Source organism: Salmo salar, chromosome ssa08 (genome assembly GCF_905237065.1).
Source record: "Salmo salar chromosome ssa08, Ssal_v3.1, whole genome shotgun sequence".
NCBI lineage: Eukaryota > Metazoa > Chordata > Actinopteri > Salmoniformes > Salmonidae > Salmo > Salmo salar.
The window spans coordinates 19,926,637-20,063,434 of record NC_059449.1 but is presented as its reverse complement, the minus strand read 5'-3'; the positions used below and the strand labels follow the sequence as shown (position 1 = coordinate 20,063,434).

The following is a 136,798-nucleotide window of genomic DNA, read 5'->3' as shown; positions in this document are numbered from 1 at the left end:
ACATAATGGTGAATATAAACACAATATGGATGAGTGGAGGGAATCAGTAACATAATGGTGAATATAAACACAATATTTATGAGTGGAGGGAATCAGTAACATAATGGTGAATATAAACACAATATTGATGGAGGGAATCACTAACATAATGGTGGATATAAACACAATATTTATGCAGGGAATCAGTAACATAATGGTGAGTATAAACACAATATTGATGTGGTGGAGGTGTCACGGTTGTCGTCGGGAATGGAGGACCAAAACGCAGCAGGAATGTGAATACTCATCTTGATATTTATTTTAAACAACAAGAACACCAAAAACAACAAAATGAAATCACGAACAACAAAAGTCTTGTAAGGCTCACACAGGCAAAACAAGAAACAATCTCCCACAAACACTAAACCAAACAATTACCCATATCAGAGGCAACGAGAAAGCACCTGCCTCCAATTGAGAGTCCAACTCCCCATTAACCTAAACATAGAAATACAACTAACTAGACTAAACATAGAAATACATTAACAAGGAACAGTGCCCAAAAACCCCGGAATACATAAATCAAATACCCTTTGCCACGTCCTGACCAAACTACAATAACAAATAACCTTTATACTGGTCAGGACGTGACAGGAGGGAATCAGTAACAATATGGTGCATATAAACACAATATTGATGGAGGGAATCAGTAACATAATGGTGAACATAAACACAATATTGATGGAGGGAATCAGTAACAATGGTGAATATAAACACAATATTGACAAGGGTTAATCAGTAGCACCAGTGTGTAGATGACATCACAGAACAGTTTATTCTCTGTTGACTTCGTCTGGATGTTGGATACTGTGAATACCTCAAAGGGAGGAATTAAGATTTTTCTCTCTTCAGGAAACCGTGAGTGATATGTATAGATCTCAAGGCAGGATGTGGATCCAAATTCATGTCTGCTTATTTCCCTGCCTAGGTGTCGGAAATCTTATTTTTGTTGACCGTGTTTTGATCAAAATACACTTTGGCTCTATGGTAGGTGGTCCTACCAACTCATTGTACATGTAGTTACCGCAGCCATCATATTGATAATCAACAGAATCAGGGGCCATGTTCAGTGGATAAAGTTACTGTAAAAGTAACATTCAATTACAGTACATTACCTTATAAGACTTACTAGTCTGAATCTCCAATTGAGAACATACTGTAGTCTGCTAACTCCTTTGTGCATTAGATTAGTGTCGTTCCACGAATAAAGTTTAATTTATGTCTTTGTAATATTATGTATATTTTGATAAAACAATATCCCCATCATAAGATTATAAAGGTCTTATAGTTTTAACTTACCAGACTCGAGCACAATAGAGCAGTGGTGATTTTAACATGTAAAATTTGGTGGGACAAACTCAACCAATTTTCACAAAAGCCACTACACAACACAAAGAAATACATGAATTGCACTATAACGGTGACAAACAATGCCCACAAACTGTTAGGGCCTACATAAAGCTGTCCTGACAGCAGAGATTTTGTTTCAGCACCATGGAGTAAATCCTTACCACCACTACACCTGGATGTCAGCGAAGCTTCGTCTGGCAGCGAAACAATTAATTCAGCCTCATTTACTGCCTTTTTAAAAACAATAGCTGATACGGCTAACTTGCTCAAATAAATATGGTTTCTCTTTGTGGATTTCTACTGACTAATTGTGGATTTGTGTAACTGGCTTTGAACTGAATTCTTCTTCAATACTAATGAATGCCGACGGGAGTTTGAACCATACACCAACAACATTACATTTACGTTCAGGAGATTCATAATGTTTGTTCTTATATAATTAACACTAAGCTCTAAGTATAATGAACAAAAATGTTAAATCAACAAGCAATAATTTCAAAAATTTCACTGAGTTACAGTTATATGAGGAAAACAGTCAATTGAATTAAATGCATTAGGCCCTAATCTAAGGATTTCACATGACTGGGAATACAGATATGCATCTGATGATCACAGATACCTTTAAAAATAATGGGCCTCACAAAGGTCACAAAGGTCCTCAAGATTTCTTCACGTTATTTTTGTGCATTCAACTTTTCATCGATAAAATGCAATTGTGTTTGTTGACCGTAGCTTATGCCTGCCCATATCATAACCATGGGGCACTCTGTTCACAACGTTGACATCAGCAAAACCACTCGCCCACACGACACCATGCACATGGTCTGCGGTTGTGAGGCCGGTTGGACGCTTATGGTAGAGAAATGAACATTCCATTTTCTGGCAATAGCTCTGATGGACGGACATTCCTGCAGTCAGCATATCAATTGTACACTTCCTCAAAACTCAAGACGTTGTGTTGTGTTGTGTGACAGAACTGCACATTTTTGAGTGGCATTTATTGTCCACAGTACAAGGTGCACTTGTGTAATGATCATGCTGTTTAATCAACTTCTTGATATGTCACACCTGTCAGGTGGATGGATTATCTTGGCATAGGAGAAATTCTCACCAGAAGGATCTAAAAAATGTGTGCACAGGATTTAAGAGAAATACACTTTTTGTGCATATGGAAAATTTCGGGGATCTTTTATTTCAGCTCATGAAACATGTGACCAACACTTTACATGTTGAGTTTATATTTTTGTTCAGATTATAAGCAAGTTCAAGCAAATGAGCTGCAACAAGGTAGGCTTCTTTCAGGACTTTCAAAATTGACACGGACAGAAATTCAAATAGGTGTGAGTTAAGATAAATTCAGCAAGATGTTGAAGCCTTAACTTTACCCCTCTTTAAGTCACCACAGAGAGAGAGAGAGAGAGAGAGAGAGAGAGAGAGAGAGATGCGTGGTTAGCATATCAAGTCAAATCAAATCAAATGTATTTATATAGCCCTTCTTACATCAGCTGATATCTCAAAGTGCTGTACAGAAACCCAGCCTAAAACCCCAAACAGCAAGCAATGCAGGTGTAGAAGCACGGTGGCTAGGAAAAACTCCCTAGAAAGGCCAAAACCTAGGAAGAAACCTAGAGAGGAACCATGCTATGAGGGGTGGCCAGTCCTCTTCTGGCTGTGCCGGGTGGAGGTTATAACAGAACATGGCCAAGATGTTCAAATGTTCATAAATGACCAGCATGGTCAAATAATAATAATCACAGTTGTCGAGGGTGCAACAAGTCAGCACCTCAAGAGTAAATGTCAGTTGGCTTTTCATAGCCGGTCATTGAGAGTATCTCTACCACTCCTGCTGTCTCTAGAGAGTTGAAAACAGCAGGTCTGGGACAGGTAGCACGTCCGGTGAACAGGTCAGGATTCCATAGCCGCAGGCAAAACAGTTGAAACTGGAGCAGCAGCAAGGCCAGGTGGACTGGGGACAGCAAGGAGTCATCATGTCAGGTAGTCCTGAGGCATGGTCCTAGGGCTCAGGTCCTCCGAGAGAGAGAAAGAAAGAAAGAGAGAGAGAAAGAAAGAAAGAGAGAATTAGAGAGAGCATACTTAAATTCACTCAGGACACCGGATAAGATGAACGTTGTTGTTGTTCTGACAGATTATGGGGTTTCTATGAGCTTCCTAGCCTATAAAACCAACTAATCTGCAGAGAGAGACCAGCTACAGACCAGCTACAACGCCCTGACTACTGAGAGAGACCAGCTACAGACCAGTTATAACAACCTGACTAAACAGATAGACCAGCTACAGACTGAGAGAGATTTTCTTAGTGGGAGGCTTACCAACTGCAGTGAGTACACCTACAGTAATACATTATAATTAATACCACACACCTGATAATGAGTCTGTATTCTTTCATTAACCTGTTAGGGCTAGGGGGCAGCATTGACACGGCTGGATAAAAAACATACCCGATTTAATCTGGTTACCACTCCTACCCAGTAACTAGAATATGCATATACTTATTACATATGGATAGAAAACACCCTAAATTTTCTAAAACTGTTTGAATGGTGTCTGTGAGTATAACAGAACTCAAATGGCAGGTCAAAACCTGAGAGATTCCTTTACAGGAAGTGGCCTGTCTGACCATTTGTGGAACTTCTTTGCCATCTCTATCATTTACTAAGGATCTCTGCTCTAACGTGACACTTCCCACGTCGTCCATAGGCGCTCAGAGCCCGGGAAAAAACAGAATGTCGTCATTCCAGCCCCAGGCTGAAACACATTATCGCCTTTCTCAAGTGGCCCATCAAGAGACACTGGCTTATGCGCGTGACCCCGACCGCCCCCGCCTTTGGGATTTTTTCCTCTGTTTGCCGAAAAGGAGATTCCCTGTCGGAATATTATCGCTTTTCACGAGAAAAATGTCGTAAAAATTGATTTTAAACAGCGGTTGACATGCTTCGACGTACGGTAATGGAATACTTTGAATTATATGGTCACGAATTGCGCCATGCGCGTGACACTTCTTTACTATTTCGGATAGTGTCTGGAACGCACGAACAAAACGCCGATATTCGGATATAACGATGGATTATTTTGGACCAAACCAACATTTGTTATTGAAGTAGCAGTCCTGGGTGTGTATTCTGACAAAGACAACAAAAGGTAATGAAATTTTTATAATAGTAAATCTGATTATTGGTGAGTGCTAAACTTGCCGGGTGTCTAAATAGCGAGCCCGTGATGCCTGGGCTATGTACTTAGAATATTGCAAAATGTGCTTTCACCGAAAAGCTATTTTAAAATCGGACATATCGAGTGCATAGAGGAGGTTTGTATCTATAATTCTTAAAATAATTGTTATGCTTTTTGTGAACGTTTATCGTGAGTAATTTAGTAAAATGTTAGCGAATTCCCCGGAAGTTTGCGGGGGGTATGCTAGTTCTGAACGTCACATGCTAATGTAAAAAGCTGGTTTTTGATATAAATATGAACTTGATTGAACAAAACATGCATGTATTGTATAACATAATGTCCTAGGGTTGTCATCTGATGAAGATCATCAAAGGTGAGTGCTGCATTTAGCTGTCTTCTGGGTTTTGGTGACATTATATGCTGGCTTGAAAAATGGGTGTCTGATTATTTCTGGCTTGGTACTCTGCTGACATAATCTAATGTTTTGCTTTCGTTGTAAAGCCTTTTTGAAATCGGACAGTGTGGTTAGATTAATGAGAGTCTTGTCTTTAAATGGCTGTAAAATAGTCATATGTTTGAGAAATTGAAGTAATAGGATTTTTAAGGTTTTGAAAATCGCGCCACAGGATAGCAGTGGCTGTTACGTAGGTGGGACGAATTCGTCCCGCCTAGCCTAGAGAGGTTAACCTCTCTTGGGTAGGGGGCAGTTTATTGAAGTTTGAATGACAAACGTGCCCAAAGTAAACTGCCTGTTACTCAGGCCCAGAAGCAAGGATGTGCATATGATTGGTACCTTTGGATATAAAACACTCTGAAGTTTCTAAAACTGTTAAAATATTGTCTGTGGGTATAACAGAACTGATTTGGCAGGCGAAACCCCGAGGACAACCCATCCAGGATTCTTTGTTGTTGTTGAGGCATTGGAATTTTCAATGCTTTTCTATGGGGAAAGTCTAATTATTAAGACACCGTTTATTCCATCGTAAATTGTATCGATTATTTAAATATTAGGGTATCTGAGGTTGGATTAGAAACATTGTTTGAATTATTTGGACGATGTTTACAGATAACTTTTTAGATTAGTTTGTTGGCATGTTGGGCGAATTGGAACAGGTGGATTTCTGAATCAAACGCGCCAAATAAACTGACATTTTTAGGATATAAAGAAGGACTTTATCGAACAAAACGATGATTCATTGTGTAACTTGGACCCATTGCCTTGCAAAAAGATGAAGATCTTCAAAGGTAAGTGATTTACTTTATCGTTATTTGAGTTTTGTGACACCTGTGCAGGTTGTGAATTTATGTTAATGCAGGAAGTATGTGAGGCGCTGTCCTCAGACAATCAATGCTATGCTTTCACCATAAAGCTTATTGTAAATTGGACCACGTGGTTTGATTACCAAGATTTTAAGCTAAAGAATGGTGTATAACAGTTGTATTTTTATGAATGTTTAATATTACTACTTTTGCTTTTTGAATTTTGCGCTCTGCAATTTCACCGGATGTTGGCCAAGTTTATTCTTCCCAGAAGGTCAATACAGCTGCATTAGACAAAAACAATTTCACACAAGCACTGATACAGTGCCTTGCAAAAGTATTCACCCCCTTGGCATTTTTCCTATTTTGTTGCATTACAACCTGTAATTTAAATGGATTTTTATTTGGATTTCATGTAATGGACATAAACAAAATAGTCCAAATTGGTGAAGTGAAATAAAATTTAAATAACTTGTTTAAAACAATTTTTAAAAATGGTGGTGCGTGCATATGTATTCACCCCCTTTGCTATGAAGCCACTAAATAAGATCTGGTGCAACCAATTACCTTCAGAAGTCACATCATTAGTTAAATAATATCCTCCAGTGTGCAATCTAATTGTCACATGATCTGTCACATGATCTCAGTATATATACACCTGTTCTGAAAGGCACCAGAGTTAAAAAATGGAAAGAATATGGCACCACAACAAACCTGCCAAGAGAGGGCCGCCCACCAAAACCCACGGAGCAGGCAAGGGAATTAATCAGAGATAACACTGGAGGAGCTGCAAAGCTCCACAGCGGAGATTGGAGTATCTTTTATATTTTATTTTTATTTTACCTTTATTTAACTAGGCAAGTCATTTAAGAACAAATGATTATTTTCAATGATGACCTAGGAACAGTGGGTTAACTGCCTTGTTCAGGGGCAGAATGACAGATTTGTATCTTGTCAGCTTGGGGATTCAATCGTGCAACCTTTTGGTTGCTAGTCCAAAGCTCTAATCACTGTCCATAGGACCACTTTAAGCCGTACACTCCACAGAGCTGGGCTTTACGGAAGAGTGGCCAGCCATTGCTTAATAATGCATGTAGGAATAATTCGTCCACAAACAGTGTGTGTGAACCTCAAAACCCTCCCTAACCGGCTGAAGAAAGAGCAACAAAGACGTTCAATGCGACAGTGATTTTTAATCACTCCTATCTGAGTCCGAGCCAAACCTGGGTAAGGGCGGCAGGAGTGCTGAGACTGCTCGTGTGGAGTGAGCGTGGCGCGAGATAATGGCTCAGCTGAGAGACTTGGGTGTACGTGGGAGAAAAGAATGTATCTATTTAGATATTGAAGTCAGGACCATCAAATGTGACAGGTAAGAGTTACATGTGCCGTTGGGAAGATGAACTGTAACGCTACCTGAAGAAGACATGCTAGAATGATAAGTGCCAGGAGAAGGGGGGGGGGCTACACACTGCAAACAATGTGGACTAAGTATGCATTAAGATACTGATCTTTCATTACCAGGCTACTCACGACAGGAAAACAGGGACAAAGGGGGTTTGTAATGAGAAGAGTTATTACAGGCAATGATAGGTTCCGTTTATAAATGTACAGTGGCTTGCAAAAGTATTCAGCCCTCTTGGCATTTTTCCTATTTTGTTGCCTTACAACCTGTAATTCAAATGGATTTTTTGTGGGTTTGTATCATTTGATATACACAACACACTTTGAAGATGCAATATATTTTTAATTGTGAAACAGACAAGAGATAAGACAAAAAAAACAATTCACCCCAGAAAGTCAATACTTTGTAGAGGCACCTTTGGCAGCAATTACAGCTGCAAGTCTCTTGGGGTATGTCTCTATAAGCTTGGCACATCTAGCCACTGGGATTTTTGCCCATTCTTCAAGGCAAAACTGCCCAAGCTCCTTCAAGTTCGATGGGTTCTGCTGGTGTAAAGCAATCTTTAAGTCACAGATTGTCAATTGGATTGAGGTCTGGGTTTTGACTAGGCCATTCCAAGACATTTAAATGTTTAACCTGTTAGGGCTAGGGGGCAGTATTTACACGGCCGGATAAAAAACGTACCCGATTTAATCTGGTTACTACTCCTACCCAGTAACTAGAATATGCATATAATTATTGGCTTTGGATAGAAAACACCGTAAAGTTTCTAAAACTGTTTGAATGGTGTCTGTGAGTATAACGGAACTCATATGGCAGGCAAAAACCTGAGAGGATTCTATATGGGAAGTGGCCAGTCTGACAAGTTGTGGTTCATCTTGGCTCTTTTTATTGAAGACTGAGGATCTTTGCTCTAACGTGACACTTCCTACGGCTCCCATAGGCTCTCAGAGCCCGGGAAAAAGCTGAACGATATCGAGGCAGCCTCTGGCTGAAACACATTATCGCTTTTGGCAAGTGGCCGATCAGAGTACTATGGGCTTAGGCGCGTGCCGAGTCGACCCCATGCTTTATTTTCTTTCGTCTGTTTACCTAAACGCAGATTCCCGGTCGGAATATTATCGCTTTTTTATGAGAAAAATGGCATAAAAATTGATTTTAAACAGCGGTTGACATGCTTCGAAGTACGGTAATGGAATATTTACAAATTTTTTGTCACGAATTGCGCCATGCTCGTCACCCTTATTTACCATTTCGGATAGTGTCTTGAACGCACGAACAAAACGCCGCTATTTGGATATAACAATGGATTATTTGGGACCAAACCAACATTTGTTATTGAAGTAGAAGTCCTGGGAGTGCATTCTGACGAAGACAGCAAAGGTAATAACATTTTCTTATAGCAAATCTGACTTTGGTGAGTGCTAAACTTGCTGGGTGTCTAAATAGCTAGCCCTGTGATGCCGGGCTATCTACTGAGAATATTGTAAAATGTGCTTTCACCGAAAAGCTATTTTAAAATCGGACATATCGAGTGCATAGAGGAGTTCTGTATCTATAATTCTTAAAATAATTGTTATGCTTTTTGTGAACGTTTATCGTGAGTAATTTAGTAAATTCACCGGCAGTGTTCGGTGGGAATGCTAGTCACATGCTAGTCACATGCTAATGTAAAAAGCTGGTTTTTTATATAAATATGAACTTGATTGAACAAAACATGCATGTATTGTATAACATAATGTCCTAGGTGTGTCATCTGATGAAGATCATCAAAGGTTAGTGCTGCATTTAGCTGTCTTCTGGGGTTTTGTGACATTATATGCTAGTTTGAAAAATGGGTGTCTGATTATTTCTGGCTGGGTACTCTGCTGACATAATCTAATGTTTTGCTTTCGTTGTAAAGCCTTTTTGAAATCGGACAGTGTGGTTAGATTAACGAGAGTCTTGTCTTTAAAATGGTGTAAAATAGTCATATGTTTGAAAAATTGAAGTTTTTGCATTTTTGAGGTATTTGAATAACGCGCCACGGGATTACACTGGCTGTTGAGTAGGTGGGACGCAAGCGTCCCACCTAGCCCATAGAGGTTAGTTATTTATGTCCCAATAGCTCCTTCTTGTTAGCGCGTTCCCGAAGGCTACTCAAAATGTACTGTAGCGCGCGGGACTTGTCGTCATGAATGTGCAAAAGAAATATATTTAAGTTCGTTCAAACATGTCAAACGTTGTATAACATAAATCTTTAGGGCCTTTTTCAACCAGAGCTTCAATAATTTTCAAGGGGGACGATTGCATTGTCTTACTAAACGTTTCGGAAGGGGAGGGTACCCATGGGCGCCCGTGTCATAGTAGTAATGGCCCTCCGCCTTATGACCAACTTTCCAAGCCTCTCTTTCGGTCAGTTTCTACCATAGAAGACTCAAACCACTTTGTAAAGACTGTTGACATCTAGTGGAAGCCTTAGGAAGTGCTCAATGAATCCTAACTCACGGTGTATTTCATAGGCAAAGTGTTGAAGGTGATTCCACAATTCAGATTTCCACTTCCTGTTAGGATCTGTCTCGGGGTTTTGGCCTGCCATATGAGTTCTGTTATACTCACAGACAGCATTCAAACAGTTTTTGAAACTTTAGAGTGTTTTCTATCCAAATCTACTAATTATATTCATATCCTAGCTTCTGAGTTTGAGTAGGAGGCCGTTTAAAATGGGCACATATTTATTTCAAAATTCGCTGTAGCGCCCCCTATCCTTAACGTGCGTCAAGAGGTTTTTTTAAGAGTGATATCTTTATCTTTCTCAACAACAGACATGTGTCTTCAACCTCCACCTGAAAGCCTGGATTGGTCTGACTGACTCTGTTACTGAGGGGACCTGGAAGTGGGTGGACGACACATCACTGACCACAGGGTGAGAGATTTGACCATTTTACCAGGTGATATGGAGATCCAAAACAAAGATATATGGCTTCTAATCATGTTCATCAAAATGTGTGTTTCTACTCATTGATTTAATTCCATGAGAACTATAGATGTATCATAATATTTTGATATTAAAATGTCAATATATCAATGATATTGTTAATGGCCTATTCTTGATAATGGTATGATCATCTTACAGAGTGTTTCTTTAAAACTGTAAAAACATAGGACTATGTATATAATTGAGGAGGATGTTTGTACCACAGTGTCTGACTGTCTGGATCTCTGTGTTGTTTAGGTACTGGGGGACAGGACAGCCTGATAATGGTCGTCTGTTCTCTGGGCAGGAGGACTGTGTTGAGATATACTATGGACAAGATGACCCTGTAATGACATGGAATGATGACAAATGTGGCACAAATCATAACTGGATCTGTGAGAAAGTGGTGTGACAATAACCCACAGAAACAATGTCTCTCTTGCGCTCTCTCTCTCTCTCTCTCTCATTATTATGTTTATGGTTGGATACAGTACCTGAATGGTTAAGTGATGATTCCACCGACTGGTTAAAGTGAGAGATGAACTCACCATAGAGGTGAAATAGTGGTATTACAGACTTGTCTATGAGCTCTTTTTCAATTCAGATTTACTCGATTCCTCACATCCTCTCTCCTCCCCTCCTTCTCAAAACACATTGGAGAATACAATCCTAAGGGAGGGACCTTGGACCTTCTCCTATAATAGGGTTGAGAAGGAGGAGAGAAGAAGTGAGGAATCTATGAAAACTAATTGAGATAGAGCTTTAGTGTCAAAGAGAGACAGAGGAAGAAGAAGACAATGAAGAGAATAAATAAAGATATAAAAAATTAAGAGATAATTAATAAGACAAATCATTGTTGTGTTTAGATTTAGAGGGGAGTATGTAGACATACTGTACTCTGTAAAATGCTTCTTCATTATTTTTATTAGAAACATGTCATGTGATTTGCCAGGCTTATTGTAATGATTTCAATAGGAGAAGTATCAGAGTCAGGCGCAGGACACAGGGATGAGTGCAAACAAAACGTGTTTACTCAAAACCACAATAATCTTCTCCCACAGCAAAATAACAGGGTTGGGAGAAACACCAACAACCACAAAACAGGAAACAATCACGGACAAGACAAACAGGGAAGCCAGAGGGTTAAATAATGAACATAATCAGGGAATCATAAACAGGTGTGTATAATTAAGACAAAAGCAAACGAACAGGGAAACATAGATCGGTGGTAACTAGTAAGCCGGTGACGTCGAACGCCTCCCGAACAAGGAGAGGGGCCGACTTCGGCGGAAGTCGTGACACTTATGCTTAGTAAAAAAAAGTGGGACCAATTATTAAACTATGATTATCACTTTAAGAATAACAAAGTCACAGATGAAATAAATAAAGGACAATGTCTAGCAGCTTCCTGATTGATAGTGATTGCATACTTAAAACAGTGTGACCTGGACACACACAGAGAGCAGAAAGAGTACTGAGAGGAAACACACACAATGCTAATGAAAGGTGAGAATGACTCACAACCTTCACTGTACAAGAGACAACGTGTAGGTGACCAATACTAACACCAAGCACCAGAGGACCTGTCTGCTACACACTCATCGTGGTGTCTAATGGGGTCTCCACCCTCTCCCTCTCCTTTCTCTGTCTGTGGACCACAGCAGGTGACAGGATGTTTCAAGGCTCTATCCACAAATAAGAAGGAGACTTGATATGTGTCCATAATGGCACCCTATTCTCTATATAGTGCATTATATCTTCTCACATAAACGGCAGTAGCGTCCGAACGGTTCGGTCTACACCTCTTTGGAAAGATGACTCTCACGAAAGCGTACATGTTGGTTGCTTTGCTCTAGAACGCCCACAAGCCTCTTCTGAATGTAGCCCAGTACAAGTTAAAAACAATTCTGGAAGTATACAAAACATTAAGGACACCTTCCTAATACTGAGTTGCACCCCCTGCCCTTTTGCACTCAGAATAGCTTCAATTCAGACTCTACAAGATGTCGAAAGCGTTCTACAGGAATGCTGGCCCATGTTGACTCCAATAATTGCCATAGTTGTGTCAAGTTGACTGGATGTCCTTTGGGAGGTGGACCCTTCTTGATACACACGGGAAACTGTTTAACGTGAAAAACCCAGCAGTGTTGCAGTTCTTGACACAAACCGTTGAGCTTGGCACGTACTACTATACTCCATTCAAAGGTACTTCAATCTCTTGTATTATCTATTCAAACTCTGAACGGCACATGTACACAATCCATGTCTGAATTGTCTCAAAGCTTAAAAAATATTATTTAACCTGTCTCCTCCCCTTCATCTACACTGATTGAAATGGATTTAACAAGTGACATCAATAAGGGATCATAGCTTCCACCTGGAATCACCTGGTCAATCTATGTCATGGAAAGAGCAGGTGTTCTTATTTTTTTGTATACTCAGTGTACATGTGTGACCCGATTCAGGAAACTAGGCATATGTCGCAAGTCACGACTTCACAGGTGAGCCGTTTGAACGTAAAATATATATTTGTTATCAAAATGCAGTTTTTACATTTACATTTTAGTAATTTAGCAGACGCTCTTATCCAGAGCGAATTACAGTAGTGAATGCATACATTTCTTTTAATGTATTTTTTTTTGTACTGGCCACCTGAGGGAAATCGAACCCACAACCCTGACGTTGCACACACCATGCTGGCGTTGCAAACACCATGCTCTACCAACTGAGCCACAAAGTGCAGAAATGCCTCCTCTAACATGTGAACATTCTAATTGACCTTAATAACAAACTTGTATGGCATCTGTCAAAACAAATAAAACTGTTTACGAACCTTGTTGGTCCACAGAAAAAGCCAACAGCCTTCCCAATAGCCATGATTGGCTGAGCTAATGAGTGGGCTGGACATGCCGAGTGATGAGTTCGTATTGGACTTGGTAATCCTGTTAAACATGGCTTTTTTTATTATATACTGGAGCAGCATAAGTCTTGCTCTCCACTTTCTGGAGGATCTAGTTTTGAAATCAGTGGCGTTAGAGTATGATAGCTAAATAGATGGAGAAAACACCTGTCTCCGGATTACATCTTCAAACTAAGGGCAAAGGTGGCATGGCATTCCTGACAGGGAGACATTGTTTACCTAGGTAGCAAGCTACATGTCTTAACCTCTCTGGGCTAGGTGGGACGCTTGCGTCCTACCTACTCAACAGCCAGTTGAATCCCGTGGCGCGTTATTCAAATACCTTAGAAATGCTATTACTTCAATTTCTCAAACATATGACTATTTTACAGCATTTTAAAGACAAGACTCTTGTTAACCTGTTAGGGCTAGGGGGCAGCATTGACACGGCTGGATAAAAAACATACCCGATTTAATCTGGTTACCACTCCTACTCAGTAACTAGAATATGCATATACTTATTACATATGGATAGAAAACACCCTAAATTTTCTAAAACTGTTTGAATGGTGTCTGTGAGTATAACAGAACTCAAATGGCAGGTCAAAACCTGAGAGATTCCTTTACAGGAAGTGGCCTGTCTGACCATTTCTGGAACTTCTTTGCCATCTCTATCATTTACTAAGGATCTCTGCTCTAACGTGACACTTCCCACGTCTTCCATAGGCTCTCAGAGCCCGGGAAAAAACAGAATGTCGTCATTCCAGCCCCAGGCTGAAACACATTATCGCCTTTCTCAAGTGGCCCATCAAGAGACACTAGCTTATGCGCGTGACCCCGACCGCCCCGCCTTTGGGATTTTTTTCCTCTGTTTGCCGAAAAGGAGATTCCCTGTCGGAATATTATCGCTTTTCTACGAGAAAAATGACGTAAAAATTGATTTTAAACAGCGGTTGACATGCTTCGACGTACGGCAATGGAATACTTTGAATTATATTGTCAGGAATTGCGCCAAGCGCGTGACACTTCTTTACTATTTCGGATAATGTCTGGAACGCACGAACAAAACGCCGCTATTCGGATATAACGATGGATTATTTTGGACCAAACCAACATGTGTTATTGAAGTAGCTGTCCTGGGTGTGCATTCTGACGAAGACAACAAAAGGTAATGACATTTTTATAATAGTAAATCTGATATTGGTGAGTGCTAAACTTGCCGGGTGTCTAAATAGCGAGCCCGTGATGCCTGGGCTATGTACTTAGAATATTGCAAAATGTGCTTTCACCGAAAAGCTATTTTAAAATCGGACATATCGAGTGCATAGAGGAGGTCTGTATCTATAATTCTTAAAATAATTGTTATGCTTTTTGTGAACGTTTATCGTGAGTAATTTAGTAAAATGTTAGCGAATTCCCCGGAAGTTTGCGGGGGTATGCTAGTTCTGAACGTCACATGCTAATGTAAAAAGCTGGTTTTTGATATAAATATGAACTTGATTGAACAAAACATGCATGTATTGTATAACATAATGTCCTAGGGTTGTCATCTGATGAAGATCATCAAAGGTTAGTGCTGCATTTAGCTGTCTTCTGGGTTTTGGTGACATTATATGCTGGCTTGAAAAATGGGTGTCTGATTATTTCTGGCTTGGTACTCTGCTGACATAATCTAATGTTTTGCTTTCGTTGTAAAGCCTTTTTGAAATCGGACAGTGTGGTTAGATTAACGAGAGTCTTGTCTTTAAATAACTGTAAAATAGTCATATGTTTGAGAAATTGAAGTAATAGGATTTTTAAGATTTTGAAAATCGCGCCACAGGCTGGCAGTGGCTGTTACGTAGGTGGGACGAATTCGTCCCGCCGGTCCCATAGAGGTTAATCTAACCACACTGTCCGATTTCAAAAAGGCTTTACAACGAAAGCAAAACATTAGATTATGTCAGCAGAGTACCCAGCCAGAAATAATCAGACACCCATTTTTCAAGCTAGCATATAATGTCACATAAACCCAAACCACAGCTAAATGCAGCACTAACCTTTGATGATCTTCATCAGATGACCAATCTTAGGACATTATGTTATACATGCATGTCTGTTCAATCAAGTTCATATTTATATCAAAAACCAGCTTTTTACATTAGCAGGTGACTAGCATGTGACTAGCATTCCCACCGAACACTTCCGGTGAATTTACAAAATTACTCACGATAAACGTTCACAAAAAACATAACAATTATTTTAAGAATTATAGATACAGAACTCCTCTATGCACTCGATCTGTCCGATTTTAAAATAGCTTTTCGGTGAAAGCACATTTTGCAATATTCTAAGTAGATAGCCCGGCATCACAGGGCTAGCTATTTAGACACCCAGCAAGTTTAGCATTCACCAAAGTCAGATTTACTATAAGAAAAATGTTATTACCTTTGCTGTCTTCGTCAGAATGCACTCCCAGGACTTCTACTTCAATAACAAATGTTGGTTTGGTCCCAAATAATCCATTGTTATATCCAAATAGCGGCGTTTTGTTTGTGCGTTCAAGACACTATCCGAAAGGGTAAATAAGGGTTATGAGCACGGCGCATTTCGTGACAAAAAAAAAATCTAAATATTCCATTACCGTACTTCGAAGCATGTCAACCGCTGTTTAAAATCAATTTTTATGCAATTTTTCTCGTAAAAAAAGCGATAATATTCCGACCGGCAAAGCCTGTTTACATTCAACGAGAGAGAAAGTAAAAGCATGGGATCCCCTCGTGCACTAGCCTTAGTCTGATGGCCCTCTGATCGGCCACTATCCAAACGCGCTAATGTGTTTCAGCCAGGGGCTGCCTCGATATCATTCAGCTTTTTCCCGGGTTCTGAGAGCCTATGGGAGCCGTAGGAAGTGTCACATTACACCAAAGATCCTCAGTCTTCAATAAAAAGAGCCAAGATGAACATGAACTTGTCAGACAGGTCACTTCCTGTATGGAATCTTCTCAGGTTTTTGCCTGCCATATGAGTTCTGTTATACTCACAGACACCATTCAAACAGTTTTAGAAACTTTAGGGTGTTTTCTATCCAAAGCCAATAATTATATGCATATTCTAGTTGCTGGGCAGGAGTAGTAACCAGATTAAATCGGGTATGTTTTTTATCCAGCCGTGTCAATGCTGCCCCCTAGCCCTAACAGGTTAAAACTGAAACTATGGAGATATTGTCAGAACTTCTGCTTTTTCATTCTGAGTAACTCTTCATAGTCAGCATCGATAGACCAAAGAATCCTATGTGGTCATCGGTGGCCGGTCACACTTCGGGGGGAAGTTTCCCCTTGGTACAGATCTAGGATCAGCTTTCCCTCCCCCAATCTTAACCTTAACCATTAGTGGTGGAAATGTAAAACCAACCTAAGACCAGCATCTAGGGGACACTTCTCCCTACACCACCGTAGGGAGCCATAATGTGTTCTCCATTTGAAGGCTGGTGGTGCTGTAAACTCAGTCAGGATATATGTAGTGTATATGTCAATTAACAGGATCCCAATTTATTTTAGCACATCCAAAATTCAGACCCTGTGAATTCACACGTACATCATATAGCATGATATATAGTCATTCAATGTAGTTTATTATCAAACTAAGGCTGGTGGGAGTCATATCATGTATTATATTATCTAACTAAGGCTGGTGGGAGTCATATAATGTGTTATATAATCAAACTAAGGCTGGTGGGAGTCATATAATGTATTATATTATCAAACTAAGGCTGATGGGAGTCATATCGTGAAGTATATTATAAACTAAGACTGGTGGGAGTCATATCATGTAGTATATTATCACACTAAGGCTGGTGGGAGTCATATCATGTAGTATATTATCAAACTAAGACTGGTGGGAGTCATATCATGTATTATATTATCACACTAAGACTGGTGGGAGTCACATCATGTATTATATTATCACACTAAGACTGGTGGAAGTCACATGGTGGCCAGTGTTGTGTTGATTTCACAATGTATCATTCACTGTGGTTGACTGATAAAGAGTTTCACTACCTAAAGTCACACAAACACAGGACAATGCAGGGAGAAGACACAGCTACAGACGTATATTAGAGTTTAGGTTAGAAGTAGAAGTTACTGTTCTTGATCACAAGTGTGTTAAGATGTCAGAGGGAGTCTATGAAATCCCAGATAGATTTGAAGATGATGAGCCTGATGCAATGAAGAACACAGACATTGATGGCCAATTATATTCCAACATAAATGCCTTCAAGCCCAGTCGAAGAGATGGAATTGTTGCTTCAGGTAAGATTGCACGAACACACACACACACACACACACACACACACACACACACACACACACACAAAAATTACACACACACACACACACACACACATTAAACAGGTGAGATTACCCTGTAGTACTAGACCTTTGTGTCCCATTCCTGGATGATACAGTACAACACATTACCAAAGATTTAGCTTTAATAATTTGTGATACAGTACATTTTCAGTGGTGGAAGAGACCCTCTGGAGTTGCTGCAGTGTGTCTGGGGCTGTTGTGTGATCTCCTAATAATCTTTGACAGTCAGTCTTTGTTGTGAAGTTATATATAAGCACAATATGAAATGCTCATATATGATTGTTGTTCCCACATATGGGTCCCAAAAGAGGGAAATGAAGTGGATCTTTTCAGTCATTCAACCAGCTGTCACTCAAAATCTCCTCGACCAATCAGGCTCATGAAGAGAGAGGGCTGCAGGACATCTAGCAGTTAAGATTGCTAGGCCAGTAACAGAAAGGTTGCTGGTTAGAATTCCTGAGCCGACAAAGTGAAAAATCTGTCGATGTGCCCTTGAGCAAGGCACTTAAACATAATTGCTTTTGTAAGTCACTCTGGATAAGAGCGTCTGCTAAATTGGGGGGCTGAGTGGCACAGTGGTCTAAAGCACTGCATTGAAGTGCAACAGCCGTCACTACAGACCTGTGTTTAATCCCAGGCTGTATAACAACAGACCATGATCGGTAGTCCCATAGGGTGGCGCACAATTGGCCCAGCGTCGTCCGGGTTAGGGGAAGGTTTGGCTGGGGTAGGCTGTCATTGTAACTTGTTCTTAACTTACTTACCTAGTTAAATACGTTTTTTAAATAAAAACATTTTAAAAAATGGCTAAAGGGTAAATGTAGAGGAGTTACTGTTGTCATCTCATCCTCACTGGTTAAGACTACCCACATTCAATATCTACTTGGATCTGTTTATAGTGTCAAATCTATTAAATGGACATTATAAGGACCCATGTTTGTAGTCCTGGACCTCCTGAACATGTTGATGTATATTTGGTAGTAAACAGAGGGTCCAAATCAGCAGAAAGGTGAAAGGAATGTGGAGTTCTGGAAACTCCCTGAATTATCGTGAGGCTGTTACATATGATATTTAATATATGTTAACAGCTAGCCTTTGTTCTCCACTTCCCCTCTATGATCTATATCTTCCTGGTATAATAGTGTCCTGTCCATCATTACAAATAGCATACATACATACACATACACACATACACAAGCACGGACACAAGAAGGCAAACTTGTTATATTTTTTGTATTAGCATAGCAACAACTACCCGTGTTATATTTATGATACTTCCCTAGAGTTAACACCTACAGTAGTCACACAGACAGAGACACACAGATCACTCAGAGACAGAGATATCACTGGAAGCAGAGACTTAACATGTAGAGGGCTTGCAGTTGTCGTACAACGCCTCCATGTGGCCATGTTGGAAGACCACCACATTAATTCTAGAAGCAGAGACTTAATGTATAGTAGACCTACATAGAAAGAAAGACCCAGGCATTGTTAAAGATGTCAAAGGTAATCTATGCTGAGCCAGATATGAACAAGAAGGTCAAGTTTGACAGAGTTAAGATGGAGGAGAGGATGGACCAGGAGTGGAACAGGAGACCAGTACTCGGGTAACACACACTCAACCCTATTAGAGCAGAAGGTCCAAGGTCGCTCACCTAGGATTGTATTCTCCAATGAGTTCTGAGTAGGAGGGGAGGAGAGAGGATGTGAGGAGGAATTGAGGAAATATTAGTTGAGAAAGAGCCCATAGGTAAGTCTATCATACCGCTATTTCACCTCTATGGTGACTTCCTCTCTCACTTTAACCACTAGGTGGAATCATCACTTAACCATTCAGCACTGTATTCCACCATCAACATGACAGAGAGAGAGAGAGAGAGAGCGAGAGAGAGGGGGTGAGGGGGGTGGAAGAGAGGGACAGAGGGAGAGAGAGAGAGAGAGAGAGAGAGAGAGAGAGAGAGAGAGAGAGAGAGGACGTTGTCATAGTAGGTTGATGTTACATCACTTTCTCACAGATCCAGTTTTGATATTTTCCACAATTGTAATCATTCCATGTCTTTACAGGGTCATCTAGTCCTATGGTTTTACAGCATTAAAGACACTGTCAAAGATGAGCATACCATTATCAAAAAAAAATGTATCTCTCTCTTAGCATTACATTTTCAAATGCAATTAGTACTTGGCTTCTATGATACATCTACAGTTCTCATGGAATGACATCCATGAGTCAAAACATATATTTTTAAGAACATGATTGGAAACTCTCACTCTCAGTGTTTTTCTTGGAGTCTAGTAATTACTATGCTGATAAAGTCCTACAGTATGTACTGTAACTCGCCACTCTGTATTTCCAACCTAGTCTCAAAACATTTCGTATTATTCTGTATGTAAATCAGAGACACTCCATTTGAATATGATACATTACCTTTCATATGGTATGTATCAATTTGTGGATGCCCGTCATCCATTTTGTATGATATGTTACAAATTACAATGTGTATGATATGTTACGAATTTGCAAAAACATACAATATGCTACGGAATGTCCTAAACATTTGAATTCTACTAACATTTGCTAGCTGGTAGTAATTACTATGTTGACGGTTGCATTCAGTGATATGGAGGAGAGGAGATAAGAGGAGAGGAGACAGGAGGAGAGGAGATAAGAGTATAGGACGAGAGGAGATCAGAGGAGAGGAGATAGGAGGAGATATGAGGAGGTGAGGAGCTAGGAGGAGAGGGGAGACTATTTGAGATAGAGCCTTAGTGTCAGAGAGAGACATAGAGGAGGAAGAAGAAAATTAAGAGAATGAGGAAGAGAGAGAAAAAATAAGACAAATAATTGTTGTGTTTATACTGTGAACCATCAGATCCTCCTCTCCACCCTCTCCGAGTTGGGTATCTCCGGCGCGGCTCACTCTTGGATTGCGTCCTATCTGACAGGTCGCTCCTACCAGGTGGCGTGGCGAGAATCCATCTCCGCACCACGTGCTCTCACCACTGGTGTCCCCCAGGGCTCAGTTCTAGGCCCTCTCCTATTCTCGCTATGCACCAAGTCACTTGGCTCTGTCATATCCTCACATGGTCTCTCCTATCATTGCTACGCAGACGACACACAATTAATCTTCTCCTTTCCCCCTTCTGATAACCAGGTGGCGAATCGCATCTCTGCATGTCTGGCAGACATATCAGTGTGGATGACGGATCACCACCTCAAGCTGAACCTCGGCAAGACGGAGCTGCTCTTCCTCCCGGGGAAGGACTGCCCTTTCCATGATCTCGCCATCACGGTGGACAACTCCATTGTGTCCTCCTCCCAGAGTGCTAAGAGCCTTGGCGTGACCGTGGACAACACCCTGTCGTTCTCCGCTAACATCAAGGCGGTGACCCGATCCTGTAGGTTCATGCTATACAACATTCGCAGAGTACGACCCTGCCTTACACAGGAAGCGGCGCAGGTCCTAATCCAGGCACTTGTCATCTCCCGTCTGGATTACTGCAACTCCCTGTTGGCGGGGCTCCCTGCCTGTGCCATTAAACCCCTACAACTCATCCAGAATGCCGCAGCCCGTCTGGTGTTCAACCTTCCCAAGTTCTCTCACGTCACCCTGCTCCTCCACACTGGCTTCCAGTTGAAGCTCGCATCTGCTACAAGACCATGTTGCTTGCCTACGGAGCTGTGAGGGGAACGGCACCTTCGTACCTTCAGGCTCTGATCAGGCCCTACACCCAAACAAGGGCACTGCGTTCATCCACCTCTGGCCTGCTGGCCCCCCTACCTCTGCGGAAGCACAGTTCCCGCTCAGCCCAGTCAAAACTGTTTGCTGCTCTGGCACCCCAATGGTGGAACAAGCTCCCTCACGACGCCAGGACAGCGGAGTCAATCACCACCTTCCGTAGACACCTGAAACCCCACCTCTTTAAGGAATACCTGGGATAGGATAAAGTAATCCTTCTAAACCCCCCCCTTCCCACCGAAAATATATAGATGTACTATTGTAAAGTGCTTGTTCCACTGGATATCATAAGGTGAATGCACCAATTTGTAAGTCGCTCTGGATAAGAGCGTCTGCTAAATGACGTAAATGTAAATGTTTAGATTTAGAGGAGAGTATGTAGACATACTGTACTCTGGAAAATGATTCTTCTTTATTTTTATTAGAAACATGTCATGTGATTTTGCAAAAAAAGCGTGACCAATTATTAGCCTATGCTTATCACTTTAATATTAAGAATAACAAAGCACAGATTAATAAATGAAGGAACAAAGTTCTTTAACAAGGTCTACCAGCTTCCTAATTGAATGTGATTGGATACTTAAAACAGTGTGACCTGGACACACACAGAGGGCAGAACATTACTGAGAGGAAACACACACACTCACACAAAATCAATGCTAATAAAAGGTGAGAATGACTCACAACCTTCACTGTACAAGGGACAACATGTAGGTTACCAACAGCAACACAATGTACCATACACCAGTGGACCTGTCTGCTACATACCTACACACTCATCATGGTGTCTATCTGCTATTGTGTCTCTTCCTGGAGGTTGCTGTCTGCTCAAACCACTGGTTAAGAAAATGTTGAGTGGTCTGAATACTTTCCAAAAGCACATAGCATATATGCTTGGTATCTAACTGTGCATCTCTGAGGTTAACTGAATAATTGAATGCTAGACATTGATTGCAAAATATTAGCTCCTTGTTCCTCAGCCTCTTAATAATTGCATAACGGTAAACCTAGACACGTGCATTTTATAGTATTCCGAGTGGTGACGCAAGGCTTGCAACCTTGGCTATATTCCCTCTGGATACCATTCTGGGCCTATAGCATTCACATGATAATGTAGTCAGATTGACTAATGTAGTTTATTATTATTATATTCAAATAATGTTTGGATAATTTCCATCCACCTACATAATAGTGACTCATCCAATTGATGGGGATTTTCTGTATTACACTACAATGTTATCAGCATCAGCTCTTTCTCCCTATTCTTCACATTCATTTTAGAGCACCGGGGTTGGTGACACAAAGGGTTAAGGTGTGAAGTCCTCCCTACATCTATAACACTGTACGTTCTCAGACACAACAGACTGTTAAACTAAAGCAGCAGTTTAACAGGATGTATGAGGTGTGAAGTCCTCCCTACATCTATAACACTGTACGTTCTCAGACACAACAGACTGTTAAACTAAAGCAGCTGTTTAACAGGATATGCAACATAATATACTGTCTGTTGTACTGTGTGTAGATACATAAAGTACCAAAGTATACTTTAAGGGGGCAATTAGAATGAACCTTTATACGGAGCAGTCTGAGGAGATTTATGCTAATGTGGACAGGAAGAGCTGTGGACAGGATACAGTGAACAGGATCATAGATAAACAACCTGAATCTCAGAACACTGGTAAGTACACTGTAGTCATAGAGACACACACATGTAAGTTTAAACTAATGGTTATTATCCTTCCACTTGCTGCATAAACAATTGTGCCTATGTTAATGTGATGAGGAAGGCCGATGCCCTACGCTCCAAGACTTCAAAATTCAACTGAGTAAAATAAACTGTAACAAACAGATTATTAAATATTCAAAAACGGAATACATTGTGTCTTCCAAATATAGGTCTTACTTCACAAGGGAAAGCTTTTGAATTGATATACTTGTGGAAAAGGATACATGAAACGTTGTTCCTTTAAGACTAGAGGTTAAATGTTCTGAAATGTTTGAGGCTCTGTATTTTAGGATGTATACTAACTGCTGAAACATTCATTTCCATGTTCATAAAGTCCAATGCAAATCGCCACTGTGTATTTCCAACCTGGTCTCAATGCATTTTTTATTATTATGTACGTAAATCCGAGTCACTCCATTTAGTGTAATATGATAGGTTTAATATGACATGTATCAATTTGTGGATGTCCATGATCCATTTTGTATGTTATAAATTACAATTTCTATTATGTTACGAATTACATTTTGTATGACATGTTACGAATTACAATTTGTATATGTTACGAATTTGCAAAATGTACAATACGTTACGAATGTCCTAAACATATAAATTCTACTAACATCAGATAGCTGGCTAACGTTAGCAAGGCTAGGAGATAACTGTAACTGGTCACTATATCTCCTGTTAATGTGTGAAGCTGTATCTTTAACCTGTTGGGTCTAGGGGGCAGCATTTGCACGTCTGGATAAAAAAAATGTACCCGATTTAATCTGGTTACTAATCCTACCCAGTAACTAGAATATGCATATACTTATTATATATGGATAGAAAACACTCTAAAGTTTCCAAAACTGTTTGAATGGTGTCTGTGAGTATAACAGAACTCATTTGGCAGGCAAAACCCTGAGACATTTTCTGACAGGAAGTGGATACCTGATGTGTTGTATTGACTTTAAACCTATCCCATTGAAAAACACAGGGGTTTAGGAATATTTTGGCACTTCCTATTGCTTCCACTAGATGTCACCAGCCTTTACAAAGTGTTTTGAGTCTTCTGGAGGGAGATCTGACCGAACAAGAGCCATGGAACGGTGATGTCCCATTAGACACCTGGCGCGCTACTTCATGTTGGGTACCCTCGTTCCAATACGTTATAAAAGACTATGCATTCGTCCACCTTGAATATTATTCATGTTCTGGTTAAAAAGGCCCTAATGATTTATGCTATACAACGTTTGACATGTTTGAACGAACGGAAATATATTTTTTCCCCTCGTTCATGACGAGAAGTCCGGCTGGCTTACATCATGTGCTAACGAGACGGAGATTTTTGGACATAAATGATGAGCTTTTTTGAACAAAACTACATTCGTTATGGACCTGTGATACCTGGAAGTGACATCTGATGAAGAGAATCAAAGGTAATGGATTATTTACATAGTATTTTCGATTTTAGATCTCCCCAACATGACGTCTAGTCTGTATCGCAACGCGTATTTTTCTGGGCACAGTGCTCAGATTATTGCAAAGTGTGATTTCCCAGTAAGGTTATTTTTAAATCTGGCAAGTTGATTGCGTTCAAAAGATGTAAATCTATAATTCTTTAAATGACAATATAATATTTTACCAATGTTTTCTAATTTTAATTATTTAATTTGTGACGCTGACTTGACTGCCGGTTATTGGAGGGAAACGATTTCCTCAACATCAATGCCATAGTAAAACGCTGTTTTTGTATATAAATATCAACTTGATAGAACTAAAAATGCATGCATTGTCTAACATAATGTCCTAGGAGTGTCATCTGATGGAGATTGTAAAAGGTTAGTGCATCATTTTAGCTGGTTTTATGGTTTTGGTGACCCTGTCTTTGACTTGACAAAACATTACACACAACTCTTGTAAATGTACTGTCCTAACATACTCTAAATTTATGCTTTCGCCGTAAAACCTTTTTGAAATCGTAAAACGTGGTTAGATTAAGGAGATGTTTATCTTTCAAATGGTGTAACATAGTTGTATTTTTGAAAAATTTGAATTTTGACATTTATTTGGATTCAAATTTGCCGCTCTTGAAATGCACCTGCTGTTGATGGAGTGCACCACGGGTGGCACGCTAGCGTCCCACCTAGCCCCAAGAGGTTTTAACAACCACAAGTCCCCACCAACAGGAAGAGAGATGGGTTGAGAAAACATAACTTTAAAAGTGTGATTGTGTCTCATTGATGATGCTATGTACAGTACCTGTGTCCACAGAGCCTGATAGCTCAGGGAACAGATCCTCCAGAGTTGTTGCAGTGTGTCTGGGGCTGCTGTGTGTTCTACTGGCTGGGATCATAGGCCAGTCTGTCTACTGTAAGTCTTAAATTACAATTCCTACAATTCACCAGCATTCACCTACAATTCACCAGATTATCTATTTTATTGATACACTTGGTTGTTGTTATAACAGATGATGGGGTCTCTAAGAGCTTCTTAGCCTATAAGACCAACTCATCTGCAGAGATAGAAGAGCTACAGACCAGCTACAACAACCTGACTAAAGAGAGAGACCAGCTACAGACCAGTTACAACACCCTGACTAAAGCGAGAGACCAGCTACAGACCAGTTACAACACCCTGACTAAAGAGAGAGACCAGCTACAGACCAGTTACAACACCCTGACTAAAGAGAGAGACCAGCTACAGACCAGTTACAACACCATCACTAAAGAGAGAGACCAGCTACAGACCAGTTACAACACCCTGACTAAAGAGAGAGACCAGCTACAGACCAGTTACAACACCATCACTAAAGAGAGAGACAAGCTACAGACTGAGAGAGATTTTCTTAGCGGGAGGCTTACCAATCTCGGTGAGTAAACCTACAGTAATAAATTATCATTAACAATACACAACTGATCATGAGTCTGTGTTCTTTCATTAAGTGTCCAGTGTGATAAATTGAAGGAAATTCGTATTTTCATCAATATTTTCAAACCTGTCCGGAAGGCTGGCAGAAGTTTGAATCCAGTTGGTACTTCCTGTCTACTGAGTCTAAAACCTGGAAGGAGAGCAGAGAGGACTGTCTGAAGAGAGGAGCAGACCTGGTGATCATAAACAGTGATAAGGAACAGGTGAGAGGCAGAGGGAGAGGGATGAGTGTGCAGGGGTAGATATGATCAAACCAATACATCTCTATATTTATCTTTATGAACAACAGGAGTTTCTCTTCAACCTCAAGAGGAGAGTCTGGATTGGTCTGACTGACTCTGTTAATGAGGGGACCTGGAAATGGGTAGACGACACCCCACTGACCACAAGGTGAGAGATGATAACTAATCTGTCAATAAGGCTCCATTCAACCTTTTTCTATGCAGGTTACTGATATTGATGATAGCAGTCAACAGTTAACTATCAGATGACAAATGTCTACATATTATTTAGTATTATGATGTTGTAACTGATGTTTGACTGTTTTTAACCCTGTAGCTACTGGTATTCACCATGATATCTGATTGTTTTAACCCTGTAGGTACTGGTATAAACCATGATATCTGACTGTTTTTAACCCTGTAGGTACTGGTATTAACCATGAAATCTGACTGTTTTTAACCCTGTAGGTACTGGTATGAACCATGATATCTGACTGTTTTTAACCCTGTAGGTACTGGTATTAACCATGATATCTGACTGTTGTTAACCCTGTAGGTACTGGTATTAACCATGATATCTGACTGTTTTTAACCCTGTAGGTACTGGTATGCCAAACAGCCTGATAATGCAGGTCCTAATGGGGACGAGGACTGTGCTGAGATACACAAAGATCAGAGTCCTCTAAAGGCATGGAATGACATGTCATGTGGCAGCAAACTCAACTGGGTTTGTGAGAAAGTGTTTTAAAATCACCATGACAACATGCTGTAACACATACAGTAGACTACAGTGCACAGAACTTCCTCCTCTGTCTCTGTCTCTCTCTCTCTTTGTCTCAAACTCATGCACACAAATGTTGTATTTGTTTGTATTAATATATTAATAAAAGTCCTACTTGTTTCCTGACGTTGTAGCTTCCTGTTTACCAGAGTCAACATGAAGATAGTACATCAGACTCTACTATATGGGTCTCAAAAAAGGGAAGTGAAGTTGTTATTTTCAGTGGTTCAACTAGCTGTCACTCAAAACCTCCTCGACCAATCTGGTTCATTAAGAGAGAACAGAGCTGCATCCGTTTCTGTCGCCATTTCCTCCTCACTGGCTAAGACTACCCTACCTCAATATCCACTTGGAGCAGTTTGTAGTCTCAAATCTATTGTATGGACATTGTAATGACCCATGTGTGTAGTGCTGGACCTCCTGAACATGTTGATGTATATTTGGAAGTAAACAAACGGTCCAAATCAGCAGAAAGGTGAAAGGAAGGGGGAGTTCTGGAAACTCCCTGAATATATTTGTTAGCAGCTAGCCTTTGTTTTCCACTTCCCCTCTATATCTTCCTGGTATTATAGTGTCCTGTCCATCATCACAAATAGCAAGTCCCATTCCCTCGGCAGGAGGACTGTGTTGAGATATATTCTGGACAAGGTGACCATGTAGAGACATGGAATGATTTATATTGTGCTGCAGAAAATATTTTAACAATAACCTCTGTAACAATCTCTCACATGCACACTTCCACAAAGGTACACACACAAGTATGCAAACTTGTTATATTTTTTATATTAGCATAGCCACAACTACCCATGTCATCATGTTGATACTTCCCTAGAGTTAACACCTACAGCAGTCACACAGACAGAGACACACAGATGACTCAGAGACAGAGATATCACTGGAAGCAGAGACTTAACGTATAGAGGACTTGCAGTTGACGTACGACAACTCCTGGTGGCCATGTTGGAAGACCACCACATTAATTCTAGAAGCAGAGACTAGTTGACCTACAAACAGTGGGGAGAACAAGTATTTGATACACTGCCGATTTTGCAGGTTTTCCTACTTACAAAGCATGTAGAGGTCTGTCATTTTTTATCATAGGTACACTTCAACTGTGAGAGACGGAATCTAAAACAAAAATCCAGAAAATCACATTGTATGATTTTTAAGTAATTAATTTGCATTTTATTGCATGACATAAGTATTTGATCACCTACCAACCAGTAAGAATTCCAGCTCTCACAGACCTGTTAGTTTTTCTTTAAGAAGCCCTCCTGTTCTCCACTCATTACCTATATTAACTGCACCTGTTTGAACTCGTTACCTGTATAAAAGACACCTGTCCACACACTCAATCAAACAGACTCCAACCTCTCCACAATGGCCAAGACCAGAGAGCTGTGTAAGGACATCAGGGATAAAATTGTAGACCTGCACAAGGCTGGGATGGGCTACAGGACAATAGGCAACAACTGTTGGCGCAATTATTAGAAAATGGAAGAAGTTCAAGATGACGGTCAATCACCCTCGGTCTGGGGCTCCATGCAAGATCTCACCTCGTGGAGCATCAATGATCATGAGGAAGGTGAGGTATCAGCCCAGAACTACACGGCAGGACCTGGTCAATGACCTGAAGAGAGCTGGGACCACAGTCTCAAAGAAAACCATTAGTAACACACTATGCCATCATGGATTAAAATCCTGCAGAGCACGCAAGGTTCCCCTGCTCAAGCCAGCGCATGTCCAGGCCCGTCTGAAGTTCGCCAATGACCATCTGGATGATCCAGAGGAGGAATGGGAGAAGGTCATGTGGTCTGATGAGACAAAAATTTAGCTTTTTGGTCTAAACTCCACTCGCTGTGTTTGGAGGAAGAAGGATGAGTACAACCCCAAGAACAGCATCCCAACCGTGAAGCATGGAGGTGGAAACATCATTCTTTGGGGAGGCTTTTCTGCAAAGGGGACAGGACGACTGCACCGTATTGAGGGGAGGATGGATGGGGCCATGTATCGCTAGATCTTGGCCAACAACCTCCTTCCCTCAGTAAGAGCATTGAAGATAGGTCGTGGCTGGGTCTTCCAGCATGACAACGACCCGAAACACACAGCCAGGGCAACTAAGGAGTGGCTCCGTAAGAAGCATCTCAAGGTCCTGGAGTGGCCTAGCCAGTCTCCAGACCAGAACCCAATAGAAAATCTTTGGAGGGAGCTGAAAGTCCGTATTGCCCAGTGACAGCCCCGAAACCTGAAGTATCTGGAGAAGGTCTGTATGGAGGAGTGGGCCAAAATCCCTGCTGCAGTGTATGCAAACCTGGTCAAGAACTACAGGAAACATATGATCTCTGTAATTGCAAACAAAGGTTTCTGTACCAAATATTAAGTTCTGCTTTTCTGATGTATCAAATACTTATGTCATGCAATAAAATGCAAATGAATTACTTAAAAATCATACAATGTGATTTTCTGGATTTTTGTTTTAGATTCCGTCTCTCACAGTTGAAGTGTACCTATGATAAAAATTACAAACCTCTACATGCTTTGTAAGTAGGACAACTGCCAATTTTATAGGTTATCAAATACTTGTTCTCCCCACTGTAGAAATAAAGACCCAGGCATTGTTAAAGATGTAAAAGGTCATCTATGCTGAATCAGATATGAACAAGAAGGTCAAGTTTGACAGAGGTGAGATGAAGGAGAAGATTGTGGATATCTACGTAAGTGCAGACACCCAGAGAGACGGTGAGACCAGCACCAAGAGCGAAGAGACAGCAGACACTGCTCCAAATAATGAACCAGGAGACCAGCATTCAGGTAACACACACACACACACACACACACACACACACACACACACACACACACACACACACACACACACACACACACACACACACACACACACACTCACAAAACTTAAAAGTATGTTGTATGTGTCCACAGAGCCTGATAGCTCAGGGAAGAGACCCTTCCTAGTTGCTGCAGTGTGTCTGGGGCTGCTGTGTGTTCTACTGGCTAGGATCATAGGCCTGTCTGTCTACTGTGAGTTTGTGTACAGGTTCATTGCTTTTCACATAGTTGTACTAAGTGCTTGTTACTAAGCCTATTTACCTGGTGTTTTACCTAGTAACTATGTGTTAATACTTTGTAGATAACAGAACCATCAAAGATTCTGAGGATGAAAGGAACAACTTGTCACAGAGTTTTTCCCTTTATAAGACCAACACAACTGCGGAGAGAGACCAGTTACAGACCAGATACAATAACCTGACTACAGAGAGAGACCAGTTACAGACCAGATACAACAACCTGACTGAAGAGAGAGACCAGCTACAGACCAGATACAACAACCTGAATACAGAGAGAGACAGGCTTCAGAATTTCCGTTGTGGTCAGTGAGTTGGTTTTCATACCTTTCTTCATTATGAAGTACATGTGTTAATTGAGATCGAATCCAGTGAATCATGGAAAATAAAATGTGATGTTTATTGTATTGTATCAGTGTTGTGTTGTCATCAAACAGAAAAAACATGTTGTTCTGACGGATGGAAGAAGTTTGACTGCAGTTGTTACTTCCTCTCTACTAAGAAGAAAACCTGGGAGGAGAGCAGACAGTACTGTCTGGAGAGAGGAACAGACCTGGTGATCATAAACAGCAAAGAGGAACAGGTGAGAGGAGAGAGCGCGAAAGAGAAGGGGGAGGTGGGGGGAGGGGGATATAGGTCTGTCGGGGGTAGATATGGTCAAACAATGAGCTCAAAGTATTGGGACGTTAACAAATGTTTTTTGGTGGGGCTTTGTGCTCCAGCACTTTGGATTTGGAATGATACAGTGTCTATGAGGTTAACGGGCAGACTGACAGCTTTCACTTTATGGGATTTGTGCATCTTTAACTTTCTCACTCATCATTATTGACAATTCATTCAGCACTATCCATGATCATGGTAGCATCCACATTTAAGTAGAAGTGTTTAGTAGACATATTATATACTTATTTACATGTAATGTTACTCCAAATTGACACAATACATTATTAACCATTCATTTCTATTGGGCACAAAATAATCTGAAACACAACCAAAACAAAAAGCAAATTCATCCAACAAGTTTGTAGAGTCACAAGCTAGATGTAGTCATTGCGGAATATGGGACCAAATACTAAACTTTGACTGCTTTAAAACACATATGTGAATTTGTCCTAATACTTTTGGTCCCCTACAATGGGGGACGATGTACAAACAGTGCTGTCATTTCTAAACCGTTCACTCGATATGGATGAAAAAACCCGAAACTGAAAGCTGATGGTCCGCACTTTAACCTTTAATGTATCACTTCAATTCCAAAGTGCTGAAGTACAGAGCCAAAACAACACAAAATGTGTCAGCGTCCCAAAACTTTTGGAGCTTACTCAATTCAGTGTATATTGTATCTTTCTCAACCATAGGAGTTTCTCTTCAACTTCAAGAAGAGAGTCTGGATTGGTCTGACTGACAGAGAGACAGAGGAGACCTGGAAATGGGTGGATGGAACACCACTGACCACAGAGAAGAGATGTTAACTACTCTGACAATAAGGCTCCAATAAAAATGTTTCTATACAGGTTATTGTCAATGATTGCAGCAGTCAACAAAGATATCTTTATTTATGTATATTAATATGTATATTATTTAGGATTGTAATGTTCTAACTGTGATATCGCAATTATTAACCCTGTAGGTACTGGTATTAACCATGAGATCTGACTGTTTTTAACCCTGTAGGTACTGGTATTAACCATGATATCTGACTGTTGTTAACCCTGTAGGTACTGGTATTAACCATGATATCTGACTATTTTTAACCCTGTAGGTACTGGTCTCCACCATATCAGCCTGATAATGGCGATGGCAATCAAAAATATGGTGAGAAGGACTGTACTGAGACACTTAAAGATAAGAGTCCTCTGGAGGCCTCAAATTACTTGTTATGTGAACAGAGGCGGAAATCCCAGGGGGGACGGGGGGGACACGACCCCCCCATCCTGGTAAAAATATGATTTGTCCCCCAATATATCACTGTAAACATAACTATGTCATTTAAATAATATTGATAATACACAGTGAAAGAACTTGTGCTGATTATAGACACTTAATAGCTCATTTTTAAGTTTCAAAAGATTGAGACCCCCCGACTTTTGCCTCACAATGGTTTGATCCACTGCCAGTGGCACATGATACAGGTACTGCGCATGTGTGGGAATGTAACAGAGCCTGTCGTTGGTGGCTGACCTACAGTAAGTAGTTCAAATAAAGGGGTGCTAGATGATAGAAGCCCATATAGAAGATAATAGAAACCCATATAATAGATAATAGAAGCCCATATAGAATGATAGATGATGATAGAAGCCCATATAGAAGATCATAGAAGCCCATATAATAGATAATAGAATCCCATATAGAATGATAGATGATGATAGAAGCCCATATAGAAGATAATAGATAATAGAAGCCCATATAGAAGATAATAGATGATAGAAGCCCATATAGAAGATAATAGAAGCCCATATAGAAGATAATAGATAATAGAAGCCCATATAGTAGATAATAGAAGTCAATCTCTTACTGTAAATAACCTGCAAACTGTGTGTATGTAGCCAGCCAGGTAGAAAAATGACATAAAAAAGACGAACATCAAGAGTATTTTCAGTACACCAAAACGCAAGGTAAGAACCCTAGTAGCCTAATATCTCAAAGACTAGTTGATAAAATGTTCATAAGAAAGAAGTGAAATGCTAATGGTAATGTTTCACAATGGTGTCATTAGGCAGAGCAGGCAACAAATGGCACAGAGACAGCAGCACTGGGGACAGATCGGCAGGGATAGACTGGCAGAGACAGGGAGTCTCAGGTAAGTTTGAGTCTTATGTTTTTTTAGACTTGTAAAATAAGGACATAATTGGAAAATGCCATGGATACCCCCACTCTCAACTTAAACTGGTGACTGAACTAAGATTTGTTTAACTTTTTAGTGACGGGGCAGTATTCTGAAATTCAGACGAATGAAGTGCCCAAATTTACCTGTTAGGGTTAGGGTGCAGTATTGACACGGCTGGATAAAAAACGTACCCGATTTAATCTGGTTACTACTCATGCCCAGTAACTAGAATATGCATATAATTATTGGCTTTGGATAGAAAACACCCTAAAGTTTCTAAAACTGTTTGAATGGTGTCTGTGAGTATAACAGAACTCATATGGCAGGCAAAAACCTGAGAAGATTTCATGCAGGAAGTGGCCTGTCTGACAAGGTGTCGTTCTTCTTGTCTCTGTTTATTGAAGAGTGAGAATCTTAGCTGTCCCGTGACACTTCCTACGGCTGCCATAGGTTCTCAGAAGGCGGCAAAATGCTGAATCGTGGCTTTGCAGGCTCTGGCTGAAACAAAGTAGCGCGTTTGGGTAGTGGCTGGTTACAGTACTGTGAGACTCAGGCTCGTGCCCGCGTCGACCGAAAGCTTTGTTTTCTTTCCTCTGTTTAGCTAAATGGACATTCCCGGTCGGAATATTATCGCTTTTTACGAGAAAAATGGCATAAAAATGGATTTTAAACAGCGGTTGACATGCTTCGAAGTACGGTAATGGAATATTTAGATTTTTTTTGTCACGAATTGCGCCATGCGCGCGACCCTGATTTACCATTTCGGATAGTGTCTGGGACGCATCGAACAAAACGCCGCTATTCGGATATAACGATGGATTATTTTGGACCAAACCAACATTTGTTATTGAAGTAGCAGTCCTGGGAGTGCATTCTGACGAAGACAACAAAAGGTAATCAAACTTTTGTAATAGTAAATCTGATATTGGTGAGTGCTAAACTTGCCGGGTGTCTAAATAGCTAGCCCGTGATGGCTGGGCTATGTACTTAGAATATTGCAAAATGTGCTTTCACCAAAAAGCTATTTTAAAATCGGACATATCGAGTGCATAGAGGAGTTCTGTATCTATAATTCGTAAAATAATTGTTATGCTTTTTGTGAACGTTTATCGTGAGTAATTTAGTAAATTGTTAGTGAATTCGCCGGACGTTTGCGGGGGGTATGCTAGTTCTGAACGTCACATGCTAATCTAAAAAGCTGTTTTTTGATATAAATATGAACTTGATTGAACAAAACATGCATGTATTGTATAACATAATGTCCTAGGGTTGTCATCTGATGAAGATCATCAAAGGTTAGTGCTGCATTTAGCTGTCTTCTGGGTTTTTGTGACATTATATGCTAGCTTGAAAAATGGGTGTCTGATTATTTCTGGCTTGGTACTCTGCTGACATAATCTAATGTTTTGCTTTCGTTGTAAAGCCTTTTTGAAATCGGACAGTGTGGTTAGATTAACGAGAGTCTTGTCTTTAAATAGCTGTAAAATAGTCATATGTTTGAGAAATTGAAGTAATAGCATTTCAAAGGATTTGAAAATCGCGCCACAGGATTCAACTGGCTGTTACGTAGGTGGAACGAATTCGTCCCGCCTGCCCCAGAGAGGTTAAACTGCCTTCTACTCGGGCCCAAAAGGTAGGATATGCATATTATTAGTAGATTTGGATAGAAAACACTCTGACGTTTCTAAAACTGTTTGAATGATGTCTGTGAGTATAACAGAACTCATATGGCAGGCAAAAACCTGAGAAAAATCCAACCAGGAAGTGGTTTGTAGCTTTTCAAGTGATAGGCTATCCAAACTAGTGTCTGTGGGGTCATTTTGCACTTCCTAAGGCATCCGCTAGATCTCAACAGTCTTTAGAACCTAGTTTCATGCTTCTACTGTTACTGGGGAGAGAATAAGAGCTGACTCAAGCCTGAGACCTATGAGTTGTTTACTGCGCGGTCACGCAGGCCCGCCATTCCTTCTTTTTTCCTCTGTAATGAATATTGTCCGGTTGGAATATTATCGAAGATTTATGTTAAGACCCTAAGGATTGATTGTAAACATCGTTTGACATGTTTCTACGAACGGTAATAGAACCTTTTGACTTTTCGTCTTGGGTTTTGCGTTCGCGCATTATGCCTTTGGAATAGTGATCTGAACACGTGAACAAAACGGAGGTATTTGAACATAAATATGGAGTTTATCGAACAAAACGAACAGTTCTTGTGGGAGTCCTGGGAGTGCAATCCGACGAAGATCAGCAAATGTAAGTGAAGATTTATAATACTATTTCTGAGTTTTGTTGACTCCAGAACTTGGTGGGTAACGGTATAGCTTGCTTTGATGGCTGAGCTCTGTACTCAGAATGTACTCAGAATATTGAACAATGTGCTTTCGCCGTAAAGCTATTTTGAAATCTGACACAGCGGTTGCATTAAGGAGAAGTGTATCTATAATTCTTTCAATAACTGTTGTAAATTTTATCAACGTTTATGATGAGTATTTTTGTAAATTGATGTGCTCATTCACCGGAAGTTTTGGGAGGCAAACCATTTCTGAACATCACGCGCCAATGTAAAATGGGGTTTTTGGATATAAATATGAACTTTATCGAACAAAACATAAATGTATTGTCTAACATTGAGTCCTGGGAGTGTCATCTGATGAAGATCATCAAAGGTTAGTGATTAATTTTAGCTGTATTTGTGGTTTTTGTGACGCCTCTCCTTGCTTGGAAAATGGCTGTGTGGTTTTTCTTGTTTAGGCGCTGTCCTAACATAATCTAATGTTATGCTTTCGCCGTAAAGCCTTTTTGAAATCGGACAATGTGGTTGGATTAACGAGAAGTGTATCTTTAAAATGGGATATAATAGTTGTATGTTTGAGAAATTAGAATTATGAGATTTTTGTTGTTTTGAATTTGCCGCCCTGCTATTTAACTGGCTGTTGATTAGTGTGTCCCGCGCATGTCCCAGAGAGGTTAAGGCAATGGTATTGCTGTTGTGATTAATTGTGTAGTTTTGGGTACCAGTAGTTAGGAGTATGGCAAACACCTTATTTATTTTCTAGGAGACACACTGTGAGTCAGTGAGGGTGGTGAAAGGGAAAGAACCAGGGAGAGAGACTTCAGAGGACAGTGTTACAGCCACGCAGGACCAGGTTTCAACCTTGTTGCCAGCAGCACCAGTATAAGGGACAGTGGCAGAGCATTGTCCAGTTACCTCAGTGATGGTACAAAACCATATCAGCCACACGCACAATTTATAGAACCGCAAACTCTTGCTAGCAGAGTGTTGATGTTTCAAGAGAGATGGTATCACGATTTCCCCTGGCTACATTATAATACATCAATAAAAGGAGTGTTGTGTTTTCACTGTAGCCAAGGGTTTTCAAGCCATCCATCTTTTGGCCAAAGAGCAGATGCTGCCTTCATTAGTGCAGGATTTAGGAACTGGAGAAAAGCCATTGAAAAATTCACAGCACATCAAAACTGCCAAACCCACTGCCACTTTATAACTGTAACAGCACACCAGCTAAATCCAGTCAGTGTCCAGTTATCCAGAACCTGGGGTAAACTGCAGAAATGACGAAAGCTACCTTGCACTGTATGAGAAAGCAACAACATTGATTGAATCCATTGAGACACACTCAAGCCGATTTGCTGGCAGAATTTTTTAGTGTTGGACGGTGTGGAGGTTCAGTTTGGCGACCGTTTTGACCAGGACAGTCTAAACGTCCTGCAAAAGTTGGAAAGAGTGCTTCTCACGGGGGAGTTGGATGTGTCTCTAAATTAGTACCCTGAGCTGAACATAGATTCTCTTTCAGTGCAGATCCCTCTCTTTCGCAACAAATACCCCTGTAGCAGCAGTGGAGAGGCAGCAGAGGTCCTCAGGAGGCTTCCGGTGGAGGTGCAGGGGGTTGTTTGACCAAGTTGAGGTGCTGATCAGAATTTTGTCTGTAATATACATAAAGACAGGCTGACAGTCTCGAGGGAAAATATCTGCCAGCAATTTGTTGGATCCAGTGAAACCCGCAAACATATGTTCTGTTCAGTAGTGTGTATAGCAGTGGTTCTCAACCTTTTTTGGGTACTGGTGTCACGTCCTGACCAGTATTAGGGATTATTTGTAATTGTAGTTTGGTCAGGACGTGGCAGAGGGTATTTGTTTTATGTGGTCCGGGGTTGTGTGTATTGTAGAGGGGTGTTTTATTTATGTGTTCCAGGGTTTGGGTGTATGTTCTGGTTATTGGTATTCTAGGGTTTTCTGGTTTGTGTATTTCTTTGTTGTCTGTGTGGCTCTCGATCAGGAACAGCTGTACTTTGTTGTTCCTGATTGAGAGTCATATATAAGGACCTTGTTTTCACCTGGGGTTTTGTGGGTAGTTGATTTTGCACTGCTAGTTGTCATAGCCTGCAAAACTGTCCCCTGTCGTGTTGTCTGCATTTCTTGTTTTTTCCGTATTCAACATGTTTAATAAATATCATGATGAGCACGCAACCCGCTGCATATTGGTCCGAAGTGATTTCTCTTTATCATCAGACGACGAAGAATGTGACAACTGGAACCCCTGCATATTTTAAGTCAAGGCCTGCAAGGTTTTGAGCTGTCCTCAGGGACCCCCACCCCCTCTATTATATGTAAAGTTAATGGAATCCTTGTGGTGCTGAATACGTTCATTACACTTTCACGGACCCCTTGCAATTACACCAGGGACCCCTAGGGGTCCACGGACCCATTTGAGAACCCCTGGTGTATAGTATGATATTTGTTCTTTTGTTTAGTAGTTTTCACTTTCTAGTACATGACAGTAGACTTACTAATTATTTATTTTATGTTATTTTATTTAAAATTGCATACTTTGTGACATGCTTGTCCATAGCTGCTGTTTGAAGAGTTGAGACACTGACTGAACAATAAATAAGTATTTTTGAGGATATTTTGGTTGATTTATTTGGGTTATTCATTGAAGTAGTTCTTTCGCTTTTAGAACTGTACTTATTTTGAGCTTTTGTTCTTGTAAACTATTGTAGTAGACTCAGGCCAGTGGCACATATTTATTGACTATATAAATGTATCAGAAAAAGTAAAATAAAAAGGTCAATTCAATGCGGAGGCCAACTTTGTGATGGTTCTCAATGGAGATTATTTTAGATGAGAACGCGAAAACTGCACCCATACAGTGTACAGTACCATTGTCACCTACGGGCCTTTCTTGGTATTGCTGGTTGCGATTACAAATACCTGCATACATACTGGACTGATAAGGAACACTGCTATAACTAATATTATTATTATTAGTATTATAATGATTTAAACATTTGAACAAGTTGTGACAACCCTTCAGTTAGCTACTATACCTATCAGTTATCCAGTTGTAGTAATTATGGTTCCTCAATATACACTTAACATATTACAACATAGGCTATGTGTTACAGCAATACTTTTGGTGTCCCCCTCAGGAATTGCTCTTGAGAGAATTTCATGTAATTGTCCCCTCCAAAGTTGATATCAGATTTTCGCCCCTTCATGTGACAACAAAGGAAACTGGATTTGTGAGAAATTGTTTTAATTTCTCTCGCATTGTTTCGCTATGTTGTCATTTGTATCATTAATGCAATGACGATTATTTTATCAACTCAATTAACTACCATGTGCAATTAAATTAATCATAACTAATTAAGTAGTAATCTTGGGGCACCATGGAAGTTTGTTTGTTTAATGAGTTACCGTTTCCCGAATTCACTTAATATCAGAATTTATCATTTTAGTCATCCATGAATTATTATTTACCTCATCAGTCTCATTCTGAATGTTGCAAAATTATTGGATATCTGCACAAACCCTAGCATAAATGATGAATCAGCGATATACAAATTGGCTTAACGTTTTACATTAAAGGGCTTGACATTAATGTTTTTTTTTTTTTTGTCTGTAACACCATGGGCCAAATAGGTGACTGTAAATGGCATTGTGTTGTATTATGCAAGACACCACTCTACAAAATAGTGTTACTAACATAGAGAATTACACAATGTAGGCAGAGGGGACACCTATTGGCTTATTTGCATATTCAAACATGTCTCAAAATACAACATCGCCCCTTTAATTAAGACAAGCTTTTTACCTGACTGGTTTTTCAAAGACAGCTTGAAATGTAGCCTACACGTTGTGTGCTCTTGTAGGAAGCAGTAACTCCCCATTACTGACCTATACTAATGCATAACTAATGAACACGAGGGGAGGCAGAGAGCTGGTTTCAAACGCAGGGCGCAGCAGGTGTTTATTGCAACGGACCACAGGAGGAGGCAGGTAGCTGGGTCAAGGGGCAGCAGAAGGTCATACACAGGGGGTTCAAAAAGGCAACAGTACAGGCAGGGAAACGGCTAGTGACGTAGTCCAGGAGATCAGGAAATAGGTAGGTAACAGGAAATCAGATAGGCTAAAGTACATGCAGGGAATAGGCAAAAGGCATTGTTAGTGAGGCAGGCAAAATATATATGGGTTTGAGAGTATAACGATACTTGCTAACTTTCTCAATGTGTTCGCCTTTGCTCTCCAACAGAGCAGCATTGTCATGAGGGATGGAGATACTTTGACTGCAGTTACTACTTCCTCTCCTCTGAGAAGAAAACCTGGGTTTCCACCAGCCTTCCACCATTTCAAAGTAGTCAAGGTTGTCAACTGGGTTGCGTTTTCTATGGATTTTAGCTATAATGGGACAGATAAAGATGAATCCTCTATCTATCTCTAAGGGTCAAGGTCACGGTAATAGAAGGAAGAAACTGAGTTTGTAGAAAACAGCCAGTAGGGGAAGACAAACACTTATAAAAGTAGGTATTATACCCAACATGAGGGACTTTTCTGACCAGCATCACATTGACAAGCAGATTATAGACAAAACCTAAAACTGACCCCTACCTTAACCCTAACCTTCACGAAATTTGAACTAATTCAGAAACTGAACAGATGATGAATGTATGGTTAAATAAAATGATGTTCTTAAAGTTTAAAATGAAGCATTTTCCTTTCTAGATGTCCTGTTGTACTTATGGTGACCTTATATCCATGGATGAAAAGTGGCCTGTGTTTTTAGGACAGATGCAGTGCATAAGGCCTACATAGAATGTGAATAATGACATGACCAGAATCCATCAATATGTAGGAAAAAGGGTTCCATTTGGGATACAGTAAGTTTAGGGAAGTTTTTGCTGCAACACCTATTGGATTGTAATTTCAGTTGATTCAGCATGCGTTGCTGTGCCAACTCATATTTAGCCATACCACTGACTTCCTTTAATAACAGCTTCCTGTAGGTGTGTCTGTCTGTCAGTGGTTGGTGGTTATTAGCAGACCTGCGCCACTGTATTAGGGCACACCATAGCAACAGCAAATGAAAACACATTCTTATTGGACAGGTACAGTTAGTCCCACCCTGTTTCAGTTTGCTTTCTTCCGTTTGTGCCTAATGAATATGACCCACATACTTTAGCTGTGCTTGGTTGACCTTGCCTGGCTTAATGGAATCAACAGAATTGTCCCAAATGTTCAAAGTATTTTATAGATATTAGATCGTTTTTAAACCCAGGTCTGGTTATTAGTTATTTATTAAAGCATCCAGAGATATTATTAAGCTGTATAAATTCAATATGTTAATCAGTGATATAGAGTAGTAAGAGACCATATAAGAGGGTGTGTGTGTCTGGTCTATGTATTTGTATTTATTATGGATCCCCATTAGTTCCTGCCAAGGCAGCAGATACTCTTCCTGGGTCGAGAAAAATTATGGCAGTTATACCATTTTAACAACATTACAAGACATTCACAACAGATTTCATCACAAATTAAGTGTGTGCCCTCAGGTCCCTACTCTACTACTACATATCTACAACACAAAATCCATGTGTACGTGTGTGTATAGTGGTGAATGTTATCGTGTGTGTGTCTGCATGTGTCTGTGTCTATGTTTGTATGTGGGTGGAACAGTAAGTGGGTGGAACTTCCCCCAGTAGACCAGGCAGTTTCTCAGGAATCAGATAACAAGGTGAAAAGAAGAAGAAAGTGTCCCAACTATAACCAGCCAGGACATGTTACTGTATAACCAGCCAGGACATGTTACTGTATAACCAGCCATGACATGTTACTGTATAACCAGCCAGGACATGTTACTGTATAACCAGCCAGGACATGTTACTCTATAACCAGCCAGGACATGTTACTGTATGACCAGCCAGGACATGTTACTGTATAACCAGCCAGGACATGTTAGTGTATAACCAGCCAGGACATGTTACTGTATAACCAGCCAGGACATGTTACTGTATAACCAGCAAGGAAATGTTACCGTATAACCAGCCAGGACATGTTACTGTATAACCAGCCAGGACATGTTACTGTATAACCAGCCTGGACATTTTACTGTATAACCAGCCAGGACATGTTACTGTATAACCAGTCATAACATGTTACTGTATAACCAGCCAGGACATGTTACTGTATAATCAGCCAGGACATGTTACTGTGTAACCAGCCAGGACAGGTTACTGTATAACCAGCCAGGACATGTTACTGTATAACCAGCCAGGACATGTTACTGTATAACCAGCAAGGACATGTTCCTGTATAACCAGCCAGGACATGTTACTGTATAACCAGCCAAGACATGTTACTGTATAACCAGCCATGACATGTTACTGTATAACCAGTCATGACATGTTACTGTATAACCAGCCAGGGCATGCTACTGTATAACCAGCCATGACATGTTACTGTATAACCAGCCAGGACATGTTACTGTATAACCAGCCAGGACATGTTACTGTATAACCAGCCAGGATATGTTACTGTATAACCAGCCATGACATGTTACTGTATAACCAGCCAGGACATGTTACTGTATAACCAGCCATGACATGTTACTGTATAACCAGCCAGGACATGTTACTGTATAACCAGCCAGGACATGTTACTCTATAACCAGCCAGGACATGTTACTGTATGACCAGCCAGGACATGTTACTGTATAACCAGCCAGGACATGTTAGTGTATAACCAGCCAGGACATGTTACTGTATAACCAGCCAGGACATGTTACTGTATAACCAGCAAGGAAATGTTACCGTATAACCAGCCAGGACATGTTACTGTATAACCAGCCAGGACATGTTACTGTATAACCAGCCTGGACATTTTACTGTATAACCAGCCAGGACATGTTACTGTATAACCAGTCATAACATGTTACTGTATAACCAGCCAGGACATGTTACTGTATAATCAGCCAGGACATGTTACTGTGTAACCAGCCAGGACAGGTTACTGTATAACCAGCCAGGACATGTTACTGTATAACCAGCCAGGACATGTTACTGTATAACCAGCCAGGACATGTTCCTGTATAACCAGCCAGGACATGTTACTGTATAACCAGCCAAGACATGTTACTGTATAACCAGCCATGACATGTTACTGTATAACCAGTCATGACATGTTACTGTATAACCAGCCAGGGCATGCTACTGTATAACCAGCCATGACATGTTACTGTATAACCAGCCAGGACATGTTACTGTATAACCAGCCAGGACATGTTACTGTATAACCAGCCAGGATATGTTACTGTATAACCAGCCATGACATGTTACTGTATAACCAACCAGGGCCTGGTTTCCCAAAAGTATCTTCAGGCAAAGTCCATCGTTTCAATGATGTTCTAAGATTAACTTAGCCTTAATATGCTTTTGGAAAACTGTGCCCAGGTCTCTGTCACCAACTCTACAGCTGTACCTGTAGTTAGTACTACATCCACCCAGGTCTCTGTCACCAACACTACAGCTGTACTTGTAGTTAGTACTACATCCACCCAGGTCTCTGTCACCAACACTACAGCTGTACCTGTAGTTAGTACTACATCCACCCAGGTCTCTGTCACCAACACTACAGCTGTACCTGTAGTTAGTACAACATCCACCCAGGTCTCTGTCACCAACACTACAGCTGTACCTGTAGTTAGTACTACATCCACCCAGGTCTCTGTCACCAACACTACAGCTCTACCTGTAGTTAGTACTACATCCACCCAGGTCTATGTCACCAACACTACAGCTGTACCTGTAGTTAGTACTACATCCACCCAGGTCTCTGTCACCAACACTACAGCTGTACCTGTAGTTAGTACTACATCCACCCAGGTCTCTGTCACCAACTCTACAGCTGTACCTGTAGTTAGTACTACATCCACCCAGGTCTCTGTCACCAACTCTACAGCTGTACCTGTAGTTAGTACTACATCCACCCAGGTCTCTGTCACCAACACTACAGCTGTACCTGTAGTTAGAACTACATCCACCCAGGTCTCTGTCACCAACACTACAGCTGTACCTGTAGTTAGTACTACATCCACCCAGGTCTCTGTCACCAACACTACAGCTGTACCTGTAGTTAGTACTACATCCACCCAGGTCTCTGTCACCAACACTACAGCTGTACCTGTAGTTAGTACTGCATCCACCCAGGTCTCTGTCACCAACACTACAACTGTACCTGTAGTTAGTACTACATCCACCCAGGTCTCTGTCACCAACACTACATCTTTACCTGTAGTTAGTACTACATCCACCCAGGTCTCTGTCACCAACACTACAGCTGTACCTGTAGTTAGTACAACATCCACCCAGGTCTCTGTCACCAACACTACAGCTGTACCTGTAGTTAGTACTGCATCCACCCAGGTCTCTGTCACCAACACTACAGCTGTACCTGTAGTTAGTACTACATCCACCCAGGTCTCTGTCACCAACACTACAGCTGTACCTGTAGTTAGTACTACATCCACCCAGGTCTCTGTCACCAACTCTACAGCTGTACCTGTAGTTAGTACTACATCCACCCAGGTCTATGTCACCAACACTACAGCTGTACCTGTAGTTAGTACTACATCCACCCAGGTCTCTGTCACCAACACTACAGCTGTACCTGTAGTTAGTACTACATCCACCCAGGTCTCTGTCACCAACTCTACAGCTGTACCTGTAGTTAGTACTACATCCACCCAGGTCTCTGTCACCAACTCTACAGCTGTACCTGTAGTTAGTACTACATCCACCCAGGTCTCTGTCACCAACACTACAGCTGTACCTGTAGTTAGAACTACATCCACCCAGGTCTCTGTCACCAACACTACAGCTGTACCTGTAGTTAGTACTACATCCACCCAGGTCTCTGTCACCAACACTACAGCTGTACCTGTAGTGACTACTACATCCACCCAGGTCTCTGTCACCAACACTACAGCTGTACCTGTAGTTAGTACTACATCCACCCAGGTCTCTGTCACCAACACTACAGCTGTACCTGTAGTTAGTACTACATCCACCCAGGTCTCTGTCACCAACACTACAGCTGTACCTGTAGTTAGTACTACATCCACCCAGGTCTCTGTCACCAACACTACAGCTTTACCTGTAGTTAGTACTACATCCACCCAGGTCTCTGTCACCAACACTACAGCTGTACCTGTAGTTAGTACAACATCCACCCAGGTCTCTGTCACCAACACTACAGCTGTACCTGTAGTTAGTACTACATCCACCCAGGTCTCTGTCACCAACACTACAGCTGTACCTGTAGTTAGTACTACATCCACCCAGGTCTCTGTCACCAACAGTACAGCTGTACCTGTAGTTAGTACTACATCCACCCGGGTCTCTGTCACCAACACTACAGCTGTACCTGTAGTTAGTACTACATACACCCAGGTCTCTGTCACCAACACTACAGCTGTACCTGTAGTTAGTACTACATCCACCCAGGTCTCTGTCACCAACACTACAGCTGTACCTGTAGTTAGTACTACATCCACCCAGGTCTCTGTCAAACACTACAGCTGTACCTGTAGTTAGTACTGCATCCAACAGAGGGCCACCTTTGACTCTGTCCCTGTATTTAAAGATCTTTGTGATGCTTTCTCTCCTCCTGTGGAGTAGAGTAGAGCTATAGAGTTGTATAATAGTTAATGTAGGTAGATATCATGTGGAACAGTGGAGTCAGAGCAGAGAGAGTTGTGTCATTAGATGTAACCAGTATGTGTATGTTATGTTGTAGTGAAAGACAGGGTGGAAATGTATTTTTATCATAAAACATGTGAAGGCTTTTTATTCTTCTTTCTGTTCTCTTAAAACCGAAACTATGGAGATATTGTCAGAACTTCTGCTTTTTCATTCTGAGTAATTCTTCACAGTCAGCAAAGATAGAACAAAGACCCCTACATGGCCATCGGTGGCCGGTCACACGTCGGGGGGATGTTTCCCCTAGGTACAGATCTAGGATCAGGATTCCCTCCCCAATCTTAACCGTAACCATTAGTGGTGGAAATGTAAAACCAACCTAAGATCAGCATCTAGGAGCAACTTCCCCCCCACACCACCAGTCACAGAGTGAGAGCCATAATGTGCTCTCCATTTGAAGGCTGTGGGTGCTGTAAATTCAGTCAGGATATATGTAGTCTATATGTCAATTAACAGGATCCCAATTTACTTCATCACATCTAAAATTTGGACCCTGTGAATTCACACATACAACATATAGCATGATATACAGTCATTCAATGTAGTTAATTATCACACTAAGACTGGTGGGAGTCATATCATGTATTATATTATCAAACTAAGGCTTGTGGGAGTCATATCATGTATTATATTATCACACTAAGACTGGTGGGAGTCATATCATGTATTATATTATCAAACTAAGGCTGGTGAGAGTCATATCATGTATTATATTATCACACTAAGGCTGGTGGGAGTCATATCATGTATTATATTATCAAACTAAGGCTGGTGGGAGTCATATCATGTATTATATTATCACACTAAGGCTGGTGGGAGTCATATCATCTATTATATTATCAAACTAAGGCTGGTGGGAGTCATATCATGTATTATATTATCAAACTAAGGCTGGTGGGAGTCATATCATGTATTATATTATCAAACTAAGGCTGGTGGGAGTCAAATCATGTATTATATTATCAAACTAAGGCTGGTGGGAGTCATATCATGTATTATATTATCAAACTAAGACTGGTGGGAGTCATATCATGTATTATATTATCACACTAAGACTGGTGGGAGTCATATCATGTAGTATATTATCACACTAAGGCTGGTGGGAGTCATATCATGTAGTATATTATCAAACTAAGGCTGGTGGGAGTCATATCATGTATTATATTATCACACTAAGACTGGTGGGAGTCATATCATGTAGTATATTCTCACACTAAGGCTGGTGGGAGTCATATCATGTAGTATATTATCACACTAAGGCTGGTGGGAGTCATATCATGTAGTATATTATCAAACTAAGGCTGGTGGGAGTCATATCATGTATTATATCATCACACTAAGACTGGTGGGAGTCAAATCATGTATTATATTATCAAACTAAGGCTGGTGGGTGTCATATCATGTAGTATATTATCAAACTAAGACTGGTGGGAGTCATATCATGTAGTATATTATCACACTAAGGCTGGTGGGAGTCATATCATGTAGTATATTATCAAACTAAGGCTGGTGGGAGTCATATCGTGTATTATATTATCAAACTAAGGCTGGTGGGCGTCATATCATGTATTTTATTATCAAACTAAGGCTCATGGGAGTCATATCATGTATTATATTATCAAACTAAGGCTGGTGGGAGTAATATCTTGTATTATATTATCAAACTAAGGCTGGTGGGAGTCATATCTTGTATTATATTATCAAACTAAGGCTGGTGGGAATCATACCTTGTATTATATTATCACACTAAGGCTGGTGGAAGTCATGTGGTGACCGGTGTTGTGTTGATTTCACAATTTATTATCCACTGCGGTTGACTGACAAGGAGTTTCACTACCTAAAGTCACACAGACCCAGGACAGTGCAGGGAGAAGACACAGCTACAGACGTATATTAGAGTAGAGGTTAGAATTAGAAGTTACTGTATTTTACCACAAGTGTGTTAAGATGTCAGAGGGAGTCTATGAAATCCAAGATAGATTTGAAGACGATGAGCCTGATGCAATGAAGAACACAGACATTGATGGCCAATTATATTCCAACGTAATAGCCTTCAAGCCCAGTCCAAGAGATGGAGTTGTTGCTTCAGGTAAGATTGCACGAACACACACACACACACACACACACACACACACACACACAAAAATTACACACACACACACACACACATTAAACAGGTGAGATTACCCTGTAGTACTAGACCTGTATGTGTCCCGTTCCTGGATGATACAGTAGAACACATTACCAAAGATTTAGCTTTAATCATTTCTTATTCAGTACATTTTCAGTAGTGGAAGAGACCCTCTGGAGTTGCTGCAGTGTGTCTGGGGCTGCTGTGTGTCCTAATAATGTTTGACAGTCAGTGTTTGTTGTCAAGTTATATATTAGCACAATATCAAATGCTCATATTTGATTGTTGTTCCCCCATATGGGTCCCAAAATAGGGAAGTGAAGTGGATCTTTTCAGTCATTCAACCAGCTGTCACTCAAAATCTCCTCGACCAATCAGGTTCATGAAGAGAGAGGGCGGCAGGACATCTAGCAGTTAAGATCGCTAGGCCAGTAACGGAAAGGTTGCTGGTTCGAATTCCCCGAGCCGACTACGTGAAAAATCTGTCGATGTGCCCTTAAGCAAGGCACTTAAACATAATTGCTTTTGTAAGTCACTCTGGATAAGAGCGTCTGCTAAATTGGGGGGGCTGAGTGGCGCAGCAGTCTAAAGCACTGCATTGAAGTGCAAGAGCCGTCTCTACAGACCTGTGTTCAATCCTAGGCTGTTTAACCTTTCTGTGACCGGTGGCAGTATTGAATAGTTTGGATGAAAAACGTACCCAAATTAAACGGCCTACTACTCGGGCTCAGAACGTAGGATATGCATATTATGCTTTGTTTGAACTACTTATTGGAGGTCAGCCACCAACAACAGACTCTGTCAGACTCCCACACATGCACAGTACCTGCATCATGTGCCACTGCTGGGGGTGGGAGGCAGTGGATCAAACCATTGTGAGGCAAAGGGCGGGGGGTCGCAATCTTTTGAAACTTAAAAACACGCTATTACTGTTTGGGATAGGGGGCAGTATTTTCACGGCCGGATAAAAAACGTACCCGATTTAATCTGGTTATTACTCCTGCCCAGAAACTAGAATATGCATATAATTAGTAGATTTGGATAGAAAACACTCTGAAGTTTCTAAAACTGTTTGAATGATGTAGCTCAGTTGGTAGAGCATGGTGCTTGCAACGCCAGGGTTGTGGGTTCAATTCCCACGGCGGGCCAGTATGTAAAAATGTAATAAAAATGTATGCACTCTACTGTAAGTCGCTCTGGATAAGAGCGTCTGCTAAATGACTAAAAATGTTGTTTTTTTAATTACAGAACTCATATGGCAGGCAAAAACCTGAAAAACATCCAACCAGGAAGTTGGAAATCTGGTGCTTGTAGTCTTTTCAAGTCATTGCCTGTCTAACACACAGTGACTTAGGGTTAATTTTACACTTCCTAAGGCTTCCACTAGATGTCAACAGTCTTTAGAACCTAGTTTCAGGCTTTTGCTGTGAACACAGAGCGAACAAGAAGGCCGGGAATTTGGTGACATGAGTTCATTGGCGCGCATTTACATGATGAGGTTGCTATGTTCCATAACATTTTTCAAGACATTGGAATCGTCCGGTTGGAATATTATTGAAGTTTTAAGTTAAAAGGGCCCTAAAGATTGGTGCTAAACAACGTTTGATATGTTTCAACGAACGTAAATATAACTTTTTTTGTCGTGACATTTTGGCTGCGCTTCCTACATTTGGAGTAGCTTACTGAACGCGTAAACAACATAGAGGTATTTGGACATAAATTATGGACTTTATGGAACAAAACAACATTTATTTTGGACCTGGGATCCCTGGAAGTGCCTTCTGATGAAGATCATCAAAAGGTAAGTGAATATTTATAATGCTATTTATGATTTTAGATGACTCCAAAATGGCGGGTATCTGTATTGCTTGATGTCTTTTTCTGAGCGCCGTACTCAGATTATTGCAGTGTGCTTTCCCCGTGAAGCTTTTTTGAAATCTGTCACAGCGGTTGCATAAAGGAGATGTTCATCTATAATTCCTTGAATAACAGTTTAATAGTTTAATATTTTATCAACGTTTATGATGAGTATTTTTGTAAATTGTTGTGCTGATTCACCGCCAGTATTGGAGGCAAAATATTTTCTGAACATCACGCGTCAATGTAAAATGCTGTTTTTGGATATAAATATGAACTTTATCGAACAAAACACACATGTATTGTCTAACATTGAGTCCTAGGAGTGTCATCTGATGAAGATCGTCAAAGGTTAGTGATTAATTTTAGCTGAATTTATGGTTTTTGTGACCCCTCTCCTGCTTGGAAAATGGCTGTGTGGTTTTTCTTGTGTTATCACTGTCCTAACATAATCTAACTTTATGCTTTCGCCGTAAAGCCTTTTTGAAATCGGACAATGTGGTTACATTAAGGAGAAGTGTATCTTTAAAATAGTGTAAAGTAGTCGTATGTTTGAGAACTTTGAATTACGACATTTTGTTGTTTTGAATTTGGCGCTCTGATTTTTCACTGGCTGTTGAATAGTGTGAACCGTGGGTCTGATGGTAGCTTCCCACGTAGCCCTGAGAAGATAACAACCGACCATGATCGGTAGTCCCATAGGGCGGCACACAATTGGCCCAGTGTCGTCCGGGTTAGGGGAAGGTTTGAACGGGGTAAGCCGTCATTGTAAATAAGAACTTGTTCTTAACATACTTACCTAGTTAAATACATTTTTTAAATAAAAAACATTTTAAAAAATGACTAAAGGGTAAATGTAGAGGAGAGCCACGGTGGTTACTGTTGTCATCTCATCCTCACTGGTTAAGACTACACACCCTCAATATCCACTTGGAGCAGTTTATAGTGTCAAATCTATTGTATGGACATTATAATGACCCATGTTTGTAGTCCTGGACCTCCTGAACATGTTGATGTATATTTGGGAGTAAACAGAGGGTCCAAATCAGCAGAAAGGTGAAAGGAAGGTGGAGTTCTGGAAACTCCCTGAATTATCTTGGGGCTGTTACATATGATATTTAATATATGTTAACAGCTAGCCTTTGTTCTCCACTTCCCCTCTATGATCTATATCTTCCTGGTATGATAGTGTCCTGTCCATCATCACAAATAGCAAGTCCCATTCCCTGGGCAGGAGGACTGTGTTGAGATATACTCTGGACAAGGTGACCATGTAGAGACATGGAATGATTTATATTGTGCTGCAGAAAATGGTCTATCAATAACCATTGTAACAATCTCTCACACGCACACACACACATTCACATACACACACACACAAGCACGGACACAAGAAGGCAAACTTGTTATATTTTTTGTATTAGCATAGCAACAACTACACGTGTCTTATTTATGATACTTCCCTAGAGTTAACACCTACAGCAGTCACACAGACAGACACACAGATGACTCCGAGACGGAGATATCACTAGAAGCAGAGACTTAACGTATAGAGGGCTTGCAGTTGACGTACGACGCCTCCTGGTGGCCATGTTGGAAGACCACCACATTAATTCTAGAAGCAGAGACTTAATGTATAGTAGACCTACATAGAAAGAAAGACCCAGGCATTGTTAAAGGTGTCAAAGGTCATCTATGCTGAGCCAGATATGAACAAGAAGGTCAAGTTTGACAGAGTTGAGATGGAGGAGAGGATTGTGGATATCTACGTCAGTGAGAAGACAGCAGACACTGCTCCTAATAATGGACCAGGAGATCCGTACTCAGGTAATACACACTCAACCCTATTAGAGCAGAAGGTCCAAGGTCACCCCCCTAGGATTGTATTCTCCAATGAGTTTTGAGTAGGAGGGGAGGAGAGAAGATGTGAGGAGCAATTGAGGAAATATTAGTTGAGAAAGAGCCCATAGGTAAGTCTGTCATACCACTATTTCACCTCTATGGTGACTTCCTCTCTCACTTTAACCACTAGGTGGAATCATCACTTAACCTTTCAGCACTGTATTCCACCATCAACATGACAGAGAGAGAGGGGGGTGGAAGAGAGAGAGAGAGAGAGAGAGAGAGAGAGAGAGAGAGAGAGAGAGAGAGAGAGAGAGAGAGAGAGAGAGAGAGAGAGAGAGAACGTTGTCATGGTAGGTTGATTTTACATCACTTTCTCACAGATCCAGTTTTGATATTTTCCACAATTGTAATCATTCCATGTCTTTACAGGGTCATCTAGTCCTATGTTTTTACAGCATTAAAGACACTGTCAAAGATGAGCATACCATTATCAACACATTTTTTTTCTCTCTCTCTTTCCATTACATTTTTAAATGCAAATAGTACTTGGCTTCTATGATACATCTACAGTTCTCATGGAATGACATCCATGAGTCAAAACATATACTTTTAGGAACATGATTGGAAACTCTCTCTCTGTGTTTTTCTTGTAGTCTAGTAATTACTATGCTGATAAAGTCCGACAGTATGTACTGTAACTCACCACTGTGTATTTCCAACCTAGTCTCATTGCATTTTTTTATTATTCTGAACGTAAATCCGAGTCACTCCATTTAGTGTAATATGATAGGTTTCATATGACATATATCAATTTGTGGATGTCCATGATCCATTTTGTATGTTATAAATTACAATGTCTATGATGTTACGAATTACATTTTGTATGATATGTTACGAATTACAATTTGTATATGTTACGAATTTGCAAAAGGTACAATATGTTACGAATGTCCTAAACATATGTATTCTACTAACATTAGCTAGCTGGCTAACGTTAGCAAGGCTAGGAGATAACTGTAACTGGTCACTATATTTCCTGTTAATGTGTGAAGCTGTATCTTTAACAACCACAAGTCCCCCTCAACAGGAAGAGAGATGGGGTGAGAAAACATCACTTTAAAGTGTGATTGTTTCTCATTGATGCTATGTACAGTACCTGTGTCCACAGAGCCTGATAGCTCAGGGAAGAGATCCTCCAGAGTTGCTGCAGTGTGTCTGGGGCTGCTGTGTGTTCTCCTACTGGCTGGGATCATAGGCCTGTCTGTCTACTGTACGTCTTAAGTTACAATTCCTACAATTCACTAGCATTCACCTACAATTCACCAGATGATCTATTTTATTGATGCACTTTGTTGTTATAACAGATGATGGGGTCTCTAAGAGCTTCTTAGCCTATAAGACCAACTCATCTGCAGAGATAGAACAGCTACAGACCAGCTACAACAACCTGACTAAAGAGAGAGACCAGCTACAGACCAGTTACAACACCCTGACTAAAGAGAAAGACCAGCTACAGACCAGTTACAACACCCTGACTAAAGAGAGAGACCAGCTACAGACCAGTTACAACACCATGACTAAAGAGAGAGACCAGCTACAGACCAGTTACAACAACCTGACTAAAGAGAGAGCCAACCTACAGACTGAGAGAGATTTTCTTAGCAGGTGGCTTACCAATCTCGGTGAGTAAACCTACAGTAATAAATTATCATTAACAATACACAACTGATCATGAGTCTGTGTTCTTTCATTAAGTGTCCAGTGTGATAAATTGAAGGAAATTTGTATTTTCATCATTATTTTCAAACCTGTCTTGAAGGCTGGCAGAAGTTTGAATCCAGTTGGTACTTCCTGTCAACTGAGTCTAAAACCTGGAAGGAGAGCAGAGAGGACTGTCTGAAGAGAGGAGCAGACCTGGTGATCATAAACAGTGATATGGAACAGGTGAGAGGGAGAGGGAGAGGGTGTGCAGGGGGTAGATATGATCAAACATAAACATCTGTTTATTTATCTTTCTCAACAACAGACATTTCTCTTCAACCTCAAGAAGAGAGTCTGGATTGGTCTGACTGACTCTGTTAATGAGGGGACCTGGAAATGGGTGGACGGCACCCCACTGACCACAGGGTGAGAGATGATAACTAATCTGTCAATAAGGCTCCTTTCAACCTTTTTCTATGCAGGTTACTGATATTGATGATAGCAGTCAACACAGTTAACTATCAGATGACAAATGTCTACATATTATTTAGTATTATGATGTTATAACTGTGATGTCTTATTGTTGTTAATCCTGTAGGTACTTGTATTAACAAGGTAGGTACTGGTATTAACCATGATATCTGACTGTTGTTAACCCTGTAGGTACTGGTATTAACCATGATATCTGACTGTTGTTAACCCTGTAGGTACTGGTATTAACAATGATATCTGACTGTTGTTAACCCTGTAGGTACTGGTATTAACCATGATATCTGACTGTTTTTAACCCTGTAGGTACTGGTATTAACCATGATATCTGACTGTTGTTAACCCTGTAGGTACTGGTATTAATCATGATATCTGACTGTTTTTAACCCTGTAGGTACTGGTATTAACCGTGATATCTGACTGTTTTTAACCCTGTAGGTACTGGTATTAACCGTGATATCTGACTGTTTTTAACCCTGTAGGTACTGGTATTAACCATGATATCTGACTTTTTTAACCCTGTAGGTACTGGTATGCCAAACAGCCTGATAATGCAGGTCCTAATGGGGACGAGGACTGTGCTGAGATACACAAAAATCAGAGTCCTCTAAAGGCATGGAATGACATGTCATGTGGCAGCAAACTCAACTGGGTTTGTGAGAAAGTGTTTTAAAATCACCATGGCAACATGCTGTAACACATACAGTAGACTACAGTGCACAGAACTTCCTCCTCTGTCTCTGTCTCTCTCTCTCTTTGTCTCAAACTCATGCACACAAATGTTGTATTTGTTTGTATTAATATATTAATAAAAGTCCTACTTGTTTCCTGATATTGTAGCTTCCTGTTTACCAGAGACAACATGAAGATAGTACATCAGACTCTGCTATATGGGTCTCAAAAGAGGGAAGTGAAGTTGTTATTTTCAGTTGTTCAACCAGCTGTCACTCAAAACCTCCTCCACTAATCAGGTTCATTAAGAGAGAACAGAGCTGCGTCCGTTTCTGTCGCCATCTCCTCCTCATTGGTTAAGACTACCCACCCTCAATATCCACTTGGAGCAGTTTGTAGTGTCAAATCTATTGTATGGACATTGTAATGACCCATGTTTGTAGTCCTGGACCTCCTGAACATGTTGATGTATATTTGGGAGTAAACAGAGGGTCCAAATCAGCAGAAAAGTGAAAGGAAGGGGGAGTTCTGGAAACTCTCTGAATTATCTTGGGGCTGTTTCATATGATATTTAATATATGTTAGCAGCTAGCCTTTGTTCTCCACTTCCCCTCTATATCTTCCTGGTATGATAGTGTCCTGTCCATCATCACAAATAGCAAATCCCATTCCCTGGGCAGGAGGACTGTGTTGAGATATACTCTGGACAAGATGACCATGTAGAGACATGGAATGATTTATATTGTGCTGCAGAAAATATTTTAACAATAACCACTGAAACAATCTCTCACATGCGCACTTGCACACAGGTACGCACACAAGTATGCAAACTTGTTATATTTTTTGTATTAGCATAGACACAACTACCCATGTCATCATGTTGATACTTCCCTAGAGTTAAAACCTACAGCAGTCCCACAGACAGAGACACACAGATCACTCAGAGACAGAGATATCACAAGAAGCAGAGACTTAATGTATAGTTTACCTGCATAGAAAGAAAGACCCAGGCATTGTTAAAGATGTCAAAGGTCATCTATGCTGAACCAGATATGAACAAATCTGATTTTGGTGAAGGCTAAACTTGCCGGGTGTCTAAATAGCTAGCCCGTGATGGCTGGGCTATGTACTTAGAATATTGCAAAATGTGCTTTCACCAAAAAGCTATTTTAAAATCGGACATATCGAGTGCATAGAGGAGTTCTGTATCTATAATTCTTAAAATAATTGTTATGCTTTTTGTGAACGTTTATCGTGAGTAATTTAGTAAATTGTTAGTAAATTCCCCGGAAGTTTGCTAGTTCGCTAGTTCTGAACGTCACATGCTAATGTAAAAAGCTGTTTTTTGATATAAATATGAACTTGATTGAACAAAACATGCATGTATTGTATAACATAATGTCCTAGGTATGTCATCTGATGAAGATCATCAAAGGTTAGTGCTGCATTTAGCTGTCTTCTGGGTTTTTGTGACATTATATGCTAGCTTGAAAAATGGGTGTCTGATTATTTCTGGCTGGGTACTCTGCTGACATAATCTAATGTTTTGCTTTCGCTGCAAAGCCTTTTTGAAATCGGACAGTGTGGTTAGATAAAGGAGAGTCTTGTCTTTAAAATGCTGTGAAATAGTCATATGTTTGAAAAATTGAAGTTTTTGTATTTTTGAGGAATTTGTCATTCGCGCCACGCCTATCATTGGATATTGGAGCAGGTGTTCCGCTAGCGGAACGTCTAGATGTAATGGTGTAAAATAGTCATATGTTTGAAAAATGTAAGTTTTGGGATTTTTTAGGAATTTGTAATTCGAGCCACGCCTATCATTGGATATTGGAGCAGGTGTTCCTCTAGCGGAACGTCTAGATGTAAGAGGTTTAACCCATCAGAGTCTAAGCCCCATTTTAGTCCCCTTCAACGTAGAAACGGCCAACAAAAATGGAGGAACCTTTACCGTCCAAGCCACCAACAATCGCAGATTCACTTCTTCCTTCCCTGCCATCATCTCCATGGTGACTGGGGGCGGTGGGGCCAACGGTACGGTGAGCCTCATGGCGCCCACCAGCACCTCGTCAGGAACAGATGTTACCCTGTCCGTTGTCAGTAAAGTAAAGGTCTTGTTTCAAAACTCTACAATGGCATCCCTTTCTCATATCCTCTCTCCCTCACAGTCACTGATTTGAAAGGAATTGGTTGCTGTAAGATACCAGTTGTTTTCAGCTACATTAGCTCTCTCTCTCTCTATCCCCTCTTCCCTCTTCCTCCCTTCTTCTTCCCTCCCTTCCTCCCTCCAGGTGACAGATTTTACCACTCCCCACAACGGGCTACCAGGCATCTCCTCCAAGGGGCCAGGGATCGATTGCTCCTACAGTTTTGTTTCGGTACTGCAGTTAAACGGATGCCCGGCCCCATAAAACATCTCCCACACACGGCCACACAGACAATTCAGATTAGAAAATGACCTAATAAGACTCTTTAGTCATCACCTTTGCGCAGAAAAAACATCCATTGTATCATTCAAATAATTGTCGCTGAGGCCGATTATTCATCCAATGTCTGCCATGTTTTTGGATGACGTCGTTGCTGCTTGCGCTGCTCCCTGTGCACACTGAGTGCTTGTGCGCATGTGATGTTGGGCTGTGTAAACTGGATGCAACCCAGATATGGATGTCCATGAACCTGCGTATAAGAATGTGAATAGCTTGAAAACAACGGGAAGACATCTTGGACACAGTCTTCAGTTCTTAAAATACCTCAGTGGTTTCCTCCAACTGCCCGTTAGCATGCAGCTCCTCAAACTGGCAGCTCTCTGCCAACCTCACCGACGGTATCAACAGAACGGGCATCGTCTGTGTCACCCTATGCCAGGGCAACGGGACCCTCAACACTTCTACGTGGTGGGCCCCAGGGCCGATAACATGACCCAGGTGGCCAACAGCAACACCTGCTTTTCAAAGAAGGTAGAACTGATGGTGGTGGACAGCGCAGGCAACGTGGGTGTGTGTCTGGGCTCAGTGAAGGACTCTGTTGGAGTGGTTGTGAGCTCTACAGCCCAGGGACAGGTTTCCATTCTTAAGGCTAAGTCCATTATTATTACCATAGCATCCTATTGTTCTAAGATTAACTTAGCCTTAATATGCTTTTGGGGAAAAGGGCGCAGGTCTCTGTCACCAACACTACAGCTGTACCTGTAGTTAGTACTGCATCCACCCAGGTCTCTGTCACCAACACTACAACTGTACCTGTAGTTAGTACTACATCCACCCAGGTCTCTGTCACCAACACTACATCTTTACCTGTAGTTAGTACTACATCCACCCAGGTCTCTGTCACCAACACTACAGCTGTACCTGTAGTTAGTACAACATCCACCCAGGTCTCTGTCACCAACACTACAGCTGTACCTGTAGTTAGTACTGCATCCACCCAGGTCTCTGTCACCAACACTACAGCTGTACCTGTAGTTAGTACTACATCCACCCGGGTCTCCGTCACCAACAGTACAGCTGTACCTGTAGTTAGTACTACATCCACCCAGGTCTCTGTCACCAACACTACAGCTGTACCTGTAGTTAGTACTACATACACCCAGGTCTCTGTCACCAACACTACAGCTGTACCTGTAGTTAGTACTACATCCACCCAGGTCTCTGTCACCAACACTACAGCTGTACCTGTAGTTAGTACTACATACACCCAGGTCTCTGTCACCAACACTACAGCTGTACCTGTAGTTAGTACTACATCCACCCAGGTCTCTGTCACCAACACTACATCTGTACCTGTAGTTAGTACTACATCCACCCAGGTCTCTGTCACCAACACTACAGCTGTACCTGTAGTTAGTACTACATACACCCAGGTCTCTGTCACCAACACTACAGCTGTACCTGTAGTTAGTACTACATCCACCCAGGTCTCTGTCACCAACACTACAGCTGTAACTGTAGTTAGTACTATATCCACCAGAGGGACACCTTTGACTCTGTCCCTGTATCTAAGGATCTGTGTGATGCTTTCTCTCCTCCTGTGGAACAGAGTAGAGCTATAGAGTTGTATAATAGTTCATGTAGGAAGATGTCATGTGGAACAGTGGAGTCAGTGCAGAGAGAGTTGTGTCATTAGATGTAACCAGTATGTATATGTTATGTTGTATTGAAAGTCAGGGTGGAAATATGAACGTTTTATCATAATACATGTGAAGGGTTTTTATTCTTCTTTCTATTCTCTTAAAACTGAAACTATGGAGATATTGTCAGAACTTCTGCTTTTTCATTCTGAGTAACTCTTCATAGTCAGCATCGATAGAACAAAGAATCCTATGTGGTCATCGGTGGCCGGTCACACTTCGGGGGGAAGTTTCCCCTTGGTACAGATCTAGGATCAGCTTTCCCTCCCCCAATCTTAACCTTAACCATTAGTGGTGGAAATGTAAAACCAACCTAAGACCAGCATCTAGGGGACACTTCTCCCTACACCACCGTAGGGGAGCCATAATGTGTTCTCCATTTGAAGGCTGGTGGTGCTGTAAACTCAGTCAGGATATATGTAGTGTATATGTCAATTAACAGGATCCCAATTTATTTTAGCACATCCAAAATTCAGACCCTGTGAATTCACACGTACATCATATAGCATGATATATAGTCATTCAATGTAGTTTATTATCAAACTAAGGCTGGTGGGAGTCATATCATGTATTATATTATCAAACTAAGGCTGGTGGGAGTCATATAATGTGTTATATTATCAAACTAAGGCTGGTGGGAGTCATATAATGTATTATATTATCAAACTAAGGCTGATGGGAGTCATATCGTGAAGTATATTATAAACTAAGACTGGTGGGAGTCATATCATGTAGTATATTATCACACTAAGGCTGGTGGGAGTCATATCATGTAGTATATTATCAAACTAAGACTGGTGGGAGTCATATCATGTATTATATTATCACACTAAGACTGGTGGGAGTCACATCATGTATTATATTATCACACTAAGACTGGTGGAAGTCACATGGTGGCCAGTGTTGTGTTGATTTCACAATGTATCATTCACTGTGGTTGACTGATAAAGAGTTTCACTACCTAAAGTCACACAAACACAGGACAATGCAGGGAGAAGACACAGCTACAGACGTATATTAGAGTTTAGGTTAGAAGTAGAAGTTACTGTTCTTGATCACAAGTGTGTTAAGATGTCAGAGGGAGTCTATGAAATCCCAGATAGATTTGAAGACGATGAGCCTGATGCAATGAAGAACACAGACATTGATGGCCAATTATATTCCAACATAAATGCCTTCAAGCCCAGTCGAAGAGATGGAATTGTTGCTTCAGGTAAGATTGCACGAACACACACACACACACACACACACACACACAAATTACACACACACACACACACACACACACATTAAACAGGTGAGATTACCCTGTAGTACTAGACCTTTGTGTCCCATTCCTGGATGATACAGTACAACACATTACCAAAGATTTAGCTTTAATAATTTGTGATACAGTACATTTTCAGTGGTGGAAGAGACCCTCTGGAGTTGCTGCAGTGTGTCTGGGGCTGTTGTGTGATCTCCTAATAATCTTTGACAGTCAGTCTTTGTTGTGAAGTTATATATAAGCACAATATGAAATGCTCATATATGATTGTTGTTCCCACATATGGGTCCCAAAAGAGGGAAATGAAGTGGATCTTTTCAGTCATTCAACCAGCTGTCACTCAAAATCTCCTCGACCAATCAGGCTCATGAAGAGAGAGGGCTGCAGGACATCTAGCAGTTAAGATTGCTAGGCCAGTAACAGAAAGGTTGCTGGTTAGAATTCCTGAGCCGACAAAGTGAAAAATCTGTCGATGTGCCCTTGAGCAAGGCACTTAAACATAATTGCTTTTGTAAGTCACTCTGGATAAGAGCGTCTGCTAAATTGGGGGGCTGAGTGGCACAGTGGTCTAAAGCACTGCATTGAAGTGCAACAGCCGTCACTACAGACCTGTGTTTAATCCCAGGCTGTATAACAACAGACCATGATCGGTAGTCCCATAGGGTGGCGCACAATTGGCCCAGCGTCGTCCGGGTTAGGGGAAGGTTTGGCTGGGGTAGGCTGTCATTGTAACTTGTTCTTAACTTACTTACCTAGTTAAATACGTTTTTTAAATAAAAAACATTTTAAAAAATGGCTAAAGGGTAAATGTAGAGGAGTTACTGTTGTCATCTCATCCTCACTGGTTAAGACTACCCACATTCAATATCTACTTGGATCTGTTTATAGTGTCAAATCTATTAAATGGACATTATAAGGACCCATGTTTGTAGTCCTGGACCTCCTGAACATGTTGATGTATATTTGGTAGTAAACAGAGGGTCCAAATCAGCAGAAAGGTGAAAGGAATGTGGAGTTCTGGAAACTCCCTGAATTATCGTGAGGCTGTTACATATGATATTTAATATATGTTAACAGCTAGCCTTTGTTCTCCACTTCCCCTCTATGATCTATATCTTCCTGGTATAATAGTGTCCTGTCCATCATTACAAATAGCATACATACATACACATACACACATACACAAGCACGGACACAAGAAGGCAAACTTGTTATATTTTTTGTATTAGCATAGCAACAACTACCCGTGTTATATTTATGATACTTCCCTAGAGTTAACACCTACAGTAGTCACACAGACAGAGACACACAGATGACTCCGAGACGGAGATATCACTGGAAGCAGAGACTTAACGTATAGAGGGCTTGCAGTTGACGTACGACGCCTCCTGGTGGCCATGTTGGAAGACCACCACATTAATTCTAGAAGCAGAGACTTAATGTATAGTAGACCTACATAGAAAGAAAGACCCAGGCATTGTTAAAGATGTCAAAGGTAATCTATGCTGAGCCAGATATGAACAAGAAGGTCAAGTTTGACAGAGTTAAGATGGAGGAGAGGATGGACCAGGAGTGGAACAGGAGACCAGTACTCGGGTAACACACACTCAACCCTATTAGAGCAGAAGGTCCAAGGTCGCTCACCTAGGATTGTATTCTCCAATGAGTTCTGAGTAGGAGGGGAGGAGAGAGGATGTGAGGAGGAATTGAGGAAATATTAGTTGAGAAAGAGCCCATAGGTAAGTCTATCATACCGCTATTTCACCTCTATGGTGACTTCCTCTCTCACTTTAACCACTAGGTGGAATCATCACTTAACCATTCAGCACTGTATTCCACCATCAACATGACAGAGAGAGAGAGAGAGAGAGCGAGAGAGAGGGGGTGAGGGGGGTGGAAGAGAGGGAGAGAGGGAGAGAGAGAGAAAGAGAGAGAGAGAGAGAGAGAGAGAGAGAGAGAGGACGTTGTCATAGTAGGTTGATGTTACATCACTTTCTCACAGATCCAGTTTTGATATTTTCCACAATTGTAATCATTCCATGTCTTTACAGGGTCATCTAGTCCTATGGTTTTACAGCATTAAAGACACTGTCAAAGATGAGCATACCATTATCAAAAAAAAATGTATCTCTCTCTTAGCATTACATTTTCAAATGCAATTAGTACTTGGCTTCTATGATACATCTACAGTTCTCATGGAATGACATCCATGAGTCAAAACATATATTTTTAAGAACATGATTGGAAACTCTCACTCTCAGTGTTTTTCTTGGAGTCTAGTAATTACTATGCTGATAAAGTCCTACAGTATGTACTGTAACTCGCCACTCTGTATTTCCAACCTAGTCTCAAAACATTTCGTATTATTCTGTATGTAAATCAGAGACACTCCATTTGAATATGATACATTACCTTTCATATGGTATGTATCAATTTGTGGATGCCCGTCATCCATTTTGTATGATATGTTACAAATTACAATGTGTATGATATGTTACGAATTTGCAAAAACATACAATATGCTACGGAATGTCCTAAACATTTGAATTCTACTAACATTTGCTAGCTGGTAGTAATTACTATGTTGACGGTTGCATTCAGTGATATGGAGGAGAGGAGATAAGAGGAGAGGAGACAGGAGGAGAGGAGATAAGAGTATAGGACGAGAGGAGATCAGAGGAGAGGAGATAGGAGGAGATATGAGGAGGTGAGGAGCTAGGAGGAGAGGGGAGACTATTTGAGATAGAGCCTTAGTGTCAGAGAGAGACATAGAGGAGGAAGAAGAAAATTAAGAGAATGAGGAAGAGAGAGAAAAAATAAGACAAATAATTGTTGTGTTTATACTGTGAACCATCAGATCCTCCTCTCCACCCTCTCCGAGTTGGGTATCTCCGGCGCGGCTCACTCTTGGATTGCGTCCTATCTGACAGGTCGCTCCTACCAGGTGGCGTGGCGAGAATCCATCTCCGCACCACGTGCTCTCACCACTGGTGTCCCCCAGGGCTCAGTTCTAGGCCCTCTCCTATTCTCGCTATGCACCAAGTCACTTGGCTCTGTCATATCCTCACATGGTCTCTCCTATCATTGCTACGCAGACGACACACAATTAATCTTCTCCTTTCCCCCTTCTGATAACCAGGTGGCGAATCGCATCTCTGCATGTCTGGCAGACATATCAGTGTGGATGACGGATCACCACCTCAAGCTGAACCTCGGCAAGACGGAGCTGCTCTTCCTCCCGGGGAAGGACTGCCCTTTCCATGATCTCGCCATCACGGTGGACAACTCCATTGTGTCCTCCTCCCAGAGTGCTAAGAGCCTTGGCGTGACCGTGGACAACACCCTGTCGTTCTCCGCTAACATCAAGGCGGTGACCCGATCCTGTAGGTTCATGCTATACAACATTCGCAGAGTACGACCCTGCCTTACACAGGAAGCGGCGCAGGTCCTAATCCAGGCACTTGTCATCTCCCGTCTGGATTACTGAAACTCCCCTGTTGGCGGGGCTCCCTGCCTGTGCCATTAAACCCCTACAACTCATCCAGAATGCCGCAGCCCGTCTGGTGTTCAACCTTCCCAAGTTCTCTCACGTCACCCTGCTCCTCCACACTGGCTTCCAGTTGAAGCTCGCATCTGCTACAAGACCATGTTGCTTGCCTACGGAGCTGTGAGGGGAACGGCACCTTCGTACCTTCAGGCTCTGATCAGGCCCTACACCCAAACAAGGGCACTGCGTTCATCCACCTCTGGCCTGCTGGCCCCCCTACCTCTGCGGAAGCACAGTTCCCGCTCAGCCCAGTCAAAACTGTTCGCTGCTCTGGCACCCCAATGGTGGAACAAGCTCCCTCACGACGCCAGGACAGCGGAGTCAATCACCACCTTCCGTAGACACCTGAAACCCCACCTCTTTAAGGAATACCTGGGATAGGATAAAGTAATCCTTCTAAACCCCCCCCACCGAAAATATATAGATGTACTATTGTAAAGTGCTTGTTCCACTGGATATCATAAGGTGAATGCACCAATTTGTAAGTCGCTCTGGATAAGAGCGTCTGCTAAATGACGTAAATGTAAATGTTTAGATTTAGAGGAGAGTATGTAGACATACTGTACTCTGGAAAATGATTCTTCTTTATTTTTATTAGAAACATGTCATGTGATTTTGCAAAAAAAGCGTGACCAATTATTAGCCTATGCTTATCACTTTAATATTAAGAATAACAAAGCACAGATTAATAAATGAAGGAACAAAGTTCTTTAACAAGGTCTACCAGCTTCCTAATTGAATGTGATTGGATACTTAAAACAGTGTGACCTGGACACACACAGAGGGCAGAACATTACTGAGAGGAAACACACACACTCACACAAAATCAATGCTAATAAAAGGTGAGAATGACTCACAACCTTCACTGTACAAGGGACAACATGTAGGTTACCAACAGCAACACAATGTACCATACACCAGTGGACCTGTCTGCTACATACCTACACACTCATCATGGTGTCTATCTGCTATTGTGTCTCTTCCTGGAGGTTGCTGTCTGCTCAAACCACTGGTTAAGAAAATGTTGAGTGGTCTGAATACTTTCCAAAAGCACATAGCATATATGCTTGGTATCTAACTGTGCATCTCTGAGGTTAACTGAATAATTGAATGCTAGACATTGATTGCAAAATATTAGCTCCTTGTTCCTCAGCCTCTTAATAATTGCATAACGGTAAACCTAGACACGTGCATTTTATAGTATTCCGAGTGGTGACGCAAGGCTTGCAACCTTGGCTATATTCCCTCTGGATACCATTCTGGGCCTATAGCATTCACATGATAATGTAGTCAGATTGACTAATGTAGTTTATTATTATTATATTCAAATAATGTTTGGATAATTTCCATCCACCTACATAATAGTGACTCATCCAATTGATGGGGATTTTCTGTATTACACTACAATGTTATCAGCATCAGCTCTTTCTCCCTATTCTTCACATTCATTTTAGAGCACCGGGGTTGGTGACACAAAGGGTTAAGGTGTGAAGTCCTCCCTACATCTATAACACTGTACGTTCTCAGACACAACAGACTGTTAAACTAAAGCAGCAGTTTAACAGGATGTATGAGGTGTGAAGTCCTCCCTACATCTATAACACTGTACGTTCTCAGACACAACAGACTGTTAAACTAAAGCAGCTGTTTAACAGGATATGCAACATAATATACTGTCTGTTGTACTGTGTGTAGATACATAAAGTACCAAAGTATACTTTAAGGGGGCAATTAGAATGAACCTTTATACGGAGCAGTCTGAGGAGATTTATGCTAATGTGGACAGGAAGAGCTGTGGACAGGATACAGTGAACAGGATCATAGATAAACAACCTGAATCTCAGAACACTGGTAAGTACACTGTAGTCATAGAGACACACACATGTAAGTTTAAACTAATGGTTATTATCCTTCCACTTGCTGCATAAACAATTGTGCCTATGTTAATGTGATGAGGAAGGCCGATGCCCTACGCTCCAAGGCTTCAAAATTCAACTGAGTAAAATAAACTGTAACAAACAGATTATTAAATATTCAAAAACGGAATACATTGTGTCTTCCAAATATAGGTCTTACTTCACAAGGGAAAGCTTTTGAATTGATATACTTGTGGAAAAGGATACATGAAACGTTGTTCCTTTAAGACTAGAGGTTAAATGTTCTGAAATGTTTGAGGCTCTGTATTTTAGGATGTATACTAACTGCTGAAACATTCATTTCCATGTTCATAAAGTCCAATGCAAATCGCCACTGTGTATTTCCAACCTGGTCTCAATGCATTTTTTATTATTATGTACGTAAATCCGAGTCACTCCATTTAGTGTAATATGATAGGTTTAATATGACATGTATCAATTTGTGGATGTCCATGATCCATTTTGTATGTTATAAATTACAATTTCTATTATGTTACGAATTACATTTTGTATGACATGTTACGAATTACAATTTGTATATGTTACGAATTTGCAAAATGTACAATACGTTACGAATGTCCTAAACATATAAATTCTACTAACATCAGATAGCTGGCTAACGTTAGCAAGGCTAGGAGATAACTGTAACTGGTCACTATATCTCCTGTTAATGTGTGAAGCTGTATCTTTAACAACCACAAGTCCCCACCAACAGGAAGAGAGATGGGTTGAGAAAACATAACTTTAAAAGTGTGATTGTGTCTCATTGATGATGCTATGTACAGTACCTGTGTCCACAGAGCCTGATAGCTCAGGGAACAGATCCTCCAGAGTTGTTGCAGTGTGTCTGGGGCTGCTGTGTGTTCTACTGGCTGGGATCATAGGCCAGTCTGTCTACTGTAAGTCTTAAATTACAATTCCTACAATTCACCAGCATTCACCTACAATTCACCAGATTATCTATTTTATTGATACACTTGGTTGTTGTTATAACAGATGATGGGGTCTCTAAGAGCTTCTTAGCCTATAAGACCAACTCATCTGCAGAGATAGAAGAGCTACAGACCAGCTACAACAACCTGACTAAAGAGAGAGACCAGCTACAGACCAGTTACAACACCCTGACTAAAGAGAGAGACCAGCTACAGACCAGTTACAACACTCTGACTAAAGAGAGAGACCAGCTACAGACCAGTTACAACACCCTGACTAAAGAGAGAGACCAGCTACAGACCAGTTACAACACCATCACTAAAGAGAGAGACCAGCTACAGACCAGTTACAACACCCTGACTAAAGAGAGAGACCAGCTACAGACCAGTTACAACACCATCACTAAAGAGAGAGACAAGCTACAGACTGAGAGAGATTTTCTTAGCGGGAGGCTTACCAATCTCGGTGAGTAAACCTACAGTAATAAATTATCATTAACAATACACAACTGATCATGAGTCTGTGTTCTTTCATTAAGTGTCCAGTGTGATAAATTGAAGGAAATTCGTATTTTCATCAATATTTTCAAACCTGTCCGGAAGGCTGGCAGAAGTTTGAATCCAGTTGGTACTTCCTGTCTACTGAGTCTAAAACCTGGAAGGAGAGCAGAGAGGACTGTCTGAAGAGAGGAGCAGACCTGGTGATCATAAACAGTGATACGGAACAGGTGAGAGGCAGAGGGAGAGGGATGAGTGTGCAGGGGTAGATATGATCAAACCAATACATCTCTATATTTATCTTTATGAACAACAGGAGTTTCTCTTCAACCTCAAGAGGAGAGTCTGGATTGGTCTGACTGACTCTGTTAATGAGGGGACCTGGAAATGGGTAGACGACACCCCACTGACCACAAGGTGAGAGATGATAACTAATCTGTCAATAAGGCTCCATTCAACCTTTTTCTATGCAGGTTACTGATATTGATGATAGCAGTCAACAGTTAACTATCAGATGACAAATGTCTACATATTATTTAGTATTATGATGTTGTAACTGATGTTTGACTGTTTTTAACCCTGTAGCTACTGGTATTCACCATGATATCTGATTGTTTTAACCCTGTAGGTACTGGTATTAACCATGATATCTGACTGTTTTTAACCCTGTAGGTACTGGTATTAACCATGAAATCTGACTGTTTTTAACCCTGTAGGTACTGGTATGAACCATGATATCTGACTGTTTTTAACCCTGTAGGTACTGGTATTAACCATGATATCTGACTGTTGTTAACCCTGTAGGTACTGGTATTAACCATGATATCTGACTGTTTTTAACCCTGTAGGTACTGGTATGCCAAACAGCCTGATAATGCAGGTCCTAATGGGGACGAGGACTGTGCTGAGATACACAAAGATCAGAGTCCTCTAAAGGCATGGAATGACATGTCATGTCACCAACACTACAGCTGTACCTGTAGTTAGTACTGCATCCACCCAGGTCTCTGTCACCAACACTACAACTGTACCTGTAGTTAGTACTACATCCACCCAGGTCTCTGTCACCAACACTACATCTTTACCTGTAGTTAGTACTACATCCACCCAGGTCTCTGTCACCAACACTACAGCTGTACCTGTAGTTAGTACAACATCCACCCAGGTCTCTGTCACCAACACTACAGCTGTACCTGTAGTTAGTACTGCATCCACCCAGGTCTCTGTCACCAACACTACAGCTGTACCTGTAGTTAGTACTACATCCACCCGGGTCTCCGTCACCAACAGTACAGCTGTACCTGTAGTTAGTACTACATCCACCCAGGTCTCTGTCACCAACACTACAGCTGTACCTGTAGTTAGTACTACATACACCCAGGTCTCTGTCACCAACACTACAGCTGTACCTGTAGTTAGTACTACATCCACCCAGGTCTCTGTCACCAACACTACAGCTGTAACTGTAGTTAGTACTATATCCACCAGAGGGACACCTTTGACTCTGTCCCTGTATCTAAGGATCTGTGTGATGCTTTCTCTCCTCCTGTGGAACAGAGTAGAGCTATAGAGTTGTATAATAGTTCATGTAGGAAGATGTCATGTGGAACAGTGGAGTCAGTGCAGAGAGAGTTGTGTCATTAGATGTAACCAGTATGTATATGTTATGTTGTATTGAAAGTCAGGGTGGAAATATGAACGTTTTATCATAATACATGTGAAGGGTTTTTATTCTTCTTTCTATTCTCTTAAAACTGAAACTATGGAGATATTGTCAGAACTTCTGCTTTTTCATTCTGAGTAACTCTTCATAGTCAGCATCGATAGAACAAAGAATCCTATGTGGTCATCGGTGGCCGGTCACACTTCGGGGGGAAGTTTCCCCTTGGTACAGATCTAGGATCAGCTTTCCCTCCCCCAATCTTAACCTTAACCATTAGTGGTGGAAATGTAAAACCAACCTAAGACCAGCATCTAGGGGACACTTCTCCCTACACCACCGTAGGGAGCCATAATGTGTTCTCCATTTGAAGGCTGGTGGTGCTGTAAACTCAGTCAGGATATATGTAGTGTATATGTCAATTAACAGGATCCCAATTTATTTTAGCACATCCAAAATTCAGACCCTGTGAATTCACACGTACATCATATAGCATGATATATAGTCATTCAATGTAGTTTATTATCAAACTAAGGCTGGTGGGAGTCATATCATGTATTATATTATCAAACTAAGGCTGGTGGGAGTCATATAATGTGTTATATTATCAAACTAAGGCTGGTGGGAGTCATATAATGTATTATATTATCAAACTAAGGCTGATGGGAGTCATATCGTGAAGTATATTATAAACTAAGACTGGTGGGAGTCATATCATGTAGTATATTATCACACTAAGGCTGGTGGGAGTCATATCATGTAGTATATTATCAAACTAAGACTGGTGGGAGTCATATCATGTATTATATTATCACACTAAGACTGGTGGGAGTCACATCATGTATTATATTATCACACTAAGACTGGTGGAAGTCACATGGTGGCCAGTGTTGTGTTGATTTCACAATGTATCATTCACTGTGGTTGACTGATAAAGAGTTTCACTACCTAAAGTCACACAAACACAGGACAATGCAGGGAGAAGACACAGCTACAGACGTATATTAGAGTTTAGGTTAGAAGTAGAAGTTACTGTTCTTGATCACAAGTGTGTTAAGATGTCAGAGGGAGTCTATGAAATCCCAGATAGATTTGAAGACGATGAGCCTGATGCAATGAAGAACACAGACATTGATGGCCAATTATATTCCAACATAAATGCCTTCAAGCCCAGTCGAAGAGATGGAATTGTTGCTTCAGGTAAGATTGCACGAACACACACACACACACACACACACACACACAAATTACACACACACACACACACACACACACATTAAACAGGTGAGATTACCCTGTAGTACTAGACCTTTGTGTCCCATTCCTGGATGATACAGTACAACACATTACCAAAGATTTAGCTTTAATAATTTGTGATACAGTACATTTTCAGTGGTGGAAGAGACCCTCTGGAGTTGCTGCAGTGTGTCTGGGGCTGTTGTGTGATCTCCTAATAATCTTTGACAGTCAGTCTTTGTTGTGAAGTTATATATAAGCACAATATGAAATGCTCATATATGATTGTTGTTCCCACATATGGGTCCCAAAAGAGGGAAATGAAGTGGATCTTTTCAGTCATTCAACCAGCTGTCACTCAAAATCTCCTCGACCAATCAGGCTCATGAAGAGAGAGGGCTGCAGGACATCTAGCAGTTAAGATTGCTAGGCCAGTAACAGAAAGGTTGCTGGTTAGAATTCCCTGAGCCGACAAAGTGAAAAATCTGTCGATGTGCCCTTGAGCAAGGCACTTAAACATAATTGCTTTTGTAAGTCACTCTGGATAAGAGCGTCTGCTAAATTGGGGGGCTGAGTGGCACAGTGGTCTAAAGCACTGCATTGAAGTGCAACAGCCGTCACTACAGACCTGTGTTTAATCCCAGGCTGTATAACAACAGACCATGATCGGTAGTCCCATAGGGTGGCGCACAATTGGCCCAGCGTCGTCCGGGTTAGGGGAAGGTTTGGCTGGGGTAGGCTGTCATTGTAACTTGTTCTTAACTTACTTACCTAGTTAAATACGTTTTTTAAATAAAAAACATTTTAAAAAATGGCTAAAGGGTAAATGTAGAGGAGTTACTGTTGTCATCTCATCCTCACTGGTTAAGACTACCCACATTCAATATCTACTTGGATCTGTTTATAGTGTCAAATCTATTAAATGGACATTATAAGGACCCATGTTTGTAGTCCTGGACCTCCTGAACATGTTGATGTATATTTGGTAGTAAACAGAGGGTCCAAATCAGCAGAAAGGTGAAAGGAATGTGGAGTTCTGGAAACTCCCTGAATTATCGTGAGGCTGTTACATATGATATTTAATATATGTTAACAGCTAGCCTTTGTTCTCCACTTCCCCTCTATGATCTATATCTTCCTGGTATAATAGTGTCCTGTCCATCATTACAAATAGCATACATACATACACATACACACATACACAAGCACGGACACAAGAAGGCAAACTTGTTATATTTTTGTATTAGCATAGCAACAACTACCCGTGTTATATTTATGATACTTCCCTAGAGTTAACACCTACAGTAGTCACACAGACAGAGACACACAGATCACTCAGAGACAGAGATATCACTGGAAGCAGAGACTTAACATGTAGAGGGCTTGCAGTTGTCGTACAACGCCTCCATGTGGCCATGTTGGAAGACCACCACATTAATTCTAGAAGCAGAGACTTAATGTATAGTAGACCTACATAGAAAGAAAGACCCAGGCATTGTTAAAGATGTCAAAGGTAATCTATGCTGAGCCAGATATGAACAAGAAGGTCAAGTTTGACAGAGTTAAGATGGAGGAGAGGATGGACCAGGAGTGGAACAGGAGACCAGTACTCGGGTAACACACACTCAACCCTATTAGAGCAGAAGGTCCAAGGTCGCTCACCTAGGATTGTATTCTCCAATGAGTTCTGAGTAGGAGGGGAGGAGAGAGGATGTGAGGAGGAATTGAGGAAATATTAGTTGAGAAAGAGCCCATAGGTAAGTCTATCATACCGCTATTTCACCTCTATGGTGACTTCCTCTCTCACTTTAACCACTAGGTGGAATCATCACTTAACCATTCAGCACTGTATTCCACCATCAACATGACAGAGAGAGAGAGAGAGAGAGCGAGAGAGAGGGGGTGAGGGGGTGGAAGAGAGGGAGAGAGGGAGAGAGAGAGAAAGAGAGAGAGAGAGAGAGAGAGAGAGAGAGAGGACGTTGTCATAGTAGGTTGATGTTACATCACTTTCTCACAGATCCAGTTTTGATATTTTCCACAATTGTAATCATTCCATGTCTTTACAGGGTCATCTAGTCCTATGGTTTTACAGCATTAAAGACACTGTCAAAGATGAGCATACCATTATCAAAAAAAAATGTATCTCTCTCTTAGCATTACATTTTCAAATGCAATTAGTACTTGGCTTCTATGATACATCTACAGTTCTCATGGAATGACATCCATGAGTCAAAACATATATTTTTAAGAACATGATTGGAAACTCTCACTCTCAGTGTTTTTCTTGGAGTCTAGTAATTACTATGCTGATAAAGTCCTACAGTATGTACTGTAACTCGCCACTCTGTATTTCCAACCTAGTCTCAAAACATTTCGTATTATTCTGTATGTAAATCAGAGACACTCCATTTGAATATGATACATTACCTTTCATATGGTATGTATCAATTTGTGGATGCCCGTCATCCATTTTGTATGATATGTTACAAATTACAATGTGTATGATATGTTACGAATTTGCAAAAACATACAATATGCTACGGAATATCCTAAACATTTGAATTCTACTAACATTTGCTAGCTGGTAGTAATTACTATGTTGACGGTTGCATTCAGTGATATGGAGGAGAGGAGATAAGAGGAGAGGAGACAGGAGGAGAGGAGATAAGAGTATAGGACGAGAGGAGATCAGAGGAGAGGAGATAGGAGGAGATATGAGGAGGTGAGGAGCTAGGAGGAGAGGGGAGACTAATTGAGATAGAGCCTTAGTGTCAGAGAGAGACATAGAGGAGGAAGAAGAAAATTAAGAGAATGAGGAAGAGAGAGAAAAAATAAGACAAATAATTGTTGTGTTTATACTGTGAACCATCAGATCCTCCTCTCCACCCTCTCCGAGTTGGGTATCTCCGGCGCGGCTCACTCTTGGATTGCGTCCTATCTGACAGGTCGCTCCTACCAGGTGGCGTGGCGAGAATCCATCTCCGCACCACGTGCTCTCACCACTGGTGTCCCCCAGGGCTCAGTTCTAGGCCCTCTCCTATTCTCGCTATGCACCAAGTCACTTGGCTCTGTCATATCCTCACATGGTCTCTCCTATCATTGCTACGCAGACGACACACAATTAATCTTCTCCTTTCCCCCTTCTGATAACCAGGTGGCGAATCGCATCTCTGCATGTCTGGCAGACATATCAGTGTGGATGACGGATCACCACCTCAAGCTGAACCTCGGCAAGACGGAGCTGCTCTTCCTCCCGGGGAAGGACTGCCCTTTCCATGATCTCGCCATCACGGTGGACAACTCCATTGTGTCCTCCTCCCAGAGTGCTAAGAGCCTTGGCGTGACCGTGGACAACACCCTGTCGTTCTCCGCTAACATCAAGGCGGTGACCCGATCCTGTAGGTTCATGCTATACAACATTCGCAGAGTACGACCCTGCCTTACACAGGAAGCGGCGCAGGTCCTAATCCAGGCACTTGTCATCTCCCGTCTGGATTACTGAAACTCCCTGTTGGCGGGGCTCCCTGCCTGTGCCATTAAACCCCTACAACTCATCCAGAATGCCGCAGCCCGTCTGGTGTTCAACCTTCCCAAGTTCTCTCACGTCACCCTGCTCCTCCACACTGGCTTCCAGTTGAAGCTCGCATCTGCTACAAGACCATGTTGCTTGCCTACGGAGCTGTGAGGGGAACGGCACCTTCGTACCTTCAGGCTCTGATCAGGCCCTACACCCAAACAAGGGCACTGCGTTCATCCACCTCTGGCCTGCTGGCCCCCCTACCTCTGCGGAAGCACAGTTCCCGCTCAGCCCAGTCAAAACTGTTCGCTGCTCTGGCACCCCAATGGTGGAACAAGCTCCCTCACGACGCCAGGACAGCGGAGTCAATCACCACCTTCCGTAGACACCTGAAACCCCACCTCTTTAAGGAATACCTGGGATAGGATAAAGTAATCCTTCTAAACCCCCCCCCCCCACCGAAAATATATAGATGTACTATTGTAAAGTGCTTGTTCCACTGGATATCATAAGGTGAATGCACCAATTTGTAAGTCGCTCTGGATAAGAGCGTCTGCTAAATGACGTAAATGTAAATGTTTAGATTTAGAGGAGAGTATGTAGACATACTGTACTCTGGAAAATGATTCTTCTTTATTTTTATTAGAAACATGTCATGTGATTTTGCAAAAAAAAGCGTGACCAATTATTAGCCTATGCTTATCACTTTAATATTAAGAATAACAAAGCACAGATTAATAAATGAAGGAACAAAGTTCTTTAACAAGGTCTACCAGCTTCCTAATTGAATGTGATTGGATACTTAAAACAGTGTGACCTGGACACACACAGAGGGCAGAACATTACTGAGAGGAAACACACACACTCACACAAAATCAATGCTAATAAAAGGTGAGAATGACTCACAACCTTCACTGTACAAGGGACAACATGTAGGTTACCAACAGCAACACAATGTACCATACACCAGTGGACCTGTCTGCTACATACCTACACACTCATCATGGTGTCTATCTGCTATTGTGTCTCTTCCTGGAGGTTGCTGTCTGCTCAAACCACTGGTTAAGAAAATGTTGAGTGGTCTGAATACTTTCCAAAAGCACATAGCATATATGCTTGGTATCTAACTGTGCATCTCTGAGGTTAACTGAATAATTGAATGCTAGACATTGATTGCAAAATATTAGCTCCTTGTTCCTCAGCCTCTTAATAATTGCATAACGGTAAACCTAGACACGTGCATTTTATAGTATTCCGAGTGGTGACGCAAGGCTTGCAACCTTGGCTATATTCCCTCTGGATACCATTCTGGGCCTATAGCATTCACATGATAATGTAGTCAGATTGACTAATGTAGTTTATTATTATTATATTCAAATAATGTTTGGATAATTTCCATCCACCTACATAATAGTGACTCATCCAATTGATGGGGATTTTCTGTATTACACTACAATGTTATCAGCATCAGCTCTTTCTCCCTATTCTTCACATTCATTTTAGAGCACCGGGGTTGGTGACACAAAGGGTTAAGGTGTGAAGTCCTCCCTACATCTATAACACTGTACGTTCTCAGACACAACAGACTGTTAAACTAAAGCAGCAGTTTAACAGGATGTATGAGGTGTGAAGTCCTCCCTACATCTATAACACTGTACGTTCTCAGACACAACAGACTGTTAAACTAAAGCAGCTGTTTAACAGGATATGCAACATAATATACTGTCTGTTGTACTGTGTGTAGATACATAAAGTACCAAAGTATACTTTAAGGGGGCAATTAGAATGAACCTTTATACGGAGCAGTCTGAGGAGATTTATGCTAATGTGGACAGGAAGAGCTGTGGACAGGATACAGTGAACAGGATCATAGATAAACAACCTGAATCTCAGAACACTGGTAAGTACACTGTAGTCATAGAGACACACACATGTAAGTTTAAACTAATGGTTATTATCCTTCCACTTGCTGCATAAACAATTGTGCCTATGTTAATGTGATGAGGAAGGCCGATGCCCTACGCTCCAAGGCTTCAAAATTCAACTGAGTAAAATAAACTGTAACAAACAGATTATTAAATATTCAAAAACGGAATACATTGTGTCTTCCAAATATAGGTCTTACTTCACAAGGGAAAGCTTTTGAATTGATATACTTGTGGAAAAGGATACATGAAACGTTGTTCCTTTAAGACTAGAGGTTAAATGTTCTGAAATGTTTGAGGCTCTGTATTTTAGGATGTATACTAACTGCTGAAACATTCATTTCCATGTTCATAAAGTCCAATGCAAATCGCCACTGTGTATTTCCAACCTGGTCTCAATGCATTTTTTATTATTATGTACGTAAATCCGAGTCACTCCATTTAGTGTAATATGATAGGTTTAATATGACATGTATCAATTTGTGGATGTCCATGATCCATTTTGTATGTTATAAATTACAATTTCTATTATGTTACGAATTACATTTTGTATGACATGTTACGAATTACAATTTGTATATGTTACGAATTTGCAAAATGTACAATACGTTACGAATGTCCTAAACATATAAATTCTACTAACATCAGATAGCTGGCTAACGTTAGCAAGGCTAGGAGATAACTGTAACTGGTCACTATATCTCCTGTTAATGTGTGAAGCTGTATCTTTAACAACCACAAGTCCCCACCAACAGGAAGAGAGATGGGTTGAGAAAACATAACTTTAAAAGTGTGATTGTGTCTCATTGATGATGCTATGTACAGTACCTGTGTCCACAGAGCCTGATAGCTCAGGGAACAGATCCTCCAGAGTTGTTGCAGTGTGTCTGGGGCTGCTGTGTGTTCTACTGGCTGGGATCATAGGCCAGTCTGTCTACTGTAAGTCTTAAATTACAATTCCTACAATTCACCAGCATTCACCTACAATTCACCAGATTATCTATTTTATTGATACACTTGGTTGTTGTTATAACAGATGATGGGGTCTCTAAGAGCTTCTTAGCCTATAAGACCAACTCATCTGCAGAGATAGAAGAGCTACAGACCAGCTACAACAACCTGACTAAAGAGAGAGACCAGCTACAGACCAGTTACAACACCCTGACTAAAGAGAGAGACCAGCTACAGACCAGTTACAACACTCTGACTAAAGAGAGAGACCAGCTACAGACCAGTTACAACACCCTGACTAAAGAGAGAGACCAGCTACAGACCAGTTACAACACCATCACTAAAGAGAGAGACCAGCTACAGACCAGTTACAACACCCTGACTAAAGAGAGAGACCAGCTACAGACCAGTTACAACACCATCACTAAAGAGAGAGACAAGCTACAGACTGAGAGAGATTTTCTTAGCGGGAGGCTTACCAATCTCGGTGAGTAAACCTACAGTAATAAATTATCATTAACAATACACAACTGATCATGAGTCTGTGTTCTTTCATTAAGTGTCCAGTGTGATAAATTGAAGGAAATTCGTATTTTCATCAATATTTTCAAACCTGTCCGGAAGGCTGGCAGAAGTTTGAATCCAGTTGGTACTTCCTGTCTACTGAGTCTAAAACCTGGAAGGAGAGCAGAGAGGACTGTCTGAAGAGAGGAGCAGACCTGGTGATCATAAACAGTGATAAGGAACAGGTGAGAGGCAGAGGGAGAGGGATGAGTGTGCAGGGGTAGATATGATCAAACCAATACATCTCTATATTTATCTTTATGAACAACAGGAGTTTCTCTTCAACCTCAAGAGGAGAGTCTGGATTGGTCTGACTGACTCTGTTAATGAGGGGACCTGGAAATGGGTAGACGACACCCCACTGACCACAAGGTGAGAGATGATAACTAATCTGTCAATAAGGCTCCATTCAACCTTTTTCTATGCAGGTTACTGATATTGATGATAGCAGTCAACAGTTAACTATCAGATGACAAATGTCTACATATTATTTAGTATTATGATGTTGTAACTGATGTTTGACTGTTTTTAACCCTGTAGCTACTGGTATTCACCATGATATCTGATTGTTTTAACCCTGTAGGTACTGGTATTAACCATGATATCTGACTGTTTTTAACCCTGTAGGTACTGGTATTAATCATGATATCTGACTGTTGTTAACCCTGTAGGTACTGGTATTAACCGTGATATCTGACTGTTTTTAACCCTGTAGGTACTGGTATTAACCGTGATATCTGACTGTTTTTAACCCTGTAGGTACTGGTATTAACCATGATATCTGACTGTTTTTAACCCTGTAGGTACTGGTATGCCAAACAGCCTGATAATGCAGGTCCTAATGGGGACGAGGACTGTGCTGAGATACACAAAGATCAGAGTCCTCTAAAGGCATGGAATGACATGTCATGTGGCAGCAAACTCAACTGGGTTTGTGAGAAAGTGTTTTAAAATCACCATGACAACATGCTGTAACACATACAGTAGACTACAGTGCACAGAACTTCCTCCTCTGTCTCTGTCTCTCTCTCTTTGTCTCAAACTCATGCACACAAATGTTGTATTTGTTTGTATTAATATATTAATAAAAGTCCTACTTGTTTCCTGACGTTGTAGCTTCCTGTTTACCAGAGTCAACATGAAGATAGTACATCAGACTCTACTATATGGGTCTCAAAAAAGGGAAGTGAAGTTGTTATTTTCAGTGGTTCAACTAGCTGTCACTCAAAACCTCCTCGACCAATCTGGTTCATTAAGAGAGAACAGAGCTGCATCCGTTTCTGTCGCCATTTCCTCCTCACTGGCTAAGACTACCCTACCTCAATATCCACTTGGAGCAGTTTGTAGTCTCAAATCTATTGTATGGACATTGTAATGACCCATGTGTGTAGTGCTGGACCTCCTGAACATGTTGATGTATATTTGGAAGTAAACAAACGGTCCAAATCAGCAGAAAGGTGAAAGGAAGGGGGAGTTCTGGAAACTCCCTGAATATATTTGTTAGCAGCTAGCCTTTGTTTTCCACTTCCCCTCTATATCTTCCTGGTATTATAGTGTCCTGTCCATCATCACAAATAGCAAGTCCCATTCCCTCGGCAGGAGGACTGTGTTGAGATATATTCTGGACAGGGTGACCATGTAGAGACATGGAATGATTTATATTGTGCTGCAGAAAATATTTTAACAATAACCTCTGTAACAATCTCTCACATGCACACTTCCACAAAGGTACACACACAAGTATGCAAACTTGTTATATTTTTTATATTAGCATAGCCACAACTACCCATGTCATCATGTTGATACTTCCCTAGAGTTAACACCTACAGCAGTCACACAGACAGAGACACACAGATGACTCAGAGACAGAGATATCACTGGAAGCAGAGACTTAACGTATAGAGGACTTGCAGTTGACGTACGACAACTCCTGGTTGCCATGTTGGAAGACCACCACATTAATTCTAGAAGCAGAGACTAGTTGACCTACAAACAGTGGGGAGAACAAGTATTTGATACACTGCCGATTTTGCAGGTTTTCCTAATTACAAAGCATGTAGAGGTCTGTCATTTTTTATCATAGGTACACTTCAACTGTGAGAGACGGAATCTAAAACAAAAATCCAGAAAATCACATTGTATGATTTTTAAGTAATTAATTTGCATTTTATTGCATGACATAAGTATTTGATCACCTACCAACCAGTAAGAATTCCAGCTCTCACAGACCTGTTAGTTTTTCTTTAAGAAGCCCTCCTGTTCTCCACTCATTACCTGTATTAACTGCACCTGTTTGAACTCGTTACCTGTATAAAAGACACCTGTCCACACACTCAATCAAACAGACTCCAACCTCTCCACAATGGCCAAGACCAGAGAGCTGTGTAAGGACATCAGGGATAAAATTGTAGACCTGCACAAGGCTGGGATGGGCTACAGGACAATAGGCAACAACTGTTGGCGCAATTATTAGAAAATGGAAGAAGTTCAAGATGACGGTCAATCACCCTCGGTCTGGGGCTCCATGCAAGATCTCACCTCGTGGAGCATCAATGATCATGAGGAAGGTGAGGTATCAGCCCAGAACTACACGGCAGGACCTGGTCAATGACCTGAAGAGAGCTGGGACCACAGTCTCAAAGAAAACCATTAGTAACACACTATGCCATCATGGATTAAAATCCTGCAGAGCACGCAAGGTTCCCCTGCTCAAGCCAGCGCATGTCCAGGCCCGTCTGAAGTTCGCCAATGACCATCTGGATGATCCAGAGGAGGAATGGGAGAAGGTCATGTGGTCTGATGAGACAAAAATAGAGCTTTTTGGTCTAAACTCCACTCGCTGTGTTTGGAGGAAGAAGGATGAGTACAACCCCAAGAACAGCATCCCAACCGTGAAGCATGGAGGTGGAAACATCATTCTTTGGGGAGGCTTTTCTGCAAAGGGGACAGGACGACTGCACCGTATTGAGGGGAGGATGGATGGGGCCATGTATCGCTAGATCTTGGCCAACAACCTCCTTCCCTCAGTAAGAGCATTGAAGATAGGTCGTGGCTGGGTCTTCCAGCATGACAACGACCCGAAACACACACCCAGGGCAACTAAGGAGTGGCTCCGTAAGAAGCATCTCAAGGTCCTGGAGTGGCCTAGCCAGTCTCCAGACCAGAACCCAATAGAAAATCTTTGGAGGGAGCTGAAAGTCCGTATTGCCCAGTGACAGCCCCGAAACCTGAAGTATCTGGAGAAGGTCTGTATGGAGGAGTGGGCCAAAATCCCTGCTGCAGTGTATGCAAACCTGGTCAAGAACTACAGGAAACATATGATCTCTGTAATTGCAAACAAAGGTTTCTGTACCAAATATTAAGTTCTGCTTTTCTGATGTATCAAATACTTATGTCATGCAATAAAATGCAAATTAATTACTTAAAAATCATACAATGTGATTTTCTGGATTTTTGTTTTAGATTCCGTCTCTCACAGTTGAAGTGTACCTATGATAAAAATTACAAACCTCTACATGCTTTGTAAGTAGGACAACAGCCAATTTTATAGGTTATCAAATACTTGTTCTCCCCACTGTAGAAATAAAGACCCAGGCATTGTTAAAGATGTAAAAGGTCATCTATGCTGAATCAGATATGAACAAGAAGGTCAAGTTTGACAGAGGTGAGATGAAGGAGAAGATTGTGGATATCTACGTAAGTGCAGACACCCAGAGAGACGGTGAGACCAGCACCAAGAGCGAAGAGACAGCAGACACTGCTCCAAATAATGAACCAGGAGACCAGCATTCAGGTACACACACACACACACACACACTCACAAAACGTAAAAGTATGTTGTATGTGTCCACAGAGCCTGATAGCTCAGGGAAGAGACCCTTCCTAGTTGCTGCAGTGTGTCTGGGGCTGCTGTGTGTTCTACTGGCTAGGATCATAGGCCTGTCTGTCTACTGTGAGTTTGTGTACAGGTTCATTGCTTTTCACATAGTTGTATTAAGTGCTTGTTACTAAGCCTATTTACCTGGTGTTTTACCTAGTAACTATGTGTTAATACTTTGTAGATAACAGAACCATCAAAGATTCTGAGGATGAAAGGAACAACTTGTCAGAGTTTTTCCCTTTATAAGACCAACACAACTGCGGAGAGAGACCAGTTACAGACCAGATACAATAACCTGACTACAGAGAGAGACCAGTTACAGACCAGATACAACAACCTGACTGAAGAGAGAGACCAGCTACAGACCAGATACAACAACCTGAATACAGTGAGAGACAGGCTTCAGAATTTGCGTTGTGGTCAGTGAGTTGGTTTTCATACCTTTATTCATTATGATGTACATGTGTTAATTGAGATCGAATCCAGTGAATCATGGAAAATAAAATGTGATGTTTATTGTATTGTATCAGTGTTGTGTTGTCATCAAACAGAAAAAACATGTTGTTTTGATGGATGGAAGAAGTTTGACTGCAGTTGTTACTTCCTCTCTACTAAGAAGAAAACCTGGGAGGAGAGCAGACAGTACTGTCTGGAAAGAGGAACAGACCTGGTGATCATAAACAGCAAAGAGGAACTGGTGAGAGGAGAGAGCGCGAAAGAGAAGGGGGAGGTGGGGGGAGGGGGGATATAGGTCTGTCGGGGGTAGATATGGTCAAACGATGAGCTCAAAGTATTGGGACGTTAACAAATGTTTTTTGGTGGGGCTTTGTGCTCCAGCACTTTGGATTTGGAATGATACAGTGTCTATGAGGTTAACGGGCAGACTGACAGCTTTCACTTCATGGGATTTGTGCATCTTTAACTTTCTCACTCATCATTATTGACAATTCATTCAGCACTATCCATGATCATGGTAGCATCCACATTTAAGTAGAAGTGTTTAGTAAACATATTATATACTTATTTACATGTAATGTTACTCCAAATTGACACAATACATTATTAACCATTCATTTCTATTGGGCACAAAATAATCTGAAACACAACCAAAACAAAAAGCAAATTCATCCAACAAGTTTGTAGAGTCACAAGCTAGATGTAGTCATTGCGGAATATGGGACCAAATACTAAACTTTGACTGCTTTAAAACACATATGTGAATTTGTCCTAATACTTTTGGTCCCCTACAATGGGGGACGATGTACAAACAGTGCTGTCATTTCTAAACCGTTCACTCGATATGGATGAAAAAACCCGAAACTGAAAGCTGATGGTCCGCACTTTAACCTTTAATGTATCACTTCAATTCCAAAGTGCTGAAGTACAGAGCCAAAACAACACAAAATGTGTCAGCGTCCCAAAACTTTTGGAGCTTACTCAATTCAGTGTATATTGTATCTTTCTCAACCATAGGAGTTTCTCTTCAACTTCAAGAAGAGAGTCTGGATTGGTCTGACTGACAGAGAGACAGAGGAGACCTGGAAATGGGTGGATGGAACACCACTGACCACAGAGAAGAGATGTTAACTACTCTGACAATAAGGCTCCAATAAAAATGTTTCTATACAGGTTATTGTCAATGATTGCAGCAGTCAACAAAGATATCTTTATTTATGTATATTAATATGTATATTATTTAGGATTGTAATGTTCTAACTGTGATATCGCAATTATTAACCCTGTAGGTACTGGTATTAACCATGATATCTGACTGTTTTTAACCCTGTAGGTACTGGTATTAACCATGATATCTGACTGTTGTTAACCCTGTAGGTACTGGTATTAACCATGATATCTGACTATTTTTAACCCTGTAGGTACTGGTCTCCACCATATCAGCCTGATAATGGCGATGGCAATCAAAAATATGGTGAGAAGGACTGTACTGAGACACTTAAAGATAAGAGTCCTCTGGAGGCCTCAAATTACTTGTTATGTGAACAGAGGCGGAAATCCCAGGGGGGACGGGGGGGGACACGACCCCCCCATCCTGGTAAAAATATGATTTGTCCCCCCAATATATCACTGTAAACATAACTATGTCATTTAAATAATATTGATAATACACAGTGAAAGAACTTGTGCTGATTATAGACACTTAATAGCTCATTTTTAAGTTTCAAAAGATTGAGACCCCCCGACTTTTGCCTCACAATGGTTTGATCCACTGCCAGTGGCACATGATACAGGTACTGCGCATGTGTGGGAATGTAACAGAGCCTGTCGTTGGTGGCTGACCTACAGTAAGTAGTTCAAATAAAGCATATGTTAGACATTTTCTTTACTTCTACCACTCAATACAAGAAAACATATTTATAACCGTCACCAGTCCTCATTTTCGCTGCATTAAATGACAGGTCACTCTATATGTTAGCTAGCGGTTAGCTTATGTTTGCTAGCTAGCTACAGTATAATCAACCAGTTTTTGCAGCTATTTGAATTTGAGTCAATGAGAGAGGCTAGCAATGCAATGTAGTGTTCCTTAGCTGGCAAGGTAACAGAGGGTTCATGTCTACCATCTGAAAGGCCCTCAATGCACATAACTAATGTGAGGTTGACCCAGTCAATCTCACCATAGCGATTTTGTTTTATGTTGGCAGGGTTCACACACACAATAGCTACATTTGCAGAGCTAGTGCGCAAACTAAAGCAAACATTAACTATCAAGCTAGCTAGTACCTATTCCATTTATGTGGCGTGGTCAAAGATGAATCTTTGCAATCGTCAGTTTATTCCAAGATCAGCATGCAGCTGTAGTGCTTCGAAGTCCCTGTGATAAGGTTAGCGATAAACTGAACTCCCAACTGAACAGAACTACACTTTCTTCTACCATTGTCTTAAATATCTTTAATGGTCTCATTGCAAAACACTAAATTGTTGCTAGGGGACTTTGAAGCACCTGTGTGCCGTTCTTGGAGTAAACTGACGATAGCAAAGATTATAGCAAACACCACAGAAACGGAATTGGTGCTCGCTAGCTCTGATAATTCAGCTATTGTTGGAAGCCAGACAATATAAAACATAAACTATATTAAAATTACAAAAGGTTGCAGCACACGTTGTGTAAATGGTGAACTCATACAGCTGTCAACCCTTGTCACTGCAATTTGTTTCACATTTGCTAGCTGACTAGCTAGCTACCTTTTAGATCGAAGCCCATCTAGAATGATAGAAGATGATAGAAGCCCATATAGAAGATAATAGATGATAGAAGCCCATCTAGAATGATAGATGATAGAAGCCCATGTAGAAGATAGGATAATAGAAGCCCATATAGAAGATAATAGATGATAGAAGCCCATATAGAATGATAGATGATGATAGAAGCCCATATGGAAGATAATAGATAATAGAAGCCCATATAGAATGATAGAAGATGATAGAAGCCCATATAGAAGATAATAGATGATAGAAGCCCATATACTCCTCTAAATCTAAACATTTACATTTACATTTACGTCATTTAGCAGACGCTCTTATCCAGAGCGACTTACAAATTGGTGCATTCACCTTATGATATCCAGTGGAACAACCACTTTACAATAGTACATCTATATCTTTTTTTGGGGGGGAGGGTTTAGAAGGATTACTATATCCTATCCCAGGTATTCCTTAAAGAGGTGGGGTTTCAGGTGTCTACGGAAGGTGGTGATTGACTCTGCAGTCCTGGCGTCGTGAGGGAGCTTGTTCCACCATTGGGGTGCCAGAGCAGCGAACAGTTTTGACTGGGCTGAGCGGGAACTGTGCTTCCGCAGCAGTAGGGGGGCCAGCAGGCCAGAGGTGGATGAACGCAGTGCCCTTGTTTGGGTGTAGGGCCTGATCAGAGCCTGAAGGTACGGAGGAGCCGTTCCCCTCACAGCTCTGTAGGCAAGCACCATTGTCTTGTAGCAGATGCGAGCTTCAACTGGAAGCCAGTGGAGTGTGCGGAGGAGCGGGGTGACGTGAGAGAACTTGGGAAGGTTGAACACCAGACGGGCTGCGGCGTTCTGGATGAGTTGTAGGGGTTTAATGGCACAGGCAGGGAGCCCCGCCAACAGGGAGTTGCAGTAATCCAGACGGGAGATGACAAGTGCCTGGATTAGGACCTGCGCCGCTTCCTGTGTAAGGCAGGGTCGTACTCTGCGAATATTGTATAACATGAACCTACAGGATCGGGTCACCGCCTTGATGTTAGCGGAGAACGACAGGGTGTTGTCCAGGGTCACGCCAAGGCTCTTAGCACTCTGGGAGGAGGACACAATGGAGTTTTCCACCGTGATGGCGAGATCATGGAAAGGGCAGTCCTTCCCCGGGAGGAAGAGCAGCTCCGTCTTGCCGAGGTTCAGCTTGAGGTGGTGATCCGTCATCCACACTGATATGTCTGCCAGACATGCAGAGATGCGATTCACCACCTGGTTATCAGAAGGGGGAAAGGAGAAGATTAATTGTGTGTCGTCTGCGTAGCAATGATAGGAGAGACCATGTGAGGATATGACAGAACCCAGTGACTTGGTGTATAGCGAGAATAGGAGAGGGCCTAGAACTGAGCCCTGGGGGACACCAGTGGTGAGAGCACGTGGTGTGGAGATGGATTCTCGCCACGCCACTTGGTAGGAGCGACCTGTCAGGTAGGACGCAATCCAAGAGTGAGCCGCGCCGGAGATACCCAACTCGGAGAGGGTGGAGAGGAGGATCTGATGGTTCACAGTATCAAAGGCAGCAGATAGGTCTAGAAGGATGAGAGCAGAGGAGAGAGAGTTAGCTTTAGCAGTGCGGAGAGCCTCCGTGACACAGAGGAGCAGTCTCAGTTGAATGACCAGCCTTGAAACCTGACTGATTTGGATCGAGAAGGTCATTCTGAGAGAGATAGCAGGAGAGCTGGCCAAGGACGGCACGTTCAAGAGTTTTGGAGAGAAAAGAAAGAAGGGATACTGGTCTGTAGTTGTTGACATCGGAGGGATCGAGTGTAGGTTTTTTGAGAAGGGGTGCTAGATGATAGAAGCCCATATAGAAGATAATAGAAACCCATATAATAGATAATAGAAGCCCATATAGAATGATAGATGATGATAGAAGCCCATATAGAAGATCATAGAAGCCCATATAATAGATAATAGAATCCCATATAGAATGATAGATGATGATAGAAGCCCATATAGAAGATAATAGATAATAGAAGCCCATATAGAAGATAATAGATGATAGAAGCCCATATAGAAGATAATAGAAGCCCATATAGAAGATAATAGATAATAGAAGCCCATATAGTAGATAATAGAAGTCGATCTCTTACTGTAAATAACCTGCAAACTGTGTGTATGTAGCCAGCCAGGTAGAAAAATGACATAAAAAAGACGAACATCAAGAGTATTTTCAGTACACCAAAACGCAAGGTAAGAACCCTAGTAGCCTAATATCTCAAAGACTAGTTGATAAAATGTTCATAAGAAAGAAGTGAAATGCTAATGGTAATGTTTCACAATGGTGTCATTAGGCAGAGCAGGCAACAAATGGCACAGAGACAGCAGCACTGGGGACAGATCGGCAGGGATAGACTGGCAGAGACAGGGAGTCTCAGGTAAGTTTGAGTCTTATGTTTTTTAGACTTGTAAAATAAGGACATAATTGGAAAATGCCATGGATACCCCCACTCTCAACTTAAACTGGTGACTGAACTAAGATTTGTTTAACTTTTTAGTGACGGGGCAGTATTCTGAAATTCAGACGAATGAAGTGCCCAAATTTACCTGTTAGGGTTAGGGTGCAGTATTGACACGGCTGGATAAAAAACGTACCCGATTTAATCTGGTTACTACTCATGCCCAGTAACTAGAATATGCATATAATTATTGGCTTTGGATAGAAAACACCCTAAAGTTTCTAAAACTGTTTGAATGGTGTCTGTGAGTATAACAGAACTCATATGGCAGGCAAAAACCTGAGAAGATTTCATGCAGGAAGTGGCCTGTCTGACAAGGTGTCGTTCTTCTTGTCTCTGTTTATTGAAGAGTGAGAATCTTAGCTGTCCCGTGACACTTCCTACGGCTGCCATAGGTTCTCAGAAGGCGGCAAAATGCTGAATCGTGGCTTTGCAGGCTCTGGCTGAAACAAAGTAGCGCGTTTGGGTAGTGGCTGGTTACAGTACTGTGAGACTCAGGCTCGTGCCCGCGTCGACCGAAAGCTTTGTTTTCTTTCCTCTGTTTAGCTAAATGGACATTCCCGGTCGGAATATTATCGCTTTTTTACGAGAAAAATGGCATAAAAATGGATTTTAAACAGCGGTTGACATGCTTCGAAGTACGGTAATGGAATATTTAGATTTTTTTTGTCACGAATTGCGCCATGCGCGCGACCCTGATTTACCATTTCGGATAGTGTCTGGGACGCACGAACAAAACGCCGCTATTCGGATATAACGATGGATTATTTTGGACCAAACCAACATTTGTTATTGAAGTAGCAGTCCTGGGAGTGCATTCTGACGAAGACAACAAAAGGTAATCAAACTTTTGTAATAGTAAATCTGATATTGGTGAGTGCTAAACTTGCCGGGTGTCTAAATAGCTAGCCCGTGATGGCTGGGCTATGTACTTAGAATATTGCAAAATGTGCTTTCACCAAAAAGCTATTTTAAAATCGGACATATCGAGTGCATAGAGGAGTTCTGTATCTATAATTCGTAAAATAATTGTTATGCTTTTTGTGAACGTTTATCGTGAGTAATTTAGTAAATTGTTAGTGAATTCGCCGGACGTTTGCGGGGGTATGCTAGTTCTGAACGTCACATGCTAATCTAAAAAGCTGGTTTTTGATATAAATATGAACTTGATTGAACAAAACATGCATGTATTGTATAACATAATGTCCTAGGGTTGTCATCTGATGAAGATCATCAAAGGTTAGTGCTGCATTTAGCTGTCTTCTGGGTTTTTGTGACATTATATGCTAGCTTGAAAAATGGGTGTCTGATTATTTCTGGCTTGGTACTCTGCTGACATAATCTAATGTTTTGCTTTCGTTGTAAAGCCTTTTTGAAATCGGACAGTGTGGTTAGATTAACGAGAGTCTTGTCTTTAAATAGCTGTAAAATAGTCATATGTTTGAGAAATTGAAGTAATAGCATTTCAAAGGATTTGAAAATCGCGCCACAGGATTCAACTGGCTGTTACGTAGGTGGAACGAATTCGTCCCGCCTGCCCCAGAGAGGTTAAACTGCCTTCTATTCGGGCCCAAAAGGTAGGATATGCATATTATTAGTAGATTTGGATAGAAAACACTCTGACGTTTCTAAAACTGTTTGAATGATGTCTGTGAGTATAACAGAACTCATATGGCAGGCAAAAACCTGAGAAAAATCCAACCAGGAAGTGGTTTGTAGCTTTTCAAGTGATAGGCTATCCAAACTAGTGTCTGTGGGGTCATTTTGCACTTCCTAAGGCATCCGCTAGATCTCAACAGTCTTTAGAACCTAGTTTCATGCTTCTACTGTTACTGGGGAGAGAATAAGAGCTGACTCAAGCCTGAGACCTATGAGTTGTTTATGCGCGGTCACGCAGGCCCGCCATTCCTTCTTTTTTCCTCTGTAATGAATATTGTCCGGTTGGAATATTATCGAAGATTTATGTTAAGACCCTAAGGATTGATTGTAAACATCGTTTGACATGTTTCTACGAACGGTAATAGAACCTTTTGACTTTTCGTCTTGGGTTTTGCGTTCGCGCATTATGCCTTTGGAATAGTGATCTGAACACGTGAACAAAACGGAGGTATTTGAACATAAATATGGAGTTTATCGAACAAAACGAACAGTTCTTGTGGGAGTCCTGGGAGTGCAATCCGACGAAGATCAGCAAATGTAAGTGAAGATTTATAATACTATTTCTGAGTTTTGTTGACTCCAGAACTTGGTGGGTAACGGTATAGCTTGCTTTGATGGCTGAGCTCTGTACTCAGAATGTACTCAGAATATTGAACAATGTGCTTTCGCCGTAAAGCTATTTTGAAATCTGACACAGCGGTTGCATTAAGGAGAAGTGTATCTATAATTCTTTCAATAACTGTTGTAAATTTTATCAACGTTTATGATGAGTATTTTTGTAAATTGATGTGCTCATTCACCGGAAGTTTTGGGAGGCAAACCATTTCTGAACATCACGCGCCAATGTAAAATGGGGTTTTTGGATATAAATATGAACTTTATCGAACAAAACATAAATGTATTGTCTAACATTGAGTCCTGGGAGTGTCATCTGATGAAGATCATCAAAGGTTAGTGATTAATTTTAGCTGTATTTGTGGTTTTTGTGACGCCTCTCCTTGCTTGGAAAATGGCTGTGTGGTTTTTCTTGTTTAGGCGCTGTCCTAACATAATCTAATGTTATGCTTTCGCCGTAAAGCCTTTTTGAAATCGGACAATGTGGTTGGATTAACGAGAAGTGTATCTTTAAAATGGGATATAATAGTTGTATGTTTGAGAAATTAGAATTATGAGATTTTTGTTGTTTTGAATTTGCCGCCCTGCTATTTAACTGGCTGTTGATTAGTGTGTCCCGCGCATGTCCCAGAGAGGTTAAGGCAATGGTATTGCTGTTGTGATTAATTGTGTAGTTTTGGGTACCAGTAGTTAGGAGTATGGCAAACACCTTATTTATTTTCTAGGAGACACACTGTGAGTCAGTGAGGGTGGTGAAAGGGAAAGAACCAGGGAGAGAGACTTCAGAGGACAGTGTTACAGCCACGCAGGACCAGGTTTCAACCTTGTTGCCAGCAGCACCAGTATAAGGGACAGTGGCAGAGCATTGTCCAGTTACCTCAGTGATGGTACAAAACCATATCAGCCACACGCACAATTTATAGAACCGCAAACTCTTGCTAGCAGAGTGTTGATGTTTCAAGAGAGATGGTATCACGATTTCCCCTGGCTACATTATAATACATCAATAAAAGGAGTGTTGTGTTTTCACTGTAGCCAAGGGTTTTCAAGCCATCCATCTTTTGGCCAAAGAGCAGATGCTGCCTTCATTAGTGCAGGATTTAGGAACTGGAGAAAAGCCATTGAAAAATTCACAGCACATCAAAACTGCCAAACCCACTGCCACTTTATAACTGTAACAGCACACCAGCTAAATCCAGTCAGTGTCCAGTTATCCAGAACCTGGGGTAAACTGCAGAAATGACGAAAGCTACCTTGCACTGTATGAGAAAGCAACAACATTGATTGAATCCATTGAGACACACTCAAGCCGATTTGCTGGCAGAATTTTTTTAGTGTTGGACGGTGTGGAGGTTCAGTTTGGCGACCGTTTTGACCAGGACAGTCTAAACGTCCTGCAAAAGTTGGAAAGAGTGCTTCTCACGGGGGAGTTGGATGTGTCTCTAAATTAGTACCCTGAGCTGAACATAGATTCTCTTTCAGTGCAGATCCCTCTCTTTCGCAACAAATACCCCTGTAGCAGCAGTGGAGAGGCAGCAGAGGTCCTCAGGAGGCTTCCGGTGGAGGTGCAGGGGGTTGTTTGACCAAGTTGAGGTGCTGATCAGAATTTTGTCTGTAATATACATAAAGACAGGCTGACAGTCTCGAGGGAAAATATCTGCCAGCAATTTGTTGGATCCAGTGAAACCCGCAAACATATGTTCTGTTCAGTAGTGTGTATAGCAGTGGTTCTCAACCTTTTTTGGGTACTGGTGTCACGTCCTGACCAGTATTAGGGATTATTTGTAATTGTAGTTTGGTCAGGACGTGGCAGAGGGTATTTGTTTTATGTGGTCCGGGGGTTGTGTGTATTGTAGAGGGGTGTTTTATTTATGTGTTCCAGGGTTTGGGTGTATGTTCTGGTTATTGGTATTCTAGGGTTTTCTGGTTTGTGTATTTCTTTGTTGTCTGTGTGGCTCTCGATCAGGAACAGCTGTACTTTGTTGTTCCTGATTGAGAGTCATATATAAGGACCTTGTTTTCACCTGGGGTTTTGTGGGTAGTTGATTTTGCACTGCTAGTTGTCATAGCCTGCAAAACTGTCCCCTGTCGTGTTGTCTGCATTTCTTGTTTTTTCCGTATTCAACGTGTTTAATAAATATCATGATGAGCACGCAACCCGCTGCATATTGGTCCGAAGTGATTTCTCTTTATCATCAGACGACGAAGAATGTGACAACTGGAACCCCTGCATATTTTAAGTCAAGGCCTGCAAGGTTTTGAGCTGTCCTCAGGGACCCCCACCCCCTCTATTATATGTAAAGTTAATGGAATCCTTGTGGTGCTGAATACGTTCATTACACTTTCACGGACCCCTTGCAATTACACCAGGGACCCCTAGGGGTCCACGGACCCATTTGAGAACCCCTGGTGTATAGTATGATATTTGTTCTTTTGTTTAGTAGTTTTCACTTTCTAGTACATGACAGTAGACTTACTAATTATTTATTTTATGTTATTTTATTTAAAATTGCATACTTTGTGACATGCTTGTCCATAGCTGCTGTTTGAAGAGTTGAGACACTGACTGAACAATAAATAAGTATTTTTGAGGATATTTTGGTTGATTTATTTGGGTTATTCATTGAAGTAGTTCTTTCGCTTATAGAACTGTACTTATTTTGAGCTTTTGTTCTTGTAAACTATTGTAGTAGACTCAGGCCAGTGGCACATATTTAATGACTATATAAATGTATCAGAAAAAGTAAAATAAAAAGGTCAATTCAATGCGGAGGCCAACTTTGTGATGGTTCTCAATGGAGATTATTTTAGATGAGAACGCGAAAACTGCACCCATACAGTGTACAGTACCATTGTCACCTACGGGCCTTTCTTGGTATTGCTGGTTGCGATTACAAATACCTGCATACATACTGGACTGATAAGGAACACTGCTATAACTAATATTATTATTAGTAGTATTATAATGATTTAAACATTTGAACAAGTTGTGACAACCCTTCAGTTAGCTACTATACCTATCAGTTATCCAGTTGTAGTAATTATGGTTCCTCAATATACACTTAACATATTACAACATAGGCTATGTGTTACAGCAATACTTTTGGTGTCCCCCTCAGGAATTGCTCTTGAGAGAATTTCATGTAATTGTCCCCTCCAAAGTTGATATCAGATTTTCGCCCCTTCATGTGACAACAAAGGAAACTGGATTTGTGAGAAATTGTTTTAATTTCTCTCGCATTGTTTCGCTATGTTTTCATTTGTATCATTAATGCAATGACGATTATTTTATCAACTCAATTAACTACCATGTGCAATTAAATTAATCATAACTAATTAAGTAGTAATCTTGGGGCACCATGGAAGTTTGTTTGTTTAATGAGTTACCGTTTCCCGAATTCACTTAATATCAGAATTTATCATTTTAGTCATCCATGAATTATTATTTACCTCATCAGTCTCATTCTGAATGTTGCAAAATTATTGGATATCTGCACAAACCCTAGCATAAATGATGAATCAGCGATATACAAATTGGCTTAACGTTTTACATTAAAGGGCTTGACATTAATGTTTTTTTTTTTTTTGTCTGTAACACCATGGGCCAAATAGGTGACTGTAAATGGCATTGTGTTGTATTATGCAAGACACCACTCTACAAAATAGTGTTACTAACATAGAGAATTACACAATGTAGGCAGAGGGGACACCTATTGGCTTATTTGCATATTCAAACATGTCTCAAAATACAACATCGCCCCTTTAATTAAGACAAGCTTTTTACCTGACTGGTTTTTCAAAGACAGCTTGAAATGTAGCCTACACGTTGTGTGCTCTTGTAGGAAGCAGTAACTCCCCATTACTGACCTATACTAATGCATAACTAATGAACACGAGGGGAGGCAGAGAGCTGGTTTCAAACGCAGGGCGCAGCAGGTGTTTATTGCAACGGACCACAGGAGGAGGCAGGTAGCTGGGTCAAGGGGCAGCAGAAGGTCATACACAGGGGGTTCAAAAAGGCAACAGTACAGGCAGGGAAACGGCTAGTGACGTAGTCCAGGAGATCAGGAAATAGGTAGGTAACAGGAAATCAGATAGGCTAAAGTACATGCAGGGAATAGGCAAAAGGCATTGTTAGTGAGGCAGGCAAAATATATATGGGTTTGAGAGTATAACGATACTTGCTAACTTTCTCAATGTGTTCGCCTTTGCTCTCCAACAGAGCAGCATTGTCATGAGGGATGGAGATACTTTGACTGCAGTTACTACTTCCTCTCCTCTGAGAAGAAAACCTGGGTTTCCACCAGCCTTCCACCATTTCAAAGTAGTCAAGGTTGTCAACTGGGTTGCGTTTTCTATGGATTTTAGCTATAATGGGACAGATAAAGATGAATCCTCTATCTATCTCTAAGGGTCAAGGTCACGGTAATAGAAGGAAGAAACTGAGTTTGTAGAAAACAGCCAGTAGGGGAAGACAAACACTTATAAAAGTAGGTATTATACCCAACATGAGGGACTTTTCTGACCAGCATCACATTGACAAGCAGATTATAGACAAAACCTAAAACTGACCCCTACCTTAACCCTAACCTTCACGAAATTTGAACTAATTCAGAAACTGAACAGATGATGAATGTATGATTAAATAAAATGATGTTCTTAAAGTTTAAAATGAAGCATTTTCCTTTCTAGATGTCCTGTTGTACTTATGGTGACCTTATATCCATGGATGAAAAGTGGCCTGTGTTTTTAGGACAGATGCAGTGCATAAGGCCTACATAGAATGTGAATAATGACATGACCAGAGTCCATCAATATGTAGGAAAAAGGGTTCCATTTGGGATACAGTAAGTTTAGGGAAGTTTTTGCTGCAACACCTATTGGATTGTAATTTCAGTTGATTCAGCATGCGTTGCTGTGCCAACTCATATTTAGCCATACCACTGACTTCCTTTAATAACAGCTTCCTGTAGGTGTGTCTGTCTGTCAGTGGTTGGTGGTTATTAGCAGACCTGTGCCACTGTATTAGGGCACACCATAGCAACAGCAAATGAAAACACATTCTTATTGGACAGGTACAGTTAGTCCCTCCCTGTTTCAGTTTGCTTTCTTCCGTTTGTGCCTAATGAATCTGACCCACATACTTTAGCTGTGCTTGGTTGACCTTGCCTGGCTTAATGGAATCAACAGAATTGTCCCAAATGTTCTAAGTATTTTATAGATATTAGATCGTTTTTAAACCCAGGTCTGGTTATTAGTTATTTATTAAAGCATCCAGAGATATTATTAAGCTGTATAAATTCAATATGTTAATCAGTGATATAGAGTAGTAAGAGACCATATAAGAGGGTGTGTGTGTCTGGTCTATGTATTTGTATTTATTATGGATCCCCATTAGTTCCTGCCAAGGCAGCAGATACTCTTCCTGGGTCGAGAAAAATTATGGCAGTTATACCATTTTAACAACATTACAAGACATTCACAACAGATTTCATCACAAATTAAGTGTGTGCCCTCAGGTCCCTACTCTACCACTACATATCTACAACACAAAATCCATGTGTACGTGTGTGTATAGTGGTGAATGTTATCGTGTGTGTGTCTGCATGTGTCCGTGCCTATGTTTGTATGTGGGTGGAACAGTAAGTGGGTGGAACTTCCCCCAGTAGACCAGGCAGTTTCTCAGGAATCAGATAACAAGGTGAAAAGAAGAAGAAAGTGTCCCAACTATAACCAGCCAGGACATGTTACTGTATAACCAGCCAGGACATGTTACTGTATAACCAGCCATGACATGTTACTGTATAACCAGCCAGGACATGTTACTGTATAACCAGCCAGGACATGTTACTCTATAACCAGCCAGGACATGTTACTGTATGACCAGCCAGGACATGTTGCTGTATAACCAGCCAGGACATGTTAGTGTATAACCAGCCAGGACATGTTACTGTATAACCAGCAAGGACATGTTACTGTATAACCAGCCAGGACATGTTACTGTATAACCAGCCAGGACATGTTACTGTATAACCAGTCATGACATGTTACTGTATAACCAGCCAGGACATGTTACTGTATAACCAGCCAGGACATGTTACTGTGTAACCAGCCAGGACATGTTACTGTATAACCAGCCAGGACATGTTACTGTATAACCAGCCAGGACATGTTACTGTATAACCAGCCAGGACATGTTACTGTATAACCAGCCATGACATGTTACTGTATAACCAGTCATGACATGTTACTGTATAACCAGCCAGGGCATGCTACTGTATAACCAGCCAGGACATGTTACTGTATAACCAGCCAGGACATGTTACTGTATAACCAGCCAGGACATGTTACTGTATAACCAGCCATGACATGTTACTGTATAACCAGCCAGGACATGTTACTGTATAACCAGCCAGGACATGTTACTGTATAACCAGTCATGACATGTTACTGTATAACCAGCCAGGACATGTTTCTGTTCCACAAATCCCCATCTACAACAAGGTCAAAAGCAGTCACCTTCAGACTCAGACACTCTGTACTGTGGGCCTCCTCTGGGTGAACGTTTAGTTTTTTGCCCTAGCACTACACAGCTGATTCTAATCATTAAAGCTTGATGATGAGTTGGTTATTTGAATCAGCTGTGTAGTGCTAGGTTAAAATACTAAATGTTCACTAAGGGGGGCCCCAGGACTGAGTTTAGGAAACCCTGCTTTTTTTTTTTACTTCTTCGGGAATGGTGTCCCTTCCACGGGACGGTTGAGCTATCTTAGACTAATGCGACTAGCATGAGGTTGTAAGGAACAAGAACATTTCACAGGACATAGACATATCTCATATTGGCAGAAAGCTTAAATTCTAGTTAATGTAACTGCACTGTCCAATTTACGGTAGCTATGAGTGAACAAGTACCATGCCGTTGTTTGAGGAAAGTGCACAATTTTGAACATGAAAAGTTATAAATAAAAAAAATTGGCACATTTGTGCAGTCTTGATACAACATTTTGAACAGACATGCAATGGTTCATTGGATCAGTCTAAAAGTATTCACATACACTGATGCCATCTAGTGGCCAAAATCTAAATTGCACCTCGGCTGGAAATATACATTATGGCCTTTCTCTTGTATTTCAAAGATGATGGTACAAATAAATACATAATAATGTTTTTTTTTTGTATTATCTTTTAGCAGATCTATTGTGTTATATAATACTACATTCCTTTCACATTTCCATAAACCTCAAAGTATTTCCTTTCAAATGGTACCAAGAATATGCACATCAGTGCCTGAGGATATGAATTTTAGATGAAAATTGAAAAAAGGGGCTAATCCTTAAGATTGTTGAAAATGTCTGAGACAATCTATGCCAAGCCAGATATGACAAATACGTTTTGACAGAGGTGGGATGGAGGAGAGGAATGTGGATATCTACATCAGTGCAGACACAGTGGGGGAACAGTGAGATGAGCATCACGACACATCTGCAGAAAGGCTAGCTACATGACAGTTACAACAACCTAACTGAGGAAACTACTACAGACAAGCTAAAACTACCTGACTGAAGTGAGAGACCAGCTACAGACCAGTCACAACAACTTAACTGAAGAGAGAGACAAGCTACAAACCAGTTACAACACCCTGACTAAAGAGAAAGACCACATACAGACAAGCTACAACAAGTTGACTAAAGAGAGAGACCAGCTACAGAGGGAGAGAGATGATTTTGAAGTTTGGTACTACATCTCGACCAAGACTAAAAACTGGACAGACAGCAGACAGGACTGTACCAACAGAGCCTTGAGGCCTCATTTATCAATACTGCTACTACTTAACCCATCAGAGTCTAAGGCTTGTTTTATCCATAGTTTTCCACCATTTCAGTCCCCTTCACTGTAGAAACGGCCAACAGAACCTGAGGAACCTTTACCGTCCGAGTCACCAACGATCACAGATTCACTTCTTCCTTCCCTGCCAGCATCTCCATGGTGACTGGGGGCGGTGCGGCCAACAGTACGGTGAGCCTTTTGGCGCCCACCAGCACCTCGTCAGGAACGGATGTAACCCTGTCCGTTGGCAGCAAAGTAAGGGTCTTGTTTCAAAACTCTAAAATAAGCCTCCTTTTCTCATATTCTCTCTCCCACACAGCCACTGATTTGAACGAATTGGTGGCTGTAAGCTACCAGTTGTTATCAGCTACATTAGCTCTTGCTCTCTCTCTCCCTCTCTCCCTCTCCCTCTCCCCCCCTTCTCCTTCCCTTCCTTTCTTCCTCCAGGTGACAGACTTTACCTCTCCCAGTGCGGACTACCAGGCGTCTCCTCCTCGTTCCGGTCTAGAAGCCCAGTTTCGATTGCACCTACAGTTTTGTTTTGGTACTGCAGTTTAATGGAGGCTCAGCCCAGAAAGACAATTTTCCATACACGGCCACATTGAGAATCCAAATTAGACAATTCCAAATAAGACACTTTAGTCATCACATTTGTGCACAAAACATCCATTGAATTATTCAAATATATGTTGCTGAGACCAATATTTTAAAAACATTTAATCTTCATCCAATGTCTGTCATGTTTTTGGATGATTTAATGACGTTGTTGCTGCTAACACTTTTCCCTGTGCACTGAGTGCTAGTGAACATGTGATGTTGGGCTGTGTAAACCGGATGCACCCGGGATATAGACGCCCATCGATCTGATTATGCGAACATGATTACCTTGATAACAACGGGCGGACATCTTGGACGAAGTCTCCAGTTGTTATTGTACCTCAGTGGTCTCCTCTGACTTACCATTAGCATGCAGCTCCACAAACTGGCAGCTCTCTGTCAACCTAACCGAAGATGTCAAAGGGACGGGCTTCGTCATAGTCACCCTATGCCAGGGCAATGGGACCCTCAACACTTCTACAGAGGTGGGCCCCAGGGCCAAGAATGTGACCCGGGTGGCCTACAGAGCTACCAGCTGTTCAAAGAAGGTAGAGCTGGTGGTAGTGGACAGGGCAGGCAGCGTGGGTGTTTGTCTGGGCTCAGTGAAGGACTCTGTGGGGATGGTTGTGAGCTCTACAGGCCAGGGCCCGGTTTCCCAAAAGTATCTTCAGGCAAAGTCCATCGTTTCAATGATGTTCTAAGATTAACTTAGCCTTAATATGCTTTTGGAAAACTGTGCCCAGGTCTCTGTCACCAACTCTACAGCTGTACCTGTAGTTAGTACTACATCCACCCAGGTCTCTGTCACCAACACTACAGCTGTACCTGTAGTTAGTACTACATCCACCCAGGTCTCTGTCACCAACACTACAGCTGTACCTGTAGTTAGTACAACATCCACCAAGGTCTCTGTCACCAACACTACAGCTGTACCTGTAGTTAGTACTACATCCACCCAGGTCTCTGTCACCAACACTACAGCTCTACCTGTAGTTAGTACTACATCCACCCAGGTCTCTGTCACCAACACTACAGCTGTACCTGTAGTTAGTACTACATCCACCCAGGTCTCTGTCACCAACTCTACAGCTGTACCTGTAGTTAGTACTACATCCACCCAGGTCTCTGTCACCAACTCTACAGCTGTACCTGTAGTTAGTACTACATCCACCCAGGTCTCTGTCACCAACACTACAGCTGTACCTGTAGTTAGAACTACATCCACCCAGGTCTCTGTCACCAACACTACAGCTGTACCTGTAGTTAGTACTACATCCACCCAGGTCTCTGTCACCAACACTACAGCTGTACCTGTAGTTAGTACTACATCCACCCAGGTCTCTGTCACCAACACTACAGCTGTACCTGTAGTTAGTACTACATCCACCCAGGTCTCTGTCAAACACTACAGGTGTACCTGTAGTTAGTACTGCATCCAACAGAGGGCCACCTTTGACTCTGTCCCTGTATTTAAAGATCTTTGTGATGCTTTCTCTCCTCCTGTGGAGTAGAGTAGAGCTATAGAGTTGTACAATAGTTAATGTAGGTAGATATCATGTGGAACAGTGGAGTCAGTGCAGAGAGAGTTGTGTCATTAGATGTAACCAGTATGTGTATGTTATGTTGTAGTGAAAGACAGGGTGGAAATGTATTTTTATCATAAAACATGGGAAGGCTTTTTATTCTTCTTTCTGTTCTCTTAAAACCGAAACTATGGAGATATTGTCAGAACTTCTGCTTTTTCATTCTGAGTAATTCTTCACAGTCAGCAAAGATAGAACAAAGACCCCTATATGGCCATCGGTGGCCTGTCACACTTCAGGGGGAAGTTTCCCCTAGCTACAGATCTAGGATCATGTTTCCCTCCCCAATCTTAACCGTAACCATTAGTGGTGGAAATGTAAAACCAACCTAAGATCAGCATCTAGGAGCAACTTCCCCCCCACACCACCAGTCACAGAGTGAGAGCCATAATGTGCTCTCCATTTGAAGGCTGTGGGTGCTGTAAATTCAGTCAGGATATATGTAGTGTATATGTCAATTAACAGGATCCCAATTTACTTCATCACATCTAAAATTTGGACCCTGTGAATTCACACATACAACATATAGCATGATATACAGTCATTCAATGTAGTTAATTATCACACTAAGACTGGTGGGAGTCATATCATGTATTATATTATCAAACTAAGGCTTGTGGGAGTCATATCATGTATTATATTATCACACTAAGACTGGTGGGAGTCATATCATGTATTATATTATCAAACTAAGGCTGGTGAGAGTCATATCATGTATTATATTATCACACTAAGGCTGGTGGGAGTCATATCATGTATTATATTATCAAACTAAGGCTGGTGGGAGTCATATCATGTATTATATTATCACACTAAGGCTGGTGGGAGTCATATCATCTATTATATTATCAAACTAAGGCTGGTGGGAGTCATATCATGTATTATATTATCAAACTAAGGCTGGTGGGAGTCATATCATGTATTATATTATCAAACTAAGGCTGGTGGGAGTCAAATCATGTATTATATTATCAAACTAAGGCTGGTGGGAGTCATATCATGTATTATATTATCAAACTAAGACTGGTGGGAGTCATATCATGTATTATATTATCACACTAAGACTGGTGGGAGTCATATCATGTAGTATATTATCACACTAAGGCTGGTGGGAGTCATATCATGTAGTATATTATCAAACTAAGGCTGGTGGGAGTCATATCATGTATTATATTATCACACTAAGACTGGTGGGAGTCATATCATGTAGTATATTCTCACACTAAGGCTGGTGGGAGTCATATCATGTAGTATATTATCACACTAAGGCTGGTGGGAGTCATATCATGTAGTATATTATCAAACTAAGGCTGGTGGGAGTCATATCATGTATTTTATTATCACACTAAGACTGGTGGGAGTCAAATCATGTATTATATTATCAAACTAAGGCTGGTGGGTGTCATATCATGTAGTATATTATCAAACTAAGACTGGTGGGAGTCATATCATGTAGTATATTATCAAACTAAGGCTGGTGGGAGTCATATCGTGTATTATATTATCAAACTAAGGCTGGTGGGCGTCATATCATGTATTTTATTATCAAACTAAGGCTCATGGGAGTCATATCATGTATTTTATTATCAAACTAAGGCTCATAGGAGTCATATCATGTATTATATTATCAAACTAAGGCTGGTGGGAGTAATATCTTGTATTATATTATCAAACTAAGGCTGGTGGGAGTCATATCTTGTATTATATTATCAAACTAAGGCTGGTGGGAATCATATCTTGTATTATATTATCACACTAAGGCTGGTGGAAGTCATGTGGTGACCGGTGTTGTGTTGATTTCACAATTTATTATCCACTGCGGTTGACTGACAAGGAGTTTCACTACCTAAAGTCACACAGACCCAGGACAGTGCAGGGAGAAGACACAGCTACAGACGTATATTAGAGTAGAGGTTAGAATTAGAAGTTACTGTATTTTACCACACGTGTGTTAAGATGTCAGAGGGAGTCTATGAAATCCAAGATAGATTTGAAGACGATGAGCCTGATGCAATGAAGAACACAGACATTGATGGCCAATTATATGTCAACATAAGAGCCTTCAAGCCCAGTCCAAGAGATGGAGTTGTTGCTTCAGGTAAGATTGCACGAACACACACACACACAAATTACACACACACACACACACACACACACACATTAAACAGGTGAGATTACACTGTAGTACTAGACCTGTATGTGTCCCGTTCCTGGATGATACAGTAGAACACATTACCAAAGATTTAGCTTTAATGATTTGTGATTCAGTACATTTTCAGTGGTGGAAGAGACCCTCTGGAGTTGCTGCAGTGTGTTTGGGGCTGTTGTGTGATCTCCTAATAATCTTTGACAGTCAGTCTTTGTTGTCAAGTTACATATATGCACAATATCAAATGCTCACGTTTGACTGTTGTTCCCCTATATGGGTCCCAAAAGAGGGCAGTGAAGTGGATCTTTTCAGTCATTCAACCAGCTGTCACTCAAAATCTCCTCGACCAATCAGGTTCATGAAGAGAGAGGGCGGCAGGACATCTAGTAGTTAAGATCGCTAGGCTACGCTCTGCTAAATTGGGGGGCTGAGTGGCACAGCGGTCTAAAGCACGGCATTGAAGTGCAAGAGCCGTCACTACAGACCTGTGTTCAATCCCAGGCTATATAACAACCGACCATGATCGGTAGTCCCATAGGGCGGCGCACAAATGGCCCAGCGTCATCCGGGTTAGGGGAAGGTTTGGCCGGGGTAAGCCGTCATTGTAAATAAGAACTTGTAAAAAATGTTTAAAAAAATGACTAAAGGGTAAATGTAGAGGAGAGCCACAGTGGTTACTGTTGTCATCTCATCCTCACTGGTTAGGACTACACACCCTCAATATCAACTTGGAGCAGTTTGTAGTGTCAAATCTATTGTATGGACATTATAATGACCCATGTTTGTAGTCCTGGACCTCCTGAACATGTTGATTTATATTTGGGAGTAAACAGAGGGTCCAAATCAGCAGAAAGGTGAAAGGAAGGGAGAGTTCAGAAAAGTTGAAAAAGAGGCCATAGGTAAGTCTGTCATACCGCTATTTCACCTCTATGGTGACTTCCTCTCTCACTTTAACCACCAGGTGGAATCATCACATAACCATTCAGTAATGTATCCAACCATCAACATGACAGAGAGAGGGGGGGGTGGAAGAGAGAGAAAGAGAGAGAGAGAGAGGGAGAGAGAGAGAGAGAGAGAGAGAGGACATTGTCATGGTAGGTTGATTTTACATCACTTTCTCACAGATCCAGTTTTGATATTTTCCACAATTGTAATCGTTCCATGTGTTTACAGGGTCATCTAGTCCTATGTTTTTACAGCACTGTCAAAGATGAGCATACCATTATCAACACATTTTTTCTCTCTCTCTCTTTCCATTACATTTTTAAATGCAAATAATACTTGGCTTCTATGATACATCTACAGTTCTCATGGAATGACATTCATGAGTCAAAACATATAATTTTAGGAACATGATTGGAGACTCTCTCTCTCATTGTTTTTCTTGTAGTCTAGTAAATACTATGCTGATAAAGTCCTACAGTATGTACTGTACCTCACCACTGTATATTTCCAACCTAGTCTCATTGCATTTCTTATTATTCTGTACGTAAACCCGAGTCACTCCATTTAGTGTAATATGATAGGTTTCATATGACATGTATCAATTTGTGTATGTCCATGATCCATTTTGTATGTTACAAATTACAATTTCTATTATGTTACGAATTACATTTTGTATGATATGTTACAAATTACAATTTGTATATGTTACGAATTTGCAAAAGGTACAATATGTTAAGAATGTCCTAAACATATGAATTCTACTAACATTAGCTAGCTGGCTAACGTTAGCAAGGCTAGGAGATAGCTGTAACTGGTCACTATATGTCCTGTTAATGTGTGAAGCTGTATCTTTAACAACCACAAGTCCCCCTCAACAGGAAGAGAGATGGGGTGAGAAAACATCACTTTAAAGTGTGATTGTGTCTCATTGATGCTATGTACAGTACCTGTGTCCACAGAGCCTGATAGCTCAGGGAAGAGATCCTCCAGAGTAGCTGCAGTGTGTCTGGGGCTGCTGTGTGTTCTACTGGCTGGGATCATAGGCCAGTCTGTCTACTGTAAGTCTTAAGTTACAATTCCTACAATTCACCAGCATTCACCTACAATTCACCAGATTATCTATTTTATTGATACACTTTGTTGTTATAACAGATGATGGGGTCTCTAAGAGCTTCTTAGCCTATAAGACCAACTCATCTGCAGAGATAGAAGAGCTACAGACCAGCTACAACAACCTGACTAAAGAGAGAGACCAGCTACAGACCAGTAACAACACCCTGACTAAAGAGAGAGACCAGCTACAGACCAGTTACAACACCCTGACTAAAGAGAGAGACCAGCTACAGACCAGTTACAACACCCTGACTAAAGAGAGAGACCAGCTACAGACCAGTTACAACACCCTGACTAAAGAGAGAGACCAGCTACAGACCAGTTACAACACCCTGACTAAAGAGAGAGACCAGCTACAGACCAGTTACAACACCATCACTAAAGAGAGAGCCAACCTACAGACTGAGAGAGATTTTCTTAGCGGGAGGCTTACCAATCTCGGTGAGTAAACCTACAGTAATAAATTATCATTAACAATACACAACTGATCATGAGTCTGTGTTCTTTCATTAAGTGTCCAGTGTGATAAATTGAAGGAAATTCGTATTTTCATCAATATTTTCAAACCTGTCTTGAAGACTGGCAGAAGTTTGAATCCAGTTGGTACTTCTTGTCTACTGACACTAAAACCTGGAAGAAGAGCAGAGAGGACTGTCTGAAGAGAGGAGCAGACCTGGTGATCATAAACAGTGATAAGGAACAGGTGAGAGAGAGAGGGAGAGGGAGAGGGTGTGCAGGGGTAGATATGATCAAACATAAACATCTGTTTATTTATCTTTCTCAACAACAGACATTTCTCTTCAACCTCAAGAAGAGAGTCTGGATTGGTCTGACTGACTCTGTTAATGAGGGGACCTGGAAATGGGTGGACGGCACATCACTGACCACAAGGTGAGAGATGATAACTAATCTGTCAATAAGGCTCCATTCAACCTTTTTCTATGCAGGTTACTGATATTGATGATAGCAGTCAACACAGTTAACTATCAGATGACAAATGTCTACATATTATTTAGTATTATGATGTTGTATCTGTGATGTCTTATTGTTGTTAATCCTGTAGGTACTTGTATTAACCATGATATCTGACTGATTTTAACCCTGTAGGTACTGGTATTAACCGTGATATCTGACTGTTTTTAACCCTGTAGGTACTGGTATTATAACCATGATATCTGACTGTTATTAACCCTGTAGGTACTGGTATTAAACATGATATCTGACTGTTGTTAACCCTGTAGGTACTGGTATTAACCATGATATCTGACTGTTTTTAACCCTGTAGGTACTGGTATTAACCATGATATCTGACTGTTTTTAACCCTGTTGGTACTGGTATTAACCATGATATCTGACTGTTTTAACCCTGTAGGTACTGGTATTAACCATGATATCTGACTGTTTTTAACCCTGTAGGTACTGGTATTAACCATGATATCTGACTGTTTTTAACCCTGTAGGTACTGGTATTAACCATGATATCTGACTGTTTTTAACCCTGTAGGTACTGGTATTAACCATGATATCTGACTGTTTTTAACCCTGTAGGTACTGGTATTAACCATGATATCTGACTGTTTTTAACCCTGTTGGTACTGGTATTAACCATGATATCTGACTGTTTTTAACCCTGTAGGTACTGGTATTAACCATGATATCTGACTGTTTTTAACCCTGTAGGTACTGGTATTAACCATGATATCTGACTGTTTTTAACCCTGTAGGTACTGGTATTAACCATAATATCTGACTGTTGTTAACCCTGTAGGTACTGGTATTAACCATGATATCTAAATGTTTTTAACCCTGTAGGTACTGGTATTAACCATGATATCTGACTGTTTTTAACCCTGTAGGTACTGGTATTAACCATGATATCTGACTGTTTTAACCCTGTAGGTACTGGTATTAACCATGATATCTGATTCTTTTTAACCCTGTAGGTACTGGTGTTAACCATGATATCTGACTGTTTTTAACCCTGTAGATACTGGTATTAACCATGATGTCTGACTGTTTTTAACCCTGTAGATACTGGTATCAACCATGATATCTGACTGTTTGTAACCTGTAGGTACTGGTATTAACCATGATATCTAACTGTTGTTAACTCTGTAGGTACTGGCATAAACCACAGCCTGATAATGCAGGTCATACTGGGAACGAGGACTGTGTTGAGATACGTACCGATCAGCGTCCTCTGGAGGCATGGAATGACATGTCATGTGACAGCAAACTCAACTGGATTTGTGAGAAAGCGTTTTAACATCACCACGACAACATACTTTAACACATACAGTAGACTACAGTGCACACAACTTCCTCCTTCATTCTCTCTCTCTCTCTCTCTCTCTCTCTCCCTCTCTCTCTCTCTCTCAAACCCTCACACACACACACTCACATATGCATGCAAACACAGTTATTGTTGTATTTGTTAGTAGTATCATACTAATAAAAGGCTGACTTATTTCCTGTTTGTAGCTTCCTGTGTACCAGAAGTTATGTTTCACACATCATCAGAGTCAACATGAAGTCAGTACATTTGACTTTGTTCACACTCTGCATGCCGTGCACTTCATCAATCCAATTCAAATACGTTCTTCTTATTTACTACAGATATTTACATGCTCCAATTTTGACCTGGTGGAAACATTCTCAACAGTACCAAACCACCATTACATACATTGTATAGGAGTTGACTGTAGAGATGTCAAGGTATCAAAGGATGTTACTTAATAATCATTGACAGTCAGTCTTTGTTGTCAAGTTACATATAAGCACAATATCAAATGCTCATATTTGATTGTTGTTCCCCTACATGGGCCACAAAAGAGGGAAGTGATGTGGATATTTTCAGTGGTTCAACCAGCTGTCACTCAAAAACTCCTCAACCAATCAGGTTCATTGAAGAGAAGAGGGCTGCAGCCATTTCTGTCTCCATCTAATCCTCACTGGTGAAGACTACCCACCCACATTATCAACTTGGAGCAGTTTGTAGTGTCAAATCTATTGTTTGGACATTATAATGACCCATGTTTGTAGTCCTGGACCTCCTGAATATGTTGATGTATATTTGGGAGTAAACAGAGGGTCCAAATCAGCAGAAAGGTGAAAGGAAGGGAGAGTTCAGAAAAACTCCCTGAATTATCGTGGGTGTGTTACATATGATATTTAATATATGTTAACAGCTGGTCTTTATTTCCCACTTCCCCTGTATGATCTATATCTTCCTGGTATGATAGTGTCCTGTCCATCATTACAAATAGCAAGTCCCATACTCTGGACAGGAGGACTGTGTTGAGATATACTCTGGACAAGATTACCGTGTAGAGACATGGAATGATTTATATCGTGCTACAGAAAATGCTTTAACAATAACCACTGTATCTCTCACACGCACACAAGCACGGACACAAGTATGCACACATGTTTGCAAACTTGTTCCAATTTTTGTATTAGCATTGCCACAACTACCCGTGTCATTTTGTTGATACTTCCCTAGAGTTAACACCTACAGTAGTCACACAGACAGAGACACACAGATGACTCAGAGACAGAGATATCACTAGAAGCATAAACTTAACGTATAGAGGGCCTGCAGTTGACGTACAACGCCTCCAGGCGGCCATGTTGGAAGACCACCACATTAATTCTAGAACAAGAGACTTAATGTATAGTAGACCATAGGCGGAAATCCCAGGGGGGGACGGGGGACACACGAGCCCCGCCATCCTGGAAAAAATATGATTTGTCCCCCCCAATATATCACTGTAAACATAACTATGTAATATCAATAATATTAGTAATACTCAATGAAAACACTTGTGCTGATTATAGACACTTAATAGCGTGTTTTTAAGTTTCAAAAGATTGTGACCCCCCGCCCTTTGCCTCACAATGGTTTGATCCACTGCCTCCCACCCCCCCAGCTGTGGCACATGATGCAGGTACTGTGCATGTGTGGCTGACCGCCAGTAAGTAGTTCAAACAAAAGACATGTTAGACATTTTTTTACTTCTACCACTCAATACAAGAAAACACATTTATAACCGTCTCCAGTCTTTATTTTCGATGCATTAAATTACAGATCGTTCTCTGTTATCTAGTGGTTGGCTGATGATTGCTAGCTAGCTACAGTAACATCAACCAGTGTTTGCAGCTATTTGAATTTGAGTCAATGTGAGAAGCTAGCAATGCAATGTAGGAACACTACATTGCTAGCTGCAATGTAGGAACACTTAGCTGGCAAGGTAACAGAGGGTTCGTGTCTACCTTCTGAAAGGCACTCAATGCACATAACTAACGTGAGGTTGATCCAGTCAATCTCACCATAGCGATTTTGTTTTATGTTGGCAGGGTTCACACACACACACAATAGCTGAATTTGCAGAGCTAGCGTGCAAACTAAAGCAAACATTAGCTAGCAAGCTAGCTAGTACCTATTCCATTTATGTGGCGTCGTCATAGATGGAATCTTTGCAATCGTCAGTTTATTCCAAGATCAGCATGCAGCTGTAGTGCTTCGAAGTCCCTGTGATAAGGTTAGCGATAAACTGAACTCCAAACTGAACAGAACTACACTTTCTTCTACCATTGTCTTAAATATCTTTAATGGTCTCGTTGCAAAAGCTAAATTGTCGCTAGGGGACTTTGAAGCACCTGTGTGCCGATCTTGGAGTAAACTGACGATAGCAAAGATTATAGCAAACACCACAGAAACGGTATTGGTGCTCGCTAGCTCTGCAAATTCAGCTATTGTTGGAAGCCACCCAATATAAAACATAAACAATATGAAAATTACAAAAGGTTGCAGCATACGTTGTGTACATGGTGAACTCATAGAGCTGTCAACCCTTGTCACTGCAATCCGTGTCACATTTGCTAGCTGACTAGCTAGCTACCTTTTAGATCGAAGCCCATATAGAAGATAATAGATGATAGAAGCCCATATAGAAGATAATAGATGATAGAAGCCCATATAGAAGATAATAGATAATAGAAGCCCATCTAGAATGATAGAAGATGATAGAAGCCCATATAGAAGATAATAGATAATAGAAGCCCATATAGAAGATGATAGATGATAGAAGCCCATCTCATACTGTAAATAACCTGCACACTGTGTGTGTGTGTGTGTGTGTGTGTGTGTGTGTGTGTGTGTGTGTGTGTGTGTGTGTGTGTGTGTGTGTGTGTGTGTGTGTGTGTGTGTGTGTGTGTGTGTGTGTGTGTGTGTGTGTGTGTGTGTGTGTGTGTGTGTGTGTGTGTATGTAGCCAGCCAGGTAGAAAAATGACAGAAAAAAGATTGACATCAAGAGTATTTTCAGTAAACCAAAATGCAAAGTAAGAACCCCCTTCTAGCCTAATATCTCAAAGACTTGTTGATAAAATGTTCATAAGAAAGAAGTGAAATGATAATGGAAATGTTTCATAATGATGTCATTAGGCAGAGCAGGCAACAGATGGCACACAGACAGCAGAGCTGGGGACAGATGGGCAGGGACAGACTGGCAGAGACTGAGAGGCAGGGACAGACTGGCAGAGACATGGAGTCTCAGGTAAGTTTGTTGAGTTTTTTTTGGCAACATTATGAAAGGTTCTCTCTTTTTTAGACTTGTAAAATTGGGACATAATTGGAAAATGCCATGGATACCCCCACTCTCAACATAAACTGGTGACTGAACTAAAGGCAATGATATTGCTGTTGTGATTAATTGTGTAGTTTTGGGTACCAGTAGTTAGGAGTATGGTAAACACCTTATTTATTTTCTAGGAGACAGACTGTGAGTCAGTGAGGGTGGTGAAAGTGAAAGAGCCACGGAGAGAGACTTCAGAGATCAGTGTCACAGCCACGCAGGACCAGGTGTCAACCTTGTTGCCAGCAGCACCAGTATAAGGGACAGTAGCAGAGCATTGTCCAGTTACCTCAGTGATGGTACAAAACCATATCAGCCACACCCACAATTTATAGAACCGCAAACTCTTGCCAACAGAGTGTTGAGGTTTCAAGAGAGATGGTTTCGCGATTTCCCCTAGCTACATTATAATCCATCAATAAAAGGAGTGTTGTGTTTTCACTGTAGCCAAGGGTTTTCAAGCCAGCCATATGTTGGCCGAAGAGTGGATGTTGCCTTCATTAGTGCAGGATTTAAGAACTGGTGGAAAAGCCATTGTGAAATTCACAGCACATCAAAACTGCCAAACCAACCGCCACTTTATAACTGTAACAGCACACCAGCTAAATCCAATCAGTGCCCAGTTATCCAGCACGTGGGGTAAACAGCAGAAATGACGAAAGCTACCTTGCACTGTATGAGAAAGCAACAACAGTGATTGACTCCATTGAATCCATTGAGACACACTCAAGATGATTTGCTGGCAAAGCAGTGGATCACTATAGGGCTGAATTTTTTTTAGTGTTGGACGGTGTAGAGGTTCAGTTTGGCGATCGTTTTGACCAGGACAGTCTAAACATCCTGCAAAAGTTGGAAAGAGTGCTTCTCACGAGGGAGTTGGATGTGTCTCTAAATTAGTACCCTGAGCTGAACATAGATTCTCTTTCGGTGCAGATCCCTCTCTTTTGCAACAAATACCGCTGTAGCAGCAGTGGAGAGGCAGCAGAGGTCCTCAGGAAGCTTCGAGTGGAGGTGCAGGGGGTTGGTTGACCAAATTGAGGTCCTGATCAGAATTCTGTTTGTGGTGCCAGTGTCTTCATGTGAGGCTGAGATGAGTTTCAGTGCACTCCGCAGGTTAAAGACTTGGCTACGGGCCAGCATGGACCAAGAGAAACTGAACGGCGTAGTTGTCTGTAATGTACATAAAGACAGGCTGGATAGTCTCGAGGGAAAATATCTGCCAGCAATTTGTTGGATCCTTTGAAACCTACCAACATATGTTTGTTTCTTCTGTTCAGTAGTGTGTATAGCAGTGGTTCTCAACTTTTTTGGGGTACTGGTACCCCTGCATATTTTGAGGCAAGGTGGGCAAGGTTTTCAATGGTCCTCAGGGACCCCCACCACTTCTATATTATATGTAAAGTTACTGGAATCCTTGTGGTCCTGAATACGTTCATTACACTTTTTTATTTCACGGACCCTTTGCAATTACACCAGGGACCCCTAGGGGTCCACGGACCCCTGTTTGAGAACCCCTGCTGTATAGTATGATATTTGTGCTTTTGTTTAGTAGTTTTCACTTTCTAGTACATGACAGTACACTTAATAATTATTTATTTTATGTTATTTTATTTTACTTTACTTGTCCATAGCTGCTGTTTGAAGAGTTGAGGCACTGACTGAACAATAAATAAGTATTTTTGAGGATATTTTGGTTGATTTATTTGAGTTTTTCATTGAAGTAGTTGTTTTGCTTTTACAACTGTACTTATTTTTTGCTTTTTGTTCTTGTAAAGCTATTGTAGTAGACTCAGGCCAGTGGCACATATTTAATGACTATATAAATGTATCAGAGAAAAAAAAATGTAAATTCAATACAGAGACCAACTTTGTGATGGTACTCAATAGAGATTATTTTAGATGAGATCACACTATGTTCATTCTATTTACGAAAAATCCACCCATACACAGAGTACAGTACCATTGCCACCTACTGGTCTTTCTTGGTATTGCATGTTGTAAATACCAATACCTGCATACATACTGGACTGATGAGGAACACTGCTATAACTATTATTAGTAGTTGTATTATAATGATTTAAAAGTTGGGACAACCCTTCAGTTAACTACTATGCCATCAATTATCCAGTTGTAGTAATTATGGTTCCTCAATATACATTTAACATATTACATTTAACATATTACAACATAATTGTCCCCTCCAAAGTTGATATCAGCTTTTCGCCCCTGCATTAGACCTACATAGAAAGAAAGACCAAGGCATTGTTAAAGATGCAAAAGGTCATCTATGCTGAGCCAGATATGAACAAGAAGGTCAAGTTTGACAGAGGTGAGATGGAGGAGAGGATTGTGGATATCTACGTCAGTGCAGACACCCTGAGAGACGGTGAGACCAGCACCAAGAGAGAAGAGACAGCAGACACTGCTCCTAATAATGGACCAGGAGACCAGCACTCAGGTAAAGCACACACTCACAAAAAATAACAGTGTATTGTATGTTTCCACATAACCTGATAGCTCAGGGAAGAGACCCTTCCTAGCTGCTGAAGTGTTTCTGGGGCTGCTGTGTGTTCTACTGGCTAGGATCATAGGCCTGTCTGTCTACTGTGAGTGTGTGTCCAAGTTCATTGCTTATCACCTAATTGTAAGAAGTACAGGTTACTCGGCCTGTTTACCTGGTGTTTAGCTAGTAACCTTATGTTTATATTTTGTAGATAACAGAGCCATCAAAGATTCTGAGGATAAAAGGAACCTCTTGTCACAGTTTTTCCCTTTATAAGACCAACACAACTACAGAGAGAGACCAGCTACAGACCAGATACAACAACCTGAATACAGAGAGAGACCAGCTACAGACCAGATACAACAACCTGACTAAAGAGAGAGACCAGCTACAGACCAGATACAACAACCTGACTGAAGAGAAAGGCCATATTCAGGTAAAGCTTTTTGAGATATAAACTCTAATAAATTAGAAGTAAAATCAACAATAACTATATATCAATGGGTTTTGTGAGTATATAGATACTGGCTAAGTTTCTCAATGTGTTCACATTTGCTGTTCAACAGAGCAGCATTGTCAGGAGGGATGGAGATACTTTGACTCCAGTTTGTACTTCCTCTCTACTGAGAAGAAAACCTGGGAGAAGAGCAGACAGGACTGTCTGGAGAGAGGAGCAGACCTGGTGATCATAAACAGCAGAGATGAACAGGTGAGAGAGAGAGAGAGAGAGAGAGAGAGAGAGAGGTGGAGCAAGTATACTTTTAATCAGTACACTAATATGTGTGCAGTATTTTATAAATATATCAATTGTGACATAATCTTTATCTTTCTCGACAACAGACATTTCTCTTCAACCTCCACCTGAGAGCATGGATTGGTCTGACTGACTCTGTTACTGAGGGGACCTGGAAGTGGGTGGATGGCACATCACTGACCACAGGGTGAGAGATTTGACCATTTTACCAGGTGATATGGAGATAAAAAACAACAAAGATATTTTGCTTCCAATCATGTTCATAAAAATGTATGTTTCAACTCATGAATGTCATTCAATGAGAACTATAGATGTATTATGGAAACCAGGTAATATTTACATATGAAAATGTAAACTAAATGTGTTGATGGCCCATTCTTGATAATGGTATGATAATCTTACAGAGTGTTTCTTTAAAACTGTAAAAACATAGGACTACGTGTAAAATTGAAGAGGATGTTTTTACCACAGTGTCTGACTGTCTGGTTCTCTGTGTTGTTTAGGTACTGGAGGGGAGGACAGTGTCGTGTCTTTGGCTATGCCGGATTAAGTGATATGACATGCTAACCTATAAAATTCTTTCTCTGTAATTAATATTACCTGATTAAGCTAATCATGTAAATGTAATTAACTAGAAAGTCGGGGCATCACGGAAGAACGTTTATAGAGCCGTTATCTTCCAAATAAACTCTTAAAATACTTAGTAATATTTTACATCGATAGCAGTCAATATTAACCCTTATCTTATTTTCAGTCTCATAATGAAAGTTGTAAATTCTTGGCTATCTTCACGAACCCTGGCTAACAAGTTGAATCAGCAATACAAAATTGGGTTTAATTATTTATTTACTAAATACCTAAACTAATCACACAGAATTACATATACACAGAATACAAATGATGTCATACAGAAAACGTCCTGGTGGACGGAACCTGTATGATGGCTGGTTACACAAAGGAAAGGGGGGTTGGGCTTGAATGAAAGAGCGGGAAGACTTAGGAACGAAGAAACAGCAGCTATGCTATCGTAAATACATTATCTTATGCATTACTAAATTACCGCCCATTTTGAAAAGGAAAACGCAATAAATATTTACTCTGAGCTGCGCTTCGGTATATTGGTCGTAGATGCTGGCCGGGTTGGCCAACAGATCTTCCTGTCCTCGGAAGAATGTCAATGGTGGTAAAGTGGATACGTGGTGGTATCTTCGTCTGGTTGTTAGACTGGATCCGTCGTCCGTCCTTTCCTAGCCCACGTCTACAGCGGCCGCTGCTAACTCAACGGCTAGGAAGTATCACTTCTGTAGTGAATAAGCTCAAAGTTCATACCATTTGCCACCAAAGCTCACGCCGAGGTTGGCTTAGTTCTGTACTTGACATGTGTGTCCTTCTAACGTAGAGGCTGCAGACCTCACGTACTGGAACATGTGGTTATCTTTTCGTCAAAGGCTTATATAGTGGAGAGGGGGAAGGATGTTTCATCATTTATAACCCCTGTCTCTTCACAGGGGTGGGCCACTGATCAAGCAGGGCACTTTCCTTATGAAAACCCAATTCTCTCATTTGGAAGCTAAAATTGCATTTAATCTCCTAACAAACAATTTCAATATCAAACATTTCAATTGCATAACAATTCCATGTGACTCTGATAACTAGAGGGTGTATACTTTCCCAGGTACAGTTTATGTCGTCCTGTCATCAGTCATAATGTCTCAGATGACAACCGAACTGACATCCATACTCATTACGTTCCAAAGCATATTTCCAACTGGTTTTATTACCAAAATATGGTTCCTTTCCCCATTTGTTTGATGTTCCCAGACTCTCTATATTTAACAGGACAGCAGTCCTTCAGGACAGCAGTCCTTCAGTAGGGTCAGAAAGAGAGGGGAAGGGAGAAAGGTATTTATGGGGGGGTCATAAACCTTACCCACAGGCCAACTTCATGACAGTAGCCTGATGATAGTGGGCAGGAAGACTGTGTTGAGATATACTATGGAGAAGGTGACCCTGTAAAGACATGGAATGAAGACAAATGTTGCACAAATCATAACTGGATCTGTGAGAAAGCGGTGTAACAATAACCCACAGTAACAATGTCTCTCTCGCTTTCTTTCTTTTGTAGTTTTTATGTTGATGGTTGGATACAGTACTGAAGGGTTAAGTGATGATTACACCTAGTTGTTAAATTGAGAGATGAACACACCAAAGAGGTGAAATAGTAGTATTACAGACTTGCCTAAGGCTCTTTTTTAATGCACCCTTACTCAATTCCTCCTCACATCCTCTCTCTTCGCCTCCTTCTCAAAACACATTGGAGAATACAATCCTAGGGGATTGACCTTGGACCTTCTCCTCTAATAGGGTTGAAAGGAGGAGAGGAGATAGGAGAAGTGAGGAATCTATGAAAGGTTAATTGAGATAGAGCCTTAGTGTCAGAGAGAGACATAGAGGAGGAAGAAGAATATTAAGTGAATGAGGAAGAGACAAAAAATAAGATGAATAATTGTTGTGTTTAGATTTAAAGGAGAGTATGTAGACATACTGTACTCTGTAAAATGCTTCTTCATTATTTGTATTAGAAACATGTCATATGGGACCAATTATTAAGCTATGCTTATCACTTTAATATTAAGAATAACAAAGTCACAGATTAATAAATAAAGGAACAAAGTTCTTTAACCAGGTCTACCAGCTTCCTGATTGAATGTGATTGGATACTTAAAACAGTGTGACCTGGACACACACAGAGGGCATAACAGTACTGAGAGGAAACACACACACAAAAAAAACTATGCTAGTGAAAGGTGAGAATGACTCACAACCTTCACTGTACAAGAGACAAAGTGTAGGTGACCAATGGCAACACCAAGCACAATGCAACAGTGGATCTGCCTGCTACAAATCCACACACTCATGCATGGTGTCTATCTGCTGTTGTGTCTCTTCCTGGAGGTTGCTATCTGCTCAAACCACTGGTTAAGGTGTGAAGTCCTCCCTACATCTATAACACTGTACGTTCTCAGACACAACAGACTGTTAAACTAAAGCAGCTGTTTAACAGGATATACAACATAATATACTGTCTGTTGTACTGTGTGCAGATCCATAAAGTACCACAGTATATTTTAAGGGGAAATTAGAATGAGCCTTTATATGAAGCAGTCTGAGGAGATTTATGCTAATGTTGACAGGAAGAGCTGTGAACAGGATACTGTGAACAGGAGCATAAATAAACTACCTGAATCTCAGAACACTGGTAAGTACACCGTAGTCATAGAGAGACAAACATGGAAGTTTGAACCAATGTTTATTATCCCTCCACAAGCCACACAAACTATTAACCTTAAGATAATGAGGTTGGTCGATGTCCAATGCCACAAACACAAGTCTTCCAAACTCAACTGATGAAAATAATAAACTGGAACAAACAGATTACTCATATTTTAAAAACAGAATAAGACTTACTTCACAAGGGAAAGGTTTTGAAACAGTCATTAAAATGATTTATTTGTGGAAATTGATACCTGAAATGCTACATACTATGTGTCCCAGGTTAAATGTTCTGAAATGTTGGAGGCTCCTAAGGTGGGATGTATACTAACTGCTGAATGTTATTTCAATGTTCATATAGTCCTATTAAACTGGCCACTGTCTACTTCCTGTTGCTGTGAAAACCTGTATGGTTTAACAACCACATGCATGTCCCCTTCAACAGGAAGAGAGATGTGGGTGAGAAACCAGCACTTTAAAAGTGCAGCTATTTACATTTTTTCATTAAAAGATGATACAGAAGAGAATCTTTATACTTGGGATCACTCATTATGTGGTGAATTCTATCTTCCACTTAAGTCATATTTTAACATAATGATACTGGGAGACTAAGTGACATTTGACTAAAGCTGAAGTTAGGGTTCACCCCTATATCAATCACTATATTGTCCATGTTTGATTGTGTATCATTGATGATGCTATGTAGAGTACCTGTGTCCACGGAATCTGAGAGCTCAGGGAAGAGACCCTTCCTAGTTGCTGCAGTGTGTCTGGGGCTGCTGTGTGTTCTACTGGCTGGGATCATAGGCCTGTCTGTCTACTGTGAGCAACTCAACTTTATGTTAGACTAAACCTCACATAGACTGTGTCATTTCAGTATGTGATTTCTCTGGAGCAGTGTATGTTATTGGTTAGGGACGCTGTGTTTGGTTATTATTCCTCTCTACCAGTGGTGGTCGGTGCCGTTTAAGATGAGGGAGGACGATTTAATTTTTCATGAACATGGCCTTTTTCTTTTGCAGAATACTGGATGACTGTCATTCATATTCCATTCACCCAGTTCAATGTAACAGCGATAGGTTTGGGCTTTTACATGATACTCAAAATGCCCCTTTACCCATCATGATGTTGCTACGACCTAGCCTATGAATGAAAATGTACAACGTAGGCTCACGCAGGTCGAGAGAACATTTTGAGGTGACCTCTTATCTATCTAGCTTATCTAGGGTGTAATTATTAGTCCAACAGTTCTATTGGACAAATTCAGGTATGTTTCTCCCCATTTCTTCCATTTGCTTCCGTTTAAGAAAAATGTTTCAACAGAATTGGCGGAATGAATACACCCCTGATCACTTGTAAACACAGTTCACTTTCATAGCAGCCACTTTGTATTCCTTCTCACAACTATGCGCTCTCCTCCTCTTACCGTTTCCCTTCGCTTGTGGACTTCAATGCACATCACATCAGCTGTATGTGACCAGCCGAAAAAACCTTTCCAAGCCAAACCATATCATAACCGCTACAAACAGCCTACATCGTTGTCACCATATTAGCTAAAGTAACGTCATAGTCAACATCAGTGGTGATTTTGCAATGTAAATCTTGGTGGGGAAAAATCTAATGCAAACTCCAGCGAATCCAATACGAAACACTATACAACACTAAACAATACATTAACTATAATGGTGACAAATGGTGCCCACAGACTGTTAGGGCCTACATAAAGCTGTCCCAACAGCAGAGTCCCAACAGCAGTCCCAACACCTTACCACTGTTACACCTGGCTATCAGCAGAGCCTTGTTTGGCAGTGAAACAGTTCATTTCGCTGGTTGCCCCACCACCACAGAAAGCTCTGAGATAGGCTGAAACAGCTGCAGTTTTGAGCTGTCTTACTCAAGCAACCATATACAGCTTTATTAACTCATTGATTACTTTTTTTACATTGTTTGCAAGCTGATATGCAACACGAATGAATGCCAAAATAACATGAACAAAATAGGCCAATAATAAATGACGGATCACCACTGCAACAGAGGTAGTTTTGTATTGTTCAGCTTCAGGACTTTGTTTGCAGACTGTCTGATGAGATCTACTTATACCTGATCAGAGATCTGACTTCACAAGCAGACATGACTACAAACCATGTTGCCACACTGAAGCACCACATATGTGCACAAAGTCATACAGACCTTCATGTCTGCACATCAGTGGAGGCTGGTGGGAGGAGCTATAGGAGGACAGGCTCATTGTAATGGTTGGAATGGAATTCATGGAATGGAGGCAAACATATGGTTTCCTTATGTTTGATGTGTTTGATACCGTTCCATAAATTCCATTCCAGCCATTACAATGAACCCGTCCTCCTATAACCAGCCTCTTCTGCTGCACATGCACACACGCACGCACACACACACACACATGCATGCACGCATGCACATACTCACGCATGCATGATAATGTACACAGCTCTACCTTGGTTCACCACAGGCCCATTTTCAACTCAATGTGATGCTGCTGAGAAAGAGTTAACTCTCCCCCGTTCTGACTTTCTGATGCTCCCCTCGACTTAGAGTCAACCACTACACCGGTTGGTCAGTTGTCATGGTCACAGTCTCTCAGGTTGTGTGACTGGTAGTGACGTCACTGGATGAGTTCTAGCTATTTCTCAGTAACAGGTTTTATTTAAAAATATTGTGGCAGAATCAAGTATCATAATTTCAGTAGAATAACATTGTCCATTAAAATATTTTGTAAAAATATCACATTAGGTACATATGGAATGATACCAGTCATCAGGGGGACTTCACTCATATCCTCTGACTGCTGTTTAGCTCTTTCCTAGCCTCAGTCCAAGATCTGTTTGTGCTGTCTTGATAATTCCTATATTGTTGTCACACCAAACAATGACAGCACAAACATATTTGGGACTCAGGCTAGCCGTTTCCAACTAACAGGTATATTTTTCTGATGTTTTCGAGCTCAGAACCCACACTAAAGTTTGAGGCCCTCTTGATGGTGTGACACAGTCATCATCCGACTGAGTTTGATGCAAACCACAACCACATCTCAAACAACCTGACAAAGATAAATGTCATTCAGACACCCAGATGTAATATGCAGGTGTCATCATTACTGTATAAGATATTCATTATCATTTCCATCTCTTTGAGATATTCTGTTTTATAGTGGTGTCAAAGCAACAGTTAGTGTCAAAATAACCTGTGGATAGACTGTAGATGCTAGACTGTAGATGCTATGACAGTTAACCTGTGGATAGACTGTAGATGCTATGACAGTTAACCTGTGGATAGACAGTAGATGCTATGACAGTTAACCTGTGGATAGACAGTAGATGTTATGACAGTTAACCTGTGGATAGACTGTAGATGCTATGACCATTAACCTGTGGATAGACAGTAGATGTTATGACAGTTAACCTGTGGATAGACCGTAGATGATATGACAGTTAACCTGTGGATAGACCGTAGATGTTACAACAGTTAACCTGTGAATAGACAGTAGATGTTATGACAGTTCAATGCCACCATATGACCTCTGTTGTCTCTGCTAGTCAACAAGATGGCTGCTGAAAGCTTCGTTCATAACCAAGTCCAACTTCCTCTCTCCTCCAACCCCACTCATGACAATGGCCACGTTCCAGGCTGGCTACATTGTTGTTGCCTGCCAGATCTCACAACGCCTGGATTGGTGTTTAACACATCAAATCAAATATTATTTTTCACATGCGTTGCCATACCAGGCAGTTTTGCAACCAGTCAGGATGTTCTCGATGGTGCAGCTGTAGAACTTTTTGAGGATCTGAGGACCCATTCCAAATCTTTTCAGTTTCCTGGGGGGGAATAGGTTTTGTTGTGCCCTCTTCACGACTGTCTTGGTGTACTTGGACCATGATAATTTGTTGGTGATGTGGACACCAAGGAACATGAAGCTCTCATTTTGCTCCACTACAGCCCCGTCGATGAGAATGGGGGTGTGCTCGGTCTTCTTTTTCCTGTCATCCACAATCATCTCCTTTGTCTTGATCACGTTGAGGAAGAGATTGTTGTCCTGGAACCACACGGCCAGGTCTCTGACCTCCTCCCTATTGGCTGTCTCATCGTTGTCGGTGATCAGGCCTACCACCGTTGTGTCATCAGCAAACGTACAACTTCTTTGGGATAGGGGGCAGTATTTTCACATCCGGATAAAAAACGTACCCGATTTAATCTGGTTACTACTCCTGCCCAGTAACTAGAATATGCATATAATTATTGGCTTTGGATAGAAAACACCCTAAAGTTTCTAAAACTGTTTGAATGGTGTCTGTGAGTATAACAGAACTCCTATGGCAGGCAAAAACCTGAGAAGATTTCATGCAGGAAGTGGCCTGTCTGACAAGGTGTTGTTGTTCTTGCTTCTGTTTATTGAAGAGTCAGGATCTTAGCTGTAACGTGACACTTCCTACGGCTCCAATAGGCTCTCAGAGCCCGGGAAAAACCTGAACGATGACGAGGCAGCCTCAGGCTGAAACACATAATCGCCTTTGCCAAGTGGTCTATCAGAGGACAATGGAATTAGGCGCGTGCCCGATTCGACCCCGTGCAGTATTTTCTTTCGGCTGTTTACCTAATTGCAGATTCCCGGTCGGAATATTATCGCTTTTTTACGAGAAAAATGGCATAAAAATTGATTTTAAACAGCGGTTGACATGCTTCGAAGTACGGTAAGGAAATATTTCGAAATCTTTTGTCACGAAATGCGCCGTGCGTGCGACCGTTATTTACCATTGGGATAGTGTCTGGAACGCACGAATAAAACGTCGCTGATGGAACATAACTATGGATTATTTTGGACCAAACCTACATTTGTTATTGAAGTAGAAGTCCTGGGAGTGCATTCTGACGAAGAACAGGAAAGGTAATCAAACTTTTCTAATAGTAAATCTGATTTTGGTGAGTGCTAAACTGGGTGGGTGTCTAAATAGCTAGCCCTGTGATGCCGGGATATCTACTTAGAATATTGCAAAATGTGCTTTCACCGAAAAGCTATTTTAAAATCGGACATATCGAGTGCATAGAGTAGTAATGTATCTATAATTCTTAAAATAATTGTTATGCTTTTTGTGAACATTTATCGTGAGTAATTTAGTCAATTGTTAGTAAATTCGCCGGAAGTTTGCGGGGGTATGCTAGTTCTGAACGTCACATGCTAATGTAAAAAGCTGGTTTTTGATATAAATATGAACTTGATTGAACAAAACATGCATGTATTGTATAACATAATGTCCTAGGTGTATCATCTGATGAAGATCATCAAAGGTTAGTGCTGCATTTAGCTGTCTTCTGGGTTTTTGTGACATTATATGCTAGCTTGAAAAATGGGTGTCTGATTATTTCTGGCTGGGTACTCTGCTGACATAATCTAATGTTTTGCTTTCGTTGTAAAGCCTTTTTGAAATCGGACAGTGTGGTTAGATTAACGAGAGTCTTGTCTTTAAATAGCTGTAAAATAGTCATATGTTTGAGAAATTGAAGTAATAGCATTTCAAAGGTATTTGAAAATCGCGCCACAGGATTCAACTGGCTGTTACGTAGGTGGGACGAATTCGTCCCGCCGGTCCTAGACAGGTTAATGATGGTGTTGGAGTCGTGCCTGGCCATTCAGTCATGAGTGAATAGTGAGTATAGGAGGGGACTGAGCACGCACCCCTGAGGGGACCTCGTGTTGAGGATCAGCATGGCGGATGTGTTGTTACCTACCCTTACCACCTGTGGGTGGCCCGTCAGGATGTCCAAGATCCAGTTGCAGAGGGAGGTGTTTAGTCCCATGATCCTTAACTTAGTGATGAGATTTGATGGCACTATAGTGTTGAACGCCGAGCTGAAGTCTATGAATAGCATTCTCACATAGTGTTCCTTTTGTCCAGGTGGGAAAGGGCAGTGTGGAGTGCTATAGAGTTTGCATCATCTGTGGATCTGTTGGGGTGGTGGGTCTAGGGTTTCTGGGATAATGGTGTTGATGTGAGCCATGACTAGCCTTTCAAAGCCCTTCATGGCTACAGACGTGAGTGCTACAGGTCTGTAGTAATTTAGGCAGGTTACCTTAGTGTTCCTGGGCACAGGGACTATGGTGCTGCTTGAAACGTGTTGGTATTACAGACACACTTAAAACAATAAAGGAGAGCAACACACTCTAGGAGCTCAGATGCAAAAATGTTTTTATGTCCAACGTTTTGAAAGACAAACTGTCTTCATCAGGGTATTACAGACTCAGACAGAGAGAGATGGAAAATGTCAGTGAAGATACTTGCCAGTTGGTCAGCGCATGCTCGGAGTACACGTCCTGGTAATCCGTCTGGCCCCCCTGCCTTGTGAATGTTGATCTGTTGAAAGGTCTTACTCACATCGGCTACGGAGAGAGTGATCACACATTCATCCAGAACAGCTGATGCTCTCGTGCATGTTTCAGTGTTACTTGCCTCGAAGCGAGCATAGAAGTAATTTAGCTTGTCTGGTAAGCTCGTGTCACTGGTCAGCCCGCAGCTGTGCTTCCCTTTGTAGTCAGTAATAGTTTGCAAGCCCTGCCACATCCGACGAGCGTCGGAGCCTGTGTAGTACGATTCAATCTTAGTGCTGTATTGATGCTTTGCCTGTTTGGTGGTTTGTTGGAGGGCATAGAGGGATTTATTTTAAGCTTCCAGCTACGAAGAATATAAATAAAAACTCCTGGTTTAATTGGTGTGGCGAGCAAAACCTTGAGACTTCCTTAGATATAGTGCACTAGCTGTTGTTTACAAATATACATAGACCGCCACCCCTTGTCTTACCAGAGGCTGCTGTTCTATCCTGCTGATACAGTGTAAAACCCGCCAGCTGCATGTTATTCATGTCGTCTTTCAGCCACGACTCTGTGAAACAAATGATATTACAGTATTTAATGTTCCGTTGGTAGAATATATGCGTGTTTGTACAGTAGTTTGTCTATTTTATTGTCCAAAATATTCACCATTATGTGTCTGATTCCCTCCATCAGTATTGTGTTTATATTCACCATTATATTACTGATTCCCTGCATCAATATTGTGTTTATATTCACCATTATCTTACTGATTCCCTCCACCCCATCAATATTGTGTTTATATTCTCCGTCCCTAATGCGGGATCAACATCCAGCGTAAAATTATTTCGCCATATTCATAACCGAACAATAGAAAAATTTCATTTTTTTTTTTTCAAATATAGGACTATTTTATATTGTTTTATAGATACACCTCTCCTGAATCGAACCACGTTGTCCGATTTCAAAAAGGCTTTACAGCAAAAGCAAAACATTAGATAATGTTAGAGGAGTATATCGTCAAAGTATTCACATAGCCATTTTCCGACCAACCACATGCATCACAAATAACAGCTAAATGCAGCACTAACCTTTGACAATCTTCATCAGATGACACTCCTAGGACATCATGTTACACAATACATGCATTCTTTTGTTCGATAAAGTTCATATTTATATATAAAAACAGCATTTTACATCGGCGCGTGACGTTGAGAAACTATTTTCCCTCAAATGCATCCGGTGGATCAGCGCTACAATTTACTAAATTACTATTCGAAAACATTTTTAAAATGTAATATTGTCAGTCAAAGAATTCTAGATGAAAATCTTGTGAAAGCACCTGCATTGCCAGATTTAAAAATAACTTTACTGGGAAAGCACACTTTGCAATAAAAGGGGATGCTATACTCAGAGAAATAGGCTAGCAATACTGGTCTGCGCCATCTTGGAACTATCGAATATCAAATCTACTCTTGTATATTATTGTAAATAATCCCTTACCTTTGATTATCTTCATCAGAAGGCACTTCCAGGAATCCCAGGTCCCCAACAAATGTAGTTTTCTTCGAAAAAGTTCATAATTTATGTCCCAATAGCTTTTTCTTGTTAGCGCGTTCCGAAGGCACCTCAAAATGTTCCGTCGTGCGCGGGACTTCTCCTAACGAAAGCCCCAAAAAATAATATTTAAGTTCGTTCAAACATGTCAAACGTTGTATAACATAAATCTTTAGGGCCTTTTTCAACCAGAGCTTCAATAATATTCCATGGGGACGGTTGCATTGTCTTTCAAAATGTTTCGAAAGGGGAGGGTAGCCAGGGGCGCCCGCGTCATAATGGTGATGGCTCTCCCCATGTGACCAAGATCAACAGCCTCTCTTTCAGTCAGTTTTCACAGTAGAAGACTCAAACCACTTTGTAAAGACTGGGGATATCTAGTGGAAGCCATAGGAAGTGCTCAATGAACCATAGCTCACGGTGTGATTTATAGGCAAAGTGCTGAAGTTGAGTCCGCAAATCAGATTTCCACATCCTGTTAGAAACTGTCTCGGGGTTTTGGCTGCCATATGAGTTCTGTTATACTCACAGACACCATTCAAACAGTTTTAGAAACTTTAGGGTGTTTTCTATCCACATCTATTAATTATATGCATATACTAGCTTCTGAGTTTGAGTAGGAGGCCGTTTAAAATGGGCACATATTTTTTTCAAAATCGCTGTAGCGCCCCCTATCCTAGGCGACCGTCAAGAGGTTAAGTTACTGATTCCTTCCATCAATGTTGTGTTTATATTCACCATTATGTTTCTGATTCCCTGCATAAATATTGAGTTTATATCCGCCATTATGTTACTGATTCCCTCCATCAATATTGTGTTTATGTTCACCATTATTTATGATTCCCTCCACCCCATCAATATTGTGTTTATATTCACCATTATTTCTGATTCCCTCCACCTCCATCAATATTGTGTTTATAATTATCATTATGTTACTGATTCCCTCCACCCCATCAATATTGTGTTTATAACTATCATTATGTTACTGATTCCCTCCATCAATATTGTGTATATATTCACCATTATGTTTCTGATTCTCTCCATCAATATTGTGTTTATATTCACCATTATGTTACTGATTACCTCAATCAATATTGTGTCTATATTCACCATTATGTTTCTGATTCCCTCCATCAATATTGTGTTTATATTCACCATTATGTTACTGATTACCTCAATCAATATTGTGTTTATTTTCACCATTATGTTTCTCATTCCCTCCATCAATATTGTGTTTATAATTATCATCACGTTACTGATTCCCTCCACCCCATCAATATTGTGTTTATATTCACCATTATGTTACTGATTGCCTCCATCAATATTGTGTTTATATCCAGTTTAACTTACCAAACTCGAGCACAATAGAGCAGTGGTGATTTTAACATGTAAAACTTGGTGGGACAAACTCAACCAATTTTCACCAAAGCCACTACACAACACAAACAAATACATGAATTGCACTATAACGGTGACAAACAATGCCCACAAACTGTTAGGGCCTACATAAAGCTGTCCTGACAGCAGAGATTTTGTTTCAGCACCATGGAGTAAATCCTTACCACCACTACACCTGGATGTCAGCGAAGCTTCGTCTGGCAGCGAAACAATTCATTCAGCCTCATTTACTGCCTTTTTAAAAACAATAGCTAATACGGCTAACTTGCTCAAATAAATATGGTTTCTTTTTGTGGATTTCTACTGACTCCTTGTGGATTTGTGTAACTGGCTTTGAACCGAATTCTTCTTCAATACTAATGAATGTCGACGGGAGTTTGAACCACACCAACAACATTACATTTACATTCAGTAGACTCATAATGTTTGTTTTTATATAATTAACACTAAGCTCTAAGTATAATGAACAAAAATGTTAAAGCAACAAGCAATAATTTCAAAAATTTCACTGAGTTACAGTTATATGATGTAACGGCTGTCGAAGGGATGAGACCAAGGCGCAGTGGGTACGTGAATACTCATACTTTAATATGATTTTTTAAAGTGAGTAATGGAAAAAACAAGAAACAGAACGACAGCTAACAGATTTGCAGGCTAAAACAAACAGCAGTGCAAATACAACTACCCACAATCAGACAGGTGAAACCAAGCTCCCTAAGTATGACTCTCAATCAGGAACAATGATGTACAGCTGTTCCTGATTGAGAGCCACACCAGGCCAACAAAGAAATACAACAAACTAGAAAAACCTAGAACACCAACACCAGACCATATACCAAAAAAAAACGGAACACATAAATACAATACCCCTCTACATACACATAACCCCCAAACCATATAAAACAAATGCCCCCTGCCACGTCCTGACCAAACTACACACTAACAAATAACACCTTACAGGTCAGAACGTGACATATGAGGAAAAAAGTCAATTGAATTAAATGCAATAGGCCCTAATCTAAGGATTTCACATGACTGGAATACAGATATGCATCTTATGGTCACAGATACTTTTAATAAAAAATAATGGGCCTCACAAAGGTCCTCAAGATTTCGTCACGTTATTTTTGTGCATTCAACTTTATCGATAAAATGCAATTGTGTTCGCTGTCCGTAGCTTATGCCTGCCCATACCATAACCATGGGGCACTCTGTTCACAACATTGACATCCGCAAACCACTCGCCCACAGGGCCGCCATGCACATGGTCTGTGGTTGTGAGGCCGGTTGGACGCTTATGGTAGAGAAATGAACATTCCATTTTCTGGCAACAGCTCTGACAGCAGTTATAAATCAGTCACTAGGGGGACTTCACTCATGACCTCTGATTGCTGTTTAGCTCTTTCCTAGCCTGAGTCCCATATCTGTTTGTACTGTCTTGATAACAGATATATTGTTGTCACGCCTAACAATGACAGCACAAAAATATCTGGGACTAAGGCTAGCTGTTTCCCACTAAAAGGTATTTTTTTCTGATATTGCGCACTTCAGAACCCACACTAAAGTTTGAGGCCTTCTTGAAGGTGTCATCATCAAGCTGAGTTTTGTGCAAACCACAACCACAACACAAACAACCTGACAAAGAAAAATGTCATTCAATTACCCAGATGTAACTCAAATTAAAGATGAAAGTGTCACGTTCATTGGAATGAATATCAGACCAAGGCGCAGCGTATGTTGAGTTCCACATAATTTTTATGAATAAAGTGAAACTTAGCAATGACAAAAACAAATAAACTAACAACGAACCATGACTACAGAGATGTTATGTGCACTAACTCAAAACACATACATTCAAACAATATCCCATAACCCACAGGTGGAAAAATGCAACTTAAGTATGATCCCCAATTAGAGACAACGATTACCAGCTACCTCTAATTGGGAATCATACACAAACCCTAACATAGAAAATTAAACCTAGAACCTCACATAGAAATAATAAACTAGACAAAAAACCCTAGTCATGCCCTGACCTACTCTACCATAGAAAATATAGGCTTTCTATGGTCAGGACGTGAAAGAAAGTTTAAACTTAAAGCACACTTTGATTGTTTCCTTTCAAGTCCACTGTGGTGGCGTACCGAGCCAAAATGAGGCAAATTGTGTTACTGTCCAAATATTTAAGGACCTGACTGTACACAATATAGCATGGTATAGAGTCATATCATGTAGTATATTATCACTTCAGTTCAATCACATGTTTAAAACTTGTGAACACTGTGGGAAACAAACATGTTTAGATTAGAAACTAAGGCTGCTGCAAGTCACACGGTGGTCAGTGTTGTGTTGATTTCACAATTTCTCATCCACTGTGGTTGACAGATAGTTTCACTACTATAAGTCACACAGACGAAGGACAGTGCAGGGAGAAGACACAGCTACAGACGTATATTAGAGTTGAGGTTAGAAGTAAAAGTTACTGTATTTGAGCACAAGTGTGTTAAGATGTCAGAGGGAGTCTATTAAAACAGATGGATTTGAAGACGATGAGCCTGATGCAATGAAGAACACAGACATTTATGGCCAATTATATGCCAAAGTAAGAGCCTTCAAGCCCAGTCCATTAGATGGAGTTGTTGCTTCAGGTAAGATTGCATGCACGCACACACACACACACAAACACATACACAAAAATGAATTGCACACACACACACAATACATTAAACACGTGAGATTATCCTGGAGTACTATAGCTATATTTGTCCCAATCCTGGATTATACAGTAAAACACATTACCAAAGATCTAACTTGAATCATTTGTGATTCAGTACAGTCGTGGCCAATTGTTTTGAATGACACAAATATTAATTTCCACAAAGTTTGCTGCTTCAGTGTCTTTATATATTTTTGTCAGATGTTACTATCAAATACTGAAGTATAATTACAAGCATTCCATAAGTGTCAAAGGCTTTTATTGACAATTACATGAAGTTGATGCAAAGAGTCAATATTTGCAGTGTTGACCCTTCTTTTTCAAGACCTCTGTCCACCCGCCTCTTGAGGATTGACCAAAAGTTCTCAATGTGATTAAGGTCTGGGGAGTTTCCTGGCCATGGACCCAAAATATCAATGTTTTGTTCACCGAGCCACTTAGTTATCACTTTTGTCTTATGGCAAGGTGCTCCATCATGCTGGAAAGGCATTGTTCATCACTAAACTGTTCCTGGAGGGTTGGGAGAAGTTGCTCTGTGTTGGTAGCATTCTTTATTCATGGCTGTGTTTTTAGGCAAAATTGTGAGTGAGCCCACTCCCTCGGCTGAGAAGCAACCCCACACATGAATGGTCTCAGGATGCTTTACTGTTGGCATGACACAGGACTGAAGGTAGCGCTCACCTTGTCTTCTCCGGACAAGCTTTTTTCAGAATGCCCCAAACAATCGGAAAGGGGATTCATCAGAGAAAATGACTTTACCCCAGTCCTCAGCAGTCCAATCCCTGTACCTTTTGCAGAATATCAGTCTCTCCCTGATGTTTTCCCTGATGTTTTTCCTTTGCTGCCCTTCTTGACACCAGGAAATCCTCCAAAAGTCTTCGCCTCACTGTGCGTGCAGATGTACTCACACCTGCCTGCTGCCATTCCTGAGCAAGCTCTGTACTGGTGGTGCCCCGATCCCACAAGTGAATCAACTTTAGGAGACGGTTCTGGCGCTTGTTGGACTTTCTTGGGCGCCCTGAAGTCTTCTTCACAACAATTGAACGGCTCTCCTTGAAGTTCTTGATGATCCGATAAATGGTTGATTTAGGTGCAATCTTACTGGCAGCAATATCCTTGCCTGTGAAGCCCTTTTTGTGCAAAGCAATGATGACGGCACATGTTTCCTTTGCAGGTAACCATGGTGAACGGAGGAAGAACAATGATTCCAAGCACCACCCTCCTTTTCAACTTCCAATCTATTATTCGAACTCAATCAGCATGACAGATTGATCTCCAGCCTTGTCCTCGTCAACACTCACACCTGTGTTAACGAGAGAATGACTGACATGATGTCAGCTGGTCCTTTTGTGGCAGGCTGAAATGTAGTGGAAATATTTTTGGGGGATTCAGTTCATTTACATGTCAAAGAGGGACTTTGCAATTAATTGCAATTCATCTGATCACTCTTCATAACATTCTGGAGTATATGCAAATTGCCATCATACAAACTGAGGCAGCAGACTTTGTGAAAAGTAATATTTATGTCATTCTCAAAACTTTTGGCCACGACTGCACATGTTCACTGGCGGAAGAAACTCTCTGGAGTTTTTCTGGGGCTGCTGTGTGTTCTCCTACTGACTGGGATCATAGGCCTGTCTGTCTACTGTAAGTTTAGTATGTTGTCACTGAGACTTAAGTAGCCTACTTAATCATCCCTTAGGGCTAGGGGGCAGTATCCTGAATTTCCGCCTGTCTGAATAAAGAATGCTACCAACAGAGAGCAACTTCTCCCAACCCTCCAGGAACAGTTTGGTGATGAACATGGCAGGAGGCAGGTGTGAGTAAACTGTAAACTGCCTGTTACTCAGACCCAGAAGCTAGGATATGCATATAATTGGAAGCCTATGGGCTATACAAAAAAATAGCTCCCAGATTGCAGTACCTATGGCTTCCACTAGATGTCAACAGTCTTTATACAAGGTTTTAGGCTTGTTTCTTGAAAGACGAACAGGTAAATGTAGTTTATCTAAGGAGAGCCTCAATAGGAAAGTAGTCTTTTGGTGTGTGTGAATGAGGGTGACTCTTCGTTATTTATCTTCCCTATTGAACATACTAGTCTCCGTATTAAATATTATCATTTATTTCGATATTAGAGTACCTGAGGATTAATTAGAAACGTAGTTTGACTTGTTTGGACAAACTTTACCAGTACATTTTTGGATTCCTTTGTCTGCATGTTGAAATAGTTGATTTCTGAAATCAATGGTACCAACTAAACTGACTTTTTGGGATATAAAGAAGGACTTTATTAAACAAAACAACCATTCATTGTGTAGCTGGGACCCTTGGGATTGCAAACAGAGGAAGATCTTCAAAGGGAAGTGATTTATTTAATCGCTATTTGTGAGTTTGTGACGTCTGTGCTGGTTTGAAAAATATGTTGATTTGGGGCACTGTCCGCAGACAATCAAATGCTATGCTTTTGCCTTAAAGCCTGTTGTAAACCAGACAACACAGTTCGATTACCAAGATTCTAAGCTTTTGAATGATGTAAGACACTTGTATTTTCATGAATATTTAATATGACAATGTCTTTCTTTTTTATTTGGCGCTCTGCAATTTCACCGGATGTTGTCGCAGGTGGACCGCTAGTGGTTCGCAAGCCCTAAGAGGATTTATTAATCATCCATGGTGTGGTAGTTACATGTTTGTTTAACTTTTACCTTTTACATTGGTAATCACAAATCAACAGAGAGAGACCAGCTACAGGCCAGTTACAACACCCTGACTAAAGAGAGAGATCAGCTAGAGTCCAGGTACAACAACCTGAATAAATAGAGAGGCCAGCTACAGACTAGTTACAACAACCTGACTGAAGAGAGAGACCAGCTACAGACCAGTTACAACAATCTGACTAAAGAGAGAAATCAGCTACAGACCAGGGTTAGGTTCTATGGTGACTGCAGATCAATCATTTAATTTAGTACATAGAAAAGATGTAGTATCTTTGTATACTTTTGAATGCCTGCTGTTCTGTTGTGTTTATCTCAGAGAAACCGTGTCTATCTGGATGGTGGTCAGTCGGTCGGTTGGTCGGTCGGTCGGTCTCTCTCTCTCCTATTGGTCGATGTTCAACTCTGATTCTCTGTGTAGTTTATAGGTATTGGATGGAAGGGGAACCAAATAACATAAATGACAAGATGGCTTGTGTTGAGATCTCAGAGACATCAACAGACCCATTGAATAGTTGGAAGGATGGACCACGTGTTGAACAACACTGGGTCTGTGTGAAACCGATCACAGAGTAATTATTGGTTATCCTTGTGATAGGCATAAGCTCTTTTTGTTTTTTGCCCTAGCACCACACAGCTGATTCAAATAATAAAAGCTTGATGATGAGTTGGTTATTTGAATCACAGAGACATAAAATAATAAAACATGTTATGTTAAGATGTAGAGGAGAGTATGTAGATAAACTGTATTAAAAACATGTAATGTGAATACAGCTACAGACCATATAGATGTTTTTCAATCATTAGCATAAACAGCTTTTATCATGAGAACAATAGCAAAGATTAAGTAATACAGCAACAATGTCCTCCGCTGAGGTCTACCAGCTTGGACACACACAGACGTCAGAACAGTACTGAAAGGGCAGGCACATATATGCACACACACACATACACACATACACAGAATCACACACACACACACACACACACACACACACACACACACACACACACACACACACACACACACACACACACACACACACACACACACACACACACACACAAAGTCACTTTTTTTAAACTCTGAGAAATAGACAAGCATAGATTTCCCACACAGACTTCTGAATATTTCCTCACACAGACAATATAGATAGAAAAAAGGCCCCTATATGGCATCAGGCCATTGGTGATGTGTGATGAAATAGGTCGCTGATCACAGAGTACAAGCCATAACGTGACCTCTGTTTAAAAGCTTTTAGGGATAGGGGGCAGTATTGTCACTTTCGGATGAAATACGTGCCCATATTAACCTGTTAGGGCTAGGGGGCAGTATTTACACGGCCGGATAAAAAACGTACCCGATTGAATCTGGTTACTACTCCTGCCCAGTAACTAGAATATGCATATAATTATTGGCTTTGGATAGAAACCACCCTAACGTTTCTAAAACTGTTTGAATGGTGTCTGTGAGTATAACAGAACTCATATGGCAGGCAAAAACCTGAGAAGATTTCATGCAGGAAGTGGCCTGTCTGACAAGGTGTTGTTGTTCTTGCCTCTGTTTATTGAAGAGTCAGGATCTTTGCTGTAACGTGACACTTCCTATGGCTCCCATAGGCTCTCAGAGCCCGGGAAAAGCTGAATGATATCGAGGCAGTCTCAGGCTGAAACACATTTGCGCGTTTGGCAAGTGGTTTATCAGCGGACAAAGGGACTCATGGCATCAGGCCATTGGTGATGTGTGATGAAATAGGTCGCTGATCACAGAGTACAAGCCATAACGTGACGGATTCAACGACTCCCGGTCGGAATATTGATTTTAAACAGCGGTTGACATGCTTCGAAGTACGGTAATGGAATATTTAGAATTTTTTGTCATGAAATGCGCCATGCTCGTAACCCTTATTTACCATTCGGATAGTGTCTTGAACGCACTAACAAAACGCCGCTGTTTGAACATAACTATGGATTATTTGGGACCAAACCAACATTTGTTATTGAAGTAGAAGTCCTGGGAGTGCATTCTGACGAAGAACACCAAAGGTAATCAAACTTTTCTAATAGTAAATCGGAGTTTGGTGAAGGCTAAACTTGCTGGGTGTCTAAATAGCTAGCCCTGTGATGCTGGGCTATCTACTTAGAATATTGCAAGATGTGCTTTCACCAAAAAGCTATTTTAAAATCGGACATATCGAGTGCATAGAGGAGTTCTGTATCTATAATTCTTAAAATAATTGTTATGCTTTTTGTGAACGTTTATCGTGAGTAATTTAGTAAATTGTTAGTAAATTCGCTGGAAGTTTGCGGGGGGTGTTCTTTCTAATTAAATTGAAAGATGAATACTAACTCCGCTGCATTTTGGTCCATTCCTCAACACGGCTCTTTTTGTGACAGAATTACCCACCAACAAAGGACCAAGCAGCGGAAGAAGGCTGGCGAGGTAAGGGAGACCGGGAGGCACCCCCAATAAATTTTTAGGGGGGGGCACAAGGGGAGTTTTGCGGGGCAAGAATGGAGCCCCAGGCCAGCTCCCCGCACTAGCATGGAGGTGCGTGTTCGCAATCTGGTACGCCCAGCACCACGCACCAGGAGTCTAGTGTGTCAACCCAGCCTCGCCAGTCAACAGTCGTCATCAGAGCTGCCCGCCAGTCAACAGTCGTCATCAGAGCTGCTCGCCAGTCAACAGTCGTCATCAGAGCTGCCCGCCAGTCAACAGTCGTCATCAGAGCTGCCCGCCAGTCAACAGTCGTCATCAGAGCTGCCCGCCAGTCAACAGTCGTCATCAGAGCTGCCCGCCAGTCAACAGTCGTCATCAGAGCTGCCCGCCAGTCAACAGTCGTCATCAGAGCTGCCCGCCAGTCAACAGTCGTCATCAGAGCTGCCCGCCAGTCAACAGTCGCCAGAGCTGCCCGCCAGTCAACAGTCGCCAGAGAGGTCAGACTGCGCTGAACTGCCGGAGTGGCCAGACTGCGCTGAACTGCCGGAGTGGCCAGACTGCGCTGAACTGCCGGAGTGGCCAGACTGCCCCGAACTGCCGGAGTGGCCAGACTGCCCCGAACTGCCGGAGTGGCCAGACTGCCCCGAGCTGCCGGAGTGGCCAGACTGCCCCGAGCTGCCGGAGTGGCCAGACTGCCCCGAGCTGCCGGAGTGGCCAGACTGCCCCGAGCTGCCGGAGTGGCCAGACTGCCCCGAGCTGCCGGAGTGGCCAGACTGCCCCGAGCTGCCGGAGTGGCCAGACTGCCCCGAGCTGCCGGAGTGGCCAGACTGCCCCGAGCTGCCGGAGTGGCCAGACTGCCCCGAGCTGCCGGAGTGGCCAGACTGCCCCGAGCTGCCGGAGTGGCCAGACTGCCCCGAGCTGCCGGAGTGGCCAGACTGCCCCGAGCTGCCGGAGTGGCCAGACTGCCCCGAGCTGCCGGAGTGGCCAGACTGCCCCGAGCTGCCGGAGTGGCCAGACTGCCCCGAGCTGCCGGAGTGGCCAGACTGCCCCGAGCTGCCGGAGTGGCCAGACTGCCCCGAGCTGCCGGACTGCCCAGACTGCCCCGAGCTGCCGGACTGCCCAGACTGCCCCGAGCTGCCGGACTGCCCAGACTGCCCCGAGCTGCCGGACTGCCCAGACTGCCCCGAGCTGCCAGACTGCCCAGACTGCCTGGAACGACCAGAGCCTGAGCCGCCTCCAGGATAGGTGGGTTGGGGAGGGAGGGTGTAGCACAGTGCTGTCGTTGACGGCAGCCACCCTCCCTTCCCTCCCTTATTGTTTAGGGTTACTGTTTTAGGGTTTTGTTGGGGATTTTGTTTGTTGGTGGTTTTTTGTTGTTGTGGTTAGGTGCATTCTGGGGTCTGCACCTTGAGGGGGGGGGGTACTGTCACGTCCTGACCAGCAGATGGAGCTGGTGTAGTAGTTTGGGGGTCAGGACGTGGCAGTCTGGTGTGTGTCTTGTGACTCCTGATCAGGAACAGCTGGGAATCGTTGTTCCTGATTGGGAGTCACATATGTAGGAGTTGTTTGTCACTGGGGTTGGTGGGTAATTGTTTCTTGTTTAGTGTGGTTGCACCTGACAGGACTATTGGCTGTCAGTTTCCTTGTTTTTGTTTTGTATAGTGTTCTTTCTAATTAAATTGAAAGATGAATACTAACTCCGCTGCATTTTGGTCCATTCCTGAAGACAGCCCTTACAAGGGTCTTATTAATCATTGAGCACTTCCTACGCCATCCACTAGATGTCACCAGTCTTTACAAAGTGGTTTGAGTCTTCTACTGTGAAAACTGACTGAACAAGAGACTTGGAACATTGGTCATAAGCGGATGGCCGATACGACTCTGGCGAGCGAGTTCATGTTTGGGTACTCTCGTTCCAATACGTTTTAAAAGAGAATGCAATCGTCCGCCTTGAATATTATTGAAGTTCTGGTTGAAAAAGGCCCTAATGATTTATGCTATACAACGTTTGACATGTTTGAACGAACGTAAATATATTTTTTCCCCATCTTTCATAAAGACAAGTCAGTCGGGCGTCGTTCATGTTTTTGAGTAGCCTACAGGACGCGCTAACAACACAGAGCTTTTTGGACATAAATTGTGAGCTTTTTCGAACAAAACTACATTTGTTATGGACCTGGGATTCCTGGAAGTGCCTCTCCAACATGGCGCTTAGTCTGTATCGCAAAGCCTATTTTTCTGGGCGCAGTGCTCAGATTATTGCAAAGTGTGATTTCCCAGTAAGGTTATTTTTAAATCTGGCAATGCGGTTGCGTTCAAGAGATGTTAATCTATAATTCTTTGAATGACAATATAATATTTTACCAATGTTTTCGAATAGTAATTATTTAACCTCTCTGGGCCAGGTGGCACCAAATCGTCCCACCTTGAATCCTGTGGCGCGATTTTCAAATACCTTAGAAATGCTATTACTTCAATTTCTCAAACATATGACTATTTTACAGCTATTTAAAGACAAGACTCTCGTTAATCTAACCACACTGTCCGATTTCAAAAAGGCTTTACAACGAAAGCAAAACATTAGATTGTCAGCAGAGTACCCAGCCAGAAACAATCAGACACCCATTTTTCAAGCTAGCATATAATGTCACAAAAACCCAGAAGACAGCTAAATGCAGCACTAACCTTTGATGATCTTCATCAGATGACACACCTAGGACATTATGTTATACAATACATGCATGTTTTGTTCAATCAAGTTCATATTTATATCAAAAACCAGCTTTTTACATTAGCATGTGACGTTCAGAACTAGCATACCCCCCGCAAACTTCTGGCAAATTTACTAACAATTTACTAAATTACTCATGATAAACGTTCACAAAAAGCATAACAATTATTTTAAGAATTATAGATACAGAACTCCTCTATGCACTCGATATGTCCGATTTTAAAATAGCTTTTTGGTGAAAGCACATTTTGCAATATTCTAAGTACATAGCCCAGCCATCACGGGCTAGCTATTTAGATACCCAGCAAGTTTAGCCTTCACCAAAATCAGATTTACTATAACAAAAATGTTATTACCTTTCCTGTTCTTCGTCAGAATGCACTCCCAGGACTTCTACTTCAATAAGAAATGCTGGTTTGGTCCCAAATAATCCATCGTTATATCCAAACAGCGGCGTTTTGTTCGTGCGTTCTAGACAGTATCCAAAATGGTAAATCAGGGTTACGAGCATGGCGCATTTCGTGACAAAAAAATGCTAAATATTCCATTACCGTACGTCGAAGCATGTCAACCGCTGTTTAAAATCAATTTTTATGCAATTTATCTCGTAAAAAAGCGATAATATTCCGATCTGCGTTTCGGTAAATAGAGGGAAAAAAAGAAAGACGGGGGCGGCCAGTGCACGAGCCTAAGCCCTTTGTCCTCTGATCGGCCAATTGACAAAGGCGATAATGTGCTTCAGCCTGGGGCTGCAATGACGACATTCTGTTTTTTCCCGGGCTCTGAGAGCCTATGGGAGCCGTGGGAAGTGTCACGTTACCGCAGAGATCCTTTGTTTTGGAAAGAGATGTCAATGAAAGCCAATAAATGGTCAGACAGGCCACTTCCTGTAAAGGAATCTCTCAGGTTTTTGCCTGCCATATGAGTTCTGTTATACTCACAGACACCATTCAAACAGTTTTAGAAACTTTAGGGTGTTTTCTATCCATATCTAATAAGTATATGCATATTCTAGTTACTGGGTAGGAGTGGTAACCAGATTAAATCGGGTATGTTTTTTATCCAGCCGTGTCAATGCTGCCCCCTAGCCCTAACAGGTTAATTTGCTGTGCTGATTGACTGGCGGTATTGGAGGGAAAATATTTCCTCAACATCAACGCCATAGTAAAACGCTGTTTTTGGATATAAATATGAACTTGATAGAACAAAAAATGCATGTATTGTCTAACATAATGTCCTAGGAGTGTCATCTGATGAAGATTGTCAAAGGTTAGTGCTTAATTTTAGCTGGTTTTCTGCTTTTGGTGACGCCTGTCTTTGCATTGACAAAACAGTACACACAGCTATTTTCAATGTACTGTCCTAACATAATCTAACTTTATGCTTTCGCAGTAAAGCCTTTTTGAAATCGGACAACGTGGTTAGATTAAGGAGATGTTTATCTTTCAAAGGGTGTAAGATAGTTGTATGTTTGAGAAATTTGAATTATGACGTTTAATTGTTTTCAAATTTGGCGCCCTTGATATTTCACCTGCTGTTGATAGGGTGTACCAGGGGTGGGACGCTTGCTCAGTAGTGTGTGTGGCCTCCACGTGCCTGTATGACCTCCCTACAACGCCTGGGCATGCTCCTGATGAGGTGGCGGATGGTCTCCTGAGGGATCTCCTCCCAGACCTGGACTAAAGCATCCGCCAACTCCTGGACGGTCTGTGGTGCAACGTGGCATTGGTGGATGGAGCGAGACATGATGTCCCAGATGTGCTCAATTGGATTCAGGTCTGGGGAACGGGCGGGCCAGTCCATAGCATCAATGCCTTCCTCTTGCAGGAACTGCTGACACACTCCAGCCACATGAGGTCTAGCATTGTCTTGCATTGGAGGAACCCAGGGCCAACCGCACCAGCATATGGTCTCACAAGGGGTCTGAGGATCTCATCTCGGTACCTAATGGCAGTCAGGCTACCTCTGGCGAGCACATGGAGGGCTGTGCGGCTCCCCAAAGAAATGCCACCCCACACCATGACTGACCCACCGCCAAACCAGTCATGCTGGAGGATGTTGCAGGCAGCAGAACGTTCTCCGTGGCGTCTCCAGACTCTGTCACGTCTGTCACATGTGCTCAGTGTGAACCTGCTTTCATCTGTGAAGAGCACAGAGCGCCAGTGGCAAATTTGCCAATCTTGGTGTTCTCTGGCAAATGCCAAACATCCTGCACGATGTTGGGCTGTAAGCACAACCCCCACCTGTGGACGTCGGGCCCTCATACCACCCTCATGGAGTCTGTTTCTGACCGTTTGAGCAGACACATGCACATTTGTGGCCTGCTGGAGGTCATTTTGCAGGGCTCTGGCAGTGCTCCTCCAGCTCCTCCTTGCACAAAGGCGGAGGTAGCGGTCCTGCTGCTGGGTTGTTGCCCTCCTACGGCCTCCTCCACGTCTCCTGATGTACTGGCCTGTCTCCTGGTAGCGCCTCCATGCTCTGGACACTACGCTGACAGACACAGCAAACCTTCTTGCCACAGCTCGCATTGATGTGCCATCCTGGATGAGCTGCACTACCTGAGCCACTTGTGTGGGTTGTAGACTCCGTCTCATACTACCACTAGAGTGAAAGCACCGCCAGCATTCAAAAGTGACCAAAACGTCAGTCAGGAAGCATAGGAACTGAGAAGTGGTCTGTGGTCACCACCTGCAGAACCACTCCTTTATTGGGGGTGTCTTGCTAATTGCCTATAATTTCCACCTGTTGTCTATTCCATTTGCACAACAGCATGTGAAATGTATTGTCAATCAGTGTTGCTCCCTAAGTGGACAGTTTGATTTCACAGAAGTGTGATTGACTTGGAGTTACATTGTGTTGTTTAAGTGTTCCCTTTATTTTTTTGAGCAGTGTGTATATATATATATCTGTTGTTTTTTTTGTATTATTTTTTTATTATCCATGCCCTTGCCCCCGACAGGAGGCCTTTTACCACTTGGTAGGCCGTCATTGTAAATAAGAATTTGTTCTTAACTGACTTGCCTAGTTAAATAAAGGTTAAATAAAATAAATAAAACAAA

The 136,798-nt window shown here is 41.3% G+C and overlaps 2 protein-coding genes across 2 annotated transcripts; both read left to right on the top strand.

The window, feature by feature from the left end:
* Positions 1-16,822: 16,822 nt before the first annotated feature.
* LOC123744210 (C-type lectin domain family 4 member K-like) lies at positions 16,823-26,951 on the top strand. The gene is made up of 6 exons (XM_045722958.1): positions 16,823-17,387; positions 25,167-25,265; positions 25,363-25,764; positions 25,902-26,026; positions 26,113-26,213; positions 26,645-26,951. Exons 1-6 carry the CDS (start codon positions 17,246-17,248, stop codon positions 26,790-26,792), a joined length of 1,017 nt encoding a protein of 338 aa, XP_045578914.1. The 5' UTR covers positions 16,823-17,245; the 3' UTR covers positions 26,793-26,951.
* Positions 26,952-46,616: 19,665 nt separating this feature from the next.
* Positions 46,617-104,070, top strand: LOC106602216 (uncharacterized). The gene is made up of 26 exons (XM_045722616.1): positions 46,617-46,875; positions 51,773-51,889; positions 51,984-52,301; positions 52,439-52,563; positions 52,646-52,746; positions 53,335-53,479; positions 55,365-55,574; positions 55,770-55,856; positions 56,313-56,472; positions 60,386-60,467; positions 68,362-68,624; positions 74,943-75,041; positions 75,139-75,540; positions 75,678-75,802; positions 75,889-75,989; positions 76,421-76,566; positions 79,252-79,410; positions 80,049-80,194; positions 95,744-95,840; positions 96,263-96,519; positions 99,388-99,574; positions 101,515-101,628; positions 101,723-102,124; positions 102,262-102,386; positions 102,474-102,574; positions 103,802-104,070. The coding sequence occupies exons 1-26, from the start codon at positions 46,734-46,736 to the stop codon at positions 103,947-103,949; spliced, it is 4,359 nt and encodes a 1,452-aa protein (XP_045578572.1). The 5' UTR covers positions 46,617-46,733; the 3' UTR covers positions 103,950-104,070.
* Positions 104,071-136,798: the final 32,728 nt, after the last annotated feature.

Excerpts from the sequence above, each read along its gene's own strand:
- LOC123744210 (XM_045722958.1), top strand. The coding sequence starts at position 17,246 with ATGTCAGAGGGAGTCTATGAAATCCCAGATAGATTTGAAGATGATGAG. Across the intron at positions 25,266-25,362 it reads CATAGGCCAGTCTGTCTACT|ATGATGGGGTCTCTAAGAGC; the intron begins GTAAGTCTTAAA and ends TTGTTATAACAG. Across the intron at positions 26,214-26,644 it reads GACACCCCACTGACCACAAG|GTACTGGTATGCCAAACAGC; the intron begins GTGAGAGATGAT and ends TTAACCCTGTAG.
- LOC106602216 (XM_045722616.1), top strand. The coding sequence starts at position 46,734 with ATGTCAGAGGGAGTCTATGAAATCCAAGATAGATTTGAAGACGATGAG. Across the intron at positions 55,857-56,312 it reads GCTCCTACAGTTTTGTTTCG|AACGGGCATCGTCTGTGTCA; the intron begins GTACTGCAGTTA and ends CGGTATCAACAG. Across the intron at positions 101,629-101,722 it reads CATAGGCCAGTCTGTCTACT|ATGATGGGGTCTCTAAGAGC; the intron begins GTAAGTCTTAAG and ends TTGTTATAACAG.